At 38.8% G+C, this 105300-nt stretch overlaps 1 protein-coding gene and 1 long non-coding RNA gene across 3 annotated transcripts; one reads left to right on the top strand and one right to left on the bottom strand.

The window, feature by feature from the left end:
* Positions 1 to 820: 820 nt before the first annotated feature.
* On the bottom strand, positions 821 to 7096 carry LOC137071727 (uncharacterized). Its single transcript, XR_010904479.1, has 5 exons — positions 6853 to 7096; positions 5959 to 6015; positions 5686 to 5726; positions 5372 to 5508; positions 821 to 1622 (listed from the first exon to the last, which is right to left on the bottom strand). It is a non-coding gene; the product is annotated as an uncharacterized lncRNA (long non-coding RNA).
* A 12371-nt stretch (positions 7097 to 19467) lies between these two features.
* LOC137070515 (serine/threonine-protein kinase PAK 3) lies at positions 19468 to 90502 on the top strand. Of its 2 annotated transcripts, XM_067437729.1 has the most exons (16): positions 19468 to 19668; positions 62664 to 62854; positions 64996 to 65096; positions 66261 to 66414; positions 68118 to 68155; positions 74395 to 74457; positions 77279 to 77431; positions 78020 to 78194; positions 78903 to 78966; positions 81775 to 81823; positions 81922 to 82034; positions 82653 to 82770; positions 82869 to 82968; positions 83835 to 84031; positions 85000 to 85137; positions 89553 to 90502. In XM_067437729.1, exons 2-16 carry the CDS (start codon positions 62686 to 62688, stop codon positions 89640 to 89642), a joined length of 1722 nt encoding a protein of 573 aa, XP_067293830.1. In that variant the 5' UTR covers positions 19468 to 19668; positions 62664 to 62685; the 3' UTR covers positions 89643 to 90502. The 2 variants fall into 2 exon arrangements, with proteins under 2 accessions (XP_067293830.1, XP_067293831.1); XM_067437730.1 differs by lacking the exon at positions 74395 to 74457 and having other exon boundaries at positions 89553 to 90501.
* Positions 90503 to 105300: the final 14798 nt, after the last annotated feature.

Below are 105300 nucleotides of genomic sequence, written 5' to 3'. Positions count from 1 at the left end.
ACTAAAAACAGAGCAACGGTATCTCAAATATGAAGGCAGTTTAGTGCCATCTGGTCAATATAAAAATGAAGAAAAGCCTAATACCACCAGATGCCTGTATAGCCTATAAATATTTAGCTATACAACGTTCTGTCTGAATACTCGATTCTGATGGGCTGGAAGATGTGCGTTCAACTTGTGTAAGGCACAGGTAGTTCCAGTCAGTTTAATCACAGTTCTTAATGTGCTGCTTTCATTTGTGAAACACACACAGAGATTGGAGATTGTGTTGCTCATGCACAGAAGCATTCAGGAGCTGAGAGACTGCCCGCAAATTCTACTAATAAATTAGCTTCTCTTCTCAATCGCTACATTAGGGTACTCAGCAGCGAGTTAACGTCATTGATAAAGGTAATTAGGAAGGCAATTCTCTCAGCAGGTAAATCAATGTCAAATAAACCACTTTATTTCTGTTTTTATTTTACAGTAGATCTAATGAGTTGAAGCTTCCGAAAATATCCGTCATTTTAATACTTCCAGTCAAATTTGTTGCACTGAACTAGAGCTTTAACTTGTCTGTGTTGGCAAGCTACATTAGCAGGATATTTTTTTCATTAGCAAAGATGAACTACATTAGTTTACATTGTCTTATAATGAACTGCAGTTATAAAGCATTTATTTATCTTTGTTAATGTCAATTTCATCATTTATTAATCCATTATTAAAATGTCCTTAACATTAGTTAATATGCACTGTGAACTAACATGAACCAACCATGAACAGATACATTTTTATTAACTAACATTAAAGGACACACTGTAAAAAATTCACCCGCATTTTTACGGTAAAGTACTGGCAGCTGTGGTTCCAGCCCATTACCGCAATTTTACGGTTTCAACAATGCTGTAATTTCACAGTAAAGTACTGGCAAGCTAGTTCCAGTCATTTACCGTAATTTTACGGTTTCCATAATGCTGTAATTTCACAGTAAAGTACTGGCAGCTGTGGTTCCAGCCCTTTACCGTAATTTTACGGTTTCAATAATGCTGTAATTTCACAGCAAAGTACTGGCAGCTGTGGTTCCAGCCCTTTACCGTAATTTTACAGTTTTTAATTTGTATGGCTGTTCTGTAATTTCACAAAGTACTGGCAGCAATGGTTCCAACTACAATTCTACAGTATAAAAAAAGTTAATATAAATACTGTTTTCTATTTACTCTATTGTCTGATATCTATTAACATCCCTATGTACCATAATGTTTACAGACATTCCAAACAGACTTTTTACTCAATGGAAAAAATAAAGAAATAGATTATGGTGTACATTGTTTGCCATTTATTTAAAACAGGTTTTAACAATACATTCAATGCATTTTAAAATGTATTTTCTCTGACTTTCTTTCCTTAAATACTGTTTTAGAAATCATTGAGAACCAATGGATCAAAAATCCTTGATAGGGCAAAAAATACTGTCAAAACATCCCAAACCTGCTTTTAAAAGAGCTGGCCTGGGAGGAAGTCCAGATCTGAGAGGACATAATCAAGAGAACCAATGGGTGAAAAAAACGTAGGAAGAGGCAAAAAAACAGCCAACACGTCCCACATCAGCTTTTGACAGATCTGGTCTTAGAGGAAATCCAGGTCTGAAAGGAAAGAAAATCAAGAAAATCTTAGTGGTAAAATAAAGCACATGGCAAAAACTAGTGATCACATACTCTGTGAAAACTTTCAAAAGAGACATAAAATGATCTGTTAAAGGGGGGGTGAAATGCTGTTTCATGCATACTGAGCTTTTTACACCTTTAAAGACTTGGATTCCCATCCTAAACATAGACAAAGTTTCAAAAACTAATGTTGGACGTTTGATGGAGTATTTCTGTGTTAAAAATACTCCTTCCGGTTTCTCACAAGTTTCGGCGAGTTTTTTTCGAGTATGGGTCTAATTGACGTTAAATAGAGCGGAAGGTCCTTGTATGGGCTGTACGGGCTCTTCTCCCGGAAGGGTGCGTGCGCGCGTGACTAGAGGGAGAGAGAGGAAATGCACGCTGTAAACAGTCTCTCAGGTGCAGATCCAGTCCTCCGTGAACACTTATGTCGCGCCCCGGGAAGGCAGCGCTGCATTTGAACCGATTTGAACGCAGAAATGACGGGAAGCTTCAAGGCATCGCTTCAGTCGCGTCGCAAAGTGGATTTCCACGGTCACTGCTGTCACAGGACTTCACCAAATCATACCAAAGAAGTGTGTTTTTGACAGAGCGGTCCTGCTTTGGAAGATGCCGGTGAGTAAATCAACTTCAAATGTCTCTGCTATTGGCTACCGTCGCATGAGTAAACATCAGTAAACGATACGATCGCGTGCTTCGTCATTCAAATGCGCTAACGGTTACTCCATTGTTGTTCTGTATAACGTTACACTAGTCTGACGTGCAAAACCGTTTTGCTTGCTACTTCTAAGGTCTAGTTGCATACAATAGTCCATAAACCGAATCATGTCCTCATACACTGCGAGTAAAGACACAGAAATGTGGAGAGGCCATTAAATACAGTAACTTACATACCACAGAGACGGACGTCCTGCTGCTGCCGTTTCTCCTGTTCAGTTTATTTCAGCCTCAGATTTGATTGTGGATCATTATCTGTATTAGCTGAGATAGATGGGTTTCTCCACGCTTGAGGACGTCACCGCTTTGCGCGCTTGTGATTCTTTAGCTCCGCCCACACGATACGCCTCCAGGCGCTCGGTTTTTTCCGGAAAGACTCGGTACAGCCTATATTTCTTTTATAAATATGATAAAACTAAAGACTTTTCGGAGATATGAAGGATGCAATACTACTCTATAGGTACTCAAGATTGACATGAGATTGACTGAAACTGAGTGTTTCACCCCCCCTTTAATGAACTAAACTAATCTTAAACAGCAATTGAGTGTGTAAGTTTGTTTTGAATGTTTGTTACAGGATAGAGGAAAAACATAAAAAAACAATCTTAACAGAAAGATTATGGGGTCAAGACAAGACCAGAAAGTTTAGCTGTGTGTAAAAGAAAGTGATTGTGTTTTTTCCAGTTGGCCGGATAGGAGTACATTTATTTAGTAGATTTAGGAGTATATTATAATTGTGTATATGTAAAGAGAGCTGTTAAGTTAAATGTGTAAAACATTTTTTTTACAGCAGAAGAAGTACATTTGAGAGTACAGTGGGGAAAAAAGCTGTAAACCCTCAACCTTTGGAATTGGTTGGTTCTCTGCATTAGTTGATCATAAAATTTCATCTGATTTTTACCAGTCACAAGTATAGACAAACACAATGTCCTTAGAGGGATAGTTCACCCCAAAAATCCAAAATTTCTCACCCCCATGCTATATATAACACATGACAATCGCATTGATTGGCTGCCATTCTTTTGACACTTAAAAAACACAACAATCTTGAAGTGGATGAATCAATGTCTTCTGAAACCAAACCGTAGATGTGTGTAATAAAAATATGAATATTTTTAACTCACTTTATTTTTGTGTTAGAAAAACAAACAAAAAATGAAATGCTAACTAAACTATAAATCATTACTTCCAATCTACTGTCATAAGTAAGTGAAGCTCATGTGAAATGTCGGTCATCTTTGCTTCTGTGTTACTTCTTGAACAAGCTTTCACAATGCACTTACATCACGTCACAATGTCCCTCTGATAAGTGCTCATATGACAGTAGACTGGAAGCAATGAGTTATTTAATTTAGCATTTTTAGGTTTTTTTATTTTATTGCACAAACCTATCATTTGGCTTTAAAAGGCATTGATTTATCCACTGGGTTCATATGAATTACCATCACGATCGCTGTTCTTTTTTAAGTGTCAGACATGCGACAGCCAATCAATGACATTATATGGACTCAGAGATGGATTTGTTTCCTAAAAATCTAATTTTGTTTTGGTAATAATTGTTCATGATTCCCTTGTTTGTTCTGAGCAGTTAAACTGTCCACTGTTCTTCAGAATAAAATCCTCCCCCTGGCACCCTTTGTAATAGTTGAGTCCATCAGTAGTTCTCATTGTGAAAAAATGGGTCTTTAAATCATGCAGTCACTATTGTAAAGGGTTCAATTGTGCAGAATATGCTGGAAAACCAAAACTGTGGGACATGGTAGATTTTTCTGAAGAACATTGAGCAGGTTAACTGCTCAGATCAAACAAGGCACTCATGTACAACCATTACGACACAAAAACAACATTTGTGGTTCATAGAGATAACAACAAGGTAGTCACTTACCAAATTAACATTTTTATTACACAGCCCTGAGAGTGTGGGAAGTGTTGAGTAAAGTCATGAAAGATTATAATTGTTTGTGTAGCTAGCTTAAACACTTTTCTTTTGTCTATGTGACTAATGAAGATCACATGAAATTAATGCAGAAAATCATTCCAAAGGGTTCAGATACTTTCTTACCACTGAATATGAATGCAGGTAAAGGATAAGTTCATCCCAAAATGAAAATGTCCTGATAATTTACTCACCCCAATGCCATCCAAGATGTTCATGTCTTTCTTTCTTCAGTGGAAAAGAAATTAAGTGTTTTAAGGTAAACATATCAGGATTTTTCTCCACACAATGGACTTCAATGACAATCAGAATGTTGAAGTCCAAATAAATGCTGTTTCAAAGTGCTTCAAAGGGCTCTCCTCAATCCCAGCTGAGGAATAGAGTCTTATCTAGTGACTCAATCTGTCATTTTCTAAGAAAATTTAAATGTATATACTTTTTAACCACAATTGTTCATCTTGTGCTGGTCTGCAATGTGACAGGCATTACGTCATCACATTCGAAAGGTCAAAAGTAATTACCACCCCATTGCTTACTAGTATGGAGAAGGATTATCGTTCACATTGTATTGTATGTTGAATTACATATTTATGGTTTTGTGTCAGTTTATTGTTTAAAATGGTCATTTCGTGTGTATATCCTGGATGTCTAATAATGTCATGCGAGACCTTTCCAATGTGAGGACGTCATGCCTGGCACGGAGACCAGCACAATATGAACAACTGTGGTTAATAAGTATATACTATTTATTTATTTTTTTAGAAAATGACAGATGGATTCCTTAGCAGGGAGTCATTTGAAGCACTTAAAAATCCTTTGAAACATATTTATTTGGAGTTCAACATTCTGGTTGCCATTGAAATCCATTGTGTGGAGCAAATTTCTGAAATTTTTTCCTCAAAAAACTTAATTTTTTTCCCACTGAATAAAGAAAGACATGAACAACTTGGATGGCATTGGGGTGAGTAAATTATCAGGAAATTTTCATTTTGGGATGAACTTATCCTTTAAGCGGTGTTGATTCTTTTAAGAAGCTGCACAAATGGGAGTGTCAGTAGGCATAAAGTTTAGTTACCTAGCCGAAATTCCATTCGAAATCGATGAGGTTCCATAGAGAGAGAAGCAACTTTGGGATTGACAGTGGCAGACTTCTTGCTGACAAGTTTTCCAGTCTTCTTTGAAACCACCTTGCCTCTGCAGGTCTTAGAACCTCTTTTGGGGTTTATCCCAACACACACACACACACACACACACACTTTAAAATAGAAAACTTACAAAAATCTACCTTTTATCAATTTAAATATTGGATTAAATATACATTTGCTAAATTACGGGACAATAAAAGAAAATAAACAAATTTAAAGGGTACTATAAAAGGTCACAAAATACCTTTGAATGAATTCCAATGTGCCACATGCCTCCTCTGGATACTGACAATTGAAGACAGAACATTGTAAACATTATTCCAATTGCATTCAGAAATCGTGATTGTATGCCCTTACAAACAACACGACCCTCTAGTCTAGGGTAATCATCCAGTGTTCAGTACAGTTATCTGCCCTCCCTGAAATTATTTTTTTCTTCAAATTATACACAACACTTAAAACAACAGTTTACACAAAAATATACATTTTCTGATAATTTACATGACGTGAAACTCACCAATGATTAGGGATGCATACAATGTCAGTAAAACTTAGTAAAACAAGTGATTGATTCCTAGAAAAAAAGAATACAATTATTATTTAATAAATATTTAATCTTTAACCAAGCAAAGAAATTCGACGTCAGAGCATGGAGAACATTGCATAGTGAAACTTAAGCTGTTGAAAACTGTCTGCTAAAACGAGTGCAGTCAAGAATATCTGCCTCCTCTTTCAAAAACAACCTCTTTGACTTTTAATACTATATAACGTTACATGCGAATCTCACAAAAAAGCAAGTACTCGGACCACTAAATTGAAAATATAACATGCATATATATATATATATATATATATATATATATATATATATATATATATATATATATATATATATATATATATATAAAACGTTAAATATCTATTTTGCATTGGGAATTTTAACAGCTTTACATTATTTGCATGGAAACTAATCAAATTGACCACAACATTTTAATTGCTATCATGGTTCTGGATATTTCGAGTAGTTTTGTAATTATTCTCCATCTTATGTGCATGATATTAACGTTATGCGAATAACATTAATGCATCTGGTTAGATTAACGTTAGCATCATGTAACATTAAACTTACTAAACCAGAAATTCATGTGAATCGAGATAAGGGTTAATGTTACTACAAAAGCAAGCCAAAATAATTTCTAAATGGTAACTTAACTTCAACCAAGCAAATTCGCAGTAATAATTTAAATCGGAGCTCAGAGAATATTCATTAGCAGGCGAAAGGCCTCATGCCGTTGAGAGCTCTGTCTGCAAAATGCGATTAGGGCTAGCACAGTCAAAAATACCTTGTGAAAAAGGCGATTTTATAGGTTGGGAGCAACATAATAGAATAACTGCAAAGAAATAAACTCACCTTGAACATTGTCCTTCTTTAAAATAGCCTAGACAGAGGAGTGTTGCTGTTCTTTGACTGCGTCTGCTTTCTGTTTGAAAAAAAACCGCGTTGAAGATGCCCCGCCCCCACGTGATATTTTTTACAGGCCAATACTGTTTTTTCCAGGAACAAATGGATTTACACATAAATGCTGTAAATTTACTGCAAGTAATTAATTTATGGAACCTAGACTGTTAAATTACAGGATTAAACTGTTTATTAAAATAACAGTATTTTACTGTTGGAAATCGGCCGTATTTTTACAGCAATTTTTAACAGTGCAACTCCGGTGAATTTTTAAGTTTATCTTTATCATTATATCTTTGTGAGTACAGTCTATAGAAAAAAACAAAAATGAACCGGAGTGGTGCTTGCAACACGGAGCTGTTAAAGTTAATGCCCAGAGCCCCCCCTCAGCTAAAACGGCAGTTATGGCGGCATAAACGTAAAGGGTGTCTTTGTGCCTCTTAACAGACACAAAATGTAATTAAAATGTCTGTCCAACATGAACAGGTCCCTTACATGACAACGAGATGAGTTTAGCCACTTAGCCATTGTTTAAATTCACATGTTTTAGACAGCTATAGCTGTAGTCTCGCGCTGAAGTTCCCGTGGGATCTCCGTTGTAGCCGTGTCCTGAAAGCAACGGTTTTCGATTCTGTACTGCTGATCCGAGGACCGCTGCACGTTCAGTTATTTGCGCATGCTCACCATTAGCGGCTCGTGAGTTCATCGGATCTCTCAGCAAAACATGTCTCAGTTCAGTGAACGCTTGGAGTTACAACATATAATTCAAGACATTTGTTTATTTCTATTCAGAGGGACTGTCACTCATGTCAGAAAGTGAGTAACTAAAGTAACTTGTGTGATCAGCGCTGATTTAGAACAATTCAGTCCGATTTGGTGAACTGGTTCGCCCGGTTCACTAAAAAGAACCGGTTAAAAAGAACAATTCGTTCCTGAACTGGACATCATAGAGTGATGATCCAATCGGGCTCACAAGTGAAGAAGAAATGGTTCGCGTTTGTGCTTTTCTGAATTGTGGCAACAAAATGCGAAAATTTGCAGCAAACACTTTGACAAGGATGACACAACACACTTACACAGACACAACACAGCGGGCCGGTCGAATAAAAACTCCATTCCGTGGTCAAAGACTGAAGCTTTGCTGGTGTTGATGGACTTGATCTACTCCATCTGTAGCCTGACAAGCCAGACCCACATCAAGATGTTGGGTCTGGGAAGACACCATTGGCAGTGCTCAATCCGAGGGGTGGGATAAACGGTTGTCTTTCAAACTCCCTCTGCACCCAACAGGATAGTGCTACCACCAACCAGAGCACTATAAGTGTTGAGACAACAATCACAAGCGGGTTGTGGCTGAGTCCCATGCGTTTTCCCACCAGCGGAGCTCGTTGATAGATTACATTTTCCCCGTATCCAGTCGGCAAAACTCTGAACACATCTTCCTTTTTTGAGAATGATATCAGCGCCATTATTTGTTAGCAGGGAAGTAGCTGCACGCGAAACAGTCACAACTCTGCCATTATTATTTAAAGCACACCCACCGACTCTATACATGATGTGATTGGCCTGACTAGAGTTTGGTTTTTTAAGCTCGCAAGCCAACGGAGAGTTGCTAGACGACCCTGGCAGCAAATTACATTTGCTGCTGCTAGGGTGCAGCTATAGCCTGACTCAATTCTAGTCAGAATATAAGTTTAATACTGCTCCATTGGGCTGTAATTATGGGGCGTGTTTTCACAGAACCAGGAAAGACATCAATTGGTTAGACCCATACAACCAATCAGAGCAACAGAGTAAATGACGCATGTTGTTGCGATGCATAGTAGTGGGAAGTTTGGATCATTTTACGGACTCGGATCTTTGAATCTCGTTCAGCAAAATGAACAAATCTTTTTTCAAGTCATTTCAATTCATTTCAGCAGAATATAATTAAAATGTCACATGTTAAATTCCCCATCACATCTAGAAATTATGCAAATGTTGATCACATTTGGAATAAACAATAAATTATAAGCTAATGCAGCCAAGGCCAAACTTCAAGAAATCATTCATTTATGGCTCAGCTGGGTCTTCAGGCTATGCCGTCTGTTAGAATCCGAATCCAAGTCATTATTTCTTTTGTTACTTCACATGTAATCACATCTATTCCCTGGATAGATTAGTAATGTTACACCTCTCTTGTCTTTGGGTTCGAGTCGTTAATTCCGTCATCAGTGTCTGACCTGGGCCATGGCAGCCCTTCTATAAGCAATGTGTGCAGTCCCGAAACCAGAATTGATTAGGCTAGTTCACCTCTCAAGTCTTCGGGAGTCATTCGTTCTTAGCCCCATAGACTGAGTGCAGATGATCCTGTACAGAACCAATGGTCTGTAGTGCATGCACGGTCAACACAAAATAAACGAATCACTCTCTGAGACAGCTCGTTGTCCTTATCAATCAAAGTACCAATACACATTCTCATGTTGTAGGTAGTACACAGGTGTGACCAGATTGGTGGAGTGGTCTGTATAACAGCCCATCCAGGCTTTGAGCCAGTAGTACTAAACCCCTATGTGTTGCAAGCTATGGCACTTACCAGAGGTGGACAGAGTTACACAGCTTCATTACTTGAGTAAAATACAGATACCCCTTGCTAAATTTTACTCAAGTACAAGTAAAAGTACTATACAGTCAGATGTTTACTTAAGTAAAAGTACTGAAGTATTTGTTTTTAAAAGTACTTGAGTATCAAGAGTACATTTTCTAAATGTTGCATTACTACTGCCACAGTGCTTACATTTATGTACAGAAACATACTACATGGAGTTATGAAAAATGTTAATGTTAAAACCTTGGAGAATGTAAAAGGAATTGAAAGTAAAATCAAGTCATTTTCATCTTTTTTTTTACCATGTTGCTTTATTTAATCTTTCTCACTTGCCCACAAGGCAATAGTACAATGGCAACGCTCTGACAAACCTTAATGGATTTTTTGCACCCACATTTGAACCGGGCGGTGTTAAACACACCGCATACTCAAGAACATCAGAGGTTTGGCACATTCCCGGGATGGATTTGCTGCGTCTTCATCCATTGTTCTGTCTAGGACTCATCTCTTATCTAAATCTGACCATGGAGCTGACTGTGTCGGAGAGCTGATGATTACTGATATGTTGTCCCAATCAGTGGCACCTGCACAATCCAATCACGTTTGAGAGGGAAACAACAAATTGAGGGTTTCTGATGTGTTTGTTTTTTCTTTTTTCTTTCTTTTTTCGGGAAACACTTTAGATTACGGCCCGGAAAGTACTGCATAATTAAAGTGAATTTAGAGCATAACCTTCTGTAATTATAGTGTAACTATAAAGCAAGTACGTGTAGGTATAAGGGAACAATATTGGGGGAATAAAAGGGTACTACAAATAATTTATACTGTAAGTATTTTTTAATTAAGGGGTAATTATCCGTGTAGTTACAGGGTGAGTATGAATCTGCAGGCTGTAAATTAAAGTGGCTCTTGTTCCCCTCTTGTTTCATGTAGTTACAGGGTAAGTACAATAAAAAACACAAATACAATCTGATATCACTCAGAAACCTTTATTTAAAAAATGAAAAATAAAAAATAAAAACTTTTTTTAAACAGATTTAGAACACATTCATTACTCTTGCTTGGCTTCATCCTCCCCTTATTCCTCCCCTTATTCCCTCTTTTTCTTCCTTGCCAGAGATGAATCTTAATAACACATGTCTCTAGTTAGTATTCTGCAACTGTTACACTGAAAATAAAGTCCGCACAGAAATGTCCTCACCGTTTACTCATCTTAAATTATAGGGCCGTAATCTAAAGCATTACTCTTTTTCTTTTCTTTTTTCTAGAAGTAGTAATGGGTACTTAAGGTTATGGATAGAAATGTATTGGAGTAAAGAGTACAATATTTGCCTCTCAAATGTACTTGAGTAAAGTCATGAGTACTCACCAAAAATGATACTAGAGTAAAGTACAGATCCTTCAAAATTGTACTTAAGTACTGTACTCAAGTAAATGTACTCCGTTACTGTCCAGCTCAGGAACTTATCACCAGTTATTTGGTGAAATGGAAGAGACACTTGTAAACAGGTTAGTTCCAGGAAAAAAGGTGAATAAATCATTTGTTAAAATGTTTTACCCCTCCACTTCAGCATACATTGTGCACCATCTCTCTTTCAGCGTTATAGACAGCTTGCATATTACAATGTTGTTAGGTGGTGCTGGGGGTACCTTGGCCAACACATACGGGTGGTCATCCCTTCATGCGCTGTGACAAGGATCAGGGAAGAATTTCCCAAAGAAGGATCAAACTAAAGTTTCGAATTTTTGAATATATTTTTTATAATATCAAAATAAAAATAATGATTTACAAAAAGGCATTTATACCTGGAGTTACACACTACACAATAAAACTCTAAATAAATACGCATCAACCTATTTAATACCAGGGGCTAAGCCTATGCCAAAGGCGTGCTGAGCGTGTGCAAGGGGCGAGCCGTCGGAAGAGTCAGCATACGTCATGATGGCCGTCAACATCCAATAGGAAAATTTAACTGCTGTTCAACCCTAAGAGTGCAGCACTCAGATATTATTACACTATATTTTGTAGAATTAAAACACTTTATACTCAAATGTCAATACATTTACTTGACTCAATGACAGCACTAATAAAGCCCCAGTCTTGTGGATCTTTAACTAAAAAAATTGTTTTAGGGTTTTATTACCCTTTAATGTTCATTCATAATTAGTTTTCACCAAACACCATGAGTTATCCCTTATCAGTTATAACTGTGGTAATTCCAAATACTTTATTTTCCACAAGCAAAAATTATAACGCATATACGCATAGGCAGAGCTTGTGTAAGGTTGGGCAAGGTTTAGCCTTCCCCTGGAAAGACAAACGTAGAATTTTTTCTCTCTCAAACTACTGCCTGCTGCTTCTTATTTCTTTTAGAGGGAAAAGCTGCCCATGACCACTGTTTTTAGGATTTGTTTTTGCTGTATATCGCAACATATTGTTGAAACAATCCAGTGCAAATCTGTGTTTGTGGAGAGTGTCAAATGTTTATATTTGCAATGTGTTTTTTCTGTGTTGAGCAATATAGCTAACCACAAACATATCTCACTTGAATAAAGAAGGTGTTTAAGTTAGCATTCATTCACCGCTAACAACGCAAGAGTTTAGAGTTCTGCCTTCAAATCCTCTCATTATAATAAACTTTAGAATCATTGTGCACAGTTTCATTGATTATAACAAATCTTTGTGAGATTGTGATGAACTATATATATATATACTCGATTCTGATTGGCTGGAAAGTGTGCAATAAAAACGTTTAATGCATAGATTGTTCAGTCAGTTTACACATCATTATATTAATGTGCTTCTTTTATTGAAGCACGTCACTGACACCACCATCCCCACACTGTAAAAAAAATTATTGTTGGTTTAACTTAAAAAAGTAAGTAACCTGGTTGCCTTAAAATTTTGAGTTTATTGAAATTAAAAATATGAGTTGATACAATGAAGAAAATTGGTTTAATAAATAGAAACTCAATATATTATTGTATCTGAACTATACAAAAATGTGATAAATCATGAAAATAGCACAATTTGGCATGTTTCGTCATCACAAATAAAACGCACACAATTACCCAATACAAAATCTTAATATGTAATAATTGAATAATATATAATAATAATTGAATAATGGTTGTCGCCTCTCTCAAAAATGTTCATTGTATTAACTCAAAATTTTAAGGCAACCAAGTAACTTATTTTTTAATTATTTTTTTACAGTGTAGGTCTATATGACCTAGATGATACCACTCAACATCCCAGTAAGTTATGGGAAGGCTTTGCTTCAAATTGAGTGAAACTTCTCTGCATTTGCACAATACAAAGGCCGCAAATGAAGGAATGTCCAAGTTATAAAATCTGGCAATGATTTTTGTCGATGACTATAGCCAGCTGTCAGACAAATGTATTAAATATTCCGTTCACCCATCCCCAATAGAATGCCATGCCTCTGTTAGAATGTGCTCCCAGCCCGATCAGGCATTCCCTGCCCTGTGACGTATAAGACAGGGCTAATGTTATTGAATATCAAGGTCAAATCCTAGTAGGAGAGCGGCGAATGGAGTTCAGACATCTCACACCCCTCATAAGCTTTATGACCAGGTCATGGTTTCCCACAGGACAAACTAGCTGGACATGGAAAGCTGAAATAGCATCCACATAAACTTTAAGTGTGAAAGATGTCCACCCACAGTTGCTCTTGTAAGAATATGAGTATGACTTAACTGGGTCATTATTTTGCTCTTTACGCCATTTTTCATCCACTCTCCATTTAATTTCCCATCACTAGTAGGGGCTCCACTGATCAGCCACACATGCAGGTTCCACAGCTCCAGACTGGGGTTCTATATTGTGCTATATTGTGCCTAGGACAGGAGGTCTCTACTCAACGGGACGGCCATAGTTAGTTGGAACATTTGAGCACTACCAGCAGCACTGACTCCTGCTCTTCCCTGATTTTTGTTATAGTACCAGGGGTAGCAGCTCTACTAGAAGAAATGTGCACTTGAAGCCTCTCGGCAATTGGTCCAATCCCAGAGGGGACTATGTCCGTGAGAAGTAAAGTGCGGGGTGAATGGTCTCCTCCGAGGGAAACCACTGCTGTATTGTCCATTTGAACAAGAACATGGTGTTGGTGAAGATGTGGGAGGAAGCATTCTAATGCCAGCTGAACTGCCTTTAATTCCGTAAATTCCATTTATGTGCCATGGCTTCTGTGCATCCGTCCATTTGGTAGTCGATCTGTCAATGCAAAGGGCACCCTAGCCCAAGCGTGCTGCATCCGTAGTAACAGCGTTCCAACTGATAACTTGACCGATCATCACTCCTTGGCTGTACATTGTGTTGCTGAACCAAGGTTTTAGCACATACCTGCAGCTGCTGGTTACTTTGACTCGCCTCTTGCCACTTTGCCACGCCTGACGCATAACATTTAAAGAACATGCAGAACCCCCGATTGGCATACCGCTGATGCAGCTGCCATTAACCCCAGTGTTCAGAGCATAACAGCTCTCTTAAGAGAGAGATGCAGGCTTACATTGACAGGGTATCCATCTAAATTCTCAAAAATTAGCAATGTTTAAAGCTCAGAGAAGAAGCGGGCAGGAACCGGCAAACATTCAACTAAACTTTAATATCAAAATAAACAATTAAAAAATTAAAGTATACCGGCAGGCCCTCGCGGACGATTGCTGCATATAAATGTAATAAAAACACAACATAAACGTCCCAGGCCTGGTTCTCTCTTGTCTTTGTTGTCCCTCCTCCTTTTGCCCTCCTGGAGCTCCTCCGTGTGAAACTCGAGGATGGTGTGGTGCCCAGGTGAGGCTCATTTACACTCACGCCACTGGCCTCACTCGGGCCATGTCCACACTAATAAGTTTTAGTTTGAAAACACATTTTTTCTCGCCGTTTTACCCTTCCGTCCACATTGAGACAGCGTTTTAAGGCAATGAAAACGTAGCTTTTTGAAAATGCTCTCCAAAGCGGATACATTTGAAAATGCTGTCTTCGTGTTATATTGTGGACTGTGAAGACAGAGGTATTTGAAAATGATGATGCTTGTTTAGTCATGTGATGCATATTGTACCAATAGATATGAATGTTTATACTGCTACTGTGCCAGTTATGTGCTATTCAAATTGCTAAAATGTGTTGCTTTGCACACTTCGTATCACAGTCCTGCAAGGATGACAGAAAATTTACTTGCATTTTCTGTCCTGTGGCAAAACACGAGTGGAGATGTGTTTCAGACCAAAGATAATGGTTGACGAGTGCACCGAGTGAATGGCGGTGAGATATTTTGCCAAATAAAATTATCCTGCCAAAAGAATTACGTGATAACTTCATGATGTCTGTATCTCAGTGAGCTTTTACGCATGCACAGTAAGTTGAATTTGCCGTTTACTGACGTGACGTTTCAGTGTGGATGAGAAACTTTTTGAAAACCTGAGGCCCCGTCCACACGGAGACGCGTTTAGCTCTATACGTATAAATTTTGTACCGTATCAGCATTTCGTCCACACGGATCCGGCGTTTTAGAAGCATGAATCCGATATTTTTTGAAACCGGGTCCCAAAGTGGGTAAATCTGAAAACGATCATCTCCTGTTTTCGTGTGTACAGCGAATCCGTATATTTTCTGAAACGGTGATGTCATCACACTACGTCCAGCACGGTGAAAGAGTTAAGGGATACAACTACGGGCACTGGGCATGCGCACATCAATATTGCATCATTTAATTAACGTATCTGCATTATTGTAAAGGTATGTTTTGGGTTGGGGTAGGTGTAGGCATTAATAAAACACATCTGTTCAGTAGCAAATGTATTTATTGTTATTTTATTGTGAGATTTCGCCTCACCTCCGACCACTGCTATACCCCTTCTAGCCACAACTCTTCTTCTCTGTCTTTAGTGTATTTCTGTGGCAGAATTACAGCACCACACACTGGCCTGGCATGCAAACTACATCGTTTTTAGTCCGTTTTTGTAATCTCGTGTGGACGCAGATATTTCTTGAAACGAGGAAAAAAAAAAGATCAGATTAGGAATGCGCTGGCTTCGTGTGGACGGGGTCTTAGTGTGGATAGAGAGCGTTTTGAAATGAAAACTCAGTTTTCAAATCTATCCGGATTAATGTAGACATAGCCTAGGTTCCCATGGCTCTCGGCCCCGCCCTGCTTACATACCCCCATCGCATCGCCCCTCACAGGCTGGGGGGTACCCTAAGAGACTGCGCTCTACCCCGCACCCCTCCCCTCTTTTTTGTGGGAGCCAGTCATAGCAGCAGCTCCAGGGCATAAGGACAGATGAGGTGAGAGAAAGAAAAGGAGACGGAAGTATAAGGAGAGACAGAGACGAGAGAGGGGAGGGGAGGGGAGGGAGGTCCTCAACCACTCGGAAGAACTTCCATGAGATGCCTGGTGGTGGGCCCTCTTCTATCTCCTTAGCCTTACCCTGGAGTTAGTTCACCCTCCACCTATGGTCATACACATAAATGCTCCATTTATGTTGTGTTTTTATCTATGTAAAGAGATAATCAAATGTCTGTGGTGTCTATTTTTAAACACTAATATAATATAATAAGTTCCTCACAAATACATTAGGAAGAAAAAAAATTAAGATCACAAATTTCCACGCTTTCACACAGTGGAGTATAGTTGGTTTAGACTTGTAGTATTTAGATTTGGGATCAAACTCTGGCTCAAACATGTATGGCTGTATTTCACAGGTTGCCATTTTACAACATCGGAAGTTTACAAAACATCCCACATGTGAAAATTATTTTAATATGCAAAACTGTTACTCCGTCATAGCAGTGCGGCACACCTATGAAAATAGAGTGTTTCAAAAAGAGGGTCAAAAATAGCCTATTACATTTGGATGCTTTTGATGTAAAACAACATCCAAACCTGCTAATATTATAACATAAACAAAGCAGTTCATGACCATTTTAAAAATGTGAAATTATAAAAAAATATTAATAATTCTATTCATTGTCTTCAATTATTTCTTTTATTCATAAAGTGTATTCATAAAATTATTTATATAATATTTGGAACATATTTCTCACAAAATTAACTGCTGAGCTTTCACTTTTCTTAAAGTTTTCGTAAACTAAATGTATATGGCACAAATGGCATTATGTATAGTAATTCTGATTCATGGGGTTATTATTCAATATTTTCACAATTTAGATGCACATTTCAGACATTTTCACTAAAACCTGTAGACTATTTGGATGAAAAAATTCCATTTAAAATCATATTGTTGCTATGTAAATTGCTATGTTGCTAAATTTACCTTCAGATAATAGTTTTACTAGGATTCTTCTTTGTTTGTCACCATTCAATTATTTAAACAGAATAGTTGATTTTAGCATTTAACATTAATGACTCTTTTTAAAATATAAAAATATGAATACGAATGATATCAAAAGTCATTTATATGCACTATGTAAGATTTTAGCCAGGAGGGCTAAACAAAATGTAAAATTATCGTAAGATGGGTAAGATGGCCTCTTTAAATAATTATACATTTTGTGCTACGACTACTAATTTAACAAAATGTTTCTATCTAACATAATTTTCCCTAATAATGCATATTGTTCTTAAGGGGGGCGTCCTCCCTCATCTTACAATATCTCAGACAGAAAACAACAGATATAATTTTTTTTTGAAATGCTCATTCATCAGTGTCTGACATCGCTCATCCCCTACTTCACAGATCAGCATCACATATCAGGCCTGTTTTCCCCCAGGACCATGAGGTTGTCAGGACAACCAGTGTGATTCTGAATCCAAGCTGTTAAGACAAGACTCCGCCTCAAGACAGCAGCTGCTGCACTCATCAGCCAATCAAAGGTGAGCAAGAGGGAAAAAGATGACATCATAGACAAATTAGGGCAAGTTGCAGCAGGTCTTTGTTTGGTGTAACTGCCCGCAGATTAATCGTGGGTATAGGCTGGGATAAAGAGGTGGCTTGTCTTTGGTGTAATGGACACACACACACACACACACACAGAATATGTCACGCACACACCAAAATGAACAAATCATATATCAATAAATTAGCCTCAAAATGAAAAATGAGGTTAAAATTTCATTGGGTATTTATTTTATTAATTTGTGTTGTATCTTTAGCCAGCTTGCAAATTTCTTTAAGTGATTAAGAAATCTGTCAGAAGTGATTTTTGATAATTTTACACATTCACAAAAACATACTGTGGTACTTTGGTACAGTGTTGCTATTAGATGGTAATACCTGTTTGTTTGTTTGTTTGTTTATTTGTTTATTTGATAGCATGGTACCACATAGGCCTACTTATCATAGTCATATACCACAGTATTTACAATGTAGGCGTACATCATTGTGGTACCCATTAAAACGAGACAAACAAACATCTACTTAAAACTAAATGTTGTAATAATGTAGTAATACCAACCATTATGGTTATACTCGTGTTTTTACTCTGACTGAAACTAAGTGTGGAATTTCATTTAAAAAAATCCCTACCTAGCTTCCACAAGTCTGTGAAACAGCAGATCCAGTCTTTCTGGCTGCCGCCCTCCCCCTCTCTCTTAGCAGCTGCCTTTATTAAAGGGATCCCATGGTGTTGAGACTTGTATGGCTTAATATAACATAAATGATGTCTCTTACTGAATTATGTGGTAGAAAACCCATGAAAGATCTACGTTATTTAAAAAATCGATTTTATATTTGGACCATGGGCGGCGCCATTTTGTTTGCGTTCTAGGTTGATGACGTAGAGTGGTTGAACTCCTCAATCAGCTGGCGTTACCCGTTGCTATTTTTACCACAACGCAACTCGAAAATTGTTTCAGAGTTAAACAAAACAAATGAATTGCTTTGTAATTGTACTTAAAACACACTCAAACATACATGTGCACACAAACTCACCTACACAAGTCACAAACAGATCGGCGGGCGCGCACACACACACCTGACTGCTCTGTCTCAATCGCATGCATCATCACCAAAACATCCTGCCTCTCTTCCTCACGTTACTTTATCCCATCGTCCTACCTAGATATTTCCCTCTGCTGGTCACATTAGGCATTATAGTTAATCTACTATCAACAGTCTATCTGGGGAACAGGATGTGTTGAACAGGATATACACAGGGAATAGATTGAGGGTTATGTATGCGCGCGCAGTGCGTGCGTGTGTGTGTGTGTGTTCGCGCCGATCTGTTGGGTTGTGTGTGTGTTCGCGCCGATCTGTTGGTGTGTGTGTGTGTTGCTGTGTTCGCGCCGATCTGTTGGGGTGTGTGTGAGTCTGTGTGAGAGAGAGAGTTTGTGTGCACATGTATGTTTGAGTGCGTGAAGTCGGACAGCTGTTTGTAAATCGGCTTTACTCGTTATTGCGGTGGAACGTGAGACTGAATGACTGCACTCGAACATGTCCACTATGGTGTCGGACAACACTACAAATGTCCGTCCCTTCAAATAATGCCCTATTTAAGGGTATAGGGTCGATTTCAGATTCAGCCCCTGTCGTGGAGACTGAGCAGCCCAACATCTCGATTGAGACAGAGCCTGTCGTGTGCGCGCCCGCCGATCTGTTTGTGACTTGTGTAGGTGAGTTTGTGTGCACATGTATGTTTGAGTGTGTTTTAAGTATAATTACAAAGGAATTCATTGGTTTTGTTTAACTCTGAAACAATTTTCGAGTTGCGTTGTGGTAAAAATAGCTACGGGTAATGCCAGCTGATTGAGGAGTTCAACCACTCTACGTCATCAACCTAGAACGCAAACAAAATGGCGCCGCCCATGGTCCAAATATAAAATCGATTTTTAAAATAACGTAGATCTTTCATGGGTTTTCTACTACATAATTCAGTAAGAGACATCATTTATGTTATATTAAGCCATACAAGTCTCAACACCATGGGATCCCTTTAACATGCAGCCCCTTGGCCAATAAGGCTGCGAGGGCTTTGTGACATCACGGGCTAGGGAACAGTAGGCAGGCAGTGAAGCAGGCAGGCAGGCTGCCGACTAAAGCCAGTGAGTCCAGGTTTGGGGGTCAGGAACCGGTCTGACCACAGAATGGAGAGCTTGTGCGTACAATAGGTTTCAGGAAACTATGCTGTGGAGGATGTACATGGAAAACAGAACGAGGCTTCCACGGATACAGCCAGGGAATGTCAAGACATGTTTCAGGTGAGTTGCTTCTCAAGGGCTCTTTTTCTGTCTGCGATGACTCGAATACGGATGAGGGAGAGAGAGAGAAAGAGAAAGGGAGGGAGGGAGGCAGGCAGGCAGGGAGGGAGGTGGAAGGAGGGAGGGAGCGCTTTTGCTCCGCTCTCAGCATACGGCCTTTCTAAGGAGGAGATGAAAAGGAAGATGATGGAGGAAAGAGAGAGAAGCTGAGCTAATGCATTGTGTCGAGGAGATGCAGAGATGTCAGCTGCCTATGCCCCATTCCGATGGCATTCCAAATGCATCTTTGTTGATGCCACAAATGAACGCTGTGGGCGTGTGCGTGTGTGTTTGTGTGTGTGTGTGTGTGTGTAATCGCAGAATAGCAGCAAATGTGGAAACGAAAAGCACTTCTATTTTTTGCACCTGAAATTCAAAGCTGCATTTGTTTCTTCGTGAATGTATCCATTCCAAATGATGAATCTTGGTCCTTGTTCCATACAGCTGGATAGAAGCAGAAAAGGATGGATGGATGGTTCGACAGAAAGACTGATGTCATTGATGGTCGGATATGACCTTTTGTTAGACTGCACATGTCTGTATTTGGGTCTTTTATATAGAACACTTCAGAATGATTGATTTTTACCACTGCCAAGTCTGCGCAGAAGCACAAGAGGCCACATATCCACACACACACACACACACACACACACACACACACACACACACACACACACACACACACACACACACACACACACACACACATTTGTTTTTGTGACATATGGGGACATTCCATAGGCGTAATGGTTTTTATACTGTACAAACCATATTTTCTATCCCCCTACACTGCCCCTGCCCCTAAACCTACCCATCACAGGAAACATTCTGCATTTTTACTTTCTAAAGAAAATGCATCCTGTATGATTTATAAGCATTTTGAAAAGTGGGGACATGGCCAATGTCCTCATATTACACCCTCTCCTTGTAAAACCTATGTCATACCCATGTCATTATACACATTTGTGTCCTCATATGTCACAAAAACATGCCCCTCCTCACACACACACACACACACACACACACACACACACACACACACACACACACACACACACACACACACACACACACACACACACAAACACACACACAAACTGAGGACTCAGTATATATCAGTCCATATCCCTCTCCTTATTGAAGTATTTTTAGATCTAGAGTATCAGAAACAAAGAGCAAGGACCAATGATCTGTGTAGTTCTTGACTGGGTGGAGGATGGCATTGTGGGGGATTTCATTCATTAACATATGTGTCCTGTGGGATAGGGGTGTTATGTGTGTGAGTGGTGGAGTGTGTGATCATGTGTTGGGGCTTGTACACAAAGACCTGACAGATAAAGTATTTATGCAGTAATTAGGGATGCACTGGCATACGAATGTTGGCCAATACTGACAAGTGAAAAATAGTTTATGGTTAATAACCATATGATGGCAGATAACCTTTATCTTTTTTTCTTTTTTTTGATGCTTTTTTCTATTTCACACTAAAATCTGGAATTTTGTGAAAGTTTACATCAAAACACTATAGTAGGAAATATTGATAATGAAAGCATAATACATTAGATACTTTTTTCTTTTTGCAAAAAGGTTAGATTTCTGTTGACTACTAACAATATATTGTGCATCTCTATATCTCATTTACACCAGACACTACACCTCTTTAAGGAAGAGGAAGAGATCCTATACAGAAAATGTAATGATTTGTATGTGTGTGGGGTTTCCCTATCTTAACAGTTCATTTGTTTGTTAGTTTATATGTGTTTCTGTGTGTTTCCTGTTTTATGTATTCTTCTGTTTGAGTACAGTATATTTTTTATTTTACTAAAATGGGAGGGGGAAAGGGGTCTGGTGGCTCACAAGGAAGAGCTTTAAATTTCTAGTTGTGACAAAAAAAAAAAAAAAAAAAATCTCATTTATTTACGTGGGTCCCATAAACAGCAGGGTCCTGGTTAGATACCTGTTTTTTTGTGTTCTTTTTAAAGCTTATAGATTTTAAAATGCATATGCAAACATCTGTCAAGACATCAGGACATCAGGTGATCCTGGACCCTGGCATCTAAAACTGGAAGGCCAGTCCATCACATGACTAACATGCCGAGATATGTAGTACAGCCGCTGCCTTTCAAATTAAACACTGTAAACAAATTTGGTTGGTTTTTGTTGGTTTAACTTAAAAAAGTAAGTAACCTGGTTGCCTGAAATTAAATATTTGAGTTGATACAATGAAGGACATTGGTTTAAATAAATAGAAACTCAAAATATTGTGACTGAACCACATAAAAAAATTGGTAAATCATGAAAATAGCACTTTTTTGTGTTTCACTGCATCATCAGAAATAAAACACACACAATTACCCCAATATGCTTACAAAATCTTTTAATAATCTTTTAATAAAGGTTGTCAAATCTCAAAAAATGTTCATTGTATTAACTCAAAATTTTAATTTCATTGAACTCAAAATTTTAAGTCAACCAGGTAACTTTTTTCTAAATATTTTTTACAGTGAAGGAACGCTCCACCATTTTAAGAAATAGGGCTTATTCAACTTCTTTCCTACATTTAGATATGTGGGCAAATGCATTTTTGTGTCAGTGCATGCATTGTTTTAGTTTGGCAGGGTCGGCGCTAGCTTAGCTTAGCATAATGAATGGAATCCTATGTTGCCAGCTAGCATGTCCCAAGTAAAAGTGATCAAAAACAACCAAAAAAACCAACAACAACACACCTCATATCACAGGAAAGCCCCTTTCACACTGCGATTCCGGCAAATACACGGTTAATGCGACCCTGCATTTGTTCCCGGGCCGCTAGATTTGGTCCATTCACACTGCCAGCGAAATACCGTAATATGTGCGCTTTCACACACAACTCGTAACGGTCCCGGATCGAGTTGACACGTGACATCCGAATGTGACGTATAATGGCGAGCGATCTCAGCTTCAGCGCGGATAGTAAGGAGCTCCGTGGTCTCGACTTGTGTCCAGTTTGCACACATTTCTGCTTGTTTAATTTTAGTTTATTTTGTATACGAACACTCTCTGCGTTTAAAACACTGACTAGCTCTTCTGGCACTGCAGGGTTGTATTATTGAAAAAACAAACTCTAGGCGTCGCACGATAACTGGGTACACGTTGCGGCATTAGTTTTGGCTTTTGTTCACACAGCGCTCGTCCCGGATCGAACCCCGCAATGTTACTAGGTCCCCGACCCGGGTTCAATTCGGTAATCAATCCCGGGACGTGGTTGCTTTCACACAGAAGGCGACCCGGCAATGTTCCGGGAATATTGCGGGTCCGACGTGCAGTGTGAAAGGGGCTCTAGAGAGCTGTGATATCTCTGCGCCCAAGTAGCAGTGCTTCCCCTATGCTGGGTTATGAAATCCAATTTTAAATAGATTTTTGGAAATGCTCAGTCAAAAAAAGTTGTTTTTCATCAATCATCATATAGTGATTGTGAACTATATGGCTTTTTCTTTATTGTAGTAATTATAATTAATAATAAATGGAGCAATTTGAATAGGGTCCTCACACCATCGGTGGAGGGAGAGGAGACCGAGTGATGAAGCCAATCACGATATGGGGATTATTAGGAGGCCATGATGATACATAGTGTTTATTTGTGCTGCAGTATGTTTTAAAGTAAGTATTTTTTTATTTTTTTATTTTAAGTTTGCTCATTAGTGCAACTCTTTATATCTCCATGTAGCCTAATCCCATGGAGTCTGTATGTGTCTCTAGTAATTTACCAAAGGTCATGGTTTATTGGACTGGGGATTTTGTGGATAGATTGGCCTGTGGATACTGGATGCACATATTTGGAATGTGCAGAGTGAGTTATGGAGCTAAAGTATGTGTGCGTGTGTGTGTGTGTGTGTGTGTGTGTGTGTGTGTGTGTGTGTGTGTGTGTGTGTGTGTGTGTGTGTGAGTGTGTGTGTGAGTGTGTGTGTCAAATGTGAATATGTGTGATAGGGGATTTTCCAAAAGGAAAGATTTTTGGGGTACTATAGGCTAAGTGTTTCAGCCGATTGTGAATATGAGCGTTAGCATATATAATTCTGCATATATATCACAATGGAGTTTTTTTGTTATACATTATACATGACAAAGATGCAGATATAACAAAGAATAGGACAAATACAATATACATTATTCTATTTATTTTTCTACCCAAAGGGTGGGTTGGGCTTGTTGGGTTACTTTTTGGGGTCATTTGTTCCAGTGTTTGGTAGTTTTTGTGTTACCCAGCTGTTGTTTTAACGGCTCAGACAATCTCACTGACAGTTTAAACAATACACCCCTCCCCCAACCTCCAACCTAACAACCCAGCAGCATTAAAATAAGTTCTCAGAACTCTGCTCATGGGCAGGTTATAAGGAGTCAGGCTCAGATTTCGCCAAAATACTGGCAAATGCATAGTGTAATACACAACATTTTAAAGGATTTAGGTAATCTGGAAACATTTACACCTATATGAGGTAAAAATGAGCTAGTATTAACGTAAACTAGTATAAATCAACCCATTACACAGGGTTAAATGAACAACCCGACATACATATATCCATTCTCCAAACCGCTCTACAGGGTCGTGGAGATGCTGGAGCCTATCCCAGCTTCTCGGGCCACAGAAGGGGGACACCCTGGACAGATGGTCGGTCCATCACACACACGCACGCACGCACGCACGTACGCACGTAGGTCTGTCACGAAAACAAATTTTTCTGGACGATAAATTGGCCAAGAAATTATTGCGATAAATGATAATATTGTCGTTCTGAGACTATTTTCATCTAAAATAATGATAATGGAATAATAATGCAGGTACATTTTTTTTAAAGATCAATAAACTTTTATTTCTAAAGACTATTTAACACTGAAAACAGAAAACATTTAAAATATCAATAAATAAATAATGAATCAATAAATCATTAATCAATAAATCATTACAATAAATGAACAAAAGACCAAAAACAATAAATAAAATGGATGCATATTAGGGGTGGCATGGTTCACGGTTCGGTTTCTGTACGGTTCTTGTTTTTCTTTTTTCTTTTTTAATTGTTAACACTACAGAAATGTACTTCAGCATATGATATATTACTTAATTATCAGCAGTTTAGGATAAAGCATTAAAAAAAAGTTATATCTTGTAATCATGCTCAAACAACTTGACTTGACCATCTCTGAGGAAAGCTAGGTGAGATTACAGAAAGAGAGAAGACATTGATGACATGCTTTTCATTTATTTGGCAAAAAAAGGAGAATGTGTATTACTATCTCTACAGGACCTTATGTGCCTTTTTAGAACACAAAGATTGAACTGAAGAATTATTTATCAAACTGCCAACTTCAGTGTAGCTTTAAGCCTCGTTTTTACTCTGCGCGTCCGCACGAGCGCGAGGGTGTGCGGGCTGCACGTGGCAAAAATAACGTCAAAGCAGACCCCATTTCTTTTGGCGATTTGCACGTACAATTTTGTAACTTTGCGTGCAGTTTAAACGTGCGATTAAACCAATCTAATTTTCGAGTCTCATTTTCCATTCCTTTTTAGCCGGTCTCACTTACCATGGTGGATTAGATATTTATATGGCAGAATTTGCGAGCAGAAAGACTGAACACTTTTCCAGAGAGGAATCCTTTATTATTAATATTTAAAAATGTTTGAGTGCGCATGTTGTGCAACCGCCTATGCACATATTACTAACGCGCCCTTTAAATAACACATAAAAAACTGTACTATTGACTATTGAAGATCTGGCTATGCAAAACTACAATGATATAGACAGCAGTAGTTTAAATTAGCAGGCATTTTTTAACATTTATTAACAATTATTAAAAAAATTATAATGCACTCAAGAATACTTTGCCCATCAACCGTATAAATGCTTAACACCGCTGTATTCTGTGTAGACATGTGATAATGCGATTTATTACGATAATGAATATGCACGATATTGTTATCGTGGGCACTTTAAAATATCGTAAATAATAATTTATTAACAATTTATAATTTTTTTATAATGCACTCAAGAATACTTTGCCCATCAACCGTATAAATGCTCAACACCGCTGTATTCTGCGTCAAAGGGACACGCTCAGATGTAAACGAGAAGCACATGAACGAGTGAAGGAGACACGCTAATGAAGTGCCGCTCAGTGACAGCAGAGGGCGCTGATGAACTGCAGAATGCAGCGATTACCCCGGAAACCCACAAACAAACAAAAAACGCGTGAGTTTTTAAAACAGCCATTCGTTTTATGTAATCTCAATGTTGTTCATCACAGCACCAAATACTTAATACTTTAAAGACTTAATAGGCTATTTATTTACAAACTTAAACATTATGTTTAAATCTGGACTACAACATGCCTTAATGATTAGAAGTTTTTGGATTATTTGTCCAAAAGGCATACGACTTAATTAGTTAACATGTTAATTCATTATTACCAAACTGACAATGAAACATTGATTTCTCTTAATTTTTTCCAGAGCTGTATAAATTTCTGGTGCATTGTATTATTGTATTTAAACATTCAGTTATTTTTATTACAAAATAGTTCTTAAAGCAGCACTTGGCAACTTTTGCTCTCGGGGTCCCCCTACTGTTATAATGTCCTCAAATAATGTCCTCAACTACTGTCGTAAGCTCTGTCATCCTACAACAGGGGATGCCATCGCGCGTGCATTTGTAAACAGGTAACGCAACGCTGTTTATCATATTAAATACATTTAAGTGTGTTTAAAATGATGTTATGACGTTTACTCGACGTTACTCGCGGCTGCTGTGAAACTTGTTCACACTTGCTCTCACACTTGTTCTGCCAAATAAAACCGGAAACCAAGGGTAACGCAGATATGACCCAATTGACAGGCGACTCCCTCAGACGTCCCGGGTCCTTGGTTAAAATAGCAATTTTCTCACAATTAACAAATAGTTGGAAACATTTGGGATATTGTAAGAACTCAACTGAACAAAATATATAACACTGGCATGGTGGTTTTTGGATATTTTACTGCAAAATACTACATAGTGCACCTTTAAATGTACTGGTCATCCTAATAGTAAGAACCCTTTAAGCAGCACTGCAGTTTTTTTATTAGCTTATTTTATAACAAAGTAGCTTTTCCAATAAGTAGTTTAGTGGTGTTGCATGACATAATACTACATTGCTATTTTTGTAACATTTCTGTGCAGTGCTTGCAGCTTTATAGCTAAGCGATTTGAGACACTACTTAAATATGCCCGCCTAAGTGTCCACTTGTTCTCTCTTATATAGAGCACTGTGCTGCCTGAGACAAATTAGTGAATCATTTTGGTTGGTTTGTTATTGCAGAAAAAAAGGTCAAATATAACTCAGATATCTGTGCTAGAACACAAATCTGAATAAGGGTAGCTTGATGGTTGATTTACACTGATCAGGGACAGTTTTAAAGTAGTTTTAACAACATATTATTTAAAGATTATATGCTTTTCATTATTCATAGCATTTGTAAATGGACTCTGTGGATTTCTAATCTTCTCTTACACCAGCGTACAACATGGTTCTGTTTACTCTAAACTCAAGCTGCGGTCATTGTACTATAAGTTTCAGAACTCAAAATTTCCTCATTGCCCAAAACAGCTTTTATTGAAACCAAGCACTTAAAATGACTTGTTTCAGGCTACATCTACATTAATCTGGATACATTTAAAAATGGCGGTTTAGTATCAAAATGCTCACACTAGCGTTTTAAAACAGTTTCCACATCCACACTAAAATGTCTAAAAATGGCACATTAATCGTATTGTGCATGTGAAAAACCTCATAAATGTTTACTTAAGTTATACAGATGGAAGAGATGAAATAGTTTGCATGCTATTCTTCTAGAATTTAGCAGGATCATTTTATTTTGCAAAATATCTCACCATTCATTCACTGATGCGTCCGGGTCGCACTCAGTCACCATTATGTCTAAAAACAAAATCTAAAACAGAACATTTTCTCTAATCTTTGCAGGACTTTGATGTGAAGTGTGTAAAAGAAACATCTATAACAAAAGTGTAAAAGTGAATAGCACAGGCACAATACCAGTATTAACATATATCTATGATTACAAAATGAGTCACATGACACAAATGCATCAACATTTTCACAAGTCCACAATAAAACAAAAAAAACGGTGTTTTTAAATCTATGCACTTTTTCAAAAAGCTCCATCTTTGTTGACAAATCACCATCTCAGTGTGGATGGAAGGGCAAAACGGGGGGAAAAATGCATTTTAAAATAGAAACATATTAGTGTGGACAAGGCCTCAGATTTAGTTACAGTGATAGTGATAGTTAATACAGTGATAGTTAGGGCCCAAGCCCTGAAAGGGCGCAGAGCCCTATTGTTCTTCTAAGGATTATTATTATTATTATTATTATTATTATTATTATTATTATTTTAACCCGACTATTTGGGCATTTTTGGTCCCCTTCCCATGCTCGAAAACTCTTGAAACTTTGCACACGCATCAGAATGCGCGGCCATCAGGGCCGGGCTGAGGCTGGGACCCGGGCGTGGCAGGGGGGCTCGACAGCGCCCCCTAAAGTGGGGTCTGAAAACGTGGTCTATAAATCAAACACACTTGCACGTACATATATGAAACTCGGTACACATATAGAGCTCATCGGGCCGAACAACTTTCGTGCTCTAAGTTATGCGTCAGCCCAACAGGAAGTGAGCTATTATGGGTTGTTCGGAAAACGCATGCTCTGGAATTTGCGATACTCCTCCTAGACGATTAACCCGATCAGCACCAAACTCGGTCAGCATGAAGTCAAGACACTGAGGATGCTAAATTGCAAGCGAATTTTTGATATCTCAAACGGTTTGGCCGTGGCGAAGAGACAAATTTATGGCGAGAAAAGGGAAAAAGGAAGTGTGTTATAACTTTTGCATACATTAATTCATTTTGATGAAACTTCAGCTGTGTGTTCGTTGTAAGAGGCCGATCACATGGATATGACTTTTGTGAGTCAAAGTTATAGCGCCACCAACTGGCAGCAGGAAGTGTCACTTTTGTCCAAAGTGGGGGGTTAGTTTTATCTGCAGTCACCAAACTCGGTATATATATTGTACTTTTCGAGCCGGACAACTTTCTAATTTACAGTCATTAGCTGTGACCAACAGGAAGTCAGATAATTTGGTTGGAAGATAACAAGAAGTCGAAAGCGAGCTCTGAGTTTTTACCTTCTCCTCAAAAGCGATTCATTCAATCTCCTCCAAACTCAGACAACATGAAGTAAATATACAGAAGATGCTAAAATGCGAACGGTTATTGGATATCTCAAACGGTGTTCCCGTAGCAAAAGCCTAAAAAACACAAAATAAGCACACAAGTGCCTGGTTCATAAATAAGGCTATACTCCCACCTGCTGGTTATTATATATATCACACTGGCTGTTTTTCTGTTTTTTTCCCCCTGTTTTTTCAACACTTATGCACTCCCTTAAATGACCAGTAGAGGGCAATATTGTATAAGTTTTCAAGCAAAAAACCTTGCCTCTGTGTGTGTGTGTGAATGGTTTTCTAGCCTGGTGGGGCCTTAAACCTGAATGCACACAGACTCATGGGGACTTCCCAATGGTACAGAAGCTTATAAATCAAACAGAATGAGTTCTTTTGAAGAAAGTTTTGTGTGATGGGTAGGTTTAGGGGCAGGAGCAGTGTAGGATGACAGAATATATGGTTTGTACAGCATAAAAACCATTACGTCTATGAGTCCCCAGAAAGATAGTGAACCAGACATGAGTGTGTGTGTATGTGTGTGTGTTTGTGGGTGGGTGTGTGTGTTGTGGATGGGGGATGGTGAATGGGCTTAACTGATAAGAGTTGCCTGCAGCATACTTCAGCATTACTACTGTGTGTGTGTGTGTGTGTGTGTGTGTGTGTGTGTGTGTGTGTGTGTGTGTGTGTGTGTGTGTGTGTGTGTGTGTGTGTGTGTGTGTGTGTGTGTGTGTGCGTGTGCGTGTGTGTTCTTTTTTCTAGCCTGGTGGGGACTTCAACCTGAATGCACACAGACTCATGGGGACACGTGTCACTGATTTCTACAGTGTGTGTGTGTGTGTGTGTGTGTGTGTGTGTGTGTGTGTGTGTGTGTGTGTGTGTGTGTGTGTGTGTGTGTGTGTGTGTGTGAGCCACTCTTCTGTCTAAAAAGATTACCTCTCAATGCTGTGCTCTGGCCTGCATTAAAGGATAAAACATTTTATTCTGGGTTTGAATTAAAAAATTAATGTATAAAACCAGTTTATTTGTAGGGCATTGACAATATTGTTTTATATAATTAGTTAAATAATTGTGTTAATACAAATAATTATTAATAAAAAAAAAATATATATATATATATATATAGATATAAAAAAACACTACTAACAAAAGAAAAAAAACACATTTAATTGTCTATTTAAAAAAGTAGTGTGTGTAACTTAAAAAATGAGAAGATTAATGCCTTTTGTTTAAATATAAATATAGAATAACTAAATATAGAATAACCAGAAGGTGGGAGTGTAGCCTTATTTAGTAACCAGGTGGGATATGTCCTAGAGAACACTGTTTTGAAGATAAAACTATATTGTTGATATATTAAAACAGTGTTTTCAGACAGTGAAATAAAAACAATGATCTCTCACTGTTTAGATTTTGTGTCTGTCATTCCCCTCCCCCCTCCCTCTCTCAGGATCACTCTCTGTGTGTGTGTGTGTGTGTGTGTGTGTGTGTGTGTGTGGAGGGGGTCTCTCTCACTCTGTGTGTGTCGCCTTGTCTCTTGTTTTTTTCATAATTTAACCCTTTCATATCATAATTGCTATCAGCAATATCTATCACTTTATTGTGAAAAATAAGTAAAAAATTTTTTTATTATATATATAACACTGGTCTTCTGAACTTACAATATTTTGAGCTGCAAAAAATACATTTGCACATAATTGAAAGTGATATCCTAATACTTTTAATTGTTTTCTATAACATGGGCTTTAAAGAAGGTCATGTGCTGTGTTTGCAAAGATCACGTATGACACCTCTTTAAACTAATTATTTATTGATAGAATTCAAATGGATAAAAAAATTAAATTTCACATGAATTTATAAAAGTGGCTGTTTATAATAAACTTCCTTAAATTATATGCACGCATATTACTCTTACCTGACACTGATATTAAAATCATTGTTGCGGTCTCTGTGATTTGGCTTAATTTATTTATTTATATTTTAAAAAAATATTGAATGCCACACATATTGAAATAAAAACAAGCATGCTTTTTGTAGCATAAGACTGGTGAACAATCACAAGCTACGGTAGGTCAAAAACACATAAAGAGAAGTGTAAGGATAATACAACTTCAGCATTTGGACAGTATTCTGCACTCATTTTGAAATTGACATTTGACATCATCAGAGATAAAATTAAAGAGTAAAATGTAATTGATCTCATAGATGTGACTGTTGTGGTTCCTGGTCATAGCAGCACCAGTTGCTGCAGTTAATGAGTTCAAATGACTTTGACATAGTCCCTTTATTTATTTTTTCCCATATTAAATGCCTATTGGCCTGCTGTGCACAGTTAAGCTGATGCCACCGGGGTGGTGGTGCCCCCGGCTTGGGCCCGTCATCGCTGCTCGCAGCTTTAATTAATATTGTGATGAAAGCCTCTGCAGAAGAAGTTCAGTCCTACTTTTACATCATTGCCTCTTTAGCATCTATTTTACAGCAGATTCATTTTTAAACTCTTCAGAGGCGCTGAAAACAAAAGACTGCTGAATATATTGTATCTGCCAGTATATCAGACACACAACACACAAGTATGATTAACAATGTTTTTACCATGTGTTACTATTGCTTAGTCTAATCCAGATAATGTAATGTGTACTGCCTTTACTTTCACTTTGTAGAAAACGACGAATGATGACTATATGAATGAAGTTTAGACATCGGAAGAACAATTCAAAACAATTCCACACGTATAGCGGGGACGTCAAACATTTTTAATATACAAAACTGTTACCCAATCATAGCAGTGAGTAGACTGGGTCTGATCTGCCGGCGATTTGATTTAGGATTCAGACGATTCGGCGATTCAGACTGCAACTCAGTCTGGAAACCTGTACATTCATTAATCCTACTTCTGTCACACTTTTGCGGGAACCAATCACAGACTGGCTTATCCAGCTGCCGCACTATTGGTGAGTCTAACCCAATGACGGATAGAGAAGGATGGATTGATGCCTGTGGCTCACGCCTCTTGTGATCTGATTGGTTGAAGGACTATTCAATTTTGAGTCATTTGAACTATGCCTGTTGATCACGCCTCTTGTGTAGAAAATACAGAGCAGACTCCCCAGATCAATGTTCAATCTTAAAAGATTGAGCTTGGTCTGGTGATAACCAGACAAAACAGTGAGTGCTTACTTCCAAGTCTTGAATGCGGCACGCTTATCAGCGTGTTTCAATGAGAGGGTCAAAAACAGAATAGAAAATAGCTTATTACTTCTATTAGATATTAGATAAAATTTGTAGACAAACTTTAAGTTGGTTTGAAAAAACCTAGAAAAGAAAGTTTGAAATGGTTATTTTTAGTTATTTTAAGTTCAGTAGTTTTAATAGTTAGATAGAGAGATAGATGTTTGCTAGGGTGTTGCTATGCAGTTTCTAGGGTATTCAGGGTGGTTGCTAAGTGTTCCTATGCGGTTGCTAGGGTACTCCGGTGGTTGCTAGGGTGTTGATATGCGTTTGCTTGGGTACTGAGAGTGGCTGTGAGGGTGGCTGCTATCTGGGTTCTAAGGTACTCTGGGTGGTAGGGTGTTCCTATGTGATTGCTAGAGCACTTGGGGTGGCTGCTATAGGGTGTTGCTTTCTATATGGCTTCTAAGGTACTCAGAGTGGAATGTTTTTAATGTAACCATATTCTAACATTATAAATGGACCTCACTGGATTCTGATTGACAGTCAATGCTTTTATTGTTCACTCGCTGGAAAAAAAAAAGTTTTGAACGTGATTCCACTGGTATCATTTCTCTGTGTCGTTATAGTTGCAGTGTGGGCTCTGCTATTCTTTTATATTTAGAACAAATGAATGGGCTGTTAGCCTGTCATCACTGAAGGGATGAAGGAAACAAACATCATTCTCACCTTCTTAATAAGAATGTTCTAAGTTCCTCGGCATGAATCAGACAGCAAGGGTGCAGTGAGTGTGCAAATGTATTATCATGGAACATATATTGCTTAAAATGGCAAAAATGAATGGGAGTAGGGCTGGGATAAACGATTATTTTTTAAACGATTAATCTAGCGATTATTTTTTCGATGCATCGATTAATCTAACGATTAATTTTTCCTGTCCGATTCGGTTACGATTCGATTCGATTACCGATTATCTCCCCATTAATTGCCTAATAGCAATTTATACATGTTGATTTAATTTTCTGAATGAAAAAACGAATTCCTTAACATTGCAATATATGTTTATTGCTCTTAAAATTCCAAAGTAAGACTATACAATGCATTCAATAAAACCTTCAAAACATAAAGTACACACACACACACACACACACACACACACACACACACACACACACACACACACACACACACACACACACACACACACACACACACACACACACACACACAAATAAATAAGTATTAACCAACAACAAAGAAACATATTATACGATATATATTATATTTTCTATGTATGCAACTCAGCCTACAGGCTATGCCCATCGATTAAATATCAACAAGTTGGTTAATCAAATCCGGGGACACACTGCAAGCGTGAGCGTCTCGGCTGCGTGGCGTGTCCGTTTTTGTTTCGGCTCCCATGTTAACAGGTTGGAGTTTGCACACTGACTGTGACGCGCGGAAAACGCGTGCATGCTAGAAATAGAAGAGCGCCTATTTTCCACGTGTGTTGGGAGCGTCTCCAGGCAAAATAGAATAGGAAAAGATGTTTATATATAATTTTGACACGAATACATATTATTAAATTACATTTTCATGTTTGAAAGTCTGTAGGTTTACATAAATGCAGATATAGGCCTAATTGTAATAATAAAAAACGTCAATTATCGATTTTGAAATATTGCAACTGTCAATACAGAACGAAATATTCTGTAGCCTAGTATTTGCCGTCAATACCATAGATATGTGGCTACTCCCGACGTTTTCTTTGCTGTATCAGTAGGCTATTTCTGTTTAACATTAGGAATAGGGCTTCCCTCCGCATCAATAGCAGCAGCAGCAGCGCCGCGTCAGACACGCTTCTAGTGTGCAAAGGCAGAGAAAACGCCACGCAGCCCCGTGGCTGACCCGCAACAGAAACGCCACGCGCATCCGCGGCATGACAGTGAAAAAAGTTACATGTAGAGTGCATTATGGGCGCCAATATTCCGTTTAAAACCGGAATAGTCCTGGGATGAAACTGCTCACTTAGAGGATGGATACCCTCGGTCACATCAGCGCGATTAGACATTGAACATTTTAAATTTAAAACAGCTTATTATGTAGGTAACGTAGCCAATGTATCCGATGCTTTCACTTGATGCAAACGTTTGTTTTTGTGATTAAAATACATCAAATATTACCAAAACATCTGTCTTCCTGTGTGCAGAAATTTGTTTATGTAGCCGTGACAACAAAACGCGTGCGCGCCTGAAGCAGGCGCTCTTAACACAGACGCGCATGCCTGTGATGCTCCGTGCGCAACGCGCGCCAACCCGCATAGACTGTGGCCAACCCGCAAGCCTTGCACTTCTGAAAGTCTGAGGAGCCACTCGTGTTGCTACCATAGATATACATAATAAATAATATACTTAATTACATAATATACTTTATTATGTACATCTATGGTTGCTACTACTCTCCGGCGCCGCCATCTTTATTTTGAATCTGACGAATCGACGCGCATATTTTGCGTCGACGTATTTTTTGCGTCGACGTCATCTGGCACTGGTGTCATAGCCTGAGGAAAATTGACACACACACACACACACACACACACACACACACACACACACACACACACACACACACACACACACACACACACACACACACACACACACACACACACACACACACACACACACACACACACACACACACACACACACACACATACACATACACGTTTGTTTTTGTGAAATGTGGGGACATCCCATAGGCGTAATGGTTTTTACTGTATTTTCGATCCCCCTTACACTGCCCTATACCCATAAAACTACCACCACAGTAAACATTTTTACTTTCTCAAAAAAAAAACTCATCCTGTAAGATTTATAAGCCTTTTGAAAAGTAGGGACATGGGTAATCCTCATATTTCACCCTCTCTATGTAATATCTATGTCATACCCATGTCATTATACACTTTTGTGTCCTGATATTTCACAAAAACAAACACACACACCTCTCCCTCAATTCACTGGTCAAATTGTTGCATATATTATGCACATGTCTGTGTGCCTTTGTGAGGTGCCGGTAGGGCCCTAGTTGCTATACTGGATTAGCACAGAGGATTGAGTGCCATCTGGTAACCGCCTGCAGAGAGAGACAGGGAGAGACAGGCACTTACAGACTCTCACATTCTCTACCTGTCTGCTTCTCAGAGTGTCCTAGCTAGGGCTTTCTCTTGAATTGATTTATTCATCCTGTAGTCAATTCCTGACCCTAACTGTTTGTGGGTGAGAAAGAAAGGCACTGAGAAAGCACATTAAGTAGGTTATATGAGTGAAGCCTCTCTCAGTTTCAATGTGTGCTGTTTGTTGTCTTCACACGGCGCATGGAAGACACACAAGGCATGTCTCGTATGTCATATCAAGCATGCTCTTCACTCACACTTTTGATAAAACTTTTTTAGGTGTAAAATTGTTGGTCACTATTTGTTATGTTTAGATGTTTCATGTTTAGATGATCCTAGTAAGTTAAGCAAGACTAGTTTTTATATGTTTATATTGAAAGTCTGGCTCATTTGAAAAAATAATAATCGATCAACCAACCAACCAACCAACCAACCAACCAACCAACCAACCAACCAACCAACCAACCAACCAACCAACCAACCAATCAATCAATCAATCAATCAATCAATCAATCAATCAATCAATCAATCAATCAATCAATCAATCACTCAATCTTTATTTGTATAGCACCTTCCAACAACCAAAAGGAGGACCAAGGTACTTTACATTTAAGAACATCTACAATATATAATATATAAATACATTAAGCAATAACCAAAGGAACAGTTACACAAAATACACCAAGCAAGGCATTAAAAAAATAAATAAAAGTGACACAGTGCTACAGTGTGTTAAAGGCCAGTCTAAATAAATGCGTTTTTATCCTGGACTTGAACAGGGCCAGGTCTGTAAGGACACGCAGGTCTACAGGTAAAGTGTTCCAGAGTTTATGAGCAGCAAAAGCAAATGAACGATGCATGTTAAATATATTGCCTTCATATTGTTATTACTGTCTGTGGCCAGCGTATGAAAAATGTATGCACACTCACAATTTAATGTCAAACAGAAAATAGTGAAAAAACAGAAGCAAAGGGATCGAATTCAGGAGAATAGGCCAAAATAACTAGTTTAGTACCCTCTAATTTTCCTAAAAAAGAAAACGTGCTCCAAAACACATAAGACATACGACTTCTTTCAGAACATCATGTATTGTTTTTAATATATATTCCATTTTAACGACTGGAACTCTTTACACTGCAAATGCTTCAATAAAACCTCAAACTGAAACCAAAAATGATGAGAGTGTGAAGTAATGTGAAGTATGCTGGTTAGTTTCTAGCGAGATGGTCAGTGAGATGAGTAATATTACACGAGCCAGTATCAGTATGGGGTTAATGAAAGATCAGGTTCCATCTGTTACTATGCGTGTGCAGTTCATATTTGTGCCAGTTTTTGTATTCATATGCATATTCATTTTTGTCCATCTGGATGAGCGTGTGTGTGCAGTAGATGGGAGCATCTTTAGTGAGGAAGGTTTTCATTAGCCTAGGGCTGATTTTAGCTTTAGCAGACCCATTTACTGCTGTAGTGTTTGTCAGTATATCAGCCATCTCAGCAGGGAGTCACAGACACAAACTGACCCTCAGCCGTCAATACAGTCTGCCAAATCCCATTTGGCCACCGGTGATTTTTTTTTTGCTCATATTTTGCCCTAGCCCTATATATGTATCATGTTTGATATGTTTTTCATATTAAAGGGATACTCCACTGCTTTTTCATATTGAACTATGTTATTCCCTTAACCAAGACAAGTTGATACATACCTCTCTCGTCTCAGTGCATTTAATCACTCTGACACACGGTGACATTCTTATAGCATTTAGCTTAGCCCACTAAGCCCAGTTCATTCACTATGGTACCAAACAGAGATCAAGTCATAAGCGACCAAACACCTCCACGTTTCCCCTATTAAATACAGTTACATGAATAGTTGAACGACCAAATATGGTGACACAAAATAAAACGTGGCGCTTTTCTAAGTGGGTTAAAAAAGAGAACTATAATGCATGGCGGAATAGCACTTTTGAGTGTACTTCACCTCGGTGCAGTAAAAACTCACGCCTGAAAAATCCTCTCCCCTCTATTGACTGAAATGAGAGAGTGAGGGAGAGATGTGTGTGGAATTACCTTTGTCTCAATAAAACTGAACAAAACTTTATAAAATTGAATGCAACTTTTCCAGAAACTATCAAAAATATGCCATTACAAAAGAAGAAAAACACATTGAAAATGAAAAAAAATGAACTCAGTCGCACAAATGTAACAGGATATTCAGTATACTTCATTCTTTATTAATGTTTTTCAAAGATTCGTTTTCACGAATTGTGGGTTGTGAATGCATTGCCCAAGATTTTGCTTACGTTTCTCAGTTTTTCGTTTGCTGTTTTGACACAAACCTCTCGTGGGGCGGGCTTAACAGTGATCTACTCTGATTGGATAAAGAGATTTTGATGGACAGGTCCTCTCAGACCTGCGCATATTGGAATGATCTCACTGTGTTTTGTATTAGTTCATAAAGATAAGCTCTCAGGAGAGACATGGAACGGCGGCGGCTTCATCTTCATCATCTTCTTCACCCGCTTGTTCTTCAAGGCAGCAATAAGTTTGTGTTATTGAAGTAACCAATAATATCGATAAAAGTTGCGGTTGCAATATCTCTTCAGTCAGTTCAGTAGCCTACACTTTAGTAATGTTTCGGTTTAACGTTAAATAAAATTAGGCATGGTATGCTAACTGTATCTTACATAGCTTGCATTCAACTTTATCTCGCAGCTCAACAATTTAACTCCTACCGACCAAAATGTCAATTACTTCCAGACATGGCTTTTTAGATTTTGGAGGGTTAAAATCGCTTTCTCTGCTGTAATACTTGGTCGTTCAACTATTCATGTAACTGTATTTAATAGGGTAAACGTGGAGGTGTTTGGTCGCTTATGACTTGATCTCTGTTTGGTACCATAGTGAATGAACTGGGCTTAGTGGGCTAAGCTAAATGCTATCAGAATGTCACCGCACGTTAGAGCGATTAAGAGCACAAAATGAGACGAGAGAGGTATGTATCAACTCGTCTTAGTTAAGAGAATAACATAATTTAATATGAAAAAGCGGTGGAGTATCTCTTTAACAATTCTACGATATTCTGCCTGTTCTTTTTTTGTTATTTGGTGAAACGGAGCTAAAGGCGCACTAGGGTAAAAGGCACGTTTGATTGTATTCTCTTTTAACCTGATAACCGTCACGAGGACGAGGACGTGCTGAAGCTCTCTTTGCTTAAATTAGCTCAAAATTACTATCAGGTGTAAGTAATTACCTTGACAAACTATACATCATTAAAACGATCTAAGACTAAAGTTTAATTTTTTTACCTCTGTTTTATTCTCAAAGTCTTATAGTGACCGTAATGTGTTAATATGTGTCAGGAGTTATGAATATGATCTTGGGCGTCGCTACCTTTTGATTGTAATATGCGCGTCATTTGCTCCCATTCATAAAATACTCCACTGTGGTTGTCATGAAGACACTCGACAAAACAACTTCCCTCAGGGCTTTTACTTCAAATGTGTGCAGATGTGGAGAAATATTGATAGATTCTCACATGTTTGAGTCAAATTTCTATACAGAGAAGTATTATTTATTCAATCTTTATCCAAAATCCGCGGATGTATGATTATGAGCGCAGTATACTGTGTTATGCTGTGTTTTCAATTCATTCTGGCAGCCGGAGGGCGCTGGAAAGCTGTACTACTGAAAATTCACTCCCCTATGCATAGATGAAGAACAGACACACCATGTGACATTCAGGAAGTATCTGACATTTCCAAAACAGCTTCCTGAGATCGTTATATCGCTATTTTATGCAGATAGACACGTTTTAAGACAATAAACACACAATCGCGGCAATATATGGTTGGTCTGTGTTCTTTATGCCATGTTGGGGGGTTTCATAATAGATGATATTTATAATGCAATGCTATTCCACATAGCTTTTAGCATTGTATATTTTCTGTCAGATTTTTTGACCCGAAGCTATATGAGATCACATATTGTTATATAAAATACTCTACATATAAATTATAAAGTGATATGAAGCAAGTTTTGAGTAAAACATGATTTTAATCGTATAAATTGTTGTTTTGCTGGTGTGCTAAGCTAACATGCTAGCTTGCCCTAGATGCACCTGCCACTGAGTAAATACTTTATTTTTATGAACATTTTCTAAATGTAAAACTACTGAAATGCTTATTTGGACGAAATGCATTCAATAGAGTCTCAGTGAGGGTAAAGTGAGAGGTTTGATTTAGAAATGAGGTTTGAATAGAACAGTTTGAATAGAGAATCGTTAGTAATTATAATGCAGACAAAAGAATAATAATTAGAGCCATAACCAGTCCGCAGAAGTGTGAATGTGTGCCGGGGAGACAAACTGAATGGGGCAGTTTGCACCTCTAAACAATAGAGGCAATAGATTGAATGAAAGCTGAGAAGATGTGGCAATAAACATCAGTTGATATTTCAGAGATATCTCAAAATAAAATCACATGAAACGATCTTGTAAAACGTTTAATAAAATTCAGAGTTTTAGACTGATCATCTTCAGATCTGAAATATAACATGGTCAGACTTTTGGCTTTAGCTGTAGTGCATTTCTAGATTTCTCCAAGGCCCACTTCAATTTTATTTTCATAAAGATATATCATACAAATAAATTTCTAATAACTTTACAAAACTTTGAAGCTTATTATAGCTTTTTTTGATTATAAAAAATATTATCATTTTGACTTTACAGTAAACTGCCAGGTGTCTGCTTTCAAATGAGACCATAATTATGCTTTTAGTGCAAAGGATTCACAAACTGTATTTGTTTTAGTCTGAGTATACATTTCTTAGGATTTTTTCAAAATTTGGAAGTCAGCTTAACAGGTTTTAAACCACTTGATGGCACAAAAATTCAGCTCAGCGCTTTTCTTCACAACCGCTTTTGATGCACGTGATCATGGACAGCAACCATGTGTTTATTCTGTGCTAGTTTGATCTACTATGTAATGTAGTTCTAAATATTCTAGATTTATGTAGAAATTGAAAATCGATATAATTATTAATGCCTATATTTTTAAATAATGATCTTGTTAATGGTTTTCAGTTTTGAGCTAATCAAAGCAACAGTTTTTCAATAATGGTAGAATATGTAAAAGTATGTTATTTGGGGTAAAAGGTGCCCCTGCTGTTGGGGCGAAAGACACAATAATTTAACATGATAATAAACAGCCGGCTGACTTTTCCATTTGTACATGATATTACATTCAGATGGTAAATATCATATATTAAATTGGGTGTCCGGCTGTCCCCATATTTATAATAAAACCATCATATTTAAAAATATAATATTAATTATATCATACAATAAAATATCATATTTATTTCTTACTACTGTAAAGCTTTATACATTTATTTTTTTGGATCTCATTCAATGTTTTCAGAAGTGTTCCTTGTCTGTATTTTTAAAATAAACATATTTTATTGACAGTATATCTATTGAAGACACATTTTGTTTGTCAAAATAATAGTGCAAAAGTTGCTAAAATGATTGTTTTGAACAATTATTACCTTTAACATTATTAAAAACATATATATTTTTTATGCAACCATACACATTTTTCTTATAGGGTGGCCTTTACCCCAGTTGTCCTGTATCATTCTTTGTCTTTTACTTAATATAACCGAAATTACAGAGGAGGGAACCTAATGTTACTGGTACAGTTAATACGGTGGAACCATAATAAAACCATATTTGCTAATATATCTTTTTGAGGCTGTGGTGTGGCTAATGCCAAGTTACCACATGTCAGATTTACAGAAGAGGAGATTTTATTAAAGATGTGGTGTAAAAAAGCAGCTTAACTCAACCTAGTAGCCAATGGTTGGACTTGACAAGCCTTATGCTAACTTCAGTATACATTCTGATTTTTTTTTATTTCTTCATTCTGGTTGAGATGTACAGTATCTTACATTTAGTTTTAATCATACAAAAATAATTGTCTAAGGGTTTCCAAAGTGAAGTAGGAACATGAGGTTAAATTGGGCATAGAATGTAGTATTTGTTATTTAATTGAAATGTTATTATTTCTATAGTGAGTGAATTGTGCAATATTATTTATTGACTGTTTAGTGCTTTAGTGCTTTAGTGCTAACATTTATTTGTTATAAAATACTGGTAAAGATTAATAAGAATTGTTCCTTATTTTGATAAAGATTTTACTTTTGTAGTCAAAGCTTTCAAGATATCTATGTTGCTAGATAGGGATGGAACGGTATGAAAATTTCATATCACCATTATAGTGACCCAAATTATCACAATTATCAATATTATCACGGTTTTGTTCAATTGAGATGGAAGTGTTAAAAAAGAACAGATGCACACCATGAAAACAAGTTTAGTATTTTAAAATCAACCAAACCATTAAACAAGCAGCCCTATACACAATTTTTAGCAAGATTGTATTCTGAGGCATTTCCTTCCTTATAATGTCCGTCGTTGTTAATAGCAACACATTAGAACAGAGCACATCCACGTATCACAACCTATGTTTTCATTCTGGGATGGAAAGGTTTCAAGACAGAAACCTTGAAATTTTAATCTAAAAGATTAAATTATCTTTTATAAATAAATTAGGTTTCATTATCAATTGACAATTACAACAAACTGTGTGAAGCAATGCTTAGTCACAGACAAATTGTTTATAAAATGGATTTTAATTGGTGCGTTTGTTTATATATATATATATATATTTCCAAATCTGTGGCATGTTTTATGAGCATATAGGATACTTTATTTGCTGTCTTTATGTTTAAAGTGAGGGGAAGTGGAGATTAACTCGTTCTCCATTCTCAAATATGAGCGAGAGATAAAGAGAGAACGTTAGGTGGTTCCTCATTTTCTCACTGACATTCAGAGAAAGGGCAATGACTTTTGAGGCGTCATAAAGGGCAGTCTGTCTGGTGGGATGCTGCAGGCTTTATGTTCAGTGTCATCTGGTTTATTTGTATATTAAGTATACATGTACGCTCGGGAAGACAGTGCACAATAAAATGTAAAAATGTACCATATCAACATAGACAGCCTATTAATTAAATATTAATTTAGCAAATAAGCTTTAGCGAGATTATGAATGATTGATTAGTAAATAATGGATAACCCCTAAAAAGACCACATTTTATTATGAATTAATTCCAGATTAATAAAAGTAAATAAATTTGCCTATTGTGTATGCATCAAATTAATTATTATAACTATGTAACATTTAATGTGTTTTGTCACTGTATGCTGTGTGCTGTCACAGTAGTTCTGATTGACATAATGACACCATTTTAATGTAAAATCAAATTAACAAGTTAACTGTGTTAAAAGTGATGTAAGATTTAAAATCATTTTACTATAAATATAATCAGCCCATTGTCCACTGTGGATAACAAGATCTTTTTTTTTTTGTCTTTTTAGTTTAAGATAATAAGCTTGGGTCAAAAATTGGCCATTATTTGAACTGGCTGAAATGTCTCTGAATTGAACAGGCACAACAGTAAAATGCCACTGTCTGTGACATTTCAGACACATGCTATAATTTTTCATCTGTAGTAAAGTTCAGCTGGAAGACAGTGATTATCACCAAAGTGATTAACCCCTGTTTGATCGCTATCACACCACTCGCTATATGAGGTTCACAGATGCCCCAAAAAGCACGCTGATATTGATGAAATGTTGAGTTTTCATCCATAACATCATTTTGGCTGAGATTGGTATTTTAGTGTGTGGTGGGTTAGTGTTGTCATGATACCAAAATTATGACTTTGATACGATACCAGACCAAAATACCTTGATACCGATACTAAATCGATACCACGGTAAAACAAACAAAAACTAAAAATACAGATAATATGAATAATATGACAACAGAACTTATTAATCATTGTTTTATTTTTATTTATTTATTTACAAAAAATTCACCTGGCCAGCATGCTCCTGCCCTGGTTTTTGACCATTCTCTTCTCTTATTGCTATAATAACCACATGCCAGTGTGAGCATCCTTACAGAGATTACATTATCAACCATGTTATCATTCATTTACCTTTCACTTCTCAACAGGTTGGGATGACCAACATCTTATTTCATGATACGAATAATTTAATATTTTTAAGTGTAATTTTATAATTATAATATAGATTTTGAATTGTATCTTTGTTTTTCAAAAAATGCAAAAAATGCAAATTACAAACTATTCCGGGAACTAAGGTTACAGACGTAACCGAACTCGAGCTGTGTCACCGCTCTGGGAACGAGAATACCCACGTCCCCATACGAGCCGAGTGCCCGCCTGTTGAATTCTCTAAGGAGCGAGCACCCGAGCCCCAGGAGTAGAATTTATGTCTAGTTCATAGAACCTGACAAAGGTATGAGGCAAAGACCACCCTGCCGCATCACATACATCTTGCAGGGAGGCCCCTGCCAAGAGAGCCTGAGAGGCCGCCATACCCCGGGTAGAGTGGGCCCGCACAGCCAAAGGAGAAGGCTGCCCGACCGCCACATAAGCTGAAATGACCACATTGAAATGGCCTCGACCACCGACTTGCTCAGCCTCTGCTTTGACACCGGACCCCCCCTCGAGGGTGGCCCGTAGCACACAAACTAGTATACTAGTAAACTAGTTCAGACTTCCTCCACAGGGCAGCTCTCAATCAATCAATCAACTTTATTTATTTAGCGCTTTTACAATCACGATTGTGTCAAAGCAGCTTCACAGTGTCAAACAGGATAATAAGCTCTGTGGACATATCTATCAAGAGCCCGAACCAGGCAAAGCAGATTAAGCGTTTCCTGGTCTGACGTCACAAACGCAGGAGGATAAAAGGCCTTGAGCACGATAGGTCTCATGGGATTTGATGGAACCTTAGGAATATAGCCTGGCCTCGGATGGAGGAAGGCTTTAGCCATACCGGGCACAAATTCCAAGCACGAGGATGCCACAGAGAGGGCTTGCAGATCTCCTATTCTCTTCAAGGAGGAAATAGCCAGAAGAAAAATAGTTTTGAGGGTGAGAAACCGCTCAGAAACTGAGTACAGGGGCTTAGTTTGGGGACCCTGAAAGGCCTTGTAGGACAACAGCAAAGTCCCAGGCCGGCACCCTGGTGCGCACTGCAGGTTTTAACCTCAACGTTCCACGGAGGAAACAAAAAGACGCCCCAAAGACGTCCCACCCGAAGGAGAGTGGCAGGCTGCTAGGGCCGCCACATACACCTTTAAAGTGGAGGGAGTTAGCCCGGAGGATAATCTCTCCTGCAGGAACTCCAGCACCACGCTCGCAGGGCAGTTAACTGGGTCCCACAGGCGATCTCTGCACCATAAGGTGAAGAGTCTCCATTTTAAAGCGTAAAGTTTCCTCGTGGAGGGAGCTCTAGAGTGTAGAATGGTCTCAACAACCTTGGTTGAGAGATCTGAACTTATAAGTGGGGCCCCCTCAGAGGCCAAGCCTGCAGTTTCCACAGCTCAGGGCGAGGGTTCAGCATGGCCCTGCCCGCCTGAGAGAAAAGGTCCCTCCTGAGCGGAATCTCCAGTGGAGAGCCGTTGAGGAGAGACACTATGTCTGAAAACCAGCCTCGGGCCGGCCAAAATGGGGCTACTAACAGTAAACGAGCCCCGTCCCGGCGCACCCTCTTTAGAACTCCCGGGAGCAGAGCAATCGGGGGGAAAGCGTACAGGAGCAGACTCGGCCACTCCTGCACCATGGCATCCAGTCCGAGAGGAGCTGGCTGCAGTAGGGAGAACCACAGATGGCAGTGTGTATTCTCCTGAGTAGCGAACAGGTCAACCTGCGCCCTTCCGAACTTTTCCCATAGGAGCTCCAGTACCACGGTGTGGAGTCTATATTCCCCGGGCCTCGGCCCCTGCCTCGACAGGATGTCTGCTTCCACATTCAGGCGCCCCGGGATGTAAACTGCCCTCACCGAGCACAGTTTCCCTTGGGCCCACAGGAGGATCTGTCGGGCCAGTTTATATAGCATACAAGACCTCAGACCCCCCTGATGGTTGATGTAGGCAACCACTGATGTGCTGTCTGTGCGAACCAGCACATGGCGGCCCCTGAGATATGGCAGGAAGAGTTTCAGAGCCTGGAATCAAGGAATCACTTTGGCTGCTGCTGCCATCAGACCTAACAGTCTCTGGAACTGCTTTACAGTGAGGGACTGGTCTAGCTTCACCCCCTTGACTGATGAGAGAATCGACCCTATACGAGGCTCTGATAGACGGGCCCGCATAGAAACCGAATCCCAAATCACCCCCAAATACGTGATCCTCTGGACTGGCGAAAGCATGCTCTTCTTGGAGTTGAGCCTCAGCCCCAACCCCCTCATGTGAGCGAAGACAGCATCTCGATGCTGGGCTGCCACACGAGCTGAATGAGCGAGAATCAACCAAACGTCAATGTAATTGAGGATCCGAATCCCCATGGTCTGCATTTCGCGACTAAAGCTGCATCCACACACTTAGTGAACGTGCGGTGTGAAAGAGCTAGACCGAAGGGAAGTACTCGATATTGGTATGCTCCTTCACCGAAAGCGAACCTCAGATACTTCCTGTGCTGCGGAAGGATGAAGACATGGAAATATGCATATTTTAGATCTATACAAACCAATCCTTGGACCTGATCTGTGACACAATCTGTTTAAGTGTGAGCATCCTAAACTTGATCTAAAATAGGATCTAAAATATCTAAAGATCTAAAATAGGGCGCAGCCCCCCATCCTTCTTGGGCACAATGAAGTACCGACTGTAAAACCCAGACTCTCTGTCCGGCAGAGGGACTCTTTCTATCGCCTCTTTCCGTAGGAGAGTCTGTACTTCGTGAGTCATTACCAGAGTCTGCTCGGGGCCCACCACCGTGGGCAGAGCCCTGTTGAAAGGAGGTGGACGCCATTTGAACTGTATGGCGTATCCCTTTTTTATAAACTGCAGGACCCAACAAGAAATATTTGGCAGATTCTCTCACTCTGCCGCAAAATCTACTAAGGGTACCAGCCTCTCGAGGCTGGCCTCTGATGTACTCTGCACCGCGAGTGCAGTGCCCTGAAACGGAGAACCGGCAGGGAACAACTGACTTGACGGCACCACTCCCCTCCTTAGAGGGCACGAGCCATCCTCGGATGACCCGTGAGAGCCCTCCACGCCCCGACGCTAGGGCGGGGTTGGTGGAATGACCCTGTGAGGGCACCGAGGGCCGACGGGTACCTTATAATGAGGTATGCACTGCCTGCCCCCGGAGGGGACCACCCTCACCGTCCTGACCACACAGGCGTCAGGACTTCTTCGACCCAGCCTTCTTCGACATAAGACTGTCCTCAGATCAGTCCTACCTCTAGAAGGCTGCGCCTGAGAGTGCCGCCCACCGCCCCACCCTTTCTGCGGGAAACGTCACCGAAACAGGCCCTCAGGACACAGCGGCGCATCCAGCAAAAAGGTTTTATCCTTCTCCTTTATCTCAGTCAGATTTAGCCACAGATGTGTCTCCGTGGCCACCAGGGCTGCCATAGAATGGCCTACACATCTGGCCATCTCCTTGGTGGCACGGAGGGCTAAATCTGCCGAGGATCGGAGCTCATGCACTATATCAGCCCCGATCTCATCACTTTCCCCCAGGTCCTTCAGCAGGTCCGCCTGGTATGCCTGCATAATAGCCATTGTATGCAGACATGCGGCGGCCTGACCTGCTGCCGAGTATGCTTTACCCACTAAAGCAGATGTTGATTTTAAGGGCTTAGTGGGTAAAGCGGGAGCTTTAATGGCCGATGCCGAATCGGGAGAGAGATTGCACGCGTCCATAACCATGACTTTTCAACCCCGCGATGTTACTGTATACTGTTGTATGGGGGTTGAAAACTCTGGATGACATGGGCCGCTTCCATGATCTCGACACCTCGGTGTGGAGATCTGTGAAAAGGCAAGCTCCGCCGTGGAGGCTGAGCAGAACGGGCTGGCAGAAAGCGCTCATCAAGCCTGCTTTTTACTAAGGCGCGCTCCTGCTGTTCATTTGGCAACTCAATATTTAAATTAGCCACATCCCTGCTCAAAACCTCCACTAGCTCCTAACTCGCAGGGTTTGAAGTGGCGAATCTTCAACCCCTGCGTCGATACTGCAGATATCAACCTCCTCGGAGGAAGATAACTGCAGCAGCGTGGCCGCACCCCGGGCAGAAGAAACCCCAGAGCGGGCTCCCGAACCCGGAGAAACAGCTGTGGATTTAACGGGTGAAGGCTGAGAAAGGGTGGGGCCCGCCTCAAACCCCTCTGTTAGATCCAGTTGCGAACCCCACGACATGAGGACCCATGCTGCGCGTGCTGCTCACCCAAACAAACAACGCACATCAGGTGTGTATCCCCGCTCGAAAGAAAACGCGAGCAGGGAGGAACACATCTTCTGAACGATTGTTTGTTCGCCATTCTCTCTGTCAGTAAGTGTGTATGATTTTGTGTGAAAAATAACAAAGTCTGAACTCAGACACAACACAGAGACAGTTTGGACAATGAAACATAGAGCGCTTGTTGAAGGCAACAGAAGCAGGGGGCGTGTGTTTGCCGGCAGGCTTTATAGTTTCCGGGTCGATGACGTCACCTGCCTATGACGTTCCGTCTCTCTGTTGGACTGATTACATACGTGCTTCACGATGCAATCACGCAGAGACGTTCCCAGAGCTGTGACGCAGCTCGAGTTCCTTGAACGGGAAACAGTGCTTTAGTTTTCAGCTACATTAGGTCTTTTTAACAGTAGCAAGTCAAGAAAGATATTAAATAATCAAATACAAAACTGCATACTTAGTCATCACTCTATAATTTAACAATAAATAGATTCTTAATAAATATATTTTAGTTATTTAGTGTGTGTGTGTGTGTGTGTGTATGTGTGTGTGTGTGAGAGATAGAGTGAGAGAGCATGTGGCATGAGAGCATGTATTTTTCATTGGTGTTTGATTGTTAATCACACAGAATATTGGGTCTCTCTGTATTAAGACCTGCATGGATTTAATTACCTCAGCTGTATACCTTCACTAAAGACATATCTGACTGTTTTTACCTCAATACTCGCCAGAACGTGCATTTTTACATATGTTTGACCATTCAAACCCAAATAATAATCCGCGAAAGAACTGAATGGCGATCGCATGTTGTCTGAAAGGCGTGTGTGGGCACTTCAGGTCAGAGTCCGGTAGCGCGAGCACGTCCCGCGTCGTGCTTTTTCTTCTCATGCACGCATATTTCTGTTGCTTTCTTTAATTATTTAACTTGTATACTTCCATGTTTAACTCTTCTACTTCCAATGTTTAGTGAACGGTGAAAGCAGAGCTCTGTACACATTCCCGACACCTGCTGTCACTCATCGACGCAAATTAAGAAATACAGCTCATATTAGCGTTGTCCTCCTTAAAGGGTTAGATCACCCAAAATGAAATTGATGTCATTAATGACTCACCCTAATGTTGTTCCACACCCGTAAGACTTTCGTTCATCTTCAGAACACAGTTTAAGATATTTTATATTTAGTCCGACAGCGTATCTAAGTGTATGCACACTATACTGTCCATGTCCAGAAAGGGAATAAAAACATCATCATAATAGTCCATATGTGACATCAGTTAGTTAGAATCTCTTGAAGCATCGAAAATACATTTTGGTCCAACAATAACAAAAACTACGACTTAATTCAGCATTGTCTTCTCTTCTGCGTTTGTTTTCAAACCTCAAATAAACATTCAAAAGGTCATGAATCAGCGGATTGATTCATGATTTGGAGCGCGTGTCAAACTGTCAAACTGCTGAAATCACGTGACATTGGCGATCCGAATCATTAATCACTGATTCATGACCGTCCAACATACCACCTAACACTGTATTTGTAGTTTTTGAGATGTTATCAGCATTTAAAGGGGCTCTCTCGTTACTGATCAGGCCACTGGGCTAGTGGCCTAAATCTGTGTGCAGTTCATATGGAGCAGCGGCGGTCTTTTCAGTTGGGAGGGTTAAATATGTCCGCTGTAGTGTTTCCTTATCCCCGACTGTAGCATTAAAAATCTGACCTATTTAAAGCTGAGCAGAGCACAGACCAGCGAAGAGAGAAAGAGAGAATATGAGAGCGATTCTGTGCATCTCTCATCTCTCCCTTGATGCATTAGTCTTTCTTCTCTGTAATAACCTTCTGAGGAAAATTAGCAATTCAGAGACTACAGTGATCTGAAAAGAAACACAATAAACCATAAATCAACTTCAACGTTATGTACATTAGCTGTGTTTAAAAATCTATGAGCTGCACTGCTGCCCATTGCCCATCACACATACTGTAGACAGCTGCTTATGGAACCTCAAAAATGCTCTAGTCAGCAAACCTACACATCAAATAGAAGTCTGTTGATTCTTAGCATATTGCTAAGCCAACAATGTGATCAATAGGCATATCATACAATGTGTATCAAACAACTCCCAAAGCACATATTCTACAGAAAAGATCTTTCTTTTCACTACCTTTTTGTTTATTTTTTCCTCTTCTATCTTTCGTATCTTCTATTATATTGCTGTTTGTCCATAGTGTTTTGTTTTTATTTCTCAATATGCACATTTTGGACAATTTCTGTATGTATTTCATGAATAAAAAAATAAATAAAGGAGAATATATTCTTGTGGTGCCCTTTCCCAGGACTTGGTGTCCTTCGCACAGCGTGTGATGCGTGTGGTGGGAGCGGTGGCACTGTTCAACAACAATTGTTAAAATAATTGTGTTCTGTCTTGTTAGCTGAAGGATGATACCATAAACCTTAGTCAGGTTAGGCACAATTTAGAGCTTTACATTGATGAAAACGAGGCGGTGAGGGATAGAATTAGTCTTTATGACGGCACACACAGTATAACGCTAATATATCACATCATTTTCACAGCTCACGAGTTTCAAAACTTTTTTTTTTGGCACACTGACATCACAGTGACATGGCGTGTGCAATGTCTTAAGTCAGACAAAACTTCTAACCAGCATGCACTGCTTCAAGTCAGATGGTTATCAAGCTGTGCAGCGGTGCATACATTTGAACACACCTGCACACATACAAGTCCTACTAAAAAATTTGCATATTGTGATAAAAGTTCATTATTTTCCATAATGTAATGATAAAAATTAAACTTTCATATATTTTAGATTCATTGCACACCAACTGACATATTTCAGGTCTTTTATTGTTTTAATACTGATGATTTTGGCATACAGCTCATGAAAATCTAAAAAAAATAGCATATTTCATCCGACCAATAAAAGAAATGTGTTTTTAATACAAAAAAAGTCAACCTTCAAATAATTATGTTCAGTTATGCACTCAATACTTGGTCGGGAATCCTATTGCAGAAATGACTGCTTAAATGCGGCGTGGCATGGAGGAGATCAGCCTGTGGCACTGCTGAGGTGTTATGGAGACCCAGGATGCTTCGATAGTGGCCTTAAGCTCATCCAGAGTGTTGGGTCGTGAGTCTCTCAACTTTCTCTTCACAATATCCCACAGATTCTCTATGGGGTTCAGGTCAGGAGAGTTGGCAGGCCAATTGAGCACAGTAATACCATGGTCAGTAAACCATTTACCAGTGGTGTTGGCGCTGTGAGCAGGTGCCAGGTCGTGCTGAAAAACCAAATCATCATCTCCATAAAGCTTTCCAGCAGATGGAAGCATGAAGTGCTCCAAAATCTCCTGATCGCTAGCTGCATTGACCCTGCCCTTGATAAAACACAGTGGACCAACACCAGCAGCTGACATGGCACCCCAGACCATCACTGACTGTGGGTACTTGACACTGGACTTCAGGCATTTTGGCATTTCCTTCTCCCCAGTCTTCCTCCAGACTCTGGCACCTTGATTTCCGAAGGACATGCAAAATTTGAGCAACAGTCCAGTGCTGCTTCTCTTTAGCCCAGGTCAGGCGCTTCTGCCGCTGTTTCTGGTTTGAAAAGTGGATTGCCCTGGGGAATGCAGCACCTGTAGCCCATTTCCTGCACACGCCTGTGCACGGATGTTTCTACTCCAGACTCAGTCCACTGCTTCCGCAGGTCCCCCAAGGTCTGGAATCGGTCCTTCTCCACAATCTTCCTCAGGGTCCGGTCACCTCTTCTCGTTGTGCAGCGTTTTTGTCACATGCCTGTCCTGTCTTGTGTGCACATGTGGGTTTTGTCATGTCTTGCATGTGCTCCTGTCATTGTCTGATCCCTCCCCCTTGTTATCTGATTAGTGTTGATTTCTCCCACCTGTTCCCTCTTGATTTCTTCCCTTTATAAGCTCCTTGTGTTTGTCAGTCTGGGTTGGATCCTTGTGTAATGTCTGCGTCTTCCGTCCTCCCCGTGATTCTGTTGGTTTGTTTAAGTTTGTATTTATATTATTCTATTATGTGTTTTTCTCCCTCGTGGGTTTTGTTTTGAGTTTATGTTTTATTTTATAATAAATTATCATTTTCTGCACTTGAGTCCTCGCACCCTTTTCCCTTGTCTGTGACGTGACAGAAGGATCCAACCATACAATGAGGACTCAGCAGAGAAGTTCTCCCTCGGTGCCAGTCCCGGGGGTCCCGAGTCCGGGAATCCCGAGTCCAGACATGGCCTGGAGGGCTGTTATGGGAGGCTTTGTGGTGGCAGTCCTGCATGCTTGGGAGAAGCACAGGGTGTCATCCACAACTCCGGTGGTCCCAGTTCCGGTGGATCGTGTTCCGGTGGTCCCAGTTCCGGTGGTCCCTGTGCCGGTGGATCGTGTTCCGGTGGATCGTGTTCCGGTGGTCCCAGTGCCGGTGGATCGTGTTCCGGTGGTCCCAGTGCCGGTGGATCGTGTTCCGGTGGTCCCAGTGCCGGTGGATCGTGTTCCGGTGGTCCCAGTGCCGGTGGATCGTGTTCCAGTGGTCCCTGTGCCGGTGGATCGTTTTCCGGTGGTCCCTGTGCCGGTGGACTCCGTTCCGGTGGTCCCGAGTCCGGAAACGGCCTGGAGGGCTGTGATGGGATGCTTTGTGGTGGCAGTCCTGCATGCGTGGAAGGAGCACAGGGCTTTATCCGAAGCCCCGGAGGCAGTTCCGGTGGTCCCAGTTCCGGCGGATCGTGTTCCGGTGGTCCCTGTGCCGGTGGATCGTGTTCCGGTGGTCCCTGTGCTGGTGGATCGTGTTCCGGTGGTCCCAGTTCCGGCAGATCATGTTCCGGTGGTCCCAATGCCAGCAAATCGTATTCCGGTGGTCCCAGTGCTGGTGGATACTGCTGGACTGGAGAAGTTTCCCCAACGCCCTGCCTGCGCCGCTGAGGCGTCCTGCTCTCCCTGCGCCGCTGAGGCGTCCTGCTCTCCCTGCGCCGCTGAGGCGTCCTGCTCTCCCTGCGCCGCTGAGGCGTCCTGCTCTCCGTGCGCCGCTGAGGCGTCCTGCTCTCCGTGCGCCGCTGAGGCGTCCTGCTCTCCGTGCGCCGCTGAGGCGCCCTGCTCTCCGTGCGCCGCTGAGGCGCCCTGCTCTCCGTGCGCCGCTGAGGCGCCCTGCTCTCCGTGCGCCGCTGAGGCGCCCTGCTCTCCGTGCGCCGCTGAGGCGCCCTGCTCTCCGTGCGCCGCTGAGGCGCCCTGCTCTCCGTGCGCCGCTGAGGCGCCCTGCTCTCCGTGCGCCGCTGCGGCGCCCTGCTCTCCGTGCGCCGCTGAGGCGCCCTGCTCTCCGTGCGCCGCTGCGGCGCCCTGCTCTCCGTGCGCCGCTGAGGCGCCCTGCTCTCCGTGCGCCGCTGAGGCGCCCTGCTCTCCGTGCGCCGCTGAGGCGCCCTGCTCTCCGTGCGCCGCTGAGGCGTCCTGCTCTCGCCGCGCCTCCCTGGCGCTCCCTGCACTGGCCGCACCACCCAGGAGTTCTGCTCTGCCCGCGCCTCCCCGCCCTGCTCTACCCGCGCCGCCCTGGCTGCCTGAACTCTCCGGGCCGCCCCGGCCGCTTGAACTCGGTGGGCCTCCCGAACTCGGCGGGCCGCCCTGGCCATTCGAACTTTGTGGGCCACCATGGCCTCCTGAACTTTTTGTTTTCCTTGTCCCTCCCTTGTTTACCCCTCCCTTGTCTGTTCCTTCCTGGTCTGTCCCTCCCGTCCTGCCTTGGTCTGTCCCTCCCGTCCTGCCTTGGTCTGTCCCTCCCGTCCCCCCCTGGTCTGTCCCTCCCGTGCCCCCCTGGTCTGTCCCTCCCATGCCCCCCTGGTCTGTCCCTCCCGTGCCCCCCTGGTCTGTCCCTCCCGTGCCCCACTGGTCTGTCCCTCCCGTGCCCCCCTGGTCTGTCCCTCCCGTGCCCCCCTGGTCTGTCCCTCCCGTCCCGCCCTGGTCTGTCCCTCCCGTCCCGCCCTGGTCTGTCCCTCCCGTCCCGCCCTGGTCTGTCCCTCCCGTCCCGCCCTGGTGTGTCCCTCCCGTCCCCCCTGGTCTGTCCCGCCAGTCCCTAGTGGAGCGTCTGGTAGCCGCTCCTTAAGGAGGGGGTAATGTCACATGCCTGTCCTGTCTTGTGTGCACATGTGGGTTTTGTCATGTCTTGCATGTGCTCCTGTCATTGTCTGATCCCTCCCCCTTGTTATCTGATTAGTGTTGATTTCTCCCACCTGTTCCCTCTTGATTTCTTCCCTTTATAAGCTCCTTGTGTTTGTCAGTCTGGGTTGGATCCTTGTGTAATGTCTGCGTCTTCCGTCCTCCCCGTGATTCTGTTGGTTTGTTTAAGTTTGTATTTATATTATTCTATTATGTGTTTTTCCCCCTCGTGGGTTTTGTTTTGAGTTTATGTTTTATTTTTATAATAAATTATCATTTTCTGCACTTGAGTCCTCGCACCCTTTTCCCTTGTCTGTGACGTGACAGTTTTTTGCCACACTTTTTCCTTCCCACAGACTTCCCACTGAGGTGCCTTGATACAGCACTCTGGGAACAGCCTATTCATTCAGAAATTTCTTTCTGTGTCTTACCTTCTCGCTTGAGGGTGTCAATGATGGCCTTCTGGACAGCAGTCGGTCGGCAGTCTTACCCATGATTGCGGTTTTGAGTAATGAACCAGGCTGGGAATTTTTAAAAGCCTCAGGAATCTTTTGCAGGTGTTTAGAGTTAATTATTTGATTCAGATGATTAGGTTAATAGCTCGTTTAGAGAACCTTTTCATGATATGCTAATTTTTTGAGATTTGGGAGGTTTTCATGAGGTGTATGCCAAAATCATCAGTATTACAACAATAAAATACCTGAAATATTTAAGTTGGTGGGCAATGAATCTAAAATATATTTAAGTTACATTTTTATCATTACATTATAGAAAATAATGAACTTTTATCACAATATGCTATTTTTTTTTAGAAATGATTCTTCTCAGGCAAGGGGTGTGTGTGTGTGTGTGTGTTTTCTGTTTCAGGTATGATCTGTAAGTTTATTTATGCGGTTTAGTTTAAACTAAAAGAGTGAGAAAGCTTTACATATGCTAAAATATAAGCAGATATAACCTTAACAATAATATTACACTGATAAAAATGATTGTGGCGAAGTAAATACTACAGTAAAAAGTAATGTAATTTCTACATGAAAAAGTAGTTCACAATAGTATTAAATAAGATAGAATATTAAATTCTATATTAGTACTCAATTCAAGCATGTAGCAATAAAAGCATAAATATCAACATTATAAAATTTGATAAAACTACTCAACTTTTTTGTGTTCCCATAATGCACTGGGGCTTGAATAATTAATAAGGTTAATGAGTTTTCCAGCTGTATTTACACTTTTTTTTATCATTGCTTTTGTTGTTAGGTTTAGTAAAATGCCATTTGAAGTTCATTTTCTACTCATGACACATTCATACTCAAAAATGATCCATTGAATGCTATAGCGTCATTGTGTATTGTGTACCAAGTATTGAGGTCTCTGTGTTCTGGTTCATGTTACTACTATTATGTAGTCTACACAATATCTATTGTGTTATTTACTAAGATGTTTCTAAGTAAAGCATTCTCTTTAAAAGCATGGTTTAATTAAGCGTTATATTGTTCGGGTAAAAAGTAACATAGAAATGTCTCAACCTTTTATTGGCCATATTACATTTACTTATTTTCTTAGTTATTTGAGTTTACTTAATTCTATATAGGAAATGTACTTAAAAATATGCATGCAAAAACTTGGCAAAGGAAAATTAAGTAAATTGTACTTGTTTTTTTCAATTTCTCTTCCATACCAGCAGATGATAATGTATTGTTGTAATCGTGCCCTGCAGTTTTGTCGTCTTTCACTTTATATGTGCATACTCTTTAAAGCAGGATGGATTCTGATTGACAGTCAATGTATTTCTCATTCATCAGCTGTCAAAACATCATTCTTAAAGTGATTCCAGCGATATTGTTTGTTTTTCTGTGATGTTACCATTACTGTTGTGGTGTGGACTGTTTGTTTAGAACTATATCTTTATCATTATACTTAACATCATTAGTGTGCGCTAGCCTTTTCGTCTCTGTTTGGTAGCACTTTATTTTACAGTCAAGTACATGTTATGTCATGTACATACTACACTGTAAAAATTATCTGTTTAATAAGTTATGACAACATATGTTTTTACATTGTCTTAACTCATCAAAATAAGTTAAGAAATGTTAAACTTTTTTTTTTTTTTTTTTTTTTACAGTGTATGTACTTATTATAGTAATTACAATCACTATAGGTAATAACCCTGAAACTACGCCTAAACCTAACCTTAACCAATGTTCTTAACTTATTATCCTTTTCTTAGGTAAGTACGTGGTAAGTACACCTACTGTAAAATAAAGTGCAACCCTGTTTTATATTTTGTTACTCTAGGGAAATTTTATTTGTTTAAGGGGCTTTTTTTCACATTGGGAGAATTGCATTTAACGATATTACTTTATAAAAGTAATATTTTAATCCATATTTGTGGCTTTATTGCACTGTGTGGTAAACATTTATAAAAAACAATAAGGTTCTCAAAGCAGTGCTGTGTTATAAATATAGTCATGGCTGAAAGGGTTGCAAGCACTCTTCTTTCTGGCCTTACTGAATAAACTGAGGGACGGAAGACAGAGATCAGACTCCTGCACAAGTTTATTACTGTTCTTTCTCGTGATACTATTTATAATAACTTTTTTTAAAAATACATTTTGTTCTTTAATGTCATACATTCTATATACTATATATATATATATATATATATATATATATATATATATATATATATATATATAATTTTTTTTTTTTTTTTTTGTTTTTTTTTTTTTACATTGTGTTTTTTGTTCTTAATTTATTATGTTGCTTTGCATCCTATTTTTTTTTTTTTAATTTGGCACTGTTTTACTTTTAAGCAATGCTTAAAATGCTTTGGCAATACGAATGTAAAATATTTATCATGTCATGCTTTGTCTTGTAAAATGACAGAAATGTACTCAAAATGCACTTATTCACCAAATTTTCATTCATAGAATGAACCACCTGATGACAGCAGGTAAAAAGAGCTGTTAAAAAACTGGGAATATATCTGTGTGTGCTGGGCGTGGTTTGAGGCTCTCACAGTCTGTGAGTCCTCCGGTTTGGCCAGAAAAACGACAGTTAATGAGTCGACACCACACCTTACTGCACAGCAGAAGAAATGCACACAAACTGACTCCATGCGCGAACAAATTCATTGCTGTTTAGGAGTTTCTTATTCTTTATACTCTTTTGTCATTTATTAAATTCAAATCTATCATACAATCAGTTCTAGTCGATACACTGTCAAAGGAATCAATACCTATCAAAGGTCAATAGGTAAGAATTCTGGGATTGGATAGGATCTTAATGTGTAGAATTGCAATGAGCACCTTACTGCTTTTCATACAAAACAAAAGGCGGCCTGATGGATGATCCATGTACTCTTATGAATTTATTTTTGATGTTATTACGGAGTTCAAATTCAGTTTGTCAGCTTTCCTAAATATTACAAAATGTATGTTTCTCAGATGGAAGGGCCATAGATTGAAATATTCATATAACCTACTATATCAAAGCACAATCTATATAGTTCTAACACATTTTCCTAGCAAGTTTAAATCTTCATTCATTTTTTGCTTCTGTTTTCTGCTTTATAATAGAGCAGCTTAATGAGAGAATACCTTCTCACACATGTTGTGTTTGGTTTATGTTTGTGGTCATTTTTGTATATCAAGATAACATGATGTAGCCTACGCTACTGGTTTTATGCAAAGCAGCTGCAATGGGTTCAAAACATTTCACTACCCTCATAACTAGGGATCTTTTAGTCTGAAAAAAAAAATTGTTAACATGGCAAAATGGGATGAGTAGCAATCACCATTTAAAGCACTGTGACAGACATAATCAAGACTTCCTACACTTAAATATCTGTGTTTATTTGTAAAATATTGTATTGTTTATGTTTGTTCTTTTTTTAATGTTTTGCAATTTAAAGTGAGGAAAATAAGTATTTGAACACCCTGCTATTTTGCAAGTTCTCCCACTTAGAAATCATGGAGGGGTCTGAAATTGTCATCATAGGTGCATGTCCACTGTGAGAAAAATAATCTAAAAATAAAAATCCAGGAATCACAATATATGATTTTTTAAACTATTTATTTATATGATACAGCTGCAAATTTTGCAATTTGAACACCTGTCTATCAGCTAGAATTCTAAACCTCAAAGACCTGTTAGTCTGCCTTTTAAAATGTCCACCTCCACTGTGTTTATTATCCTAAATTAGATCCACTTGTTTGAGGTTGTTAGCTGCATAAAGACACCTGTCCACCCCATACAATCAGTAAGAATCCAACTACTAACATGGCCAAGACCAAAGAGCTGTCCAAAGACACTAGAGACAAAATTGTACACCTCCACAAGGCTGGAAAGGGCTGCGGGGAAATTGCCAAGCAGCTTAGTGAAAAAAGGTCCACTGTTGGAGCAATCATTAGAAAATGGAAGATGTTAAACATGACTGTCAATCTCCCTCGGACTGGGGCTCCATGCAAGATCTCACCTCGGGGGGTCTCAATGATCCTAAAAAAGGTGAGAAATCAGCCCAGGGAGGAGCTGGTCAATGACCTGAAAAGAGCTGGTACCACAGTTTCCAAGGTAACTGTTGGTAAAAGACTAAAACATCATGGTTTGAAATCATGCATGGTACAGAAGGTTCCCCTGCTTAAACCAGCACATGTCCAGGCCCGTCTTTAGTTTGCCAATGACCATTTGGATGATCCAGAAGAGTCATGGGAGAAAGTCATGTGGTCAGATGAGACCAAAATAGAACATTTTGGTCATAATTCCACTAAACGTGTTAGGAGGAAGAAGAATGATGAGTACCATCCCAAGAACACCATCCCTACTGTGAAGCATGTGGGAGCTAGCATCATACTTTGGGGGTGTTTTTCTCCACATGGGACAGGGCGACTGCACTGTATTAAAAAGAGGATGACTGGGGCCATGTATTGCGAGATTTTGGGGAACAACTTCCTTTCCTTAGTTAGAGCATTAAGGATGGGTCTTCCAGCGTGAAAATGGCCCGAAGCACACAGCCAGGATAACCAAGGAGTGGCTCTGTAAAAAGCATATCAAGGGTCTGGCGTGGCACGGCAGATTAAATTCAAATAGGCGCCAAAGATTTGAGCTTTAAACAAGTACATTCTCTTCTGAAAAAGTCTTAAATCTACATTTTGTGACACAATGACAGTAGTATTATTAAATTACATGGGGTTTCTCATTCGCTATTGACGCTTGCCGGTTGGTGCGAGATGCATTCTGTCTCTCTGTCTGAAGTCCACACAAGTCACCTCTTGATACATCCTTGATAAAAGGGTCGGATCAAGGATCTAGGGATTTGAACAGTACTTGGCTAGATGCGAACTTTGAATTGGAACAGTACTTGGGCAACAACTGATGACATTTCACAAGTCCATGAGAACACAAGTACAGACAAAAACACATTGAAAAACGGCCTCTGAGTCTTTGTGGTTGCTAGGTTTCGAATTGGTTGATTGATCAGTCCCACATGTGCCTTGTTTCACCCCTCAGTTTGTGACCTTCTATTAATAAATATACTGATTGCAATTAGATCCCATACTCTCCCTTATTGAGCCAAGCCATTAAAATGATTAATCTCTGAGCTGATTGGTTGAATTCAGGGTTCAATATTTTTTTTGTCATTAAAGGTGAACTATGTAGTATTTTTGCAGTAAAATATCCAAAAACCACTAGGCCAGTGTTATATATTTTGTTCAGTTGAGTACCTACAATATCCCAGATGTTTCCAACTATTTGTAAATTGTGAGAAAATTGCTATTTTAACTAAGGACAGGGACGTTGCAGCATTGCATTTGAGGGAGTCGCCTGTCAATTGCGTCATATCTGCGTTACCCTTGATTTCGGCTTTTATTTGGCATGAGCGCTTTACTCTTAGCAGTGTGAACAACTGAACGCACGGAGTAACGTCATAACATCGTTTTAAACACACTTAAATGTATCTAATATGATAAACAGAGCTCCATTACCTCAAAATCATAACCGGAAGAGCGGATCTGTGCAGGCGCCCGGCAAATGAGTCCCGTCCCTTCATAATAAAAGTCCCGGTATTCGCAAGGCAGGTATTTGTTTAACAATCGCTCCAGCAGCTTTGCTCAGGTCCATAACACTCGGTCCTGCTCTGCTTTAGACTACAGTAACGTTAATAACCGCATGCATGAACGTGATTTCTGCCCGAGTCCTATTTTTCACCGGCTGTGATGAGAAGACCACATCTCCCAAGATGCTGCGCTCACACTTTGCGTCATCAAACTACGCATTTGTTTTGCATAGGCGCCCTCCAGTGGACAAAAGCTGCATAGTGCACCTTTAAATTAATGAAAAAAATAAAAAAAAATACTATTGGAACCAAGGCTGCTAAAATGTAGGCAGTCACTGGTGTGCTCTATTGCCAAAATAAATGAATGAATGAATGAATGAATGAATGAATGAATGAATGAATGAATGAATGAATGAATGAATGAATGAATGAATTTGCAGTTGGCTGTGGCTGATAAACAGTTGAAGATAAACATTTGGGTTCTCGATTTTCAAACTCGTCGGGTCACTGCTCTTTACACACTGCATGAAAAACTGAGGTAGCATTCAGTCACTGCTGTGTTCACACTGACCGATGAATAGCTCGTCAGTGATTCGCTCTGATCGCGTCTTTGATCCTTCACACTGCCTGATTGTCACATGCGTGCACGAGCACTGAATTGCCTATGATTTCAGGCATTTGTCTGCGATTTTGCAAAAAACCTGTTGCGAATAAAAATCGGGGCTAAAATCAGGCAGCGTGAACTCGACATTAGCTGACTTTGACTTGCTTATTGGCTTGTGAGCCATAATATATTTTGCTACATGATGAAAGAAATTGTTTATATCTTATTTTTTTGATTAAATAAATGTTCACTTGTAGGCTTTGTCCGGAGTTTAGATTTGCCATCAGCTACTGTAACATTTGTACGTTTGTATATATTGGAATATGGAAATAGAAAAAAAAAAAATTAAGTGTGTTAATGCCTACTGTACATACAATGCACTGACAGACTTATGGAAGTCATTTCAGATGTGTTTTCATAATGGCAAAAATCCATGACATCCACAGAGTCACAGGCTAATTACAATTGATTACTTTGTAAAGATGAAACAGCATCTGTGTTTGTTTGTGTGGGTGTGAGAGTGTTTTCCTTCCAGTGAATGTTGGGAATGTTATGACTGTTCAGTGTTTGATAAACAATTCTTATTTTAATCACTTTTAGAAAAGAAGACTTTGGCAGAAACGTACAAAAAATCGTTGAAAAAAAAAAGACTTTTGAAAGGTAAAAATGTATGCCATATTTGCCCCATCTATAGGCATCTATAAAGGTTGTACTTAAATGGAATACCACCCCAGTGACATATTTTGTTCTTTTTTTTTCTGTACATGATGGAGTAGAGATTTACAAAGAGAATTTCAAAGGCTTTTCTTCTGAAGTGAAGTGTGTAGCTCTTTTTAAAGTATTTTCAGCTTGACTAGTTTTTGTGCAGAGACAACTTTTAATAAGCCACTAGTAGCTTTATTTACTGAAGAGTATAAACACTGTGGCTCTTTCAGAATGACTCCAAACCAATAGAATGGATTTGGGGCAGCATGATCTGGCCTTGTTCCAAATGCTGTCCTGTGCCCTGTGCTCCTCATCTGATTCCACTCTTTGGTGACCTAATGCTGCATTTGTTTAGCAAATATTCAGTTACAAACTACCTTTTAACCAATGTCGTCTGCATGCAGACAGGCTTTAGCTTATCATCATTACTATGCTGCTTAGCAGGGAAGTATATTTTTCTGTTGATATGAAAAATCAGGTACATTTAGCAATATAGCGGGTGAATTATATATGATGTGTATATTTCACAATGTTATGATGAAGTTGTTCAAAGTATTTCTAAGGATGCTGATTTTTAGCAGCTGTCTGACTCTGAGGTGGCTTGTGTAACATTAGCAACTCATTATTTGCTGTTTGATAATGCAGTTAAGCCAAAGACTAATGATATGAATTACTGTTATGTGTCTAAAGTTGTAGAGAGAGATAAAATGCATTACCTTTCTGATACATTAACTTTTAGACGAGCCTGTACAATTTATCTTCTTCTGAATTTCTGTTTCAAACGTATATGGCTGAACTGAACCAGTATTTCCACTTACCATTGTGTAGTGTTTAGTAGATGTGATTGGGTGGATGCAGGGCTAATTTGCATATCCATGGCTCCAAGTGAAGCAAGGGTGTAGAGTTACATTTAAAGGTATTTTAATGCATGGCGATTTTTGTTGTTGTTGTAATTTTGGTGATCATATATACATTTTAAATGAAGTGTATGTAAGATTGTGGCCTAAACTGGTACTGCAGTCACTTTCAAATTACTATCCCCTCTACCCCTCCCCCTGACTCGAGGTTGCCAGATTGGCTGCAGGATCCAGCAGGAACATTTGTAGCTGCAGCTGTGGTAACTAGAGCAGATCTGGCAACCCGGATGCTGAAACACTACTGACTTCTTGATTGGTCGATAGGTGGAGGGTGGAGCTTCAGGCCAAAACACAACATGTCAACATTAGTTGAGGGCTGCAACAACAACTTTTAAATGACAATATCCTGGCGGGACTACTCAGTGATATAAGTAATTGAAATTAACATGATTTCTTAACGTCTAGTGACATATCAGGGACATTTTATGATTAATTGAAATATACTTTAAGGATACAATTATTCACTACAGGGTGTATAGAATGTATAGAATCTTGTGAAGTGTCTACCACTTTTTGATGATCATATATCTGAAAAATAGACTTTACAAAAGCTCTTTCTTTCTGTCTTTGCAGGCTATAGGGAGTGCAACTAAAGATGTCCGATAGTGTCGATATTGAAGAAAAACCACCTGCCCCTCCCTTGAGAATGAACAGTAGTTCTCGTGACCCTTCCTCAGTACTCAGTTCCAAACCACTTCCAATGGCTCCAGAAGAAAAGAACAAGAAAGCCCGTCTCAGATCCATCTTTCCCGGGGGAGACAAAAGTAAGTGCATCCAGTTGTCCCACACAGAATGTGTACTTTTGTTCTGTACTTTACTATATATACTATATATATATAAAATAAAAAAGAGAAAAAAAAGATATTATATATATATATATATATATATATATATATATATAATATCTTTTTTTTCTCTTTTTTTTTTTTTTTTTCAGACAGCCTGTCAGTAATCACACTTGTAGGGTCATGTGAAGTTTCCCAAGATTTTTTGAACACTGGTCAGTTTATAGCAAAAAGGTTAATTGCCGCATGTGTGCACCCATGGAAATACTTAGAAAGTATGTTTCAGTTTTTTGAAAAGATGAAAGATAAGTTTATTTGGCAGCATACACTTGATGCGTGTTTCATAAAATGTAGACAAAATGTAAACGTCTGATAGAAAGAGAAGAGTAAACAGTTGGAAGAATATCGGAAGTGCATCAGAGTATAGGGTCCGTGCATTCGGCCTTAAAGTAACTGCAGCGTTGTAAAGAGCTTTGTCAACGCTATCTCACAATTGGTATATATATTAGGAGGTGGCTAATTCTAAATTGTACGACCTCACTCGTACAAATTTGTACTTTTTGTCTAAACCCAAGTGACAGGTAGGTTTAGCAACAGGTATTTGGCAACTCGTCCAATACGTACAATTTAGCCATAACCCTATGAATTTGTACGAATGAGGTCCTACAAATAAGCCCCCTCGTAAAATATGTACGAATTGCCGTGAGATCGGATTAGCTTTGTAACTTTAGTATTGAAATGAGTTTAAGGTAGTCGTATGCTAGCATGTCAGATGGAGAATCACTGGCTCAAACCATCATGATGGCATATGATGTGCATTTATAAACAATGCAACAATAATAAAATAAGGCACTGACATAAAAGGAAATTTACTTTTGATACTTAAAGTACTTTTAAAAAACAAGTACTTCTGTACTTTTACTTAAGTAAAAATCTGTATTTACAAATTTCACTTGTAACGGGGTAATATTGGACCAGTAGTACTTTTACTTTTACTTAAAGGGTTAGTTCACCCAAAAATGAAATTGATGTCATTAATGACACACGCTAATGTTGTTCCACACCCGTAAGACCTCCGTTCATCTTCAGAACACAGTTTAAGATATATTAATATATATATTAATGATTAGGAGGCCGTGATGGATAGAGGCCAATGGGCAATTTTTGGGGATTTTTAATGATCACAGAGAGTCAGGACCTCGGTTTAACATTTCATCCGAAGGACAGTCTGACGAATTAAACTTTATATAACTATATTATAAAATATCAAAGACGTGTGAACTTACCACTGCAAATTCAGACACTTTCAAAAGTGAGCTATGGCAGAGGGGAAGATTTTCAGTGAATAACTTTTATTCATAATTAAATAATATTTTAATGACAATTCAGTCCTAGCTATCATGAGACTTCTGAAGATTTGGTATATACAGTATAGCATAAAAGTATAGCTTTTACTCTTTGTCATATGTGAATTTTAACAGCCTTAGTCCCATTCCATTTATTTCATAGCAAAAATCAGATTTCATATTTTGTTAATTATTTTAGTTTGTGTATCGAGTAAAGAATTAAAGAATGAGAAGAGAGTGAGGATTTTTGGGCTGAACTGTTCCTTTAACCTGTTTACTGTCCCTTTGTTATTTTATACAAAATATATGTTTTCCAAAAATAATTGCTGGAAAATCAAAGCTAAATATCTTGCCAAGTTGCGTTCTAAAACTTCCAAAAACTTGAGCCTGCTAAATTGTTTAAAGCACCGTTTCCATGGTAACCAAATGTCCAGTTTAAAAAAAAAACATATTTCACAGGGTGAATTTTGAGTGTTTAACTTTCAGATGATACCTAATTTATCATGATTACTAAAATATGGGATATCAAAATAATAAAAGTGTGTCCCACTGCCAAAACACTGACAGTTACCAGGCTAACTAGCTTCACCAACAAGACTTTCTCTAGAGCTCTAGAGGTAGATTCACTAGCTCCTTTAAACCAGAAATGACCAGTATAATCCACACTGGTTTAAGTAAACCAGCAGAGATGCCGAATGGCTATACTGTACAATTCAAACTGATCCGAAAGTGTGTTTGTGTGTTTAAAAGTATGTTTGTTTCTCTATTCAACAGCCAATAAGAAGAAAGAGAAAGAGCGTCCAGAGATATCCCTGCCCTCTGATTTCGAGCACACTATCCATGTAGGCTTTGACGCAGTAACGGGGGAGTTCACTGTGAGTTCACCCAGTCTCTGGGGTTTTTTCATTTGTGTTTGAGAGTCATTTTTATCTGTGATGTGTGATGACATTTTACATGTGTGTGTGTGTGTGTGTGTGTGTGTGTGCGCCCTTGTTTATATATTGTGGGGACCAGCCAGTGGTCCCCACTTTTCAAAAGGCTTATAAATCATACAGGATGAGTTTTTTTGAGAAAGTAAAAATGCAGAATGTTTCCTGTGATGGTAGGGGCAGGGGCAGTGTAGGGGGATAGAAAATACGGTTTGTACAGTGTAAAAACCATTACGCCTATGGAGAGTCCCCAAAAAGATAGTGAACCAGACGTGAGTGTGTATGTGTGTGTGTGTACAGTATGTATGGAAATGGTGTGCATGTGTGTGTGTGTGTGTGTGTGTGTGTGTGTTGTAAATAACAGCATTAGTTATGAAAATCAGAAACCATATGAAGTATCTTTGAGAACAATAACATAACACTAACATTGTTTAGTGAAGTAAATTTAACCCTCATATCTGTCTAACCTCACACACTTTTTAACCTCTGATTGAAAATTAATTAAAAATACAACAGGCAAATGCTATATGTAAAATATTTTGAAAACTAGTACAGATAATCTAATAAAAGGGGAAAAAAGATTTCAAAACGATTAAAATATTGCACTTGAATGAAAAAAAAAATTGACTGGTGTGAAGGGCCCTTAAGGATGTATTTAACTTCATGTCTGTCGCCAGTGCCATAGATTTTAAAGTATTGTTGCAAATGAATGTTTTTATCATACTTTCAACCATTGTAACTACAGTCTGGCGTTCTGCATAGCATTTTCTGCAACTTTGGTTCAATGGGTTCACACAAGTTTTTTTTTTAGATCAGGGGTATTAGATCAGAGGTCCGGTCTCTATATTGCCTTCTCAGCGTAGGTCCGGACAATCATTTTTTGAAAAAATGTAATACATTTCCATCTGGGCAGCACAAGTACTTTGTAAAATAAAAAAACAGTCAAAATAGTAATCAAAGATAGGTATATTAGATTTGCTTTAAAAATTGTTGATAGTGTCACCTGGTTCAAAGTTCTTAATTTTTTGGTGCATGCAAAAGTTGTATGATTTACTCATATGTCCATTTTTTTTTTTCCTGTTTCCAATGAACATATGTACACATACACAGGGTATTCCAGAGCAATGGGCTCGGTTATTGCAAACCTCTAATATTACAAAGCTGGAGCAGAAGAAAAACCCTCAGGCTGTTATAGATGTTCTCAAGTTCTACGACTCCAAAGAGACTGTCAACAACCAGAAATACATGAGCTTTACGTCAGGAGGTGAGGCATACACACACACGCATATATGCAGGGGGCATTTCTATAACAACTGACTTTTCCGCTCAAAGAACTATAATGCTATGACTATAATAGTTCATTTGAATTAAGTTATCACTTAATTTTTTTAGTTCTTAAAGGGATAGTTCACTTTGAAATAAAATTGATATGTTTTAGCTTACCTCATGGGCATCCGAGATGTAGGAGTATATGTTTCCCCAGTAGTTTTAATTTTGATCATTTTAGGTCAAACCGTTCTTGTCTGTGCCTCACATAATGCAGGTCTATGGTCACCACATCAAAGAGCATACACAGAGAAGTCCAAATTAAACAATCCCCCATCGTACATACTGATGGCCTAAGACACGAAACAAGGCTTTTTACCTCTTGTACACCACTACATCCGACTGATCCGAGGGCGCGCGTGTGTGTTTCCTGTGGTGACATTTGCGCGTTCTGGCTTTAGTCCTACAGATAAAACATATCAAAATGTAATTTCAAAGTGAACTATCCCTTTAATATTAGCCACTTTATTGGGAAAAAAATATGCTTAGTCAGTGTGGTATAGGCAGCGGCGTAGCACCAAATTTTGGGCCCTGGGTACAAACCATCTTGCTGGGCCCCCATACGAAATACCATAGTGATACTAATGGGTGGGGTATTGCATTTTTATCATAAAAACACTTAATATGTAAACAAAATAAGCCACACTCTGATTAATGTATATGTATGTTTAGAAAACTGACTTCTAAGGGCCCCCCCTCTGCCTCGGGCCCTGGGTACTCGGTACCCTTTACCCCCCAGTCCGACGCCCTTGGGTATAGGCACCAGTAAATGTGTGTGCCTTACAGTACTTTATGTGTGGGGTTATTCTATGCAGGCTATTTATGGTCTTTGTTATACTCTCATTTTTTGTAGATTTTAAGTAGGCTTGGATGAAATGAAACCACCTTAATGAAATCTCTGAGTCTTACCTTGAATCTTTTATTGTAATTTAGTTATACCCCCCTCCATGTATGGGTTATTCTGATAAAATGATGATTGTTTTGTGATGTATAATATGTCTCCATACCTTAATATGCATCATTGACAGGATATTAAGTCTTATTTTTAGGACACATTTTTTTATATGAAATTAAAATCATATATTATAAATCATATCATTATATCAAAATAAACTCAGTAGTTCAAATCATAGTGACTAATTAAAAGATATCAATTATTCTTGGGACAACATTAAAACATTAAATGAAAATAAAACAATGTGTTGCAGGATTTTGCTATATATCTGCTAAAATATTAGTAAAACTTTTATGAGTTTTTAGTACCCTTTAACCCTGTAATGTTTAACCCTAAAACTTCTTGGAGGTAAAAAACATATATATATATTCAATACGAAAAGAGTAGTTCAAATAAAAAAAAGAGTTTAAATGTGAATTTTAAATGTGAACTTTATTGCAATGCACACTAGCAGTATCTATCTTCATTATTCTTTGGAATTATATGGATACCAAACTTACTATGATATAATAGTATAAATAACACAAAGGGCTCGGTTTTCTAAAAATGGCCGGAAAATTCAGAAACTTATGAAAAAAAGTACAGAGACTGCAATGGAATTTGATGAGAGTTTGACCCTTCTACATTTATATAATTATTATAATAGTTTGCTTGAGTAAAACTGACTAATACTTTTTTGCTTCCAGATAAATCCGCTCATGGTTACATCGCAGCCAATACTCTGGTGAGTTGTTGTTGTTGTTGTTGTTTTTTAGTCTTTTCCTTATTTTGTTTCCCAGTTTAACATTTTATTTCAATTTACCAATTCATCTTCATGAATTAAAGGATTCATGATTCAAGCATCTAGTAATGTCATGTCTACCCCTCACAAACATAACGTTAATAACATGGACTAGCTGAGCACATTGTCTTTATGTAACCATTATGTAGTTTTATGATTCATTTCTTAGAAACAGATTAAGAGTCAGATTTACTAACAGCTTGCTCCAGCGTAAACCCTCTTTTGGCGTTAAAAACTACTGTCAGGATTGACTAATGACACACAGTGAAAAATTAACGCTGAAAAGGCGTGGACAGGGTTATTTTTGTGACTGACGGTAGTGTATATGCATTTGTGGGAGTTTACCTTTTAGACGCAAAATTTACGATAGGAGTGTATTTAAATTAATTATGCAAGGTGATTTAATAAGGTCTGCACTAGTTAATTTACTGGGATTTGCGGCATTATTTAACGCCTAAAATGCCTTAAATCGTATGCTAATTTGCTTGGGATATTGTGTTGGTCATTATGGAAATGATCCGGCTGTGTTCATTAATATGTTCATTGTCAGTAGATCATGTGCAGAACTTTTCACTCTCATCTGAGCTTTCATGGGATTGCACTCTCATGCCAACTAGCCCTGTTTTTATAAATTTGGCCAATACATACAATTTTGACTTAAAGATTCTGCAAAATCAAAATAAAGATCACTTTTGCACTAATATTGTAATAATAAAGATCATTCTTATGCATGTAGTTAACTTCAGTTCAAAATCTTCCCCATCACCAGCATATGTTTCTAGCATTGATGTTATTGACGGTGTCCTCCATCACTGCCAGATGGCTGTGACAAAACTGTTGTGTTGACCTAGATTCAAAGGTGATTTTACACCACAGAATTAAGCTAACACATATCTTCAAAAGGCTTATTAATCTACAACCTTTATCTAAATAACTGTTGCTGTTTTTGATTTTGGTTTGCCCCCCACTGAAGAGTATTAAAAGATGTATAAATTATGCACCTCTCATAGTGTGTTAAGGTGCAAAAGCTGTTTTTGGTGGTCTATAAGTTCTAAATGTCTTGACCAAGAGAGTCTGCCAGACTCCACCAGTTGAGTATACAGCTATAAACCATCTAGACCAGCTAGACACCTAGTCAAATAAGTTAAAGCTGAATGTTACTGTAGCAATGGTTAAGACTAATATAGTCTTTAATAATGATACTGTAAGTTATGTTGTGTAAACAGTAAGTGGCATACTCCTTAAATGGTGGTACACTTTTTAGATTTTCACATTTTATTCCATTTTCCATTGAACTCAGCACCTGATTCCATGTTGTATCTGTCGTTTTTCCTCTTGTGAAATTCCCAAACTGAACACATTACCTTAGGTTAGGGGCTAAATCTCAGGTCAGACTGTGTGAAATTCCGATTATCATCTTGACTGATGCTGAAAGCAGACTTAAAGGGATAGTTCACCCAAAAAAGAAAATTCTTTCATCATTTACTCAACCTCAGTTTGTTGTTCTGCTGAACACAAAAGAAGATATTTGGAAGAATTTTTGTAACCAAGCAGATAGTAGGGGAAAAACACTGTGGTAGTGGATGGTTGTTCTATCTGCTTTGTTACAAAAATTCTTCCAAATATCTTCTTTTGTGTTCGGCAGAAGAATGAAACTCATACAGATTAGGAACAACATGAGGGTGAGTAAATGATGACAGAATTTTCATTTTGGGGTTAACTATCCCTTCACTCTAAAAAATGCTGGATTAAAAACAACCCAAGTTGGGTTAAAAATGGAAAAACCCAGAAATTGGGTTGTTTGAACCCAGTAAATAGACCCATTAAAACAACCCACTTTCTGGGTTTGTCCATTTTCAAGCTAACCTGGGTTATATTTAACACAGCATTTGTGTTTAAAGGTGTTGAAAGGTTCAGCTTCACAAGTGATTGATCTTTAATGGTATCAAAATCCTGCACTTTGAAACCCATTTTCAAAAGGTTGCATTTTTAGCCTCCAAAAACACAGTTGTCCTGTAAATGAATGGCCAAATTTTCACATGGCTCCATACAAGACTATTTTAACACCTCAAAACACCGTTACCATAGTGCGTGATTTGTAAACTAATTGGTTAGGGGTGCAAGGAAAAGCTTGATTTTTTTATTTTCTTTAACATTACTGGTTGGGCTTAGGTTTAATGAGGGGGGTAAACATTTTTCATGAGCATGGGTTGATTTTATAAATAAAGAACTTTTTTAAAGGGCATTAAATAGGCTTAAGGGCATAGTCTCCCCAAAAGTCCAGCAGACAGTATCACTCCATTATTTAAAGCATACATTTATGTTAAAATTTCAGGAATTGAAAACAAAGAAACTGAATAGAAATGTACTTATTTCATTTATCATAATATTTATTTTATTTGTAGAAAATGTGACAATGTTTGTTGTTACTGTATTTCATCTGAATGCAGTACTGTGAATAGGGGAATATGTGTACCGAATCCCGGTATTAAATCATTCCCGGTGCTAAATTATGAAAGGTCGCAGTATCGATAAGTTCTAAGTATCAGTTCTACTGTCGGTACTGGAGAGATGAAGAAAATACACTTACTATATACAGGGAGTGCAGAATTATTAGACAAGTTGTATTTTTGAGGATTAATTTTATTATTGAACAACAACCATGTTCTCAATGAACACAAAAAAAACAATCAATGCTGAATATTTTTGGAAGTTTTAGTTTTTAGTTTTAGCTATTTTAGGGGAATATCTGTGTGTGCAGGTGACTATTACTGTGCATAATTATTAGGCAACTTAACAAAAAACAAATTTATACCCATTTCAATTATTTATTTTTACCAGTGAAACCAATATAAAATCTCAACATTCACAAATATACATTTCTGACATTCAAAAACCAAACAAAAACAAATCAGTGACCAATATAGCCACCTTTCTTTGCAAGGACACTCAAAAGCCTGCCATCCATGGATTCTGTCAGTGTTTTGATCTGTTCACCATCAACATTGCGTGCAGCAGCAACCACAGCCTCCCAGACACTGTTCAGAGAGGTGTACCGTTTTCCCTCCTTGTAAATCGCACATTTGATGATGGACCACAGGTTCTCAATGGGGTTCAGATCAGGTGAACAAGGAGGCCATATCATTAGATTTTCTTCTTTTATACCCTTTCTTGCCAGCCACGCTGTGGAGTACTTGGACGCGTGTGATGGAGCATTGTCCAGCATGAAAATCATGTTTTTCTTGAAGGATGCAGACTTCTTCCTGTACCACTGCTTGAAGAAGGTGTCTTCCAGAAACTGGCAGTAGGACTGGGAGTTGAGCTTGACTCCATCCTCAACCCGAAAAGGCCCCACAAGCTCATCTTTGATGATACCAGCCCAAACCAGTACTCCACCTCCACCGGACTGGAGCTCTCTGCCCTTTACCAATCCAGCCACGGGCCCATCCATCTGGCCCATCAAGACTCACTCTCATTTCATCAGTCCATAAAACCTTAGAAAAATCAGTCTTGAGATATTTCTTGGCCCAGACTTGACGTTTCAGCTTGTGTGTCTTGTTCAGTGGTGGTCGACTTTCTGCCTTTCTTACCTTGGCCATGTCTCTGAGTATTGCACACCTTGCGCTTTTGGGCACTCCAGTGATGTTGCAGCTCTGAAATATGGCCAAACTGGTGGCAAGTGGCATCTTGGCAGCTGCCCGCTTGACTTTTCTCAGTTCACGGGCAGTTATTTTGCGCCTTGGTTTTTCCACACGCTTCTTGCGATCCTGTTGACTATTTTGAATGAAACGCTTGATTGTTCGATGATCACGCTTCAGAAGATTGGCTATTTTAAGACTGCTGCATCCCTCTGCAATATATCTCACTATTTTTGACTTTTCTGAGCCTGTCGAGTCCTTCTTTTGACCCATTTTGCCAAAGGAAAGGAAGTTGCGTAATAATTATGCACACCTGATCATATTGTCATTAGACCACACCCCTTCTCATTACAGAGATGCACATCACCCAATATGCTTAATTGGTAGTAGGCTTTCCAGCCTATACAGCTTGGAGTAAGACAACATGCATAACGAGGATGATGTGGTCAAAATACTCATTTGCCTAATAATTCTGCACTCCCTGTATAATTGCTTTATAGACGTTATATTGTGCATTCTTTATTGCCAGCCGTTTCTATAAGCAATAATATTAAACCATGTGTTAGATTGTTGCTAGTCGCAAACCAGGAGAGAGAGAGAGAGAGAGAGAGAGAGAGAGAGAGAGAGAGAGGGAGAGAGAGAGAGAGAGAGAGAGAGAGAGAGAGAGAGAGAGAGAGAGAGAGAGAGAGAGAGAGAGAGAGAGAGTCTGATAGAAAGTACAGTACTTTCCAGAAAAAAGTCACCAGATGAAAACTGCATTGTTATGAGAAAAAAACACTGATCAAGTTGCATTGTATAATTACATTCACATTTAAAAAAAACTAAAAAAAAAAAATGTTTATGACACTTTTAACATGTATTTTTTGCTTTTTTTTTAAACATACAAATTGAATGGTATACATAACAATAATGAAAAATATAAGTATAAAATAAACATTATTACATTATGTTAACTATTTAGTGTCATTCATTATAAACAACATTTATTACAAAAATATTAGCAGCATGTTGGAAATAAACTATATGAATAAAATTGATATGCCTTACTTTGCCTATATAACAAGCACAAACTGTTCAAGTTGAATGAGAGGAAAGATAAAAGCTGAATCCCATAAGATAAAACAATTCTCTACAAATGCACTGACTACTCATTTCTAATATACATCATTTATTTAATTTGAAAAGCAAATAAAAACAGTTGATGTAAAATATGTCTGATCTACAGTGTTTTTCTGCTTAACCACGCTTGAAAATGCGAATATATGTATTCAAATTGAACAAAAGAAAGGAAAAAAACATGTTCATACATACATACATAGGAATCCTCTGAGGGAGGGTGAGATGTGAGTGATGATTTGGGAAGAGAAACTAAAGTGGAATAACTTAGTTTGTCTACTAAAGAAATTACATAGTTTATATTTTTCTCAGTTAGTTCACAAACTAATTTTAAATGTTAAAATGCCCATTCTACAAAAATAACTTGATTTCAGCTCTTAGGTTTTTTTCTTTCTGTTCCTAATTATATACAATTGGTAATTTGCTGTTTAGAAGAACATCTAAGAGTTATATAACCCCAGTTCATTAGTAAATCATCAGTAAAAGATTAGGCACTCAAATTGCTCATCTCTATTGAGCAACACTTTTAACTTACAGAAATATTGAAACATTCATGAAAGGACAAGTTGCTATTTCATTTTAAAGAGGGAAGATGAAGAGAAATTCTTACCTCTAGAAATAGACTTCATTTGAAATCTTTGTACAGGAGAACCGTACATTCTTTAAATTCTCCCCAGCTGATGACAACAGAAATTAACTTTATGTTTGGTTGACTGCATTATTGTTTGGTGAAGAAACAGGCTGTGATGTCAAGTTAGCAATGCTAGATCTGATATATTCTGTTTGTGTGCACTTTGGTTGCTTGATGTTATATAAGTCCCTTTCAGGTGTTTAAAAATGCAACTGGTATTACAGAAAATATATTAAGTGGTTTTAGCTATTCATTAGCAGATTTTCTTAGTAACTGTAGACCATGTACAGAAGTGTGTGTTGTGATGCACTATTCATCAAAGCATTGATTATTTAAGTGTAAGGGTCACTTAATGTGTCAAAAAGAACACGAATGACAGTTAAACACTCCCCAGATTAATGCGTGTCTATCTCAAGCTGAAGAGCTCTTCATCTGACATTTTATCTGGCTGAAAATCCAGTTTTGCTGGCAGGATTGATCTGATATTTACACAAAAATATTACTGTTCATAGTCACCGAACAATCACGCTGTCAAAGTGGTGGCAAATGAATGTCCATGTATAAACCCCAATAATGAAGACGCTCACTTCTTTTTCTTAGTTGTATTTCCTCCCTCGCCCATTATTTTCACACGAATCTCACTTCCAAGCCACCTTTCTCCTTTGCCTCCCTCCCTCCTGTCACACTTTCCCTCCTGTCCTCTGTTGCCTGGAATCCATTTGTAGTGTTTGAATACTTTGTGGGTTTTTTTGTGTCAAGTAAAATATCCTCCCGTTCTCAACCTTATCATCATTCAGAACCGCCTCCTGTCTTCCGGGCCACCTGTCAGCCTTAGAACCTGCAGCGCGTTATTTGACAAGGTAAAACTTCACCTTTATACTGTACGGCACTAAGGAAGCAGCATCATTTGGCAAAGCTAATGCCTCTACTGTGCAGCCATGAACTTACAACTTCACAGATGCAGACACACAACATTTGGGCATATGATGCATAAACACATTACTGTACATAAGCTAGCAGTGAGCCAACAGCCCAAATTTGTGCTTTTCCACAAGCTAGTTTTTATAGTCTGCACTTTACAGAAAGTTTGCAATGCTGCACACTTCAAACTAATTTCTAGATCTAACTATAAACTCTTCACAGAGTATGTAAAAGGCTTGCCTGAGCTAATCTCAGTGATATCACTATGACACAAAGTTTTATTTCTCATCTAAAATGAAACTGCTATGAAAAATATATTGAAAATGTAGGTATGCACAACAAAACTAGTCCATATTACACCAACAAATTAATGTGACCCCATTAAATGGTTTGATGAATGCATTTGTTTTCCCTGTATTCAGGAAATCCTGTATTTATTGAAATTCTATGTAATGTATTGAGAGAAAATCACAAGATTTTCTATCTAGGCCAGAGGGTTACTGTCAAGGCATGACTGCTACTTGCTATTGCTTGGCAAACAGGAGATTTTTGATTTCATATGTAGTTCCCCAGCAAGCAATAGCCATTAGTCATTTCACCGACCGTCTTGGTTAACTATAGGCCTGATCTAGTCCAGCTAGGAGTAACCCACTTCTAGCCTAAATAACCTTGAATTTGGTTACATGCCGTTTTTGCCCAACTAATTTGCGGGATTTATGATATTCCGTCTTTTAAGCAAAACTATCAGTGATTTACAAGGTGCTGGGTTTCATTTCTTTGGTTAGACGTCTATTTAATTTTCACTGACAGCCCAAATTTTGCCTTGTTTTAGCCTAGACGTCAGGCTGTGTTTGGACGGCTATTAGACATAATTTTAATGCAAAATTGCTTGCTGGGTCATTTTTAAAATAGTTTTGCCAACTCTTATTCTCCCATTTTTTGGGAATTCTACCATTTTTATTTCTTGAGGTTTTAAAGAAGAAGAAATTACCTTAATGTCAATTTTGTATCATTCTTATGAAATTTGATATATTTAATTTCTCAGATTTTAAATCTTAAATTTGCTTGCTAGCTATAAAAAAATGCTGCTTGCCTCATTAAATACTCCCTAAACTGCAGTTGACCATAAAAACATACAACAACAGCATCACATGCATGCAAGTGTGTGTATGTGTGTCTTTTATCTTTCGCCATCCATCTCATACCAACAGGTGCTGGACGCGTCTGGAATCTCTTTCTTATATTTCAGGTTTAGAATTTTTTATTTTTTTTGCCGCCCGAATTCCAGTTTCTAGTTGGCAGAGACAAATATGAAAATACATTTGATGCTTAATCCCGTGAGTGTGACCTTTACACAGATAAGGCTGCTGTCTTTTGCATTGATAATTCCATGAAGAAACTTTAACATTTATTGCACAAAATGTTTTAGATTTGTTTAAATGTTCTTCTTGCTATAAGGTTCTTTTAAGAACTGTTCACTGAAAGGTTCTTTAGGGAACCCAGAATGGTTCTTCTATTGCATTGCTACAAAGACCTGCTTTGGCAACCTTTTTTTAAGAGTGTAGTTTCTCAGGCCAAAGCTTCTTTTAGCAGTACAAATTTCAAGTCCTTTCATAATTTTGAATCATCACACGAAGCTGGTTTTTGAAGACGTTGATCCCAAACCTCACTTGTGTTGTCGATATGTGTGTTTGTACTAAATGGGTAAGTTTGATGATAGTAATGATAGTAAATCTCATATCATATCATAATTCCATTATGATTATGTCTTTAATAATTTTGGTGCTCTTAGTCTCAGTTGACTTTGTAAAGTGTCTATGGTGGACTTATGAACTACTTTAACTGTGCAATCCTATTCCAGATATACATACCAATAAGACATAGCACAACATAGCAATACAGTAATATGATATAGTAAAACAATATAATAAGTCATTTGTAACACGCTATAATTTTAAGATGACATCGTTACATGTTACTACATTACTATAATAATGCATGCATAAGTAAATGATGCATAATTTCAAGTAACTAACTCTAAAAAGAAACACTACCCATAACTCTATTGTAAGTACATGTAGTTAATTACTTATTTGTACTTATTTGAGTTAGTGCAATGAAACAAAGTCACCTTAAAATAAAGAAATAAAGTTTAACCTAGTCCTTTTAGCAAAGTCTTGCCAGCAAATTAAAACACGCATTAGCAAACTAGCATGCAGATTAGCATACATATACACTGCAACATATAGCATGTGTGCTGTGCATAGTATAGGCCTACGCATTAAAAAGACATAGATGAAGTATACAATTAAACATACTGCGCTGGGTTCTGTATTAAAAATTCAATTTTCTGGTTTAAATGTGTGATGAATGAACCAGTAGTAGTTACAGCAGTTTTGATCTTTTGATAAATTATTAACTATAACTGGACAAATTGACTGGCAGTGTCATGTGGCAACTATGTAAAATACTACTGATCGAAAACAGCCATTAACTGGAAGGGCCTCAGTTCACTCTGGCCTCAGGTCTGCTGTGTTTAAGATGTCGCCCTCTAGAGGTTGAAATGACTGAAACCAAGTGTAACAGGCCTACCCATGACAGCTTGAATTATATATGTAGAACACTATGCTCTTGTTTAAATGTGCTTGTTATGAAGGCTACAAATGAGCAGAACTGGGATACATTTGTGATATTTATTGACTGTGAATCAAGTGCTCAACTCTGTTTGTGCTCTACTCATGTGTCTTTGTGGGAGTGCAGCAAGGGGCAAAGACAACTTCTGAACCTCCTATTGCACCTCCGGTGTCTGAAGAAGAAGACGAAGAAGAGGAGGAAGAAGAGGAAGAAGAGGAGGAGGAAGATGATGATGAGGTTCCACCCATCATTGCTCCACGGCCCGAGCACACCAAATCTGTTAGTACAGCATGTTTATTTTGTAGATTAGTTATAGAATACATTATGAACAAAAAATGTGTTAAATAATGTACAAAATTCTAGAGTGAGATTTCAGACTACTAGGGTACTTTCTCAGGAGAAAAATCGGAGAAGGGGGAGACTTGGGGTGTGTTGACACTTGGCAGGTTTGGTTTAATTAAGACGAACTCTGGTGCGATTGCTCTGTTAGTGTGATTCATTTGAATAAGTGTGAACACTTCTATCCGAACCCTGGTGCGCACCACACAAGAGGACAGAGAGACACATTTTTTTATGGGATCCTAGTCCACTTTCAAACAAACTCTAGTTTTAGTTCTAGACATCTACAGGATGTAATGTCACAAGATGTGACCCTAAAAAGGACAGAGTCATTAAGGATAGCTGGTTCTTCTAATCATTGGAGCTACACTGGGACTGGGACAGGACTGTTGCTCTCCATGACCGAAGTCGGCCAACCCCGGTCTAGGAGAAACAAATAGGAAATGTCTCATATCTCCTTTCATCCCTGTCTAGTTATCTCTCCTATGTATTTCTATGCATTTAGTCTATCACTGTATTCTTTTGTAGATCTACACACGCTCTGTTATTGAGCCGGCTGCACCTCCTGCTCTTGTCAAAGAGGTCACGACCCCTCCAGAGTCACAAGTCCAGCCGGAGAACACGTCTAGTACGCTGTACCGTCACACTGACCGACAGAGGAAGAAATCCAAGATGACAGATGAGGAAATACTGGAAAAACTCAGTATGTGGGCAAGAGTGGTGATTTTAGCTGTATATGTGGTGGTAAAATATTATTTATTTAACTGTAATAAGATACTATAGCAATATTTGGTTTAAGAGCACCAGACACTTTGGTAAACCTTTATTTTTATGGTCCAATTTAGACATTTTAGTAACTGTAAGTAACTTTGCAACTACATTACAAAGTTATACATCTACTTAGAAATAATAAGAAGCAATACTATTTCAATAAACTGATATTTCATTGTTAGTTCAGTGATGTGGCATGATATGGAATGGAGACAAAATTCATCACATGAACAGAACTGTGTTGTAATATTGTTTTAGCCACAATACTTAATAAATAATTGTCAATGTGCTTTAAAGGTTCTTCTCAAATGGCAGAGTCCTAAGAATTTTTAAAAGAAGAAATCCTAAAGGAACGTGTACAGGATGTTTATGGAATTTCATCATAATTTGAAATCTCACTGGATCCTAATAGGAATTTTGGTCCCAGAGATTACTGTTCTTACTCTGCCAGCAATGCTCACAATAGACACACTCAAACAGATCTGTCTATGTCACTGACCATCATTAAAAAAATAGTTTATATTGGTAACCAAACTCATCATGCATGTCTTTTCAGCGGTTACCGGACTCCAAAAGCTGTGTGTGTATGTATTTGCTTCTGTGTGCATATAATCTTACAGGGCTCTCCTCTTTCTTCCAGGAAGCATTGTTAGTGTTGGTGATCCCAAGAAGAAATATACACGTTTTGAGAAAATAGGACAAGGGTACGTTTACTCACATCATGCACGCATACCCACCCAAACTCACACACCACACACCAACTCAAAAGACATTTGGATATGAGAAGATCAAGGTTCAACAGAGAAGAAAGACAGGAGGGATTGGATGTCAGGTTTAAGAAATCCAGAATAAAGTGAGCAAATGAAAATTTAATTCAGACATGACTACAGGCCAAAGAGAGGGAGTGTGTTTTGAGTTTATAAGCTGACCTCCTCTCAAAACAACTATTCGCTCAAAAAGAAAAGAAAAGAAAAGAAAAGAAAAGAAAAAGGCTGTTTTTTATTATTATTATTAATTTTTTTTTGACTTTTTCAGTGATTGTTTTACTATTATTTTTTACTTTAGTGTACCTGTCGAATATATATTGCTTATCCGATGCTTTTGCATCTGAACTCTTCATACACTGTAAAAAAAAACAAAAAAAACAAATTCCAATTAAAGATTTTCTAGTCACTGATCACATCTAAATTATCTCAATTAAAATTCTGTGAAATTATGCAATTTAATTCGCTGAAATTCAATTCGGACAACTGAAAAATTTAGATGTGATCAGTCACTAGAACATTTTCAATTGGAGACCTGAATTTTTTTTACAGTGTATGTCGTCTCAGGTTACGTAACTAACCATGGTTCCCTGAGAGGGAACGAGACGCTGCGTCGAAAGGCTAGGGGAACGCCTCTGCGTGATGCGTCATGAAGCACTAGTGAAATCAGTCCAATAGCGAGGAGATACGTCATAGGCGGGTGACGTCATCGACCAGGAAGCTATAAAGCATACCTGGACCAAACAGTCATTAGCTTCTGAAAAAAGCCGAACAAGTCGATCACAGGCATGCCGGGAGTATGGCATAGCGACGCAGCGTCTCGTTCCCTCTCAGGGAACCATGGTTACATACGTAACCTGAGACGTTCCCTTTATCGAGGGAACTCGAGCTGTGTCGAAACGCTAGGGGAACTCAATACCCACGCCGCCATAGTCCCAAATGTCTGTATATGTGAATTACTCAACCCAAAAACACCCGGGACCCTGGGGCCATACTCCTGGTCGAGTGGGCTCGGACCTTTAGCGGTGAAGGTTGCTAAGAGCTGACTGGGCATGCTCAAGCCCCAAACACATCACTTTTTTTTTTTTCTCTTAATAGACACACACATGAAATGGACATACAATATTCACATAGAGCGCTTGTGAAGGCACAGAAGCTAATGACTGTTTGGTCCGGGTATGCTTTATAGCTTCCTGGTCGATGACGTCACCCGCCTATGACGTATCTCCTGGCTATTGGACTGATTTCACTAGTGCTTCATGACGCATCACGCAGAGGCGTTCCCCTAGCCTTTCGACGCAGCTCAAGTTCCCTCGATTAAGGGAAACATATATTTTATATATGTATAAATATATATTATTTTTCTCAATTATTGCATAGTAAAATCGTTAAATTAAAAATACATTGATTAATATTTCTTTATTACCCTTGTGCTCCTGCATAAATTATGTCAGACCTGTACATATTCTTGTCAGTGTCTGGCAGTCCTTGTATTCTAAGCAGCAAATACTGCTCCAGGATCAGTCTGAAGCAGTTTCCATGTGGCTTTAACCTGAATGCATCTGATCCAGTTGCACCCTTGCTCTATTATTCATGCACCCTGATAGTAATCAGTGGCCTGGTGCCCTAGAAAGAGAGAACGGGTGTGTGTTCATGGATTGACATGACCAATTAATACTGTCCAAAGGAGATATACAACCTCATATATCAAGCAGAACAGCAGCTTCTGCTTACCCCTACTCTATGTACTATGTACGTATTACTCCTATATGTGTGAATTAGATAGTGGGGAATTATACTCTGATGACACTGGTAAGACTATGTCAATCTTCATGCATTTTTTTCCAGCCTAGTTTAAATATCCCATTAGACCCCCCTATGATTATGGGTCAGTCAGTGTAGAGGTCAAAGGTTAGATATTTCATATCTCTGTGAATTTGTGTTGGATTTTATTTAATCTCCACACAGCAACTGATAATACCATCACTACAATAATATTACCACAACATTGCTTTACTCACAATGAGTCAATAATCAAAATGTGCCTTGAATTTTATTTAAACGATCACTCCACCGTTTTTTAGAAATAGGGCTTATTCAACGTCTTTTCTACATTTAGATATGTGGGCAAATGCATTTTTGCCTTAGTGCATGCATTGTTTTAGTTTGGCAGGGTCGCCGCTAGCTTAGCTTAGCATAATGAATGGAATCCTATGTTGCCAGCTAGCATGTCAAAAGTGAGTAAAAGTTGAATAAGCCCTATTTCTAAAAATGTTGGAGTGTTCCTTTAAGTATTTATATGGATATTGATTGACATGTCAACTCTTATTATCATTATCACAATTTTAGCTTAAAACGTATATGAATGTATAATGAAAAATGTATATGTTAGGTTGTGACTGCTCATTTATCACTTATTTTTCTTTATTTATTGCCTTCTTAAGTTCATTTTAAATGGTCCTGTGTTGTGATGCATGCAATTGTAAAAACACAAATGTAGTCTTCCAAGCCATGTGAGGTCATTAAAGCTAAAATAGAAAAATGTTGTGTAGAAGATATAGTATATCGCACAGCAGGACATGCCAACTACCCTCCCATATACATGTATATATTTCTTGAGAGGGGATCTCTAAGGGCATTAAGAAATCCAGAGCTGCTCTCTATTGGTCGATGAATGATGTATGAGTCCATGCTAAGTCACTACAGTATAAAAAAGTTTTAACCTGCTTCTCTTCTGTGTGTTTTAAGGGCGTCTGGGACAGTGTACACAGCTATTGACATTGCCACAGGACAAGAGGTAAACCACATCATGTTTCGATCTGAAGAAAGCCTCCACATTTGCCTCCACATGGCCTCTTGCCCTTTGCTGACCCCTCTCTCTTTTACTTTGTTCAGGTGGCCATTAAACAGATGAATCTGCAACAGCAGCCAAAGAAAGAGCTCATTATTAACGAGATTCTCGTGATGAGGGAAAACAAAAACCCCAATATAGTCAACTACCTGGACAGGTACAACCTTCAACTTTAGCATATATTAACATTTAAATATGTATTTTATTATTAGTTATTATTTTAAAGACTTTTAAGCCTTTATTCATTAACAGAACATTTATGTGTATAGTTGATTTAAAGTTGATTTTTATGACTATTAAATTATTAATTTATGAGAGTGTTTACATATTATTAATACATACGTATTATCTTTTCTGCCCCAAAAAGAGAAAATTAATGAATATACCAAAATGGACTAGAGGTGAAATGTGAAATGCCAAAACCTCAAAACTTAACTTAATATTGGTTGTTTTATTCCATTGATCGCCTTCATTCTAATGTCATTCTTAACAAATGTTTTCTAAATATTTATGTATTGTTTTCTCCCTTGGTTTTAATGTTTCTGCTTGTAGTATTTACATTTGTATGTGTTTTTGGATAAAAGCATCTGCTATATGAATAATTGTAAATGCCATTAAAAGACTTTCAACTTTTTGCCCAACCTGAAATACTGAAAACTACATATAGAGATGTAATAATCCTTAAAGTCAGGAAGCGTATTACTATAATCTTACTTTTCATTCATTGGTCAGGTTGGTGCCTGACATATAAACTGCTTTCATCTTTCTGTCTCAGTTATCTAGTAGGAGATGAGTTGTGGGTGGTGATGGAGTATTTGGCAGGCGGTTCACTTACTGATGTGGTAACCGAGACCTGCATGGATGAAGGACAGATTGCTGCAGTGTGCAGAGAGGTATCAAATACACTCATACTACACCTATTTACACATCTGCAGACTCTGAATTATTGTGAAGATCTGATCTGACTCTTTAGATGTATATGTCTTCACAGTGTCTACAGGCTCTGGACTTCCTCCATTCTAATCAGGTGATTCATAGAGATATCAAGAGTGACAACATTCTGCTGGGCATGGACGGTTCAGTGAAACTGAGTAAGTTACACACAAAGCAAAACTTTTTTTTATAACTTTCTCTTTAGGGGCCAGATTTATTTACAGTTTGCGCCAGCACAAACCCTCTTTTGGCATTAACAAACTTCTGACAGGATTTACTAAAGCCGTCATTATTTGCCGTCAGTAGATCACGTGCAGAACTGTCCACTCTCATCTGCACTTTTATGGAATTGCGTTCTCAAGCAAATTTGCCCTGTTTAGTAAATCTGGCCCCAGGTGTGTTCACACTTGTAGTTTGGTTAACTTGGTTCACAAACCCTGGTCTGCTTAGTGTTCACATTAATCTAAAGGCATAGGGATATCATATGTGCATGGCCTATATATGATGGTATTCTAACCAGCTGAGAACTCGTGAAGAGCTTATAAAATGTGCAAAGGCATCAAAACAGCGACAGGAATCCCTCCGTCACACACACAAAACAATATCTGGAGCGAGGAGAAGGAGTTCTGATGCCTATACCGAACTGTGATGGGCAATATCGATGAATATCGCCTGAGCATTCTGTCCTTTTTAGGTCATTTTGGTTTGTTTACTTCTTTGGTGAATGTTACTTCATTCAAACCGCACCAGATTGTGTTTGGAAGCGGACCGAGACCCGTATTTTCGAGGATTTAGGCACCAGGGTTCAGATGGCAAGCGCTCACACTTATTTAAACGAACGACCGCACTAAAAGAGCAATCGCACAAGAGTTTTTTTTAATTGAAGCAAACATGCCAAGTGTGAACACACCCTAATTTTTTATTGCTGTTATTGTTTTAAACACAACTCACAGATTCTCCAGAAAATGTTTCCTGCTATGCATCAAGACCAATGTCTTAACTCCCACTCTCTTTCTTTCTAAAGCGGATTTCGGGTTTTGTGCTCAGATCACACCTGAGCAGAACAAGCGTAGCACTATGGTGGGCACACCCTACTGGATGGCCCCAGAGGTCGTGACCCGGAAGGCCTATGGCCCCAAAGTGGACATATGGTCCTTGGGCATCATGGCTATTGAAATGGTAGAGGGAGAACCACCATACCTGAATGAGAACCCACTCAGGGTAAGCTTTATAAAGCAGCATTATACATTTTATGGTTTAAAAAATGCCTACTAATCATAAACACAGTCAATTCTAAAACAAACTGAAGCTGATTTGTTTATCTCTGCTGAGTACAGTAGTTTACTTTGTTGAGTTTGGTCTAAGCTGTAAAGCATCTGAGCTGGTACACTAAACTAAAACATATACCCCCGGTTTCACAGACAAGGCTTAAGCCTAGTCCCAGGCTAAAAAGCATTTTTGAGCTGTTTTAACTGAAAGCAACTTACACTGACAGATCTTAAAATATGTAAGTGCCATTGTTTTGTCACAAAATGCTTACCAGTAATGTTTACTTTTTAAGGCATGTTTATAAGAGCTACATAAATGTCCATAAAAATGTCTACATAAAAGGCCTAATCCTGGCTTAATCTAAGCTCTGTCTGTGAAACCAGGCCATAAAGTGCCGCCATTATGCTATTTTAAAAGTTCATAATTTTGTATTGAAGGGATATTTCACTCAAATTTGAAAATTGTCATCATTTACTTACCCTCAAGTTGTTCCAAACTTGTAGGAATTTTTTTGTTCTGCTGAAAACAAAGGAAGATTAAATTGTCAATTGAACACAGAATACAGGCGGCCCGTCGGTTATTTTCATTTTTGATTGAACTATCCTTTTAAGGAAGTGAGACTGGAATTGCTGACAACTCGTTTTAGCAGTTCAGGATTTATTCTTACTTTTAGGAGACAATAACTTTATTTGTGATACACTTTAAAACTTTGCAGACCTTTTACATTTAAAAACATTTATATTACACACTGCATGAAAGATAATATTCAAAGAAAATAAAATAAAAACATAATAGGGGCACTGTATATATTTTAAATAAAATTGGGAGAAATAACATTAATGTGTGAACATTTGCTCTTTTTTTCTGCATTGTAACTTGGATTGGATATCCATTACATGAATGTTCTTCACTTGTGGTAGGCCCTATATTTAATTGCAACCAACGGAACTCCAGAGCTGCAAAATCCTGAACGGCTATCCTCAGTGTTTCGAGACTTCCTGAACCGCTGTCTGGAGATGGATGTAGACCGGAGAGGGTCAGCAAAAGAATTGCTGCAGGTAACAAACTATGCTTTAGACATCTGTATTAATGTAAAAGTAATACAGTTTTTACTACATTTGTGCACATTACACATTACCTCATATTTCTCCATATACTAAATGTATTAGGGTTTGCACAGACTAATAAACTAATCGACTTTAATGCTCTGCCATGATGCTTTTTAGCTTGACATCACTAGTCGCTGACCTATAGAGGATAAGCCATTTCCCGACACACTCGCTCTGTTTCCAACAGCTAAAATGACATAAATGCTTACTTAAAGAGCTCTCCACAAGACATGTTTGATTATGCCATCTGTATGCTCAACATTGATCGGGAGAATGAATATTTGAAACAGCTTAGTGTATAGGTAAGCTATTCGCCATTCTAAACTAATGCGTGATGCATTGTAACACACATTACGCAGGGATTGTGCGCCGCACAGATAATTGTTCAATGGCTCAGAAATGTATTGTCAACACTGTTCTGTGATTTATCAGTTAAATCGCTTATAAACTGAAAAGTTCTAGCATATATTTCTTGATAACTAAAACCCACAGCTTCACTATTAAGCCCCTTTCACACTGCACGTCGGACCCGCAATATTCCCGGAACATTGCCGGGTCGCCTTCTGTGTGAAAGCAACCACGTCCCGGGATTGATTACCGAATTCGACCCGGGTCGGGGACCTAGTAATATTGCGGTATTCGACCCGGGACGAGCGCTGTGTGAACAAAAGCCGAAACTAATGCCGCAACGTGTACGTAGTTATCGTGCGACTCCTAGAGTTTGTTTTTTCAATAATACAACCCTGCAGTGCCAGAAGAGCTAGTCGGTGTTTTAAACGCAGAGAGTGTTCGTATACAAAATAAACTAAAATTGAACAAGCAGAAATTATGTGCAAACTGGACACAAGTCGAGACCACAGAGCTCCTTACTATCCGCGGCTGAAGCTGAGATCGCTCGCCATTATACGTCACATCAGGATGTCACGTGTCAACTCGACCCGGGACCGTTTAAGCGTTGTGTGTGAAAGCGCACATATTACGGCATTTCGCTGGCAGTGAGAATGGACCAAATTTAGCGGCCCAGGAACAAATGCCGGGTCGCATTATCCGTGTATTTGCCGGAATCGCAGTGTGAAAGGGGCTTTAGAGAGACGCTGACAGGTAGAATTAATGCACACTATCTCTCTCTCTCTCTCTCTCTCTCTCTCTCTCTCTCTCTCTCTCTCTCTCCTCTCTCTCTCTCTCTCTCTCTCTCTCTCTCTCTCTCTCTCTCTCTCTCTAATGCATCAATAAGTAATCCTTATTGTGTTACTTGATCTGTATCTGATTCAGACCTAAAAACAAAAGGTCTGATTGATAAAAAAAACTGTTATGTAGGAGCAATAACCTTTAGGCCAGCACTGTCATTTATGCCATAGCTATCCTGTGCACAAGATAACCCACATTCGTGGCTCAGCTCGAGGTTTAGGCTTTTTTGTTCATTAATGACGTCATCAGCGACTAGTCAACGTCAACTCAACTTTCATCACATAAATGTCGACCCCTAAAACATATATAGAAATACTTGTTCCTATTGCCCCATTGTTTACAATGCAATTTCAACTGACAAGCTGAAAACACCAACATTGCCATCCAAAGTGCTAATATAACACTGGGGAATTTTAGAAGGCTTGACTCTGGTTGTTTAGTGTTGCTTTCCACTCATAGCAACAAATGCCAGCATTGAATAAATAATTTGGTACACTTATAAGTATACAGTAACAAAGCATTTATACATATGTGTTTTTTAATGCAAATCTCAGACATCCTTAAAAGGTACAAGAGATAAAATAGCTGGATTGGGATGAATCTGCTGGATGAGTGTTTTTAGTGTTTTAAATGACTAATCTAGCTGCGTCAAACAAAATGGCAAAACAGTGGCATGTGGAGGTGGTGGTGGTCGAAGAGATGCGGCTCATCTCTGGCCAACCTCAGCTCCCACTCGGATGTCCTGCCCTTTGCTGCCGGCTAAGCCGTATAATTTCACATCTGCTCTGATCAGCAAATCCTATATGGCTGCCGGTCAGATGGATACGGCTTTGCATGATATGGCGGCTTATCAAGCTGACATTTTGAAGGAGATAAATAAGGGCTCTGGTTTAGCTGATGAGGCATTTAAAGAGTGACTTGGCGCTGCTAGCTAACAATTGGACCCAAGTTTGACTGGCACTGTGCATACTAGAAATTTATTTCAAATCAACTTTAATCTTTTCCTGCCAATTTTCTGGCTATCCATGTTTTTACTGTTACATGGTAGAGCTCTATATCTTCCAGTGTCTAGTACAGAGTCTCCGGATCAAAACACAGGTGAAGAAGAAGATGAAGTACATGATAGATGATGGCATAGAAAAATGTAAAGCAATGTGATCATCAAACATTAAACAGCATATAAATTAAAACTGCCTAAAGTTACCGAATGAAATGTCGAACCCGTGAAGATGAAATGACTATGAAGCTCGTGGGGTGTTGATGAACTACATCTACTCCATCACTGCTTTGCTCAACATTCTGAATCCAATCCAGGCATAGTTTTTGATACAAATGTGATTTTCTCAGCTTTTTGTTTAAAATGTTGCTTTTTTATGAAACTTACCCACATTCAAGTGTTGATAAAGAAAGGATGCATGAAGATAGAATAAATGTTTTTAAAATGGAAAGAGTTAAAGGTATATTTCAAGTATAAAAATGAATACCTAAATAGGAACATAGTAGTATACTTAAAGTACAAAAATAATATATAAATAGTAAACTATAAGTAGGATGTTATGTTCACTTATAAAAGTATACTTGCAGTATAAAGCTACTAAACTAGTAGTTAATGTTGTAGTACTCGAGACTTATCCTGTCTTAAGACCATTTTTTGAAGGTCTTGGTCTTGTCTTGGTCTCGACCGCATTTGTACTCGGTCTTGTCTCGGTCTTAGACTTAAAGGGCTCAGGATTTTATCTCAAGACCAGTCAAGACCACAACTGCAAGGATATCAAATTGCTGGTGCATTGTGATTTGTTGTAAAACTTGTTAATGTGATTTGATGTAAAACTTCTTAAAATGCAATCAATAACTTGTTTGTAATGGGATTTCTTTTGTTACTGTGCTGCCGGGTTCAAAAGCAATGCAGCATTGTCTCAAAAATGCCCCAAATTTATATAAATGACCAAAAAATTCTGATATGTAGTTTATTTATTTATTTATATAACATAAAATATAGATAAGCAATATCACAAGAGCAAGAGAGCTGTTTTCATGAGTATAAGCGTGATTGCAAACGATGATTCATAAAAACAATCAATAAACAAGAAGTTAATATTAAATGACACATTTTAAACTGGGCTAATTTGGCAACGCTTTGTTATTAAATGAATCAGTTGCAATAAAGATTTTATGTCGAATCAATTATGTTAATGTTCTAATGTTAAATTAATTTTAACATTATTTATGAAGGTGAAATTGTACCAATTCAGATGCAACTTCTGTGCCATTCATTTTATTGTCAGTGGTTTGATTGGTAACAGCGCTATAGTGTCTTTCTATTCTATTATTAGTAATTTCTCAGACAGTAGATATGGATCTTTTAGATGAATTTAAGGAGTGCTGTACTAGTCTTGGTCTTGACTCAGTCTCACCTGGTCTTGGTCTCGACTTGATCTCGGTTTAGGTGGTCTTGACTACAACACTACTAGTAGTTTACTGAGAGTATACTACAAAGTGTGCTTTTATAAACAAAAATGTGCTGCAAGTATTAAAATAATAAACTACTAAGTTCACTTGTAGTACAGATGCAGTACAAATGAAATAAGTAGTTGTGCACTTTGAAGTTTACCACTGTTACACTTACAGTACACTCGTATACTTTTATATACTAAAAAGTGGGCCAATTTAATCTCAAGCAGTATTGAAATAAGACACAATTTTATTACTAGTACATTGAAATAGGTATGCTTGCTACAAAACGTATGCTTAAAAATATACTTGAACTTTGCTTAAGTATACTTCTTTTTCATAAGGGTTATCAATTTCTGTTTTTTCTTCCATTTGGATTGGCTCTGGCTCCGTGAAGCGAATGGATGCCGCTCTGGCCCCATCGAGGTTTTGAACTTAACTCAATGATTGGCTCATTTTGCACTGGAAAATTGGCTTAGTAGTTAGCAGTTTGTCATCGCATCGGAATTTGGTTTTCAACAATTTGCAGAGTCTTGAGCTAAGGCTAAACCCTCAGAAGGGCATGCTGCTGCTTCAGCAGATGATTTCTTTTCTCGAAGTACACTTGAAAATAAATTTGCATTGCTTTCTTAGAATTGTAACTGATTCCAAGGTTTAAAAGAAATATAAAGACAAAAATGGATAGAAAAAGTGAAGTTTCCTAAAGGTATTCTTTCTCTTTACAGCACTCATTCCTGAAGCTTGCCAAGCCCCTCTCCAGTTTGACTCCGCTGATTGTAGCTGCCAAGGAAGCCATCAAGAATAGCAGCCGCTAGGATGTTCCCCCTACCCCGCCACCCCACCCCACCCCAAACACACACACATGCACACACACACACATACACATTCATACGCACAGAGTGCAGGTACAGTGTGTTTATGTGTGATAGCACAATTACACAATATCTGAATCTGGACAAACAATAACACAAGCACATGCTTGCACATGCACTTGCCCTTGTAAGGGTGATTGACAGCATTTCAAGGCCTTTGGGATGGGATTGGCCCCTGCTGCCTGCCCTCACACACACGTTATGATGTATGGAACTGCTGCACCAGTCCATCAGTGTGTGTTGATCTCTACACATCTGGAAAGGAGACAAACTGAAAAACAACTCCTGTGTTCCTTCCCTCTGGAATGAAAGATGATGTGGATTACAGTAGACCTCTCAAAACATCCAATCTCTTATTTAATCTATACTGTACTTTCTTGGATTACAAAAAACCTTCTTTGGGTTTTACAGAGTTTTTCCTGTGCCTGAAGAAGTGTACCTCCAAATCTCGGGATCTCCTCAAGACATCTGCATGACTGTCTACCACAGATATTCACAGCAATCATTTCCTTTCTACACTGTGTGTGTGCAAAATCAGAGAGCATACGATAGTATGAATGGGAGAGAGAGACAGCTTGAGAGCAAGAGAAAGAACAAAGATTAATCTCACAAAAACACGTCCAGGTAACATTTCATCCCAAAATAAAAATAGGGGGAGGGGGGATGAAAATCTATTCTGCATAAATTAAATTATGCCTATTTTTAGGACTCTTAATACTGTGATTTTTGTATTGAAGGGTTAGTACACCCAAAAAGGAAATTGATGTCATTAATGACTTACCCTAATGTCCTTCCTCACCCGTAAGACCTCCGTTCATCTTCAGAACACAGTTTAAGATATTTTATATTTTAGTCCCAGAGCATATGCAGTCTATGCACACTATACTGTCCATGTCCAGAAAGGGAATAAAAAAAAACATAAAAGTAGTCCATATGTGACATCAGTTGGTTAATTAGAATCTCTTGAAGCATCGAAAATACATTTTGGTTCAAAAATATCAAAAACTACGACTTTATTCAGCATTGTCTTCTCTTCCGTGTTCCTCCAAAAAGATTCAAACGGTTCATGAATCAGTGAATCGATCAATGATTCGGGTCGCCATTGTCACGTGATTTCAGCAGTTCGGATTGCGCCAAACTGCTGAAATCACGTGACATTGGCGACCCGAATCATTGATCGATTCACTGATTCATTGATTTATTTGATGATGTTTTTATTCCTTTTCTGGACATGGACAGTATAGTGTGCATAGACTGCATATGCTCTGGCACTAAATATAAAATATCTTAAACTGTGTTCTGAATATGAACGGAGGTCTTACTGGTAAGGAACAACATTAGGGAGAGTCATTAATGACATAAATTCAATTTTTGGGTGAACTAACCCTTTAAGTCATTATTACTTTTGTTTTTGTTTGCCCACACATTTTTTTAGATTCGCATTACTGTAATAAATTATTATAGTAATAGTATAGGTAAGGTAATAGTAAGGTAATTTTTTTAAATTAAAAAAAAAATTCATCTTTAATTATTATGAAAATAATGTAACAATTCAATAAGTCTTAGGGTATGTTTGCACGACAACAATGTACTAAAACAGATGACAAACTGGACTGTAAAATCCATTTACTTGGATCTGCAAAAATGACTAAAAAGGGTGTTTTATGCATGCCAAGCCAGTAGTGGATAATGTCACTTTGTCAAGAAACATCCTGCAAGCACATAATACGCATGCGTTAATACGAATACGCATGACCGTTTTCACAAATGTATGTTTTTGTTGTTTACATGGAGGCATCTTTTTGGCAAAGTTTGCATTTTCAGGCCCCCAAAACACTGTTGTCGTGTAAATGAACGGACAAAGCATATACAAAGTTTTCCGTTTTCAGTCGTGTAAACCCTTAATGGTTCTTAAAACAGGCTTCATTTTCTTTAAACAAAATATAATTTCATATTTATTGTGATTTTGGAGTTAAATGTAACCTGGACATGTTCCTGAAATGGTTCATCTCTCTCTCTCTCTCTCTCTCTCTCTCTCTCTCTCTCTCTCTCTCTCTTCTCTCTCTCTCTCTCTCTCTCTCTCTCTCTCTCTCTCTCTCTCTCTCTCTCTCTCTCTCTCTCTCTCTCTCTCTCTCTCTCTCAGAATGGATTCACAGACTGTGTTTTCTTGTGCAATATCTCTGCCATAGGACCCAACATTTAGGCATGACTACCACAACATATAGGTCTATACTATGCATTTTAAGAGAAAATGAAAAATGCTGAAAACCAAGCCATGAGGAGCCAAATGTAGAGCAGGCTAATGTGCTACTTCTTGGGCATTATGGAGTATGAAATCCATGCTGGTGTTTTGACATCTGCTCATCACACATCGTTTGAAAACATTCTGTACAATCTTTCAGAGAGCAGTGATTGGCTGAAAATATTTGCATGATGAAGGGCCATTCACATAAGACTCTGTATTGTTTTTTCATTGTTGGCCTGTGTGCACATGCGGCACACATTGGCGTCAATCTTTTGTCTTGCAACATGAGTGCCATGTTTTTTAAGACTCTACGCAATTACGTCAGAATGCAATTCATAATGCGAAGTAAGTACACATTGCATTCTCATTGCCACGAGTGCAGTTTGAAGAGAATCTTGCCGATCAAATTTCATCTTATGTAGCCAGCTACTTTGAAAAAAAAAATAGCATTCGGTTTGATGAAGGATATTTAAAGATAGCACTACTGCCTAGAAAACTGAGGTTTATAAAAGCAACAGTAACACAATAATGCATGGTATGTATTCAACATTCAACATACGTGGTATGTACGCAATGGGAGTGTACATTCGGAATGTGTTGAACCAATCATTCGCATCAGTGTTTGCATACTTGCGTAGAGATGTTCTGCCCAAGACTCCATTCCATTATGAACACTAGATTGCATCTTGTGTGAATGGTCCCTAAGGCCCTGTTTACACCTGGTATGAAGATGCGTTTTGGTCGATCGGATCACAAGTGGATGATGCTAAATACAGGTGTAAACGGGGTCTAAATACCTTTAAACTTGCCAGCTTTCAACCACTTCTAGCCATATTTGAAAACGCATTTGACTGGATTGCTTTTGTAGTGAAAACACTCAATTGGTCAAATGTGTTCAAAATGCCACAAAAGATACCCAGACAGCAACATATTGTCTGCCCAGATCCGGCCCACATCTGCTACGTGTGGAAACCATGTTGGTGTCTGGGTCGCCTACTGACTTAATGAGCAAACATTATAGGAAACACGCTAACCAGACAGGATTCAAACTTTGTCGGCTGAAGCCCAAGATTGGTTTGAAGATGAAAAGCGTACCAAGCACAATATTCTCTCACCATTCTTGATTCCTAATCCCCCTGAGACAAGAGATTTATGCATTTTATTTCTGGAAAAATTCCTCCCATGACGCAAATATCGTCAATTTGCGCCATCGGAGGAATTGTTGGCCAGAGGCTGAAGACCACAGCCAGCACAGGGAGACATTTCCGCATGTTTTCAACTCGCGCGTGGGGGATGGGAGACCACACTCACAGCACTCAGCTCAGCTGCAGCCTCATGTTTAAATGGTGCGGGCAGCAGAGCAAAGTAAGTCTTTCAACTTCTCAAACTAATTCCTATGACATTTAAGCTTTCAAAGACGTGATCTGAAATCACGCCAGACTGAACATGCGCTGTGAATCTATGCCGCGAACACGTTTACCTCAGCTCTCATCACAAGCTCATCCATGACTGTCAATATATCTGACTCCTGCAGCGTTTTGGGCTGTGACTGAGACTCCCTCAGCGGCTAAATCACATATTGAACAGACACGTTCAGTTTTTAATTGTAGTGTCTGTTCTTTGACTGAACTGATTTTATGAAAATGAACGAGGTCACGGTGGGACGCGGCTTTGCGAGTGGCCTCGTATTTCATCCCCATGAGACAAAAATACATTTTCTGTCTTTTCTCAGTCTAGAAAGCACAAAATTAAAAAAAATATTTCACATTTCTACTACATTAATGACCCAGTTTAAATCAGAGGTGGACAAAGTACATAACTCTATTACTTGAGTAAAAGTAAAAGTACTACTTGTCAAATATTACTCCGTTACAAGTGAAAGTTGTAAAAACAGATTTTTACTCAAGTAAAAGTACAGAAGTATTTGTTTTCAAAAGTACTTAAGTATAAAAGTAAATTTCCTTTTTTTATGCCAATGCATTATTTTATTATTGTTGTATAAATGCACACTCATCATGGTTTAAGCCAGTCAGTGATGCTCCATCTGACATACTAGCATACGACTAACTTAAACTCATTTAAATACTTGTTTATAAGTTACAAAGCTCTTTACAAAGCTGCTGTCACTTTAAGGCCGAATGCACGAATCCAATACACTGATACACATCTGATATTCTCCCAACTTTACCATTCTCTTTCTCCCAGACGTTTATATTGTTAATATTTTATAAGACATGCATCAAGTGTATGCCAACTAAACTAATCTTTATTTATTTTTAAAACTGAAATATACTTTCAAAGTATGGCTATGTGTGCACACACTTATGCCTAAAAACTGTCTTCTTCCATTTTGCTATGAACAGATCAGTGTTCAAAAAAGTTGGGGAAATTATATGACTATAATAGTGATTCCTGATAGACTGTCTGCAACAACAACAAAAAACCTTTTAAAGAAGGAAAAAATCATCCACCGACTTTCAGAGCTGCAACAGAAATGACTTTCAACCTAGATAGAAATGTAGTGAAGTAAAAAGTACGATATTTGTCTTTTAAATGTAGTGAAGTAAAAGTCATAAGTTTCCAGAAAAAATAATACTCCAGTAAAGTACAGATACTCAAAAAGTGTACTTAAGTACAGTACTCAAGTAAATGTACTTAGTTACTGTCCACCTCTGGTTGGAATCTAAATACAGATTCATCTTCCCAGTGCTGAAGTACTCCTTTAAGTCTGTGTACATACGTAATTCACGCAAGCTTATTTTGTCCATTGGATCAAAAGATCTGGAAAAAAAGATAGATCCTCCGCTCATAGATCCTCCTCTCAAAGAAATCAGGACAGAAGTTGTTGAAAGCGGACAAAAAAGACGGATTAAAACACCAGGTGTAAACGGGAATGCGTCTCCCTCGTCCACTCGAGATCCGATCGACCAAAACACATCTTAATACCAGGTGTGAACGGCATAAGAGAACAGTCTGTAAATCCAAATTGTTGGCGCTCTTTAGTTTTTAAGACTTTCTGGTTTGCAACAAACATCAATAGGGGTGCTATTTCTGATGCCTTTTTCAACTATAGTCACAAGTCAAAAATGTTTGCTGAGGTTATCTTAATTCTCCCTTGGTTTAAGAATATGGATTCATACAGTACACGAGTAGAAGTCTTAAGTGTACGCCCTTGTAGAGGATGTAGGTGTCTGATAGATCATGTCGACTTGATATCTTTCTTTACAAATGAGTGTTTGTGTGAGAGTTGTGCTATGTTTGTGCGTAGATAGGGTAACCTCAGCCTGCTTTTAGTCTGTCTTTCAAATCACTGTGAAAATTCAGGATACTACACCTAGATGACCCTACCATAGACAGAAGGGTACTAGAGTAGATAAAGTACAGTAGTTAGCGACAACCATAGACATCTAATGGCATGGGTAGCAATATCTAAATAGTGCTACTGCTTCCGTGTATGTCGCGATGGATGTCCCAACCCCACCTACAGTGAGTATCAAAGCAGGTAAATGGGAGTGTCGTTTTATCGTAGGAACCAGTTTCATGCATGACATAACTGAATTACTTTCCTTCAGCTCTGATAACCTTTGATAAGTTAGCATTACAAAAGGTATTTTGAGGATGATATTTAATGTACATTGTTGTGTTTTATTCTTTTTTTAATGAAAACCTTACGACAGGCTGCTCTTTGATATGTATTTGTAAATATTGTGCACCCTGATTTCAAGAAATACAACTGATCAAAACTATGATGGGAATGGTTGAGCAAATCCTACAGATAGCAGCATCTTGTGCCTGTAACAGAGACTACAGCCCCATTATCCAGGCTAATACGAGCACCGTTAAAACTCACCCGAGCGACCTGTACCGCAGCTTACACCCATGTCCCGGAGCAGATGTGCAAGGAGAAATGCTCTCAAACACAATGCAAATTTATTTCTAGCTTGAGGACTTCGCTATTGAAAGACCCTTCATTTTTAATCAGGGCTCGGACCTGATGTGAACTAGGAGCACATGAAAACGTTAGAGGTCGAAAGCGCCACGAATGTGGAAAGCGCAACGACTCACTCCAGGATTCCTCTTGTCTCTTGTAAATTCCCCTTTTCTTCTGAATGTGTGAACCCTGTACACGTGCTGTGACAAAAATCCCTCTATTGGTGTCTAATATGAGAAAGAAACAAGACTGTACATGCTTACAAACACAAATGTTTTCTTTCTTTTTAAATTATTATTCTAATTATGACATTTGAGAACTGCTGGACTCATCTCAGCAAGCCCCTCCCCTGCTCTTGGCTGTGGATGTGAGGCGTGTGAGAGGGGGGAACTATTGTTTTGGATAAGCTATTTTAAATTGTGGTTGAAGCAATATACTTTTTGAATTCTAAATTGTGCATGGCTGTGTCTTGAGTGTAAAACAAAAAAGCTACAGTTTCGGAACTGGACTGAAATATAAAAAAATATATATATAATAAAAAAAAAGGAAAAATCTTGAACAGAATGCTGGTTTTTAGTCAAATATACAACCAAAGCACGATACCGTCTACAGTTCCAGTGAATCATTCGGCAGCTGCTCTGCTAATTCATTCAGGATCTCTCAAAGAGCCATTTCTCTTGCTTTTTTAGACAAATACTAATGGTTCAAAAGATGCAATGTACCTTTTCAAATTTAAATCCTAACTTTCTGAGCTACCCTACTTTTTTTTTCTTGTTTTATCTGAATGTTTTATTCAGTTTAAGAGAACTGTTTCATGTCTTTTCCTATAGATGAACCAACAATGAGGAATTCTATTGCTTTTGTACATTATTAAATATACTGTTAAACCCATTGTTATGGGCATAGCACTTTGGGTGTCATCTACAGTGCGTGCCGAATTTGCGGCATTTCGATTTTCTGATCATATTTTTTTTTTCCCCCGGCGCATTTGACTAATTCCAAACCACATTAATCTTAATAACTACTATTCATTTTGTATTTAATCATTTATGATATATAATTGTTCATGAAGGCTGGAAATGAAAAACACCTTATATTTGGTGTGCATTTAGGCACGTTTTCTTTTACAGATAAAATGAGCCAAAAAAGAGATTTTACTCTGAGACTGAGAAGTTATCAATTATTAAATGCCCATGCAGTACTAGACATTGCAGTTCAGGCATCCATTGGATAGTGAAATCCTCAAGGAATGGTGAAGAAAAGACACAGGTTCACAGCGTAAGAATTAAGGTGAAGAATTAAGTGTGAAACCCTCAGGAACCCTTTAGTCTCCAGCGCCACCATTTTCCAGACCTACAACCTCCCCGGAGTCTCCAGAAGTGCAAGGTGTCAGGATCTCAGAGACTTCAGTTAGGTATAGAATCCCAAAAATTGACCCCACTTCATAAGAACCACAAGCTGAAGTTTTGTAAAATACACAAAGACTCTTTTTACACGAAGAGACACAAATGACTCTTGAAGGACCAGCAAAACGCCATCTTGTACCACAGTTTGAAGAATTCATCTTCCAGAATCTAGCAGCCAGTTTTGTGAGTTTTCTTTTTTAGTCCATCCCCTATCCCGAAGTCCAATTTGCAGAGATAGACTTAAATTGAACTCCCAAAACTTACTGCCAGATTCTGGAAGATGAAGTAAAGCCCCTCGCTTCAATGCTCTGCCCCCAACAGCACGAACATGCAATGCTATAGTGGATGTCTCTTTATCATAGCTGAAGTGAAGCAAAATAAAGTGAAGATGAAGAACAAATACAAGGAAGAACAAAAAATGAGCATACAGTTACAAGAGTATAAAGCAAGAGTTTGTTGTCAGTCACCAGCAGAACACCAGTTCCAGACAAACAATGACACTCAAAACTGTCCTGTTACTATAGCTAACATTTCAACAAGACATATATATATGCTTTATCTTGCCGTGTCTACTGGTAGCAAGTGGCACGACAAAAGACAATGAGCCCATATAATCAGTGGTGCTGTCTAGGGGGGAACACATTACAAGTAGCATGAGTTATGTAATCAGATTACTAACTAGTAAAGTTACATGTATATATACAACAAAATACGAGTAATTCCCTGCTCACATACAGTCTTGTTCAAAATAATAGCAGTGCAATGTGACTAACCAGAATAATCAAGGTTTTTAGTATATTTTTTATTGCTTCGTGGCAAACAAGTTACCAGTAGGTTCAGCAGATTCTCAGAAAACAAATGAGACCCAGCATTCATGATATGCACGCTCTTAAGGCTGTGCAATTGGGCAATTAGTTGAATTAGTTGAAAGGGGTGTGTTCAAAAAAATAGCAGTGTGGCATTCAATCACTGAGGTCATCAATTTTGTGAAGAAACAGGTGTGAATCCGGTGGCCCCTATTTAAGGATGAAGCCAACACTTGTTGAACATGCATTTGAAAGCTGAGGAAAATGGGTCGTTCAAGACATTGTTCAGAAGAACAGCGTACTTTGATTAAAAAGTTGATTAGAGAGGGGAAAACCTATAAAGAGGTGCAAAAAATGATAGGCTGTTCAGCTAAAATGATCTCCAATGCCTTAAAATGGAGAGCAAAACCAGAGAGACGTGGAAGAAAACGGAAGACAACCATCAAAATGGATAGAAGAATAACCAGAATGGCAAAGGCTCAGCCAATGATCACCTCCAGGATGATCAAAGACAGTCTGGAGTTACCTGTAAGTACTGTGACAGTTAGAAGACGTCTGTGTGAAGCTAATCTATTTTCAAGAATCCCCCGCAAAGTCCCTCTGTTAAAAAAAAGGCATGTGCAGAAGAGGTTACAATTTGCCAAAGAACACATCAACTGGCCTAAAGAGAAATGGAGGAACATTTTGTGGACTGATGAGAGAAAAATTGTTCTTTTTGGGTCCAAGGGCCACAGGCAGTTTGTGAGACTACCCCCAAACTCTGAATTCAAGCCACAGTACACAGTGAAGACAGTGAAGCATGGAGGTGCAAGCATCATGATATGGGCATGTTTCTCCTACTATGGTGTTGGGCCTATTTATCGCATACCAGGGATCATGGATCAGTTTGCATATGTTAAAATACTTGAAGAGGTCATGTTGCCCTATGCTGAAGAGGACATGCCCTTGAAACGGTTGTTTCAACAAGACAATGACCCAAAACACACTAGTAAACGGGCAAAGTCTTGGTTCCAAACCAACAAAATTAATGTTATGGAGTGGCCAGCCCAATCTCCAGACCTTAATCCAATTGAGAACTTGTGGGGTGATATCAAAAATGCTGTTTCTGAAGCAAAACCAAGAAATGTGAATGAATTGTGGAATGTTATTAAAGAATCGTGGAGTGGAATAACAGCTGAGAGGTGCCACAAGTTGGTTGACTCCATGCCACACAGATGTCAAGCAGTTTTAAAAAACTGTGGTCATACAACTAAATATTAGTTTAGTGATTCACAGGATTGCTAAATCCCAGAAAAAAAAAATGTTTGTACAAAATAGTTTTGAGTTTGTACAGTCAAAGGTAAACACTGCTATTTTTTTGAACACACCCCTTTCAACTAATTGCCCAATTGCACAGCCTTAAGAGCGTGCATATCATGAATGCTGGGTCTTGTTTGTTTTCTGACAATCTACTGAACCTACTGGTAACTTGTTTGCCACGTAGCAATAAAAAATATACTAAAAACCTTGATTATTCTGGTTAGTCACATTGTACTGCTATTATTTTGAACAAGACTGTATATTCTATTCTAGAACCAATCCCTCTGGCTCTTAACATTGGGACGGGAGAGGTGTCAGTCTAGCCTAGAAATCTAGACGCACCCTAGCAGCAGCATCTGCCCGCGAGTGTCGTCTAGCAACTCTCAATACCCTTCTGAGCTGTATTCCCCTAACTCTTGCCGGGCCAATCACATCATATATAGAGTCGGTGGGCGGGGCCATAATGACGATGGCCGAGTTGCTTTTGCGTGTTTCTAGTAAACACAGAAACTGGAGAACGGCGGTCTTTCGAATCAGCTTTGACCGCGACTCTGGAAGACTTGGAGTTAAGCTTTTCTCTGAGAAAAGAACAAAGAACGGCACTGAAGTCATTCTTAAAAAGGGAAGATGTGTTCGGAGTTTTGCCGACCGGATACGGCGAATGTTTAATCTATCAACAAGCTCTGTTTTACCTTCGTTGCTCTGGTTGGTTGTAGACTATCCTATCACGTGCAGTAAAAGACAACTGTTTATCCGCCCCTCGGATTGCCCTGCCAATGGTAAGTTTCCAGACCAAACATCTTGATGTGGGTCAGGCTTGTCAGGCTAACGGACTGCAGCTTTATATAATAAAAATATACTTTATGTATTTAATCACATTTTATCAGCCAATGTCTGTTCTGCTGAACTTCGATGATCCAGCTATACAAAACCAAAAAGCAAAAATTAATTTAGATAAACATCACTTTTGTGTTTCTTTTTTCTTGTTGAAGTGAGAGAGCTGAACAGATTCTCCTGCTAGTCATTTTATTCTTCTGCAATCCAGAATGGCAGGACAGCTGAAAGGTTTGTTTGAGCTGCGCCCTCAAATGTACAAGCTTGAATTTGTATTTCCTTCAGTCTTAGGCTTATTCATTTCACATTTAGTGTGAAAGTGCCTTTACACTTGCCATTTGTTATTCTAAAGCAAACAAGCAAGCTCAGCCCAGATGTAAAAGAGTAACGCAAAGGTAACGTAACGCATTACTTTCCATAAAAGTAACTAAGTACTGCTTATAGTTACTTTATTTAGGGAGTAATACAATATTATAATGCATTACTTTTAAAAGTAACTTTCCCTAACACTGAGGAGAAGACCTATTTACAATATGTGCACTGTATACAGTTGGACAATTAATGGTACAAAAGGATGACCAAATTGATGTTTTAAGTGTGAACATAGCAAAAGTAATATAACAGTGGACTTAACAACGTAACAAGGTCCCTACAATAATCTATAATTGGAATGGAAAAATATATTTTGTGATAAGTGATTTATTCTAAATAAAAAAGCGACCATTAAAATGGCAAGAAAATGGAGATCTGGCAAAAGCTATGAGAAGAGTTTTTAATCTCACAGTAAGACTCAACCTGCCACAGTAAAGTGCATGGGAGCCTTTCCTCCTCCTCTACGTAAAGGCAGATGGCAGGCAATATGGCAGACTTAGAGAGAGTTCTTGGTTGGCTTTAGGAGAGAATGACACTATGAAGGCAGGTCAACACAGATAAAATAGGGAGTCTGGATACACCGGTATAAATATGGCAACTGAAAAGCATTTGCATCATGCTGCATCTATGCCACTAGATGTCAGTACAACACAACACAACACTGTTACTGTAGCTGGCGTAGTTGTGTTAGTTTTTGAATTTTGAATGTTCTTTTTCTTTGAGTTATTGGGCCTCAAGTTAATCTACTACTATGAGTGAACAGACAGTGTACATGTTATTTACAACTTAATTTACTTACATGGTTTTTGTGTGTTATTACTGTACTAGACTAGTGGAGAGGACAATATGGAAGAGTGGGAGCTGATTGTAGAACCTACTACAAGTGGACAATCGTCATTAGCAACAAGCTGCCGTTTCACTATAGGCAAGCAACATACACTGTACTTTAGTGACTTAATGCATCAACTAAAGATATTAAAATTCATAGTCCTGAGGCCTTACATTTTGAAAAATGTGCTTTCAGTGTGTTACAACAAACAACAGCAAGTAACAAAAGAGTAAGAGTAAGAGATTTAATTTAGTTTAGTCAAAATTAGTAACACAAATATGTCATGAGCAGATTTTTGCTCAGATATCAACTTCACAAAAGCTATTCGAACAAATAATGCTGATGTTTTCACAAAAGCTCACATAGCCAGAGGCATCCATGTCTTCCATTGACTTGTTGAAAGTTTTTGACTTTTGAATCCCGCTTGCACTGAACATTCAAACGTTTTGGCAAGGTTCTCTCAAAGTTATGAAGACACATTATTCCAGTAACATTAATATAACTTTTTTATTTATTTTTTGACAATAATTTTTGAATGTTCAGAGATCATTCAAAAGTAACATTTTCATAATGTTTGCAAAATAGAATGTCCCATTAATGTTCACATAACCAAGAGAAAATGTTTTTAAAACATTTAAAAGAACTGGATGTTTTGAACATTCAGAGAAAATTCAGAATTAAAGTTTTCATAACTTAATGGGAATGTTAGGAAAATGGACATGGTTGAGAATGTTATCTTCAGACTAACTATGATTAAGGCCATTGAAGTTTGTGGTTGTTTTACTTTTTTGTAGTACATTCAACAAACTGCAGCTCTTGTGGGGTGTTCCCGAACTGCAGTGGTCAGTATCTATCAAAAGTGGTGCAGGGAAGGAAAAGTAGTGAACCGGCAACAGGGGGGGTCATGGGTGGCCAAAGCACATTGATGCATGTGGGGAGCGAAGGCTGGCCCGTGTGGTCCAATCGAACAGACAAGCTGCTTCTGTAGCTCAAATTGCTCAAGAAGTTAATGCTTCTGATAGAAAGATGTCAGGATACACAGTGTATCGTAGTTTATTGCGAATGGGACTGCATAGCCGCTGAACAGTGTGGGTTCCCGTGCTGACCCCTGTCCACTGCCGAAAGTGCCAACAGTGGGCATCTGAGCACCAGAACTGGACCACGGAAAAATGGAAGAAGGTGGCCTGCTCTGTTGAATCACGTTTTCTTTTACATCACGTGGATGTGCGTAGCTTACCTGGGGAACACATGGCACCAGGATGCACTATGGAAGGGAAACCGACGGAGGCAGTGTGATTCTTTGGGCAATGTTCTGCTGGGAAACCTTGGGTCCTGCCATCCATGTGGATGTTACTTTGACACGTACCACCTACCTAAGCATTGTTGCAGACTATTTACACCCTTTCACCCTATGGCTGTGGCTCAGCAGGATAATTCGCCTGGAATGGGTTGAGGAGTTTGAGTTGTTAACCTGGCCTCCAGATTCCCCAGATCTCAATCCAATCGAGCATCTGTGGGATCTGCTGAACAAACAAGTCCGATCCATGGAGGCTCCACCTCACAACTTACAGGACTTAAAGGATCTGCTGCTAACATCTTGGAGCCAAATACCACAGCACACTGTCATGACTGATCAGTGTGTGTGTGTGTGTGTGTATATACACTCTTAGAAGAAAAGGTTCTATATAGAACCTTAAAATGTTCTATTGGTGCTACATATTTGGAACCCCTAAAAGGTTCTAGAACCTTTTTAAGGTTTCAATCAAAAGAACCTTTTAGGGGTCCATTCATTATCATTTGTTTTGTCCTTTTTGGATTAAATATTTCATATTACTGACAAACATTTCACTGCATTATTCAGTGTATTTAAATGTGTTATGAATGCATGTGAATGATCACCAAATTCAAGATATGGGGGTTAGAAAATGTATATATTTTTCCATGGGCGTCGGAACCATTGTGTGTGGGTGGGACAAGACCCACCCACTTTTTAAGACCAATGATATTGGACCCACTCACTTTTATTGTCTCTAATTCAGCACATGTCTGTTTACCTTGGCTACCCCTTAACCGAAAAACTTATTAAGAAACTTATTATTAAACACATGTTAAACGCTTATTTCCCCTTTTCTAATATTTTCTTGAAAATAAATACCTTTCCGATCTGATATGTGATGGGGAAAAGGAGTAGAGCGAGTGTGGCAAAAGGCGGATTAGAACCTCTGATTGATTTGCATCAAAACCCCCTAGACTATAGATGGGGTAAATAATTTGGTGATTTCTGTAATTTTGTCTGGCCCAATCAATCGTTTAGTAAACGGCACTTTTTCTACACGGAGCATAATCAAACATGCAACTTCATTATCTGTGAAACTGTTGATTTCTATGGCAGTTAAATGAATAGTCTTTTTATTAAACTATTGGTATTGACTGGTATTGAGGTCTTTTTTGGTATAGCCTCAAACGCACCATAATGCAGGAAATCACTTTTTTTTTCTGGGGGAGAACACCCAAACCCCCATAAATCGACTGCAGAACCCGACACATCCGCCTTGCCATCGCGAGAGATTTTTGACATACGTCAGCATGACGTCAGAGCAAGGCGGACCGCCCTCGGACACATTTCTAACCGGCATGCATCTCGTGCTGATCACCAGTGATCGGTTCTGCGCAGATTTTGCTCATCTCAAACAAGCCTAATATCACATAGCCTACTGGTCAGGGAGCTGCGTCTGGATGGTTCACTGTTTAAGCAGTAATGAAAGCAATTGGCTAGCGTCTGCTGTAGGATATTTGCGTACAGCTATCTGATTGGAAGAAGCCTGTGCTGGCGCTTGAAAAGTTGAAAAATCTTCAACTTTTGCCGCTTGCAACGCGAGTGAAGGAACCCACAATTCAGTTCTGTAACGGATGATATCCCCCATACAAAGTAAATGGGAAGCATTAACGCTTATGCCCCGTGTGAATGCGACGTAAATCAACATCACACGAAAAGTGCCATTTCAGTTTTTCTCCTCCAAAAATCAGCATGATTAAAATGTGATATTAAGTTTCTACAACAGTTTGATAAACAATAGTTTGTCACAAACTAACTACAAAATATTGTGGAATAATGTAATATATGAATGAATAATAGTCTAAAGAACCTTTGTGACGTATAGGGTGTGTGGCTTTATTACATCACATATGTCGCTTTATTAAAGAACATCCACCTTCTTGAGCCTTAACTGGGTAGCAACTGAAACTGGCTTCATTCAAAAGGCCTCTGGCGTTCTGGTTCTTAACCTTCTCTACGGATATTTCCGAGGCCACCCTTAACTACTAATTTGCTCTGGCTGACTCGTGTAGCATTGTTCTTAATGGCTTAGAGTTCCATTGTGACACTTTGAAGACCTCATGTAGCCCCGCTTCAGCAGCTAATTACTCTTCGACAGCGATGCCGATGCCATAAAAATATACAGAGCTACCGCAAAGACAAAACTCTAAAGATGGCTGCGCTCTTGTTTCTATGGTGCATAAGGTCGCTATGCTGTGTCTCCTAACAGTTAGTGTTTTTACAATCGAGTCATGAACTCTGCTAGATGCTCAACACATATAAATCTATAAATCTTCCATGTTCATCCACTCGAGTACATTTTTGTCTGTCAATGTAGTCTAGACTTTATCTACGCCGCATATCCTTAAAAAGTGCTGCGTTGTTTTGCTTTCTAATGATTATGCCACTGACTGAAAGAAAATGTACGTTTTTTGATGAACAATTGAATTCTGGTTTGACATGTACCCAGGTTTGTCAAGTTTTTCCTATGCAAATGGACTATGTTTTTTTAATCCATGGGTTGACGCGACAACCAACCTGGTCCAGCCTCTATGGACAAGGCT

This window comes from Pseudorasbora parva, chromosome 3 (genome assembly GCF_024679245.1).
Source record: "Pseudorasbora parva isolate DD20220531a chromosome 3, ASM2467924v1, whole genome shotgun sequence".
Classification (NCBI taxonomy): Eukaryota; Metazoa; Chordata; class Actinopteri; order Cypriniformes; family Gobionidae; genus Pseudorasbora; species Pseudorasbora parva.
This window is presented reverse-complemented; position numbering and strand designations above follow the sequence as displayed.

Bases quoted from the DNA above. Each gene is read 5' to 3' on its own strand.
- LOC137070515 (XM_067437729.1), top strand. From the start codon at position 62,686: ATGTCCGATAGTGTCGATATTGAAGAAAAACCACCTGCCCCTCCCTTG. The intron at 78,967-81,774 runs GTACGTTTACTC...GTGTGTTTTAAG, and splicing joins TTTGAGAAAATAGGACAAGG to GGCGTCTGGGACAGTGTACA. The intron at 82,035-82,652 runs GTACAACCTTCA...TTTCTGTCTCAG, and splicing joins ATAGTCAACTACCTGGACAG to TTATCTAGTAGGAGATGAGT.